The sequence below is a fragment of the Pteropus medius genome, unplaced genomic scaffold, assembly GCF_902729225.1.
Source record: "Pteropus medius unplaced genomic scaffold, Ma_sr-lr_union100, whole genome shotgun sequence".
Classification (NCBI taxonomy): domain Eukaryota; kingdom Metazoa; phylum Chordata; class Mammalia; order Chiroptera; family Pteropodidae; genus Pteropus; species Pteropus medius.
In genome coordinates, this window is record NW_024349800.1 from 11,649,858 (window position 1) to 11,794,036 (window position 144,179).

The following is a 144,179-nucleotide window of genomic DNA, read 5'->3' on the forward strand; positions in this document are numbered from 1 at the left end:
CAGGTCTTTGCTACATCAGTATTAATAAAGAAAACGTCATATAATACTATTTTTTTTAGGAAATACAGTAATGTATATAGTTTTGAATACTATAGACAGGGATGTATGTGTGTGTATATATACACAGACAGAGAGGAATACATATTCATACATGTATGTGTGTACGTGCACATACACATACAGAAACATGGAAAAGGTGTGTTATATATGTATATGTGCAATCACATATATGTGTATGCATATATATGCATATATATGTGCACATGCTTATATATGTACATATATACATATTTACCCTTTAAAAATAAATAATATCTATACTTAAAATACCCCACTGCAGAATCATTTCATAATGAAAGCACAGACCCTGTACAACAAATAAGACAAACGGAAATTAGTTTGGCAACAATTCAGGAGCAATAATTCCTTTGGGATTATACATTTTTTCAATAATTTTCTTTCTCTCCCACATCCCCTGCTGTTTTTTCTGACCCCAAACATTTCAAACATACAGAAAAAACAGCCTCTTATATGGAAGAAACCCTACAAAATCATGCGAGCATACAAAATAGCAGGGCTACAGGCCTCATCAGTTATGCTCTGCCTGTCTCTTAAATAAATCGACCTCACTTTCAGGTGAACTGACTTTTGTGAAAAAAGTTCCTTGAACTCGGTCTATTCTTGACAAGTAGAGCAAAGAAAATTTAGAATATTACTAAGATAACAAAAGCTAACACTGCTTTCTGTAATCTCAATTTTCTACTTTCATGTAAATGTGCTTTTCATCTTAATTGTCTGGATTGACACAGCCAAAGACAAAGAACCAACCTCACAGGCCAGTCTCCTATCTGCTTTATTAGAAAATGGACTTTATTGTCCAGCACAAAAAAGATTTGTTGAAAGAAAAGAGTGGAACAAAAGTTCCCAACACAGTAAGATAAAGTCACATCCCCCCAAAAGTGACACAGCCTTATCATAAACAGAATGAGCTGCCTAAGAAATAGAAATACAGAAACACATTATTTGGTAATGCTGATCATCAGAGACTAAGCACATGTCCTTTTCATGTAGTTCCTTCTTCCCTGTCTTACACACCAAAATTAATTTTTAGCTTAGTTTTTTCCACAACCTTTATATTTGCTGTTTTTTAAAAAAGAAGTGGCCTACAATAAGTTTAAATTGCTAAATCCTCAGATAAATTAGAGTCACATAAATTATATAGAATACACACTTGAAAAGCACTTTACATCAATAATAAGCAAAAATTTTAAACGTGCGGGATAATAAAAGGAGATACTGTTAAAGTATTTTATACAAATAACTATATATGGTATTAGAAAGAAAAAAATAATCCTGAAATGCATGTTTTAATATGAATTTTTAACCTTTTAAAAACTTATAAAAGTTTATTTTAATTTAAAAGTGAGAGCCTATAGGATTTCTGCTGAAGATGGCAGAGTAGGAAAACACAGTGCTTGCCTCCTATCAAGAAGACATGAACGTTAGAACTGAATTATAGAACAATTCTCATTGAGAATCATCTGAAGTCTAGCTGATCAAAAGTCCTACAACTAAGGAAACTGAGAAGAAACCACCTTAAGATGAGTAGGAGAGGCGGAAATGCTAAATGAGCTGGTCCCACAACCATATGTGGCGGTTGAGAACTGGGAGGAATATCTTGGCTACAGAGGTACCCCAGGAGGAGCGAGGGGTCTTGGTACCACACCAGACTCCCCAGCCCATGGTACCACTGAGAAGAGAAGTCCCCACAACTTCTGGGTATGCCAATCAGTGAAGATCGTGGCTGAGTGGGACGAAGAACTGTGGGAGTCCCAGGCACTCGATTTAAAGGACCCACACACAGATTTACTCGCTGACAGACTCATTCATTCTGAGCTCCAGTGCTGGGGCAGCAGCTCGAAAGGCACCAGGGACATACAGAGAGAAACTGAATTGTGTGGCATTGGGGATGAGGGCTAAAGGGGCAGTTTCCTCCAACAAAGAAGTGTCAGCAGAGGCCACTGTCCATTTGTTGAGCTCTGCCTCCTCACCCAGTGTGCAGACTCAGGTGGCTAACATATCTGAGTCTCCATCAACCTGGCTAACACCATTAGTCCTGCCCTGGTGGTTCCCTAAGATCCTGCCCCACCCAAATTAAGGGCCAGCCCAAGCCACTTCCTGTAGCTTTTCCATACAAAAAGCCTATCTTGGCTCATACTGCAAACTTTCCTAAAATCTCTAAAAGGTTTGCAAACCCCAAACATGCAGCACCTGGCCTCGGTATGCCCCGTACCTCTTGCTAAGCAGCCTCAAGCTCAGCACTAGGAGTGGCCAGCCTCAATTCACAGCTTGGCCTTTTAAGGCACCACCAAGTCCAGTGAGGATGGCAGCAATCTGTGGGTTACTTGATGGCTCATGCCAGGTGGCCTTGGGCAGGGCACAGGCCACGAATGAAGTGAGCCTGTGGTGGTGCCTCTCACAGGAGGCCCAGGGGGCTGGCATACCCAAGCAGGAGCACCACCCAGGGCCACATCTAAGGAAAGCACACCCAAAGGGCAGACTGAGCATGCACCAGAACCCTCCTAAAGTGAATCCTGCTCCATAGGGTCAGCCCCTGCACAACAGCTCCTCCACTGTAGTCATGGCCAGTCCTTACAACCAATCATCCAAGGGCGAATTCCTTCCATTGATGGGAAAACAGCAACCAAGGCTACTACACTGCAACAGGAGTGCACACACAACCTACACAAAGGACAGGTGGAGCACACCTGGAGCATCCAGATCAGGTGACCATGGAGAGTGTGCCAGCAGGCTTCACAGGACACCTACCACATAAGGCTACTCTACGAATCCCAGGAAATATAGCAGCCCTACCTAATACATAGAAATAAACACAGAAAGGCAGCCAAAATGTAGAGACGAAGAAACATGTCCCAAATAAAAAATAAAAATAAATAAATAAACAAAATACAGAACAGTTCCAGAAAAAGAACTAAATAAAATGGAGACAAGCAACTTACCAGATGCAGAGTTCAAAACACTGATTATAAGGATACTCAGCGAACTTGGAGTAAGAGCAGATAAACTCAGTAAGAACTTGAACAAAGAGACAGAAAACATAAAAATGGAATAGAAAACATAAAAAAAGAGCCAGTCAGAAATAAAGAAAAAAGCAACTGAAATGAAGAATACATTAGAGGGAATGAACAGTAGATTACACAAAGTAGAAGATCGAATTAGCGATTTAGAAGATAAGGTAGCAAAAAATACCCAATCAGAACAACAAGAATAAAAAAATCCAATAAATGAGGATAGTTTAAGGGGCCTCTGGGACCACATTAAGAGTAACAACAATCGTATCATAAGGGTACCAGAAGGAGAAGAGAGAGACCACAGAATTGAAAATCTATTTGAAAAAAATGAGTGAAACTTCCCTAATCTGGCAAAGGAAATAGACATACACGCCCAGGAAGCACAGAGAGTCGCAAACAAGATGACGCCAAACAGGCCTACACCAAGACATATCATAATAAAAATGCCAATTTAAAGAAAAAGAGAGAATCTTAAAAGCATCAAGAGAAAAGCAGCTGGTTACCTACAAGGGACCTCTCATTAGACCATCAGCTCATTTCTCAACAGAAATTCTGCAGGACTTAAGGGATTGGCATGAAATATTAAAAGTGATGAACAGCAGGGACCTACAACCAAGATTACTCTACCTAGCAAAGCTTTCATTTAGAATCGAAGGACAGATAAAGAACTTCCCAGAAAAAACAAGGTTAAAGCTGTTCATCACCACCAAACCAGTACTATAAAAAAATGTTAGAGGTCCTTCTTTAAGGAAAAACAGATTAAAAATATGAATAATAAAATGGTAATAACTATGTATCTACCAACAAATACTTTAAATGCAAATGAATTAAATGCTCCAATCAAAAGATAGGGTGGCTGAATGGATGAGAAAACAAGCCCATTAAATATGCTACCTATAAGAGACTCACTTCAGACCGACAGATACACACAGACTGAAAGTAAAAGGATAAAAAAAGGTGTTTCATGAAAATGCAAAAAAAAATAAAATAAAAAAGCTAGGGCAGCAATACTCAGACCAAACAAAACAGACTTTAAAACAAAGGCTATAATAAGAGACAAAGGACCCCGTGATGTCACTTCTGAGTATTTATCCAAACAAACCCAAAACACCACGTCAAAGGGCTATGTGAATCCATACGTTCATTGTAGCATTATTTACAATAGCTAAGATATGGAGGCCACCTGGATGTCTGTGAATGGATGGATAAAGAAGAGATGGTACATATACAGAGGGGATATACTCGGCCATAAAAAAAAGAATGTAATCTTGTCATCTTCAACAACATGGATGGACCTGTAAGTTACTGTGCTGAGTGGAATAAATCATATGATCTCACTTACATGTGGAATCTAAAGAACAAATTAACAAAACAAAGGAACTCATATATACAGAACATTTCTATGGTTGCCAGATGGGAGGAAGGGTGAGGGAGTGAAAAAGGGGAGGGGACTAAGAAGTACAAATGGGTATTTACAAAATAGTCATGGAGATGTAAAGTATAGCATAAGGAATATAACCGATAATTTTGTAATAACTATGCATACTGTCAAATGCACACCACATTTATTGGGGTGATCATCTCATGTTATATAAATGTCTAATCACTATGTTGTACCTGAAACTAATATAATATTGCATTCCAACTGTAATTGAAAAATAAATAAACATTAAAAAAATTGAGAGCCTACTATACTGGTTATTAAGCATTTTAACATCTGTTATGTAAACAGAATTTCCCTCTTTATTTCATTTTTGTTTAACAAATTCAAGTGACTCATCATTTCAAGTAAAGAGGGGTGTTCATTTTCTTTAATAAATGAAAATCCATAGATTTGGGGAATTAAGAGATGTTATATATTCTCTTCCTCTTTCCTCTTTTTCTCTGCCTACTGCCCCTTCTCCTCCTCCCTCCCCTTCTACTTCTTTTTCTCACTCTCCATAGCTTGTTTCTCCTTCCTCCATGTTGACTCGACTTTCAAAGAGGCTCATCCATGTGTCGGTCCACAGTAGATCAGAAAATTAAGTGCATCTCTTTCCTTCAGAAAATATACAGGCTTAGCTCTCATTGAGGCATGTGTCCATACCTGAACCAATCACTTTGAAAAAATGAATGTGACTGATGGATTAAGCATGCTTAGGATTTGTACCAACTCCTTAACAAAACACAGAATGAGCTTCATTCAACTTTCATGGTCAGAAACTGGAAAAAGAGTCTTTCCATGGCACATCTAAGTGTTATGATGAAATTATAATAGTGGACAGGAAGCCACATAACACAAATTTCCTCAAAGGTCAGAAAAGTTGGAATGTAGTGAAAAGGCATTTTATACATCATAAAAAAAATGTCAACAGAGTCAAAATAATGCAAAAGTATGAAAAAAATAGGAAAAATAAAAAAGTGATATTAACCATGATGGATAAATAATTGATTGTGAAACACAGGGACCCTGGAAAAGTGACTGAACTACTCAGACTTAAAAAAAAGGTAGGTTAGGCGAAGTCACAGAGGACCATGAATGCCAAGCTAAAGATCTGGGAGAGTGTGAAGCCATTCAAGCTTTGTAAGAAGGGACAGGCTTGACCCAAGCTTTCCCTTAGGGAAGTTAATTTACAGTAGAAGCCCAGATGGATTGTATTTAGAATTAGTAGAGACAAGGATATCAAATAAGTTATATTAGGCTAAAGTAACTGGAGATCTGAGGTGGCGACTGTAATGGATCATCAGAAATACAGTAAATGTAAACATTTCTATTAACAGAATAGTTATGGAGATGGGAAAACAATAGAAATAGGGGACTCAAAAGTGATCAAAGTTTTAAAACCTGGTAACTAGGAGAAGAGTAGAAATAGTAGTCTAAAATAGGAAAATATGAGGGGAACTGATTTGAAGATGTAAAATAATGATATGGAATTTACATAACCAAATGGAAATTCCAGCAGGTAAAATTTCTAGGACCATATTTTGGCATCTGGTTTAGACCTGGACTTTTCATTTCACTAAATCATTAAATATTAAGTTTATAAAACCTATAAAATCATCTTTTCATTTGATGGAGTTATCTGTAATAATAAAAATTAAACCAGTATAGAAGGTAAGAGCCCAAAGGAGAGGGAATATGTTCAGAAATAATAATAATAATAATAATAATATTGCTTAAAATGTCAGACACTGTACTTGTCAGTATATGAAAAATAACATATTTAATGATAGAAATATGACAATGAGGCAATTGCTATTTCACTGTCATTTAAAAATTAGGGAACTGGTACAGAGTATTCAACTCAATTGCCCAAGTTCACAGAATTGAGAAGTGTTTGGATCTAGATCGAAACATAGAGTCTGGCTCTAGAGCCTGAACTTTGAAATGGTACCAAAAAAAAAAAAAATGAGAAATGATTATACTTATGAGCGGGAACATCAAGGCAGTTGTAGTTGGAAAGAGATAAGGAATGGTCAGAGAGAGTGGGAGATACAGAAGAGTACTCTCCTATATAGAAGTTAGGACTTTCTAGAAGATGCTGTTAATCACATAAAACAGAGATAAAGTCATTCACTGAATCAGTGATATCAATTAGTGCCCTACTGTTGCATAATAGAATGTAGATTTTTTTCTTTCAAAATTACTTCAGACAAATGAAGAACTAAGAGTTAACATTGTTACTTAGCCCAAAATTATTAACTGGTAACACTAGCTCTGAAGAAATCCTGAGGGTACCAAGCCCATGAAAGTTAACTATGTTGAGACATATGCACACCAGTTACATTTTTTCTAGTAATCTAAATGTAAAAAAAAAAAAAATCATCCTATGCTCAGCAATGCCTGAGTACATCTGCATTTGTTCATTCAATGGTCCTTCCAATTCTATTTTACATAACCATCAATAATAATGGATTTAAATAGCAGGAGAAATAAAAATCCTATTCAAGATCAATAGAATAAGTAATGATGTATGTAAGAGAATATACAGCACATTGGCCCTCAAAGCTACTTACAAGGAACTTATTCTTCTTAGTAAATTCAATAAAACATAATATAGAAAATATATAGAGACCTAACATTCCTAATATATGAACTTCATTCCATCAACACAGTCTTCTGAAGCTATAAACTGCCTTCAATATTGAATTACAGTCTCTGCAGCTTATTGGAGCAATATGAATTTTAAATTATATATCTCTACAATTATGTTGCTCAATAAAAGTTTAATGTTTTTAAAATTCACATTTAAATGAAAATGAAAGAATCAAATAGTAAAATAAGACATTTTGCTTTCTTCTCCTCCCTTGAATCTATTAAAAATAGCAAAAGAATTACATAACAAATAGCCAATTGGATAAACATATCCCATGCATGACAAGAATAAGATTGATAAAATACCTAAAAATAAACCAAATAAGAAAAGTCTAAGACTTCTATGGCAAAAACTATGCATCTTTAATGACGGACAAGCAAAGAAGATTCAATTAATGGTAAAATAAGCCGTAATTGTAGATTAAGAAAATTCAAAATAATGTTAGTGGGAATTCTTGACTAATTAAAATATTAAGTTAACTATTAAGTTAACTTCATCCCAGTCTAAATATAGGGTTTTTTTTTAACATATATAAATTGGCAGCATGACTCTCAAAATTAAATCTAAAAGTAATTTGAAAAAAAATAAATAAGTAATTTAAAATAAAATAAAACCAAATTTCTACCATATTTCATACATATAAAAAATATATGGTATTTAAAATATGATAATTATGTAAGAATAGACATTGACCAAATAAGAAACATAACAGCATAGACACTGATGTATGAGTGGGAATTTGGTATATGACAAAGGTATTATTTCAAGCTAGATGTGAAAGATTGTACAATGAATGATGTTGGATTAATTGGATATTTAATTAAAAAAATAAATAATCACTTCAAACTTTAGCTCATGTTTCTCTCGGTAATAAATTCTAAATGTTTAAAAATGAAAGGTTAAAAAAACAAAAGAATAAATGTTTTAGAAAATTTAGAGTAGAAGATATGTATAACCTTGGGTTGAGGGATGCCTTTTTAAGTACTATCGACAGACCCTCCCTCCGCAAAAAGCAAAACACATAAAGAAAAATGTTGATAAATTTGAAGATATCAACATAGAAACTCTGATAGATAAATAAATAAATAAATAGAAACAAATCAATAAAAGGAAAAAAAAGTAGGAGTCACATTTTACTTGGCCTTGTTGCTATTTCTCCCACTGAGCGTACTTTCATTCTTTGATGTTCAGAAAGTTTCAATCCAGTTGGTGAATATAGCTAATATACAAATAATCAAAAGTACATCACTTCTTAATATCAACTTATGTTTACTTTATTTCTATTTAATATAATATCGCAATTACCAAAATTATAAAGAGGTGTTCATGTACCTGCTTTGTATTCGTTGATCATAAGAAATAAAATCAGTTTATTAAGAGTAAAAGCCAGAAAAATTGAACTTTTCCTAACTTTGTAATTTACATAAGAAATTTTATTGGTTTTTTTGGCTAACTTTGAGTTTATGATATATCTCAATAGAAAAAATATATAAACCTTGAGAATGAGATATAAACTCTATTCTTAAGTTATACATGTCATTAGTAGGTACAATACAATCACACATGTTCTAGGCAAGAAACTTAAAAGGATAACTGTTCACAATTAAATCTATATTTCTCTTACTAATCAATAAACACCATGCTGTGAGTAACTGGTGATAATATACTAACAAGAAAAATCAATATATTTACACTGAGAGTCAAAGTAGTTGGTAGTGTAGAACAGAAAATGATGTATCATTCATTGATCCTTTAGCAATTCTCTAATCATAAAGAAGAAAAGAGAAAGCTAATTACTTTAGCAGATATCTGAAAATGATAAGATTAAAACAAGCTAATTATATGTTCTTGAATAATGACTTACTTTGATGAAAATAAGTTGAGGAAAGTCATACTGTGATTTAGTCAAAAAAATATTAAATTTTACTAATTACAACATAATCCTGATCCATTTAACTGTCCTTACCTATTTTAAAGAAGCTTACATACAAAGAGCAAACATTATCAAACAGAAATATATAGCACATTTTCTCATGCTATGCAAGATAAACTGAAACTCCAAAGGTGTTTGTATATGGAAGACTGAAATTTCAAATTTATTAGGTAAAAGAGCAAAAAAAAAAAGAAGTTTACTTTCTTTTTCTAATAGCAATAGTTTAACAGAAAAGTAGTTTTGCAATATAAATGTTTACTTACTTTGGACAATGTTAGAGAAATAAAACTATACAGTCGATCGTCTTGAAGATTCATTAAATACTGCTTCAGATTAAGTTTTACAGACATATCACCCAATCTGGAAATATTTAGTTTTTATAATAACACATTTTAATTTGCATTTTTCTCATACGAGTATTTTTAAATAGATAGTGAAAGCCATATAGCTATAGCATTTGACCCCATGTTTGTTTGTTTGAAAGCCTTTGTTTTTCCAATATTGACTATCTATATTTTTTCTTCCATCAAAACTCAACATAATGAATAGATCAATTTAAGTCTATCTCCATTCTTCTCATATGAAACATTCAATAATAATAATAATACCTTATATTCAGGGTCATTAATTGGGTCAGTCAATCTAAGTATTGCATCTGGCACACAGCAGGTGATTGTAAATTGTGCTGTTTGGTGTAATTGGTAGAACTATTAACTTTTAAAGTTACATACCATCTCTCCTTCCTAAGAACAGTCAGGATCCTTCTCCTGGTCAGAGAACGTGCCATGAAAACAGAAGGCTTCCTGCCTCATTCACTAGGAGTCTCACTTAAGGCTCTTCACAGGCTCCCAAGTTCTTTATAGTTGAGTAAATACCTGGATGTATAACAAGAACAGGGAATGGGATAAGGGCAACATACAAATCTTCTCCTGTATGGTTGGATAGAAAATACATTATCAAGTCAAGTAAAATGAAAGGAAAAAACACAGTCTTGTAAAAAAATTTCCACAGCACAACAAAGGAAAGTTGCTGAAAATAATTATATTATTCACTAATCACACTAGATCAGAACTCATAACTTTCCTTAAAGAAAAGAAAGAGTTAAAAATAAACAGAGCAAATAGTGAGATTAAAAAAAAAAAAACAACTAAACTTCACACATCTTGGAATGGCTATCATGAACAGGATAAGTAATAAGTGTTGGAGAGGTTGTGGGGAAAAAGGAACCCTCGTACACTGCTGGTAGGGAGGCAAACTGGTACAGCCACTATGGGAAACAGTATGGAGGTTCCTCAGAAAACTAAGAATTGAATTACCATATGACCCAGAAATCCCTCTTTGGGGTATTTACCAAAAAACAACCTGAAAATATTTATTCACAAAGATTTATGTCCCCGCTATATTCATAGCAGCATTATTCACAGCGGCCAGGGCATGGAAGCAACTGAAGTGCCCTATAACAGATGATGGGATAAAGAAGTTGTGGAACATATATACAATGAAATATTACTCAGACATAAAAAAAGATGAAATATTGCCATTTGCAATAACGTGGATGGGTCTTGAGATTATCATGCTAAGCTAAACAAGTCAGACAGAAAAAGTTGAGAACCATGATTTATTTCACTCATATTGAGATATAAAATTGAAAGCAACAAACGAACAGGACAAACAAGCAGAGACTCACAGACATGGCAGTGAATTAGTGGTTACTAGAGGGAAGGCGGGAGCAGAGATGTAGATAGGTATAAAACAGGTGAAAGATTTGGTGACAGAAGGAAATTTAACTTTGGGTGGTGAACACACAATGCAGTACACTAATGACATTTTACTGAATTGTACGCTTGAAACTTATTTGATTTTGTTAACTAATGTCGCCTCAATAATTTTTTTTAAGAAAAGTAAATTTACAAAATATGAAAAGAAAAACGAAATGAACAAACAAACAAAAAGCTAAACAGTAATAACCGGCTTCAGCAAGGAAATGACCAGTTCAGATAAAGAAATAATGGAGGGGGGAAAAAAAAGATTAAGTCCTATAAGAAGATACACATTTATAAAGCAAACTTGATAGTGCAGAAAACCATGAATGCATAGCTTATACTTGAGAAATACTAGCATTCAAATAACCCAAAGTAAAGACATGGATATAAAAATTATGAGAAAAAAATATATCTGGATGACAGAAAATAAAGAGCCCATCCAAGTGAAATATTATTTCTGATTAAACAAATAAGTATAAACAGAGGAACAGTTAATATCTATAACATAAAATATTCCTGAGCTGAAAAGTATTCAGAGAAATGGGCCCCATCAACTTTGGTAATGAAAGTGATTCACGTCTTTAAACTACTAAGAAAGTATGGGATTCTAACAACAGAGAAAAAAATATTTACCAAAAAAAAAAAAATTAAATAAAAAACACCAAAAAAGAACAAAAACAAACCAACTTCATATTTCTATGAAAACTCAACTCTACAAAACACAAAATCGAAATTTTTATAATCCAAGGTTTATAAGTCTAAATGTCCTAAGATATTCTCAGGTTCAGGGCGTATGGTGACATGAACCTTACTGCCACCTGGGTTACTTTTTCCTGCTCTCTTTGCAACAAACCTTTACCTGCTTTAATTTTCTGGTGATTTTTAAATTTTTTTACTAATTCATACAGTATCACATTTATCTAGTTACCATTGATATAAAATTTATGTAATCAAAATTAAATGTTCTTGGCCAAAACAGATATTTATATAATGAATTTATGGTATTTTAATCTAAGCTATGACATCTTTTAAAAGCCTGTGCAATGGTTCACCTTTACTATTCAACAAGACAATTTGAGCTTCATATTATCCACAGTATAACTGATTATATTATCAAAGTTCCCATTAGCTATTACATGGTGTTAACTTAAGGAAAGTTCCAGGGGGAAAGTAATCTATGTATCTAAATTGTGAGTTCTTACCAGAATAACTTGCCAGGAGTTCAACTTGCATAAGGATAAAATAAATCTCTTGGCAAAAAAAAGAAGGGGGGGGGTGGTTTGTCACTAATGAGTGCAACCTGGGACACAAGTTATTTCTCCCAAACAAGAGGTGAAATAAAAGTAGCCCCAGTTTTGTATAGAGAATGTTCTGCTGCTCATGACATTCAACAAGCACTTCAGTATTCTGATAAAGTGGTGCTAGAGACATCAAGATAAGTAGTATCATTGCTTGTTCTCTGGGAGTTTATATTTCAATGGCGATGACAACTGACAGAAAACTGAAATGTTGGTTGGAGAGTATGTTACAACAGAGTGTGTTACAATAGGTTATTATGGGACCCAGTAGGTGTAGCATCCAACCTAAGAGTCTCTGAGGGTGACAGAGATCATGGAAGCTGGTTACCTATCCTCTGCCTGTGAACTACATGTTGTTAATTTTTGTATGTTAAGATATATGAACTGTGTCAGATGATCCAACTTTGGAGCAAAAATTATACACACACACACACACACACACACATTTATATACAAACACACACACATACACACATACACACACACATATATATATGTATACATACATATATATGTTATTATCTCATTTCTTTTCCTGGTCTGTTATTAATTTATTTGTACATTAATTGCCTTTTTAAAAAAACATTTATTGAGGTATGATTGACATACAAAAAACTGTACATATTAATAAATATAACTTGATGAGTGTGGAGGTAAGTATATACACCCATTAAACCATCACATAATCTATGCGACAAACATAACCATCACTTCAAAGTTTCCTTCTGTCATTATTATTATTATCATCATCATTATTATCAGCTTTGGGAGAAAGTTGAATATGGGGTCTTCACAGTAACTTAGAGAATGCATTTCTGTATAATACATGTTATTTTTCTCATTTACTCTTTGTATTAATTTTAAAAACACAAATTCAACTGAAAGGTATGTTATATTTTAAGTACATTTGGGAATGAGATAGGAAATAAACAGCACAGTTGACTCCTGAACAACACAGGGGTTAGCGGCACCGACCTCCACACGGTCAAAAATCTGTGTATAACTGTTGACTCCAAAAAAACCTTGGCCACAGTCATCCCTTGGTATCCATGGGAGATTGGTTCTCCTGCCCTCTTCTGATTTTCATTCAGTAGGTCTCATACAGACACTGCCTTGGTCTGTCAGCGCATACCTGAGTGATTCTGAGGCATGTGGCCCACAGTGCACATCTTGAAAAGCCATGCTATGAACAATAGCAGCAACCCTTTGAGAGGGCTTTTTTTTTTTTACATTTAATACATCTGGCAGTAGGTTCAGAGAGGAAAGGTTTATAACAATTAAGTAATGGAATCCTGAGTGCAAAACAGGATAATCATAGTCCACATGAGCAAAATGACATTCAGCATGTAGAACTGACATTTAGATCTTACATTTTATATAGATTATTTTTTGATCAAACACTTGTTTATATCTTTCAAACTAATTTACAAAATTGTTTTTAGTGCAGAATAACATTCAGTATTACAGTTTTTTTGTGTCACTTACTTTTAGCTTTGTTTTATTTCCACCCTTTATGATTGATGGTATTGTCACCACAGGACAGCTAATCTACACGTAATGAATATATATGTATACACACACACACACATGTATACATATACATATATGTATATATACATATACGTGATATATATACATATATATATATATATAATCATAACTGAACTGATCAATATCACTAGATTGTGAGTGTTTTAAAACTTACTGCTGCAATACAACACAGATGACTTTCTTCATCTGCTTTCTTACTTCGGCTTCCATAATAACAATCAGTTTTTCTGCAGACAGAAATGCCTTTTAGTTTGCATAATTCTGTACTGCAATATTGCACCATATTCAAATATATGAAACTTTTGTTTAAGATGAATAGGTGATAAAATGTTTTACAAGGTTTATTTTTTTCCATTGCTTCCATAATGCTTTGTTACAAAACAAACAATAAAAAACATCATCATTAACACTGAGAAAGGCACCATAAGGTTAACACGTTTGCTTTTACTGTGATATACTGTACACGACTTGGCATTACAACAGTAAAAAGCAAATGAAAACTAAAATAATGAAGTTTTTTCCACTCTCATTGAGAACCAAACAAAATAAAACATAAACTTGCATAACACCTTTGCTAAAATTGCTTACTTTGTTCTGAAATCAATCTTCCAGAGTAGCTTTGAAAATTACTAAGAAAGATAAGGTTGAATATATAAACTTCCATTATATTCTTTATGAATATTTCTATAAAGGCTTTTTATAAAAAATCCAAAGATTAAGAAATATCTATTCACATTTTCAGGTCTAGAGTTCTATTTTTTCACAGTATGTATAATTATTAATTTTCAGAAATCTGACCTTTTGTCCACAAGGTGATATAGAACAAAAAAGACAAATATGAATATGGCAATAAATAATTCTGATATAATAAAAATGATTCGGGTAACAAGCTTCTAAAAGCCAATGGGTGACTGACAAGACAATGACTGCTGGAGCTTAGTGAATTAATACCTTCAAGCCATTAGTTCTCTTGTGGGACAGCTGTGAGGCTCACATCTTACACATTGTCAGAGTTCCCACAGGATTCGACTCCTGGTACCTTCAGTATTAACTTGCTAGACAACACATACTTTATTTGTTCTCACATCTTCTCTGTCCAATTTTCCCACTTCCCTACTGGTTCTCTCCTAAACCTCATCTTGTATCTGCTCCTAGAAAACACAAACTAAGGCAAAGGATGAGAAGTATAGACATTGAAAGAATAAAGAAGGTTTGAAAGCCATATGCCTGTGCGAAAGGCATACAATTGAAAACAGAAAAGGATTCAAAACAATTCAAGTAATTCAGTATAACTGGAAATGAAGAAGTGGTTTGTGATAAGATAAAAAGCTAGAGAATTTGGGTGGAGATTCGGTATATATAGAAAGGTACTGAGTTGAAAAAAATGAATAAAACATGGTCATAGTTTTCTAAGACTTTACAATTTGTGTGTGTGTGTGTGTGTGTGTGTGTGAGCATGTGTGTTGGGGTGGAGGAAATATAAATTCTAATGGAAGATGAAAAATTTCAATATGAGAAGAGTAAAATTAAATTACAGCTATTTATCAAACAGAATGATGAGCTGAAATTTTGTCTGAGCTACTGAAGATGGTATAAACTGTACAAAAGACAAAAAGTGAGGCACATTTGGTTTTTTGGGGTTTTTTTTTTGTTGTTTTTTTTTGTTTGTTTGTTTTGGTAGGGCAACACCTGCCTATCCTTAAATCAAGAACTCTGAGTTGTGAACTGACTCAAACATATAAAAGTGGGGAAAATGAATCTCTAATATGGTATCTGAAGCCTTCTGTTTGCCAAAACTGGAAGGTGTATTATTTTATTTTGGTGGTTACATAAAGCAAATGAGACCTTAGTACTTTGCCTGTCAAATTTATTCCTGGGAACCCCATTATTCATTGGCCATAATCTGGGATCTCAGTGTTAATTCATTCCCAGAGATGTAATTTTTTTGCATGTTCTTAAATTTTTGTTTGTTTGCTTCAGAACATTGTGATTTTTTCTCTCCTTTTATACAGAAGAGTTGGGTTTTCCTTCCCTTGTCCATGAGCTGGATTAAGGCTTGGGAGGAGGCACACAGTTGAGACATGATTTTTTAACCTGCCCTGCTGTCACTATCTACTTAGTCTATGACAACAAGTTTCCCTTAAGTTTGAGGAAACCACATCAGTTCTAGTTATCAGATGAATTCCCTCTTGTATGAAAGAACAGCAAGAAACTATTCTAGAAGTTTCTTCTTCAATCTGTGTCTCACTGGGAATTTACTTCTATCCATTAGCCTGATAATTGGAAAAAAGAAAAGAAAAAAAAAAAAAACCTCTGAACAGTTGGTTAGCCTTAGAGCTTATATTCTGGAGTCTACACAGACTAGCAAAGGAAGAAATATATTAAATGAGCATAAATGGAAGTATTGTATATCGTCCTTAACTTATTTAAAAAGATGGGGGTAGAGCTATCAATAGTTTCTCAGGGTAGTGGCTAATGGTGCACAATGTCAGTGATAAGGAATATGGGGAAGGGATCCATCAATGGACACTTTGGAATGACCCAGAGTTTGAGAATATTCATTTCTGTTGTAAATTCTCACCTAAAGATATGTACCGGGGTGATATATCAATATTATATAAATGATATAGATATGTATACACACATTTTTAAAAATAATGAAGTGGTCTAGGAAACCCATACTCAAGATATTTGTTATTTGCCTTGTCTGCCAGCCTCATGATACCAAAAAATGGGTTTAAAAACAAAGCATCCATGGACACAGGGATTAATATAGAATTTCAACAAATATTTACTGAGTTCTTATTATTTACCGGACCCTGATCCAGACTCTGATAATGCAGCAATGAAAGTACCCCCAAAAATTATATAAATAAAATGCTTGTTTTCATAGAAATTGTGTTCTAGTGGTTAAAGATATTCATAGTCAAAAAAAACAAACCAAAAACATCCCCTGACAAAAGGTGAGTCACTAGACTTACTGCTGAGTTCCCAAATGCAGAGTGAGAACCCCAGAGCTCTCCACACTGCCAGTCTTTAGCAGACGGATTATCCCGGATCCTTCCATCCTGGGGCAGGCATAGTTAGTAATGTTTTTTATCACTATAAGAGTGATAAAACACTTATTCTTGATTTGCATTTATTTTCCTGTCTTGCTCTTGCCAGAAATACTCATTGAATGATATCCTCAAACCACAGTATCCAAACTTACTTCCCAGTATGACATAATGGGAATGATCCCTTTTCAATTCACTGGTCTTAGTATGCACTTGGGTATCTAGTACAAGGCCAAATGCCTCGTAGAAGGGTAGAATGGCCTATTGATAACAACTACTGTTAAGGCAGGAAGAAAATGTCTTGTGAGAGTGAGGTGTTTCTTGTGACATATCATATATGCTTTGTGACAAAATATATGATGTGTGTCTGTCCTAGATAGAGAAAACATGGGATGAAAGTGTGGGTGATGTCTCATGATTCTATCCAGTGACAAGCTTTGGGACTCATTTTAGCATTCAAAGGAAGAAACTGGTGTATATAACAGTGATTCTAAACTGGGGGTTTCTTGAAACTGGCCTAAGGTCAATTTGTTTCCTTATGTAACTGGTAAAATAATTTTAAAAAATAGGGTTATTATAATAGACAAAAAAATTCTGTTTATCATAAGAAAATAATATTAATGATACATAGTGAATTTCAGAAAGATTATGGATGTCAACTAAAGTATCCTTTGGAATATTTCACTTTATAATGACAAAAGAAAAGGCAGTCTACCATAATTCAGTTACCTTCAATTGATCAAACATTACAATTTACACGTCACCTCTCATTAATTCATATACGGGCCCTATTTTATTATAATTTTTCCACCACTACAGATTTACTCTTGCATTCATTCATTCACCCGTTCCACAAACATCTTTTTATCCTGATTATCAAGATAAGGAAAGTGCTGCTTTATAAAACGATACAAAGATAAATGCCTGCCCTCAATAAACTTACATAGTTTAAGGGTAAGAAGGTTGAATCAGAAACTGATATAATAAAATTTGGTAAGCAATATATTAGAGGATGAGGCTGGGGGTAATGTGATGTGTAGCAGGCAGGAATGGGAGATACTATCATGACATGATTTTAAGCAATATTGAAAATTTGTTGAAGATTAACCATAAGATCACTGCAAACCACATCTACTTAGGAAAAATATATGTCTAAAAGACTCAGGCATAAGAAAGCATGGCATATTCTGGAAAGTGCAAAAACATACATTGGCTAGAGTGGAGGGTGTAGACAGATAATATTAAAATCATTAATACACACTCTTCTCACTCTTGTACATACAACATGGTGCTCAAAAAATAATATGTGGATGAGAGAGGAAGACAAATATGAAGTCCCTGAAGATAGCCTTTCTATCTTTAGTGTTCTTCTTGTGAATTAATGCCATGTCTTCAGAAAAACTCTGTATGATAGACAGATATTACCTATAAAAACACAGAAGACACTTTAATATATGAACAGTCACTCAAAATCAACATTGCACATCTATCAAATTACCTTTTATACACACACACACACCAAAAAAAATGCAGGGTTCTGAAGGAATGAGACACGCAGCAGATAGTCTGACTGGGGAAAGAGAAAGGCAGATATTAAAAATGTTCTAGTGAGTGAGCCACACATATTCCAAAGAAGGTTAGTGGGAATGAGGTGTTGCCTAAGTAGGTAACAGTGAGCTAAAAGTGTCTAGAAATTTGTGTGAAAAATGGAATAAGATAAAAATAACTGTGTTTTTATTGTTGGATTTGAGACAGTGAATAGTCTCCAAAATATGTATGTTTGTTTTGGTAGTTTATTTTTCTAGAGCTACTGGGACAAAAATCATCTATAGTGTCATATACAAACAAAGAGAATTTGCACAAATTTAGGAAAAACAATTTTTTGGATGTGACTTTCTAACAATCTATAATTTTGTTTCATACAAATAGTTAATTTTTTTCAAATGCTCTTAAAAATATTTTTAACGTCTTAATTAAGAAATACACAAACTCATAAATATGAACTTCAAGTTAAGAATACTGTAAGTTTCAGGGCCTATATTCATCATTTCCTCCCAATTGACTAGTAATTAATCAATGCATGCTTATCACCTTTATTAACTCACTTCAGACTGGCTTTGAGAGAAAGATTTTAGTTGTAAGTAGTAACTGTTTTTCACTTTAAAAACCACACAGCAATCCTTGAGTAAATTAAATTACAATCTTTTTCAGTTCCCATATTATCTGTATTAAATGCTAACAGAATTAGCCACAGTGTTAGTGTTCCTGATTCTTCGTGATAGGCTGCAGTGTTCCCATATAGGAGATGCTTCCTCTTTCCTACGACATGGCCTTAGTCACAAACTGATATTGTTTTTGCAACATATATGAATACCATATGAAATGCTAGCACCTGTAACAAACAGACCCCCCAAATATGTCGCAAACACAGTAGTAATTTTTTTTCTCATGTAACAATTCAAAGGGAGTGTTCAGGAAAAGCATGCAGATTTCCTATATCCCTGATTCATGAACCTGTGGTTCCAACACCCTCAGAAAATTATTACAGGCACAGATTGAGAATCAAGGAAATTACCCCTGGCAAGAAAGATACCTTACAACACCTGTCCAGAAGCATTTGTTATTGTTAACATACAGTGACTTCTTTGGGTCTCACAATTTCCCCTTTCCCAAACAAGAGTTTTAATTTTATTTTGCTGTCCACAGTTGACATCTGTACATTGAGTATCTGAAAGCATTGTGGGGCATGGGATATAAGGATGGGAGCAGAGAACAAGTCTTTTATACCAGTTCAACAAGACCGATATTGGACTTGATGGAGAAAACTGTGATGCCTGACACTAAGCTGGAGTCAGAGACTCAATGCAGTTTTAGACTATGTACTTCGGGGAGAGGATGAGTATTTTCTATGGAAAGTATTTTTGCACAGATATTTGTGAGAAACTGTGGCAGAGATTGCTAAATCCCTACTAAGATCAAAATCTCTTTCTTCTTCCTGGATACACAGCTAGATGACAGCTCTCAGTCCCCCTGTATTAAGTGTAGCCATGATGTTGCCAGTGAAATAGAAATGGAAGAAATGTACGTCTATTTTGGCCAAAGTTCTGGTCAGTAGAAGAGTCACAAGATGAGAGGATCCTAGATTTCTAAAAAATTACGTAGAGGACAGATTCCTACCCATTAGCTACACCAATCTCAACTAATTGACTAAAATAATAATAATAATAAAGTCCCATTGTATTAAACCATTCAGATTTCATCACTTATAAATGCTAGCTTACCTAAAGTAACATATACAAATAACAGACATGGAAACAAGGCTCTAAGACAATGCAAAAAGAATTGCCAGTAATATGGGTTAGGAATCAGGCTAAGAATTAGGATCCAAGCTGAAAAGAAAGAAAAGAAAAAAAAAATTCTATATCTCCATTTTACATTCCTTGAGTTCCATTAAGTTGTATAACAATATCTCGAACATGGCCATTGACACTGCTTAACTGTAGTCCTTCCTGCCTCCCATTCATATTAGCTATAATCTGACCATACTAGGTTTTTTCAAATTCCTTGTATGTGACATGCTCCCCCAACACCATATTACAGCCTTAATAAATATTTCCTCTGCCTGAAATGAAATATTCTTAATTTTCCCAATCACGACTCAAACTTTAGGTCCTAACTTGATGTCTCCTCAAAACCAGGAATGTAGTAATAAGCCCCAGTTATTGGACTAGAGCAGACCCCTCTTATATGATATCACAGCATCTGCTTTATAGTCTCTTATTTAGAAAGTACTTACTAACTCTTCTATATACTAGGCATAGGGTTTGGGGTTGGGGATACTTGGGGATGTGATGTAATAGATACGGTGCACACTTCCTGTAGTCAATGAGGATGGTAAGGAAGTGGTAAGAGTCGTACTAAGTATGTTAATTTTAGACAGACATTTTGATCTGAAGGAAAGGTTTGTGAGAACTTGTAAATTAAATTGGTATTTGAGAGGTTTTCGCAGAGGAAATATTAATGGGGATGAGATTAGGGTGAAGAGGAATATTTAGGAATGATGGTACAGTGTGCAGAGTTTATCTCGTGGCACATCTATTTTGCTTGCCCAGCACCTGTGTTCTTGAGCTGGAGTTTATAACAAAATGTATGAGATACAATAGATTTTACCTGACACCAATTTATTTTGCTTTAAGAGGGGTGAGGGGGTAGGGAGGAACACAGAGTTCATAACAAAGTCATAGCAGAGGCTTCACAACCCCCAGGAACTGGGGGTGCATACAGTGCCAGGGCATAAGAATTGGTTGGGTAAACCACCTCATGACAGAGAATCGGTAAGCTATGAGTCTCTCTGGAGTTTCTGTTTTCTGGTCTTGTATCACTCAAAGATATGTGAAGAAAATCCATCTCCAGTGCAACTGCATATTATTAATAGCAGTTACTCATTCCTCAATCAATTATTTTGGTAATGTGGTACAGGTGCTTGCTTCTGTACTTACTATTCTCAGTCAGATTCTCATTTATCTTGGATCCTGAAACTTGTCTGAAGATTCCTTGATTTCACACTGTATTGAAGGTTAGCTCAAGGATCAAATCGTCAGACTTCCCTGAAGCTAAAGGAATGCCTTCAAAATCAGTTGTTAGCACCTGACATCTACTCTAGCAAAGGAAGCATACGCACAGCACAAGAAGACTTTGGTGTTGGCAGAAGGTGTGGGAAGCGGACAGGTTATATAATTCTAGAAATCAGAATGAATTCCAAGATCCCAGAGGAAAAAGAGCAACAAGAAAAGTGGCACAAAAGGAGACTAAAGAGACAAACGTGGTTACAACCACAAAAGTCTTCTTCACTTATGTTAAGGAATTCTTTCTACAAAAAATGAAAAGTCACTGAAGAGCTTTAATGTGTGTGAAGTTTAATGATAAGATTTGATTTTGAAAATGTAAGAACAGCCACAACATAGGTGCTTCTACAAAGGGGATAATGTCAAGCTATGGGAACGATCTAAGGAAATGTTATTGTTAGGCAAGACTAGGGTGACGGATGTGGTGATAGAGAGACACGTATAAATTTAGGAGATATTTAAATGGTAAAACTGACAGGACTGGCTGAGAGAGTAGATATAGTAATGGAAGAGGTATGTGGGAGGAGTTAGCTCCAACTGGATGTTTTGTGTTATCACCCAGTGTTTTAGAAAGCACCAGAAAGCCAGTGTTGGAATGCAAATCATATTTTTTTGTCTTGGATAAATTTTAAGATGAAAAATCGAAGTAGAAATATCCATTAGCAAGAAGACATACATTTCCGATGTTCAGAGATCTGTGGGATGGGGCTCTGCCTTTGGAAGCCAAGAACCTATAGATAGTGACTAAAGCCATGGGCATGGACGACCTTGCCTGGAGTGGGTCTAGAAGAGGAAATTATGGAATAGAATCAAGTCTTGCAGATCTCCACTGTATACTAGTAAGGTGACAAAGAACAAATTTTTAAAGAAATCTGTAATATAGTGGCCATGGAGAATGAGGAAAACCTGAAGAGTGTGGTACTGAAGTAATAAAAAGAAGAGTGTTTTACCAAAAAAAAAAAAAAAAAAAAACCACCAAAAAAAAAAAAAAAAACTGAAGCCTGAGTAATGTACATTGGATTTAGAGTTATGGAAGTAATTGGTGGCCTTAATGAGAACTGATTCAACGATGTGACATGATAGAAGCTAGTTTCGTTTATAGGCTGGGTGAGTGAAAGTGGCTGTGTGTATAGCCAACTCTTCAGAGTAGTTTGGCTATGAAAGGGAAAAAAAAAAAAAAACAGAAAGCTAGAATAATAATAGGAGAAAAATTAATTTTTTTAAAACATAAAAATAAAATTGATAATGTGAAGTTCCTAAACGGGTAGGATAAACTAAAAGAACTGTTAATGTTCATTGAAAAACTAAGTTTTTATTTGATTACAGACGATTCTGGATGGCCCTAGGAGCCTATTTCCTTCTCCCTTCAGTTTCTTAGCAAAGAGCTGGCTCAGTTGCACTAAGCCAGTCCACAGAAATAAAAGCTTGGGCTGATTACATTGCTCCTGGCAGGCAAGCAATGGGCCCTGAGTATGCACAATCCTTAAGCTGTTCCGAATATGGACACTCCTTGACGATATATTTTTACTCAAGTGTCCCTAACCTCTTAGGCTAACATAAATATGTAAAGCAATGGGGTGGGCTGAGGGTGGAGGGGCTGTTCCCTCTTGGAGAGCCTCTCCCTATAGCACATGTGCCACCTCCAGCTTGCTGGCTAAGACAAGCCTCCTCTGCTGGAACCCAGGCCATGACTCATATAGAAACAGCCTAGCCTGTGATGGAAGTTAATAGGACTGTGTGTGTGCTACTTCTCTGCTTGTAAGTTCTTTCTTCTCTCCCTAATAAATCCTATGGTATACTTTTGCACTCAAGTTGGATATCTGTGACTCTCTGCCTTATGGATCAGTAACAATTGCTCTACATTCTATTATATTTTAATAGACACCCATAGGACATCTCAAAAACATAGACATTACAACCACACACACATTACTAAATCTCACAGTGTCTTCAGGTCTTTCTGAGGAATGAAAAAATAAAAACTTCTTCCATTTTTTACCACTGAACATCAAAAACCTCAATCAAGCAAAGTCTGTCTCATCTCTTGCTGCATATAAACTGCCCATAGAAAAAGAAAAAACTCCAAGATATCCTAAAGCTGGTTAACCACATTCACAACACAGTGTCCTCACAAAGTTGGCATGTAAAGTAAAGCTGTCTACTTTAACTTTTTCTTTTTTCTGGGTTAGCAAAACTATCTCAGCTCTTTCTAGTTCTAGGGGTCTACTCTTCTGGTTATGAATAACAAACATACATAAGAGATCGTGCAAGATTCATTAAAATTTAAGAAAAAAAAAAACATTTTTTGTACCTTTCCCCTCTTTTATCAGAAGCTCCATAATCAGGGGCTATAACATGTGTTTGGAGTGATGTATAATGTCACTTAGTGCCAGAGCAATACTTGTAGCCATTGTACGTTTCCACAGTCATAGCCATTGAGTACGTAACATAACTTTCCTTAATATGTCCAAAATATTCAAATATCAGCAATGAAATATGTCCCTTTTGATCATATGCCAAGTACATATTTGGGGATTTGTTATGAAAGCTGTTAATTGGTATATGATCAGACAGAAATTGCTTTTAAAATAATCTCTGACATTTCTATCATATATCCTCATGTCACATTCAGCTCTATCATGGTAGTTTATGAGAACATAAACATGACACAATTTGTCAATAAAATGCAATACAGTAGAGTACCATACTATAAGCCATAAGATTGAAGAACGAAATCAACAACTTCAGATGTGAGACTGATGGACAATTGCCATAAGAAACTAACCTGAATTAAATGCACACACACTTTACTAAATATTTTAATTCCTTCAGATGATAAATAGAAAGCTTTCCCCCTCTCCCCAAATTAAAGACATTCAATCACATATATCTTATTAATAAAAAGTTTTACAAACCATACATAGAGAACAAAGTGTCTACAGAAAGAATTAAAATGTTTCATGCCAGATACCTGATGGTAAATACATTTCTTGTAGAAGTTCTGATTTTATTTAATTTTATAGGCATGCTCATGGAGATGGAAGGAGGTCAACTTAACACATAGAATTATGGAAAGCATTATTTCACTCCTTTCATAGTAGAATGCAAAATGCTGTATGTTTTATCTATTCATTTGGCTTTAATGGATATATTATTCTTTCTTACTCTTTCTGGCTTACATGAAGAGCTAACCCCAAATGGTGCAAAGAATACGAGATCATGAATACACCAGATGTTTGATGCAATATGTAAAACCTGTCACATGAAGAGAAAAGTTGTTTTTAAAGGAATATTTGAGTATATAACTCCTATTCATCTGCTTTTTTTCAGACTATACACAGACTTTTATATAAATTATAAAAGGAGGTTCCACAGATGAAAGCTGTTTGTAATTTGTAGAGACCATTTTCTTGTCAACTTGGTAGTCTTTCTCATAGCTGTTTCATTATTAGGCAAACCAATTAAGTGTGCTCAGAGTAAGCTACATATGCTAAGTACACAATTTGTATAAAATTCTAATCTGTTCATTACCTTTATACCAGAGATTTTGTTTCCCCTTGACTCGGAGTACTGGGTTCATTTTTTTAATAAGAATTTTGTGTTAAAAATGGCATGCTGAAATGCTTGACATGAGAATTCTCAAACTGTCTTAACTAGATTTTGGCATTTAATAAGCTGTAAACTGCTGAAGCTATTTGCAGATGAAGTCTCATTTTTGTCCATCAGCAGGGGGCTGGAGGCATAATTAATTGAGTGAAAGTTAAAAGACGGACAGCACCGTTACATTTATGCAAATATTGCAGCAGAACATCTAACGGAAGAGAAAAATAGCTTGCGACCAATTGGTTTGGTTTTGGACCAAAATCCACAGGGTCCATTTAAACATTGCAGATTGTGCATCTGACAATTAAGGCTTACAGTGTTTTTTAATACTTGCTGTGATGGTAGGAATAGTAGGCAAAAAGTCGAAGTCCAGAGAGACAATTCTATTTCTGCTCTCATTTTTTTTCCACCTCTCATGAATGTTAAAATATCTTCGTATAAAATCAAAAATCAAATGATGCATGTGTGTGCAACCATATGCCAGGCTCTGCTGTTTGTTTCTTTTATTCATATCCCAGGCATATGTACCCTTGCACACCAAAGGTTCCATTTAATTAAAGTTAGTTAAAAGCTTAGACCACAGAGATCAGGACAGCTGCTTGAGATATTAACCTGGATGCCGTTTGGGGATGGCATAAAGCCTTAGCTGGTATACTATCTCCTATTATATATTTTGGTGGGTTTTTTTCCCAGTAGCTGTTTGCCTCAGAAGGCCAGTGACTTTTCCTTAAATGGCTGGGAAGCATTAGCTTCTCCAATGATCACAGGAAATTTCAAATTGAAATTTTGCATATTCCTCATTTGTATGTTTTTCCTCCCGACTGTAAGGCTCTGCATGACTACCTCAGTGATTGATTTTTGACTGGTCCCTTTGTGTGTGTGTTTGATATGTTGGCTATTCAGCAAGACACTGCTCCCCAAAGAGATTTCTTCAGTACTCTTTTCTTTTTCCTTCTCATACTTCTGTTTCTAGGGCAGGTCTACTTAAGGTTTTAACTCTAACTTATTTTTTTTTTTTTAATGCTACAGAAGTTAGATTTATTAGTAAAACAAAAGTGGGCTCTATATGTGTGTCATAGAACTCTGTGTGTACCACTCTTTGGAAAACTGAAAAAACACAACTTTTAGAAACTTTTGTAAATATCTTTAACTGTGATTAGAAATATTACTAATAATCTTTCTATTTGAAATTTTATGAAACAAAGTTTAATCCTCAAAATAAACATAATACAATATTTTTGACATCTGCCAGGAGATGGTGCAGATTTGAAAAACAAACCAAAACCTAAACAACAACAAAATGCCCACGGCATGTTCTCAATGAATGTCTTGAAAATAATCTAAACTCGAAGGTGTATAAACATTAAAATATGAGAGGGTAGAAAACTAACAAAGTAAATTAATTCACATGGAGATTTAATTAAATTTCCTATATTATTTATATTTCATGAAATTCTACATCTATTAGAAAATGTACTACTGTATAATTGCTTCTTTCATTCAAGTCAAGACATTAAGCCCATGGTGAAATACATTTTATATACTGTTAAATTTTTTAATAAACATAAGTTAATATCAAATGTAGAACATGAATACATAATTTCCAATAGTATTAGTTTAGCCGCTTTATATTGCTGAAAATGTTCCTCTATAAGTATATAGTTATTATACACATTGTTTTTGCAGTCCAGACACTGAAAATATTTTCAGTTTTATATTCTAAAGAGTGATATTAAACAATTTTTGATCAATAATCTCTTTCAGAAGTTAACATAATCTGTTGTAAATTTTAATGTACATACACAGCGACATCAAGTGCATTATATATATGAAATAGATCATATATATGATATATAATATATGTCATATATATTATATATACACATAATTATGTATAAAATAGATCCAATCCTGAAAAGTTTTTGCTTGCTTTCTTTCATTAAGTGGAGAATTGTGAAATGTTTTGAAAGTAAATCATTTTAAGGTAAATATCTGTCCCAACAAAAAGAACGTTCCACTTATTCTAGTTATTATCACATTTTCCTATACATTTTGTAAATGAGACCCTCTTAAAATGAAGTGCAAGGTTTTGTTGTTGTTGTCGTTGTTGTTGTTTATTCCAGGCTTTTGTTTAATAATTTTTTGGTTCTGCTAAATTAGAGCAGCACTAGATTTATTGAGGCACTCCTGAATTTAACATCATTCCAACATGTTTAAGCTGTCTAATAATTTAGAATATCTCTTTTCATGTAATAGAGTGTAAAAGAGAAATTAAAAGAGCAAATAAAGTTCAGAGGAAATTTATCTTAAAAATACAAAAGTAAACATTTGAAGAGAAAAATGTTATCTTATGTGCTATCTAGTTCCAATGACAATATATTTCTTGCTATAGTAAAGTAATAAGAGCTATGCCTCTTGTTTCTTGTTTTGAAATGTCAAAGAAAAAATGTAAAGAGATAAAGTAAAAAAAAAGTTGTATAGTTTTAGAATCTGAGTAGTAAATATTCAGCATATATGTTACTCTTGATTAATATATAGCAAAGTTTCAAGCCTTAGAAAAAGACAAAACAAAAAAAAAATCAACCAACATCTGTCTTTTAGTATATATCCCTCTGGGATAAGTACCAGTTAAGACTACTAAAAAAGAACAGCAATAAAATTTCTGCTGGTTGTGAGTTAGTCAAGCTTGTAATCTTTCTTTTCTTGGAAAGCTCATGAAAAAGAAACATGGTAAACACAAAACCACTTCTAACAAATTTGTGTGCCAAATTTACTCTATCAAGGTAGAGTATGAAATGTTATAAACATAAGTTGTGATGGGATTAAATACTATACTTCTGGGAACAATTAGATTTCTGCTCGTATTTACTTTGAAAATTGAGTGTTTCCAGAAGTAAATCTGAATAAAAAAGATAAATGCTAAGATTTTTTTCTTGCTTTTCTACTTATATTATTAAACCATCTCTAATTAATTGGGCCAAACTAATTGAAATCAATAGGAGATGGGGTACATCACCTAAGCATAAAAATGTGAGTACGTGGGTCATATAAAATATGTATATACATGGGTTTTTAAAGCTACTTTTCCAGGGAGATAAGGACATAATAATTCATTTTATATTTTTTTATAATATCTTATATAAAGAAAAGAATGTCTATACTTCAGAAAAAATAAATCCTTTTTATTGAAGTATGTGAGTCAATGTCTATAAAAATTTAGTATCCCTTCCTTCTGGTAGAAACATGCGTAATGCAACAAGAGAGGAGCAAACACATTTGCATATTGGTCAGTTTTTCTTTTACTATAGAACAAAATCTAAGTCTCAAATAAATAAAAATAACGATGACAAGATAAAATTCTTATATATTTAAAAGGCATCAAACACCATATTTTACATTCATGTTTCCATTTAATACTAATTTTACAAATGAGAAAACTGAGACATAAAGAGGTTAAATGATTAGTTTTAAAGTAATATACCTAAGAGGGGAAGAGTCAGGATTTGAACTCAGATTTGTTGGACCTCAAAGTTCAAGCTCTAAAATATATTAGGAGCCATAAAGGCCATGCTTCCAATGGAAAATTAAATACTCATTTTGTTGATGTGGGCAGTGTCCTATGTTTTAGACATTTTAAGACTTTCTGATTTCTTTTTCCTGACTGAATGAATAAATGATTCATATTTGCTTTTCTTAGAGGTTATGACATTGTAGGGAAAGTATAGTGCCTGAATGCATTGATTAGGTTCTCTCAACATATAAGCATGTTTCACTGTTCTAGGTGCTTGATTAGTGTGAGGCAGGCAGACAGACAGAAATACAAGATGTATGCCCTCACTGAGTTTGTACTCTAGTGAAAGAAGGCAGAAGGTGTTATTCAAATCTATGCATTCAAAGAGACAGAAACCTAAATGTAAAGTGGTAGACTCTCAAACCACAAGAAAACATACTAAGAGGTAGATCCTAGAAACAGTAAGTCCCAGGTTCGGTGGAAAGATATTAATTATTATATTATATAATTATACTCCTTATATCAATATGCCAGCCATGCTCTCAAGGAACTGGCTGAAGACAGGAAGAACTCATGATATATAAATACTGGAATTTCAGACTATCAAGGAAATCAGAAATCACGTGGTCAGCACAGGAGAACACAAAAAACAAAGGTAGTAAAAGCAAGAGCTCACATTAGCCATCTGAATGAAAGACACTGATGTTTCAGCAGTTGGTGATTTAAAAGTTAAATATCACATCCAAGCAACTTGCTGTTTTTTTGTTTGTTTGTTTCCCAAAAACCAATTTCAGCTATGAAGATCTATGGCTAAGAAGAGATACAAAGCAAATGGATACAAATACTCAAAAAGAAAAAGAAAAATATTTAAATAAGTAGCATAACTTGATTTATGATATAGTTACTATACTTTTATTCCATGGGAAAAAACTGTTATCCGGATTTATCTCATGTAAAACTTAATTGGAAAAGACAGCATAAGCAACAGTAATATTATATGACTATCACAATTCTGGATCAAAATCTTATTGGATTTTAAAATTTAACTCTGTAGTATCATTGTATCCATACTGTGTGATATTAGCAAATTTACTATTGTAAGAATGAAGTGAGCTAAAACCATTCAGGATAGATATAAACTACACAAACTTAATTTTAATACCTGTCAAATCTTATCAAAAAATTAAATTCGGAGGGAAAAAATCAAGTATTTTCTCATAAACATATATAATAAATACTTAAATGACTGCCATATACAAAGAGGGTAATTTGTCCCAGGTTTGAAATTCCTGTACATGTATACTGGTTACTCTTTGCACATATTATCAAAAAACAAAAATGCAAACCAGGATGTCACTAATGCATTGGAACCCAGGCTACCACTAATGCATTGGAACCCAGGCTACATTTTTCTACTCAGAGTGAAAAAAAATAATGGTGTCTGTTCTGTGATGAGTTCCTCAGTTTCCATTCTTCGCCCTATTCCCTAAGAAAACTTATCTCCGGAAGGTCCATTTCCAAATTATCTCCCAGTAAAGAAACTGTTCATTTGTGATATACTAACATCAGACTGATATCGGGATAGTGAGCCAGTTGAAAAAATCATCACGTTCATACATTAGTATTTCTAGAAAGAATCTTAGATGAGGAAACCGAGACGCTTAAGTGGCCTAGAGACTGAGATCTTGAGTTCATACTCATCTCTCCATATTTCCAGGCCTATCATGAGATCTTGCATAAAGCAAAAGGAAGTAATACCTGCAGCTTAACTCTGAGGAAGTCAGAAGTGATTCTGAGAAAATATCCAGCAAATGAAAAGAAAACTATATAGTAGAAATAGACAATAAACATGTTATTTTAATTGGATCAAGGTAACAGAATTTAGAGATACATAATTAAAGTGAGAGTATGTATGTGTATAATATTTACATGTATAGGTATACATGCACATAGTGTCATACCACAGAATGTTAAACATGCTTTTTGGAAATGTCTTTTAGTTTTAATGACTGCCTGCTAAATTGGGTTGCTTTCATTAACTGCATTGTGAAGAATGCATAGCAGAGAGCCTCCTAAACCAGGTCTTCATAGAGGACATGCTGTAATTTCAGATCTGGCTCCTTTAGGCCGTAAATTAAATGTGGTAGAATGATTCAAACCCCAGTGTTTAAGACTTTAACTCAGTAAGATTAGCTTTCTAGACTTACCAATTCTATATAGCTATATAGGCTTTAAATTACTAAATAATTCAGCAGAATTTAAAGGCCTTAATAAAATAAAAGCAAATGCTTCATTCTAGTTTCTATGATTAGAGTGGTTTGCTTCTGAACAAAATAGAAAATTACACTCAGTCCATTCAACCAATCTACTGTTGCTTTTAGAACAGCAGTTAAAGATTCAACATGAAAAGAGCAAGCACATCTGGTGCTAAGCTCTAATATCTGAGTGAGTATGTAGGAACTTATACCAGGGAAATATACTGTACATTTGTGGTAAGTGCAGTAGATCAAAGGCCACTGGTGTAAAAGGCTGAGCAGCAGGTATGTGATTAAGATGACTTCACATTCACTCCGAGGCTGTTTGTTTAGAAATCCCTCACCTACTTTCTACTTCTGTTGAATAATCTGGAGATCAACTAATAATTCCATGATACTATTATACTGGTTTCAATTTTCTAGCTGGCTTATTCTAGTTTAAATGCCCTCCATGGACTTACATATGAATGATATTGTTCAGATTCCAAAAGGGGCTGAAATGGAAAGAGTCTTTCCCTCACGGCACTTGTTGAATTGCTCCAAAGCAGCAAAAAGGATAAAATAAAGCAGAATAGGGGATAATAGTATAACGAGTTTATATAAATCATTTAAGATTCCATCATCCAATAGAACTACTGATTAATACAATAGACATTTTAACAACTAAGCTTGACTGAATGCTACTAGGTGCCTGACTTTGTGTTGTAGGCTTTATATAAATATTATATGATCTTAATAACAATCTAAGAAGAATGTATTATTTTTATCAGTCTCATTTGTAGAAAATTGAAAATGAGTTGCGTATAGTACATTATCAGGGTTATACATTTTATAAAAAGCACACCAAACTTACCTACTGCACTGATCTATGTAAAATTGAATTGATGCCCTGCACAATTTTATATTTGCTTCTTTTCAATATGAGACATGAAATGGTGGACCTACAAATTGTTCTGAAATAAATATCCTGAAGAAATGGATGTAAAGAATCTAGAGCAGTGTTGTCCAATAAAATTTTCTGCAAAAAAAGTAAAATTTGGCACTGCCTAATATGGTAGCCACTAGCCCAAGTGCTTACTGAGAAATAGAAATATTTCAAGTAAGACTAAGAAACTTATTTTTAAATTTTATTAAATTTTAATTAATTTTAATGTAAACAGTCACATGTATCATATCAGACAGCACTGATCTAGAGCAGTAAAAATCTGTATGTTCTTATTTTAATAAGTAAAATGATCATTGGAGTAGTAAGAATAGTACACTGTCTCTGCAACCTTAAAAACAGAAAATTGAGTAAAGGAACCACAGATGATTTATTGTAGTAAAATACTCTATTGACATTTCAAGACAGACATTATGGAAAAGTATTAATTTTGCATTGACCAACTAAATATTGTCATTTTTGACACTATCATTTTTCTCCTGCTAAATATGCACAAATTTTGTAAAACCTGAAGCACCCCCGTGTAAATGAAATAGTAAAGTACTTTTAAAAAAATGGGCTCCAATTTAAAATTTGTTTCATAATGAGGATTTAGGAATAAGTAAAGGCAATAATCCAAAGAAGGATAATACTTATATGACGTAGTTGGTAGATATGTTCATATAGGCAGTTTATGATGACAAATGTGGGCTTGAAAATAGTAACTTTAAAGGAGATAAAAGAAACTTGACAAGTTACACAGTTATCAGCCCTATTGTTTGGTCTTGCACTTTTAGGCTGTCCAATCTTTTTTTAAAGAAAACGTTTTCTTCTCTATGTACTTCATTTAATGTTATTATTAGCTAAAATAATTTACTTCATATGTAATATCATGTAACTCCATCCTTTTCATAGTCTATGTAGAAATGACTCATGGAGGTATCATATAATATTATATCATAGAAAATAATAAAGTTACCTCTGTCATCTTTTTTCCATAACAAATAACACAAGTTGTTTGTCTCTATTTAGGAACTCACTTGTTGCCTTACTTTTTGGTAGTTTAATTTGGTAATTATATTTTATTTAGTTGCTAGGATTCATATTAGATACGGCATGTCTAAAAAAATTGGTTAATATAGTTTCTTTATGCACAGTTTTATTATCATTATTAGTTCAGATTTGAATACTAAAATTGAGTAACAGTAATAAGGAAGAAAGAGGTAGGTCCCAATGGCAACATTTACTCTAATTCCAAGTGAACATGATTTATAGTGACTAGAAGAAAATCATATATATTTTTCCAAACTTTTTCCTTTCTTTAGGAGTTAGACAACTTGAGTCCAGGCTCCTGGACAGAAAATATCACTCACTCATAAGCATAACAATTTTGACAACCAATAAAAAGGTTTAAAATCAATAGAGAAGCATCTATTTTTGCTCTTTCTATGAATAGAGAAAAGTGTACTGAAATCATAGCTCCAAAAGTCAAGCAAGATTCAAACAATAAAACAAATCTAAAAACAAAGCAAAATCATCAAAATCAAAATCAAAGTGTTTGAAAAATATTAAAAATATACTAGCTCCAATTGCAGTATTCTGACAACTTTCTTCCCTCATTTTCAAGAAAAGTTAGAATCAGGAAAAACTATAAACACCTAGAAGCCTGACTCTCAATGTAATTATAATGGCATGCGAAATCTATGTAAACATTTTATGAACAATTTAAAACACACAAGAAAAAACCGTAGTTATACTTTGTTGATACTTATACCAATGCTATGTCTTCCAAATTCAGACTGGGTAAATGCCAACAAGACACAGGTGCACGAAACATGAACAGGTGAAAGAAATAAAATGTTATTATGGAGAAAATATTATTTTTGTCCATTATGCATTTACTTTAGGACACATCTGTTATGTATTTACTAGAGGCATAGGTTTATATGAACAAGTTTTATTAAGTTATAATTCCAAATCTCTATATTTTTTCTTCTCCAGACCTATGTATTTTGCACTAAAGTTATAATGTCTGAGTTATGGCAATAAATATATTCCAATGAATGCCACCGAAAATTTTATTAGGTACCTGATTCAACTATGGCATCACTCTACGATTCTTAAGGTGACTATTTAGAACAGAAAACAATATACAGCTTTAAAATGTTATTGTTATTTTGGGTTTGCGTCTACTCTCTAGTCACTCTGATTAACGGCTTTTCTTGGTTTTTATAAACCCCTAGAAAGGGTGCTGTGTGGACACCCTGGAGTCATGGCCATGGAGTGTGTAGCAAATCTTAAAAGAAACTAGCAATGAGATCTTTTGAAAAGGTAAAACTCTACATTCGAAAAGGTAAAACTCTATTTTACTTAATTTGTTTATTTAAATTTTATATCAGTTCTTACTCTCAAGTACCTAATGACTTTGTTTTGCAGGCAAAAAAAACCAACACATACAATGGCAAAATTGATGAAAATGTACATAATTTATGTTGTAGAATTGAAAAAGAGTTAGACTTTGAATGTGAGGTAAAGACATTTTTATTAAATTTGTCAACTCTGGGCTGCTTGACCTTGCGAAAGTCATTTAATTTCTCTCTTTAGAACTTTGGATTAGTTAATTTCTAAGAACTACTCTAGGTGTGACTATATATCTATGTATCTTTGTCTACATTTATATTTATTCACACACAAACATATATATCTCTCTCTCTATATATATATATAATTTTATAGTTATGACCCTGATACTAACACCAGACAAAGGATACCACAAGAAAAGAAAATCACAGGCCAATATCCCTCATGAACATAGATGGCAGAATCCTCCATGAAATATTAGCAAGCTAAAATCAACAGTACACTAAAAGGACCATACACCATATCAAATAGGATTGATTCTAGAGACTCACGATGGTTCAACATCCACAAATCAATCAACATGATACACCACATAGCAAAATGAAGAATATAAATCATATGATCATCTTCATACAAAAAAAAATTTGACAAAGTTGAACACCTATTTATGAAAAAAAAAAAAGTTCAACAATGTAGGTAATAGTGGCACTGTACCTCAACGTAATTAAGGCCATATATGACAAGCTTACAGCTAAAATCATACTCAATGGTGAAAAGCTAAAAGTTTTTCCTCTAAGTTAAGGAACAAGACAATAATGCCCACTCCCGCAACTTTTATTCAACATAGTATTGTAAGTCCTCACCAAAGGAATTAAGTAAAACATACTTACATATATTTATACAGATACACAAAAATGGCATCCATACTGGAAAGACGAAAGTAAAATTGTCACTATTTGCAGATGACATTATGTATAGAAAACCCAAAGAATCTCACCAAAAAAACTATTAGAATATATAAATTCAGTAAAGTTACAGGATACAAAATCAATATACAAAAATCTGTAATATTTCTATACACTAATAAGTTATCAGAAAGAGAAATTAAGAAAACAGCCTTATTTACAATTGCATTAAAAAAGAATGAAAAATGTGGGCGTAAATTTAACCAGAGTTGAAAGACCTGTACAGAAAACTATAAGACATTGAAGAAAAAAATCTGAAGACACAAATAGATATTCAATGCTTATAGAATAATATTATTAAAATATCCATACTGCCCAAAGCAACCTACAGATATAATGTAATCTCTATCAAAATTCCAATGGCATTTTTTATAGCAATAGAACAAATGATTCTAAGAATTGTATGGAATCACAGAAGACCCCAAATAGCCAAAGCAATCTTGAGAAAGAACAAAACTGGAGGCATCACACTCTCTGATTTCAAAGTGTATTACAAAGCTATAGCAATCAAAAATAGTATAGTATTGGCATTAAAAACTGATACATAGATCAACAGAACAGAGAACCCAGAAATAAACCCAAAAATACATGTCAATTAATTTATAACAAATGAGTCAAGAATATACAATGGAAAAGGAACAGTCTCTTCAATAAATGGTGTTGGGAAAACTAAACAGCTACATGCGAAAGGATGAGACTAGACTATTACCTTAGACCATACACAAAAGTTAGCTCAAAATGGTTTAAAAATATGAACATAAGACCTGAAACTATAAAACTCCTAGGAGAAAACATAGGCAGTAAACTCCTTGACATTGGTCTTGGCTATGATTTCTTTGGATCTGACTCCAAAAGCAAAGGCAACAAAAGCAAAAATAAACAGGTGTGACGATATCAAGCTAAAAACTTCTGCCCAGCAAAGGAAACCATCAACAAAATGAAAAAGCAACCTACTAAATGGGAAGAAATATTTGCAAATCATATATTTGATAATTTAATATCCAAAATATATAAAGAACTCATACAACTCAATAAGAACAACAACAACAAAAACAATTAAAAAATAGGCAGAGAAATTGAATAGATATTTTTCCAAAGAAGACACACGAATGGCCAACAGATGAAAAAATGCTCAACAGCACTAATCATCAAGGAAATGTAAATCAAAACCACAATGATATAACCTCATACCTCACATGTTAGAATGGTTATTATCAAAAAAAATAAGAAATAACAAGTATTGGCAAAGATGTGGAGGAAAAGAAAATCTTGTGTACTGTTGGTAGGAACATAATTTGGTAGAGCCACTATGAAAAATAGTATGGAGGTTCCTCAAAAATTAAAAATAGAATTACCATATGATCCAAGATTCTACTGCTGGCTATTTATCCAAAGAAAACAAAAACACTAATTTGAAAAGATATATGCAACTCCATGTTCACTGCAACATTATCTACAGTAGCCAACATATGAAAACAAGCTAAGTGTCCATTGATAGCTGAACGAATAAAGATATGATATATATACACATACATAAATACATAATGTAATACCATAAAAAAAAGAATGAACTCTTGCCATTCATTAAAACATGGATGGATTTGAATGCATCAGGTCAAGTGAAATAAGACAAAGAACAACAAATACTATAGAATCTCACTTATATGTGAAATAAAAAAATACACGACAACAAAGCCCATATATACAGAGAACAGATGGGTGGCTGCCAGAGGCGAGGGGAGGGCAAACAAGTCCAAGGGAATCAGTCATAAAGTAAGTCACGAGAATGTACTGTACAATATGGTGGCTATAGTTAAAAATATGGTATTGAGAATTTGAAACTTTCTGAGAATAAATCATAAAAATTCTCATCATAAGAAATAAAATCAACTTTATGCAGTGATGCATATTAAGGAGACTACTGCAGTTGATCATTTTATGATATATACAAATATTGAATCGTTGTATGCCTGAAACTAATATAATATGTCAGTTATACCCCAATAAAAATTGTTACACTCTATCATTTTGACTGTTTCAATCTCTAAGCCATTTTAGCTTTCTATATTTTTATTCATTCTTCCAGAATATAATCTTTATTAATGTCAGTTCATTTCATCATGGATTTAACCAATACTAATACCACACTGATTTAACCAATTCCCTATTGATTATCTTCTGGTAGATAGGTGGGGATTGCTTTAACTACTTCTCTCCAACCAAGTATAAGGTTATAGATGGTCCTGAACTCAACTAGATTCTAAAATCCTATGTCTTCTTAATATATGTATTTTTAGTGCTTATATCAGACCAAGGAATTTTCTGCCAGGAAAGTAATTATAATAATTACAACAGCTTCCTGACCCTGACATTACCTATAGTTATATGGTCCATGCTTGTATATCTGACCCAATGTGGGTCTCTAAGCCAACTCTTAGGTAGATTTGGTTCTGGATTTTGAACTGAAGAGACTTCTCGAAGCCGATACATGCAAAGCTCTCGTGCTGTGGCATCCATGTTTTCTTATGTGAGTAAGGAACTAGTTTACAGTGAGAGAGAGGGCAGAGGAAATGGAAAGTGACTTTTGGTGTCACCCAAGAGCCTGGTTTCAGATTTTATTGACCCTCAGCCATATTCCTGTTCTTAGTTGTAAAATATCCTTATGCTTTTATTTCAGCTGGAATGGGGTGGAGGTAGGTAAGTGTAGAGAAAGGGAGATAGTCGGTGGAGGAATAACGAAGTGGTGGGCAGGGAGGAAGGAGGGGAGTAGAACTTGTGTATGATAAAACATTTATGTGTATCTATACATGATGTCAATATATTAAAAAAAAAGAGTAAAACTACATTGTCTAATTTTGGTCAAGATAGAATATACACAATCCTTAGGAAAAGATGAATGTAGAGTCAGACTTTACCAAATCAATAGCACATGATGGTTTAAATAGACTGTAGAAGTACATTAATTGCAGAAGGTAGAACTAGAATGAATTCAAAATAATTCTTTAAAGTACCAGCAGATGTTTTTCTATTTCATAATTTCAGAAGATATCCTTCTAAAAAATTGATGAGAATTTTTCCAATTGATGGGAAATTTCCCATTGGTAGGAGACTATTTCTGAACTATAACCACTTCAGATAACTTGTAGCCAAAGACAAAAATATGGAATTCTACTTATGGAGGAAATGGTCTATCGAAGAAGGTTGAACTATTTCCTTTTAAATATGAATTTTAAAGATTTGGTTTTAGAAAAAATATGTAAAATAGTCTACTTAATATATGATAGTAGTAGCTACACACATTATTACCCAAAATTACCAATCTCAAAATACATATTTACAGTTTTAAATATTAGAAAAAATAATACATGCAAACACAGTAGTAATTTATTTCTTATATACGGACTGATTATAGGGGATACATTGCAGTTTTGACATTGCATTAAAGTAGAAAGCTTATGAAAGGATATTTCTGCAGCCTGTTCCAAACAATAAGACATTTTAAGTAAACAGAATAGAGGCTATGCATTTATATATTTTTCATTGCATTTTTCTTAGTACAAGAAGAGTGTGATTTCTACAACTTTAGAATAAGTCACTCTAACCATTGCCATATACCCTTAGTCCTATTTTTTTCAATTACTAAATATACATTTGCATGGAGCACATTTTGCTTTCATAGACGTGGTATTCCAATAAGATTGCAGATTTTAATAATAAAAATTATAACTATATTATGAAAAAATAAGAATATTAATGATTGCAATAAGTCAGATCTGATGGAATATCTACCTTTCCTGGGTGGGCACTCAGGGGCCACCCCTATAATCATATTGTTGGACTTTGTGTCTGTGGTAATAGTTGACTGAATACCCTTGGGTGAACATATGGCCCAGGTTTTATTAATCTGGTACTTTTCCTTGCAGTTTGGTATAGGATACAATGTAATTGAGTTACGTGAAATGCAGTGCTTTGGAGCACCAGTCTTTTAAATTTTTTGCTGCCACCACAGTAAGAAATTTTTAACATAAAGAGACCGACTTAGTACATACACATATATATTAAGGAAAAATGTTTTACAAAACAATAATTGCTCTGGGTGTTATATTTTCCTATCTTCTATCGTAGTCTACTATTTTAAAGTGCTAATGATGGCCTGCTAAGCAGAATTCAGGAGCTACTAATGGGACTGAACCAACAACGCTACTTTAGAAAAAGAGCCATGCATTCTCACTGCTGACACTCTGCTCATCCCCGGCTCCTTCATTTCTCAAATCTTGGTTGCTCAACAATTCTTGCATCCATAAAATATTCCAGTATATTTCCAACATGTTTCACTGTTAATTTATTATGACAGTTAGAGTCTGTTTTTCCTGCCCACAAATTTGATCATCTTAGGCAATCTTAATCCTTCTCAGGACTCATTAATTTTCCTCAATTTCCTCTTTGTTTAGAATTTACCAAATGTATTTATGAACTGGGAAATTCAGATGAAAGTCAAGGAGTGTAATAATAATTCTTCATTCTTAAGGGTGATATGCACTATATCATATTAAGAGTTTGAGCCACACAGGAATTTTTGTATCACCGGCTTTCTACTCAGTTGTAGAGTCTAAAACTGAAACAAGTACTATTAGAATTTTATTTGATTAACAATTAAGTTTAATAAGATGTTAAACTTAAGTGTTAAGTGTTAAAAATAATTCATGGGGAACCAAAATCTCTTTGGATCCATGTAAACCTGTTGATATCAACATTATTTTACATATTAATCCATTTATTCATTTTACAAATATGTAGTACCTGCTTACTAATAGAACTTTGAAAAAACCATAAATCTATGACATCTAAAAGTTCTGTGGGTCCATATGAAAGATTACTTCTACCATTTGTTCACTATATATGGACTGACACCAAGGATATACATAGTAAGAGGATGTATATGAACTTGAAATCTTAGGGCTTGAGAAAAGAGGCTAGGGAGGAGAGAATTTGTATTTTTTTACTTCCATAAAATTATAATTTCTTAAAAGAAAAAAGAAAAAGAAAGTTCTATAAACAACGATTCTCTATTTTCTAACTGATTATTCTCTTTTACAAGTTCAATCTGTCTTCTTTAAATTTGGTCTTCAATTTAAGAATTGATGAGTATTATTGCCAAGTTCTGATATCATTTACCTCAGCCAATTTTTCTTTATCAACTTTAAGAAACCCTATCAAAAATCAATAGAGATGAGAATGCATCTACATGAAGTTAGACAGATAAAATGAAACCCAAAATCCTTAGTCAATCTTGTCAGTATTCAATCTTGTGCTCAATATGCAAAGATTATTTTCAGAGGAATCAAAATTTCCAGTCTTCTCAAGGGTCAGAACCAAAATTTCCGGTTCATATAAAACAGTTGATTAAAATAAAATTATGTGTTTTTTTTCTTTGCAAGACAGTCAAATAAAATGATCTTCTAATTGTACTTCATCCTACTAGCAATGCATATCTACACAGCCTGAATGAAGATGTTGTCAAATTAAATTCATTATTTGGGCTACCTTAAAAAGAATGTTATTTTGTAAGATGCCATTTCCTAAGTCATGAGACGCAAAACTGACCATAGGGCAGAATGCTACATATGTCAAACTGAAAAATTTGAAGAAAAGTTCAAAGGAATTTTGAACTGTATATGCAATAGCATGTTTACCTTTCACAACCATTATGAGTTAACAATTTTGGGGGGAAGCTCCAGTAGTGGTAACAAACAGACCCAATAGGTGTAATGACTCAAGTGCAACTGATAATCATTCTTGCTTTCATAACCGTTAAAGTACATGTACCCAGTTTGTAGTGACCTCTCACAGTGATTCCAGTGCCTCTGTCCCTTCTTTTTGTACCTCTATTATTCCAATTATTATCTGCATTCATTTGAAGGGAGGAAAAATAGGCATGAGGTGGCAGAGCCACTTCTTAAATGTCTTGGCCTAGAAATGGTACATACAATTCATTCTCATAATCCTTTATCTAGACACAGCCATGTCTGACTGCAAAGGCAGAAGAAACACGTGCTAGTCTAGCAGTATGTCCAAGACGTAGAGAATAAAGCTTTGGACGAGCAGTTTATAGTCTCTGCCATATCAAGTTGCCAGAGGGGAGAGGAATGAAGAGCAAGAAAAAAGGTGAAGAAATAAGAGGAACAAACTTCTATTTATAAAATAAACAAGTCATGGGGATGTCATGTACAACACAGGTAATATAGTCAATAATAATTGTAAACAGTGATAGATGATTAATAGATTTATTGTGGTGATCACATTGTAAGATATACAAAAGATGTAGTACACCTGAAATTAATACAATATTATATAATAAAATATTTAAAGAGAACACACAAATTGTTTTGAAAAATAAATATATATATCAAGTAAAAGATTTTTATATTAGCTTTGAATATAAAGATATAATATGCTAAATTTATCACTGCGAATTTTAAAATGTGACAAGTTCCAGTAAGGCTTAGTAATAAAAGAATTAAACCTATTTGTGACCATTTTATTTCCTGCTTCAAATTTCACCTTATTAGTGTTGATGAGTCTTTTCTGCTCTTATTTGTTCAGCGAACAATTCTATTATTAATATTTAATCTAATATGCATCTCTTATTGGCTAAGATAAATAAAACACTTTCAAGTTATTTTGTTACTGAGACTAACATGTATTGACTTCTTACAATTTAATTAAATGGCAAAACATTACCATGATAAAGGGAAAATCAACCATGTATCTATAATCCAAGAAGTTGTACAACCAGTAAATACAGATATCCAACAATACAGAATCTTTCACTTTTTTATTATTTGAAATACCATCCCACCTTTTTGATATACTTCCTACATCAAAATATATTTTTAAAATTTGTGAACACAACTGCTTTCATCTAGATATCATTTAGGAAATATTCTCTTTGTGAGAAAACACTTTTTTAAAAAATTTACTTGATTGATAAAACTGCAATGGATATTTCAAATAAAATGCTTAATTTAAAAACCCATAACAGATATTATGGGCATTTAAGGCTTCATGCTGTATTCCATTTGGTTCAGAGTATAGTTTTCATGATTTATTGACAGCTGCTATACATGGTTCTTTATTTTCAACTCGGCCCAATCCTGGTCAGACAATACAACCCTCCTGCTTTTTTCAATATTTTCCTAATATCTCAGCTCATTTAATTCTATTGATCCGCTGAAGAGTATAATGGCACTGAAACTGGAATTAATAGCACCTCCCTTTCCCAGTGCTAAGAGCTTTCCCATTGAGTCTGTGGACCATCACATGAAATCATAAAAGTAGACAAAAAAAGTAGAGTGACCTTTATCGGCTACTATTGTACTGAAAAATTCAGCAAACCTCAGAACATCATTTTCAATTTTATAGCACTGTTTTCTTAAATAATAAGAGAAGGGGGAAAAAGGAACAACTGACCCCTGCTCAGCATTTACTTAAGCAGAATTGGCATTAATAGAGTATTCTGTCAAAAATTCAAGCTCAAGAAAATGTATGGCTTTGTCCACAGCAGCAGCTATCTTAGCAGATTGCACTGTCACTGCTTCACACAAAGCGCATTGCAACACCATTAGTGGACATAAATAATGCACAAGCTCTTATGCAGTACTCAGCTAAGTGCATGGAAACCTTGGGCTCCTGTTGTCAGAAATTCAATGGATTAGTACCTAGATTTATTTTTAAGTCTGTAAAGCACTTTGTTCTTGACAGCGTTCAAAGTAGAAAGAGTGCTATCCTGAATGTGCATCTTAATACTGTCAGTCCTGTCTTGTAAGAGTAGATGATATATGGGCTGCAATATTGCGTTTTAATATTTAAAGTTTTCACTGTGCAGATGCAAAGAAATATATTAATAGTTATCTGCTCTTACTTTATTGATCTGGGAAAGAATAAAGATAACCTGTAAAGTTTCACATTGAGGCTAGTAAAATAGAGGCATTACAATTACAATTCGTAAAAGGGATACACAAATTATAAGTGTTATATATCATCTTTAGACATTGGATTTCTTCTTTCTAAAGTAATATGGTATATCTGACATCATATTGAAGGGAAATTTTGGCAGATTTTAGCCAAAATTAGCCCTATTTACAGTTCTGGAGTTCCTTCGACTGCATAACAGTATTGTTTCAAAGGCTGATTTTACATCGTTACATTTTGCTGAGCAAGAACTTCTAAAATGTTACTCAAAATTGCTTCCCTGTAACTTCAGAGATTGAGGGCAGTTGCTGCCTGTAGATATGTTTAGGATTTAAGCCTGATAATCTTCCATGTGATGAAAGGATAAAAGATACTCTTGTATAGATTAAAGACAATTTTTTATTGATACTGAGGATGTAATAGAAGAATAGAGATATCTCATGTGAAGGTCAATCTTTCTCAATTCTATGAAGACATAAAATCTTATTTTAAATAATAACAGTTACCTTTTAACTCAGCCTACATGGTCTATGAATTTTAATACAATTTATTAAAATGTCACTCAATGAATTAACTATTCATTATCAAGCCCTAAGATTTTCAAGTTAAATATTTAACTAATGACTATTTATAATTACATACATTAAACACATTTATTAAGCTACATGCATGATTTTATGTCAAACAATTCCTATTTGACCATATCTGACTCTTTAATTAAAATTTGATTTTTAAACACTAGTTTCCCAGGATTATGAAGACTCATTTAATTCCACTTACAAAATGCATTGTTGAATAAAAAGAAGATACATTTATGTTCCATTATTTCAGAAGACAATCCATCAAACACACTGCTGACAGGGCTATGATTTGCTGCTCCTAAAGACAACACGGTGAAAAGGCCAGTACAAACTAAGTTTCAAGATATATTAAATATATCTTTAAATGGAAAGATCCTATTCTTTAAAATGAAAATGATTTAAAGAATTTTCTATTGCAGAGATAAAATCTTCAACCTAGTACATTCTTTTACACCAACTCAGCTTACATAGCTAAAAGTTCAGACCAACAAATAATTTGCATATTCTGATCAATAGGTGGCGCTTTTCCCCTTTCTGACAGTCTTGATCACAGAATTCTGGTAGAGTGTAACTTTTTATTAAGTGTTGTGAGTTTTCAATATTACCTATAAAATACTAAACACTTCAACTGGTTGAAAGTTAATTTTTAATCTTTGCAGTTTTATAAGCATTAACATGATTGTGGGCTTCTGAAATTATTTTTTGATGAATCGTTAAATTTTGTTATCAATAATTGTATTTAAAGAGAATGCTCTGTTATTTTTAATGTTTAGACATTCATAAAATATTACACAATTTCTTTAATCTTTGAATTATTCCCCACTTGTCCAAGTAGAAAACTTCTGCAAAGTAGTTTATATAGGGCCTCTTAAAATATCATTGTCATGATAAATGTACTTTATGATTAAGAAACTTGTCAAAAATGAAACGTGTTTATATTATCACAAAATGCATCTTGAATATGGAGCAAAAATGGTAAACATAAGTAGAAAACTTTAGCAAGACACATTTTAAAGACATCTATCTACGTGTTGATAGCTAACATAAGAATTTGATTTGTTTACACTATATTATTTAACTAAACCTAAGGATTACAGCCCATCCTAAATCTCTGTAAATAATAGTTGATAATTTTTATAATTTTATAAATACAGAGGGATTTATAAAAATACTTCTCTTAAAAATCATTTATCTAAATTTGCACTAAAAATCATGTCTATGAAATGTTTCTTTTAGAAAAGTGTGTAGTCATAAATATGTAGTAACTATCTTATATCTAGATAATATTCTGTAAAAATGTGGTCTTTTTTTATCATCTAAAAGATGATCACCTAATAACAAATGATTTAAGATATCTTAAGAGTAACATGATTACTTTCTGATTAAAATGACATTTTTTAAAATAGTATATCTTAAGAATATTAGAGCAAAATAAAAGGTACTTCATTTTTAATAAATAAAATTATGATGCCTAGATCTACTTTTTCACAACTTATTCCTATATTTACATGTTGCTGTTATTATTTAATTCATTTGCTAGCTTTTCTTCTTCAGTTTAATGGTGTACTTGCTTTGATAAATTTAGATCAGAAACTCTTACCTTAAAAAACACCTTGACGACTGTATAGTCAGTCAGAAAATTAAGGAAATAGTTACATAGATCCTCTAAATAGTCTGAACTTTTTACATTATTTAGATATAGTTATATATATTACAAAATTAAATTTTTCATTTTCCCCAGAATACATAGCATAACCCTACTCCTCTAACGATAGCAAAAAGAAACACATTTTATAACTAAATTGGGTTTATGCCAGATTAGTTTAAATTTTCTCCTCAAAAGAAATGCTATCATATAAGTAACTAGACAGTTTTTCTATATTTTTTTTTTTTGATATGTTTTCAGTGATACTCCCTTTCTGAGCATGACTTCCCTAGAATCATCTGAACATTATCAGTGGGGATCCAACCACTTTCCCACATCTTATGTTTGCTTCATCATCTCTCTCTACCTCAAGGTAGAATTAGGTAATATCAAATTCAAAAGAGGTTTACTTTTGCTTCATTCTGGAAACAAAAGACTTCTAGAAGAAATCACATTCTGGAATTAATGATCTATATGGTAAACATGCGAGAAGATGTATTGAAACTAGGTACCACTTTTCAGGTATCTTAATAAATTTTCCTGTACTTTGAAGCTCTTTTGGGAGAACACATTATGTTATAGAGCAAAGCTTTGGGAGGTTCGTTACACATAGATATACTTGAAAGAGCATGGCTCGTTGTATAATTCTGGGTTGAGCTTATACAGAAACTGACATTATAAGGTTATAGTATAAGACAGTTCAAGCAAAAATTCTATACTCTCCAAATTTAAAAAGATGACTGTAACTCTCATAAATGTCAAGTATCAATAATACTATGCTTAAACAGTCCTGAAGAGAAGAAAAAAATGATCTGATAGGCACAGCCCCACATTATCAAGACAGCAGTGATATAGTACAACACTTAAGAGATTTTACTAACAGTTTAAGAGTTCTGGCACAGTTTAGCCTGTGTATAATGAGGCTTCTAAACGTTCATCTCACAGAACTTGCATTTGAAGAGATAAAATACTTTACAAACTCTATTTCATTAATCTTTACAATATCTCTATGAAGAATTATGAATACCAATCAACAGATTACAGAGTGACAGCACTGAAATATTGAATGACTTGTCGATCCTCTCAAAGAGAGCCTTGAAGGTTCTCCTTACAATGTAGCTTTTTTTTTTTTTTAATTTCAATACTCTAAGACCAAGTTAATAGGTTAAATCATATAAAGAATCAACATGTACTTTTTTGGGCAGAAGCAAAGTATAAAAGGCCTAAAACCTTAGCATTTTGAATTTAATAACAGGTTAAAGCAATATTTCAATGCCATATTATGTGAATATACAAAAGCATGTTTTTAAAAAACAGCATTATGAATAATTGTGACTACTATACTACAGTCCAGATTAATGCCAGATAAGATTTTCAATCTTGCAGCAAATTAGTCTAATCATATTATTAAATACCTTATTCAAGTGATTTCAACAGCACATGGCTTGCATTGTATTAACAGCTCTTCAAAGGGCAGACATCATCACTATCAAGAAATAGCTATTGACCACTTACTGTGTATAACTTGAGTTCTTGAAAGATTATATTGTTTCTCATTTGTTAAGCTAATCTTTTATAGAATTTTTTCATGTTGACAAACCCAGCTCACACTATATCCATATAGCAAATTTGTCCAGGGAATCCAAAACATTTAAAAGGCATTTTAACAAATGGATTTTAACAATTATTCAACTATTTGTAATAATAAGTACATAAAGAAAGTATAGAAGCAATCAAAAATTAAGTAACAGAACCAATATCTGCCAAGTTGCAAAAGAAATATGAATTCTCCCATTTCGACCAATGTCCATATAACTAAAAAGCTTAATATATTTATTCTAAACTAATAATTCTACCAATTCTTTCCATCTCTACCACCACTATCTCACTCCAAGCAGGATCACTGTGTACAGTTGTACAGTTTTTCATTGTATAACTCTATAGGGAACCATTTATTCTGCAATCTCTGAGAATGGCTCCATCTAGAAATGTGCAGTACGCGAACTGCACATCGCACACAGGAGCCCTGTGTCCAAGTCGCCATCCTCTTTCATCAGGACAACTGCAGTAGCTTCCCATTTCATCTGCTCTATTTCCATTATTACCTGCTCCAATCATTGTTTACACTGAAGCTAAAGTGATCCTTTAAAAGCGTACAATACACAATGATATTTTCTTCCTTAAAACACTTCAAGTAGCTTTTCATTACATTTCAAATACAATTAAAGTCTCTTACCAATTTATTTGCTGTCTTCCTTAAGTGTTTATTTTGTGGTTAACTCTTTCACTCACCTCGAATGCTCCCTCATCAAAGCGGCATCATCTGACCACTTTATTTTAAATTAGCATCTCTAACCCTCTTCTTTCCTTTTATTTTATGACTCAACAACTAATTTCTTCGTGGCACTACTTATAATTAGCAATTAGTCTTATATTTGTTCATTTACTTTTTTTATCTTATTCTTTACACAATATTACATACAAAATTATCATACAAATACAATGTTATCAATGTCATTCTCTGGATAGGTGCAAATTGAGCCTATAGTGGAAGTCATTCCATTAATATTAGTGAAAACTCATTTGTTTATTTCATCGGGGTTTACAGAGTGCTTTTATATTTACCATTTCTTCTATAGATTCTTACATCCTATGCATGAGACATAACAAATGTTATTATGTCCATTTTATAGATCACAAAATTGAGGTTCAGTAATGCCAGTTTCCTGCCTAAAGTCAATGAGATTATAAAACAAAGTTGTGACTTGAACTCAGGACTTTTTTGAGCCCATATCTAGAAATCTTCCTATTACAAACAACAAAACAGTTGATTCCTTTGAGTGGTCACACTAAGATACTAAAGAAGTATGGCATTGTATATTCAGCCTACAAAGAATGTATTAGTCCCATATTAAAAAGAATGCAATGCTACTATGATGTTACAAAATATAGATTACATTGTAATAAATCTTGAATATAGTACTGAATTTTGACCACAAATAGATAGATGACTTCTTAAGGTTACTTATTTCACAAAAAAACTATCAATTGCTGAAGTAGCCTTCAGATCAATAAAAATAACCATGTTATACTTAATATAGGAAGTACTCATAGCATACTCTGCCAATTACTTAATCTTGTTTTAAAAAATAATTCTGTGTATTTGATACCTGTCAAAAACTTAGATTGAAAAAATGTCTGTCAACTGTTATATGTTCTAAAAATCTAATCAATGTGTACAATTTGCTATTCATAATTTGCATAGCATACTTATGGCTTCATTCCATATATATTTTTTATTTTCTTATCATCAACTTTGTGTTCGTCAGAAATAAAAATGAAAATTCTGTTACTTTGACCATATGTTTGTGCAAATATATAAAATGCATTTGTTAATTTACAGAAAACTTAAAATAACACAAAGAAAATTATCTTAATTTTGAAAAATCAACGTGAGAAAATATGTATTTAGTTTTACTATAAATATTATAATGATAATTGTCCAAATTTGCCATACAATGTTCCTAAATAAGGAAAAGAATATTTATAATAATATGGGCATAGTATTTGGAAGTTCTTATCAGAGCCAGCTACACAAATTTGGTCCCTTATACAAATGAATATATCAGGTTTTTTGTTCAAAAAGCAAGAATAAAGTATCACTAAAGGTATGTAGATATAAAACTCGTTTCCTTTCTTCGCTGAGGTCTCCTTTCCTCCCTCTTCCATTTCCTCTCTCTCTGTTTGTCATACTGTTTTATTATTCGCTATTTAATATCATCCTAAGAAAAAAATTAAAAATTGAAGTTATTAACATGGATTCTACCTTTTATCTATATTACTCAATGATAGTTTTTAAATGGATATATCAGCGTATTTCAGCTATATGCAGAATTACTGAAATGACTCAGTTCTTATTTCCTGACCCATCACTGAAGGATGCCTCAAGTTGAGAAAGAGACAAATGCCAGCGAGACTCAGGAGAGTTGGAAAGAGAAAGAGAAGATCCCCCTAACCCAAAGAGGCAAGAGAGAAGTGCACTTGAGCCAAGCCTCCTACCCCAACCCCACCTCATGCTCCAATGTCCCACTTTGTTTACAAAGCACACATTCAAAGAAAACTATTACTTCAAAACATGGCCACAGAGTATTAAACCCAAAAGTGTGATGCCCTTTTGACTGACTGTACTGGCTGCATGCCCATGAAATGGCCTTGGTTCTTATTATATATAGATATATGCTATTCTATGTAGATATACTCTAATCTCACAGAATCAAGAATAATATGACATAGAGAGTTTTAGTAACTGACCCAAGGTCTCACAACTCTCTCAGAGGATTATTTTTACCTCAAGTATGAATGACAATGTACTGGAATTATTACAACAGATTCAGGCTAAATACATTTAACTAATTTTTCTATATGCAGTATATTACAAGTGCCTACACATGAATATGCAGGTGTATGAGTGTGTGTGTGTACACATATACATATATGTTTGTGTTTACATGCACACATATATGCCTTCTCCTTAAATAAATTTACATACAAATTTGGAATACATATAGTCTGTAAATACATAAATGTGTTTTTGTATATATATCCACATATATATACACCCACACTGAGAAAATTGTTCTGTAATAACTTTGTTGGGCAGCTTCACAGTCAATTGTAAATTTTAATTTTGTAAATAAATTGATTGAGAATATTCTTTAAGAGTTTCAGAAATGTATATTTGCCTTCAGAGAAGACATTTTAAAGTTTTATCAATACTCATATTTTTCTACTGCAACTAAATATTATGATTAAATTTAAAGTTTTAAGTATTAAAAAAAAAAAAAATTTAAGTTGTCACCTCTTCCTGACTAATATTATGTATACTTCACACTGTTATGCTTCAGGATATAGTGAAATTTGGACATGCATACATTCATATATTTAAAAAATACATCAAATCTTATCAGTTATAGTATATTAATCTTATAAATTTAAATTGTTGATATGTCTGTATATTTTAAAAAAAACAAGAAGTTTTCTTTTTGTTATGACTCATATTTGGAACAGATAAATTTATTTTATGTAATACACGAATTTTAATAACTTTTATGCTGGGATAAGAATCAAGCCTTCAAAGAAAAGGTTCAATGATTTAAGATCTAAGAACTGTAATTTATATTATACTTAACAGGTACACTAGAAAACCTGTGAAACCGTAGAAAATCCATATTTTATTATGGAATGAGTTAAAACAGCATCTCTAATGTGCCAACCGACTTTCATAATAGCTAGAGGCAAAATAATGTATTTCGTGCTTTTGTAAAAAATATAATAATAATTAAAAAACCATGTGTCCTTTGCTTTTCTGCAACTTCATCATCATCCACTAAAAGTAATCTACCATGGATTTGTTTTGCTGGAAGTTTCCAGTTAAAGGTATATTTTATTCTTGTAAATGAGTCGTTTGGGGAGATATTCCTAATGGAATTCAGTCTTGTACTACATAACACATCTGAGGATGTGTGTTATTCCTACATTACAATACACACTGTCATGTCTAATTGCTTAATTATATTCTGACAGAATGGAATGTGGAGAGGGACAGGACCCGTTCAGCACATTCCTGCTAATGTCAGAAATCCCGTTCAGAAGTGAACATATTCTACAGTTCTGCAAGAATGAAAATTGTCCTGCTGATGAAGACGAAAACATTTTAATGTGATTTGTGTGTGGATATGTGGTACAATTTAAGATACTTTGTCAACAGAGAGAATGGATAAAAATGAAATAAACTCTATTTTCCAAGAAGAAAGGAGAAAACATGAGTTTTAAGCTAAACAGAATAATCTTGTCCGTATACTACATATAAGTTTCAATTTAGAAAATACAGACAAATTGTATCATGTTTCAAAACTGGATTAAAGTTGCTTGAGGAAATCATACACGTAGAATTGAAAAATTAATAAAAGATATAATATTAAAACTAAAAGTAGCTAATTTCAGAGAAGTCAATAAGTCACTTGGAAAGTATTGCATTTTAAAATACTTTGAGAGTCTGCTCATTTTCTCTTTAATATGAAAATGATACATACATTGAAATATCTTTTTTTTTTCCTTTTCAACTCTGAAAATCTCTATCAGTCATAAATTCATCTCTTATCAGTTGTCATATTCATCAATTTTGACTGATAATACCCTATCTCATTTGGTACCTGGCTTTTGCAACTTTAGTCTCTTTCTGTATCTCCCAACTATGCAGTTTAAAAATTGGTGTCAATAGTTATCATTAATGAAGGAGCATATATACAATCTTTTGCAAATACTTAAATTTTTTGCCTGGACTTTTGTGATACAAAGAGGTATAGAGGATAAATACTTAATTACTCTGCATATTGAAACAATCTTACTAGTTGTCCTTTATACTTATGTGGCCATCTTCCTTTATTTTTCTGAGGCTATCCTCAGTTATGGGGGACCTACTAGGACCACACTCCAGAGATGAACTAGCACTTCGCTAACGTTCTTGAATTCTCCCTACATCACTATGATGCAGTTAACTATTATCCTCAGTGTACGTCTACAGACATGGGTCTAAAAAAATTTAGCCATTGTCCAAAGGCACACAGCTAGTAAATAAAAAGGCAAGGACTAAGTTCAAAATAGGTCTGATTTTAAAATTCATTTTCCAACTCTTTAGTGTTTTATCATTTCTCTTTACCTTCTAACACTGTGCTTCCATTCTAGAGAGACTGATTACAGCTGTTTTAGGTAGATACCAGGCTCATTCTCCCTCAGATAACTTTTCTTCTTACATTGTTTTACCTGGATTTATCTCCCATGACATTCCGAATGATAAATATATTTTTAATATCATAAGGCTCTTTTCATAAAAGTGTTACATCTCTCTTACTGTCTTCATTGCCACATATCATCACATGTAAAGAACATGTAAATAAGAACAGCTATATAACACACACATATAGGAAAACATATAATACAAATACAAAATATGCATGTATTTGTTTTATTCATTTATATTTATTACATATTTTATATGGGCATATGTTTGCATATTTATACACACACACAGTAGAGAGCACTCAAAGTGAAAGAGTTTGTAAATGTTTGTTTTACTTTTTGAATCATTTCCAATAACTGCAGTGTCTTCTATCACTGAAAATAAAATTGGGCTTTAATCTACGAAGTCTGTGTTTCAGAATTAATAGTAAAATCTATTGAATGTTTTATTACTATTACTAAAGCCATAAATAATTAAATAAAATCTTAGTGCCCTTTAAGAGTAAATGGAGTTGGTCAAAACTCAACTATTTGACCAAAATTTGTAAGGTTCACAATGATCTTATTTAAACAAATCTGAAATACAAAGAACATACTTTTCTTTATAAAAACTAAGATTTATTATGAAATCAATGGCATATACTTACAACTTTGTAAAAATATATGTAACATATGGAAAAACAACCTTACCCTAAAAGAAAAAAACATTATATGAGATCATATATATATGACAACATATATATATATATATATACACATAAATATATGTATATGTATATATGTATATATTAAATAAGATGTATAAATATATGTATAAATAAGATGTTTAAATATATGTATATTTATGTATATATATATATATATATATATATATATGATACACTGGTGATGACTGAATTGCAAATATATGTATAAATACCATGTATATGCTTATTTCTCTAAAACTGAATTATTTAGAAAATATTTAAAAATAGTCTTAACATTATATGGATCTCTGATCCCTTTTCTTTCCCTCATGAAAGAAATTTACAAAAGGTACAGCAAATAGATATTTCCCAAAAGAAAAAAGGTACATATATTTGAGTTATTAATGAGTTTCTTAGAAAATATGGTCAATGTCATCTCATTTGGTCAAATAGGGACAAAATTATACCCACTATTCCTAATGTTTCAATAGTAGATTCAGCAGGCTTTTTGCAGAATTAGGTTTTCTAATTCAGTAGTGGTGAGTAAGTGAAAGAAGACACATTCTACACTATCTAAGCTTTCCCCAAAAAGATTTATAGCATTAAGAGTTGTGGGTACTGCTGATTTAACATTAATTTTGAAGTTATCTGAAGGTTTATCAGCTCTAAATCTTCGCTATTTTTAAATATAAATATTTTCGATTTAAATAAGAAAAAGAATTTGTCTTCACATAAAGTCACATTTTAATTTATAATTTAAAAACTGGCATGTGGAAAAGTAAGAAGTGATATTCTCTACATGGAATATTCAATAGACTTAAGAACGCTGATGAAAGAAGGATGCTAACATATAAGAAACGATATGGAAGCAAGGAGTCTTATAATATCAATGTCTGGTAATAAATGTATTTTCTGTGATACATTTTAGAATCTGTTTTCAAGTAACAGTTCTATTTTTAAATCATGGTTGTTGCAATAACCTCTTGATCTAAACATAAACTAAGTTATAGGATTATAGCCAATCATCTATTAAAGGACACATTGGTTGTTTCCATGTCTTGGCCACTGTGTGTAATGCTGCTATGAACATCAAGACGTATATGTCTTTATGAATAAATGTTTTCAAATTTGGGGGGTAGATACCCAGAAGAGAGATTGCTGAGTTGTATGGTAATTCTATTTTTAATTTTTGAGGAACATTTTTTGTTTTCCAAAGTGGCTATACCAATATACATTCCCATCAGCACTGTATAAAAGTTATTTTTACCCCACAGCCTCTCCAACACTTGTTATTACTTGTTTTGATGATAGCCACTCTAACAGGTGTGAAGTGGTACTTCTACGTGGTTTTGATTTGTATTTCCCTAATAGCTAGTGAAGGTGAGCATCTTTTCATGTCTTTTGGCCATCTTTATGTCTTATTAAGAGAAATGTCTGTTCAGGTCCTCTGCCCATTTTTTAATTGGATTATTTTTTATTTGTTGAGTTGTATGAGTACTTTGTATATTTTGGATATTATACTCTTACTGGGGGTCTTGTTTGCAGATATCTTCTGCCATTCAGATGGTTATCTCTTTGTCTTGTTGATGGTTTCATTCATTGTGCAGAAGCTTTTAGTTTGATATAGTCCCATTCGTTTATTTTTGTTTTTACTTCACTTGCTTTTGAGGTCAAATTCAGCAAATCCTGTCTAAATCCAAGGTCCATGAGTTTGGTATGTATTTTTTCTTCTATGCTATTTATTGTTTCAGGTCTTATATTCAGGTCTTTGATCCATTTTTAATTAATTTTGGTATATGGTGACAGCAATCTAGTTTCATTCTTTTTCATTTGACTTTTCAATTTTCTCAGCACCGTTTATTGAAGAGGATTTCCTTCCTCCAGTCCATCTTTTCAGCTCCTTTGTCAAAAATTATTTGCCCATATATACGAGGGTTTATTTCTGGACTCAATTCTGTTCCATTGGTCTGTGTTTCTGTTTTTATGCCAATACCATCCTGTTTTGATTACTGTTGCTTTGTAGTATAATTTGAAGTTAGGCCAAGACATGGAGACAACCAAAGTGTTGTTTCAATAGATGATTGGATAAAGAAGATATGATACATATATACAGTGAAATATTACTCGGCCATAAAAAAGAAAAAAAAGATGAAATACTACAATCTTGACAACATAAATGGATCTTGAGATTATTATGCTAGGCAAAAGAAGTCAGACAGAAAAAGCTGAGAATCATGATTTCACTCATATGTGGAATATAAAAACTGAAAGCAACAAACAACCATGACAAACGAGCAGAGACTCATAGACACAGACAATAGTTTAGTGGTTACCAAAGGAAAGAGGGTACAGGGGAAAGGTGTATAGAAGGAGAGGGGGCCAATTATATGGTGAAAAAAGGAAATTTAACTTTGAGTGCTAAACAAACAATGCAATACACATATGATGTGTTATTGAATTGTATACTTAAAACATACATAATTTTATTAACCAATTTCACCCTAATAAATTTAATAAAAGATATAGGATTATAATGCAATGTCATAATGCAAGTATATATTCATCCTTCTTTTTTGCAATATATTAATTAATAATTGTATATATAGCAACAACTACACAACATAATTGAAATTTTGTACTTATTGTACCATGATGGCTAACATTAGGAAGTTTTTATGGAAAACGCAAAAGCAACAGAAAGTAAAAACTGCTCAAAAAACTAGTTAATGTAGATACAAAATTACTCTAATTTGTCATTGCTATACACTGAATATTTGTGTTCTCCCCAAATTCGTATGTTGAAATTTAATGCCTAACAGGATGGTATCTGAGGTGAGGCCTTTGGAGGTAATTAGGTCCTGAAGGCTGAGTCACAGAGGGCATATTGCTCTGGAAGAATTTAAAATGTCTTCACCCCTGGAGCCATTTGTTTACATTCTAGAGTGGTAAAGGAAAGCTAGAAATACCTTCTCTTCACCTGGCCTGAGATGATTTGTTTACATTCCAGAGAAAAGGTCTCTCATTCTCCTGAGGAGGAGAGGGACACATATGCTGGCCACCCTATATAAGCTCTGCATTTCATAATTTTGGAATTCAAAACCTGTACATACAGGTGGTATCAGGCCCTCATCACACAGCTCCATGGAGAATGAGAGGAATTGGCTGCTAAGATTCCTCCATGAGTTCTGGTCTCTTCCCCAGAATCTGGTGTTCCTGTAAGCTAATTTGTAAGCTTGTAAACAAGATAACACGTCAGACTCTTCACACTTGCAGATGTGAAAGATCAATTCCTTACAGAATTGTTTACTCATTTTTAGTCACTAAATATTTACTATGTGTTATCCACTGGGATATATGCTAGGTAAATAAAGATGAGTATGATATAGCTCTGTCCTCAATTTGTCCACAATCGAGCAAGGGAAACGGACATGCAGAGAGCTAAGCATATCACAATATAATGTGTCTCTATTAGAGAAATATACAAAGTGACCTGAAGTAGAGAGTAATCAATTTAAAAAAATGCATTTTTGAAAGGTAGTTGCAGAAATTAAAGCAGAATTTGGTAGTCATATAATAAACATTATAGAGAAGAATTATCCTTTGGTTAAGAAGCTGAATGGATTACCCTTAAATTTCCTACATGTTCAGAGAATCTGATTAAATGACTTAATGTGAAAGCAAGGAGGTATGGCATGCTTGTTAATGGGTCTGATCACAGCTAACTCATCCATCAAAAACCTACTGAGTACAATTATGTTTATAATATAACAATACAGTTAGACAAGTTTTTCCTTCCACCAAAACACATTGGCTCCTACTTTTACTGGCTCCTCGAAGCAACTTGGATTAACTATTACAAAATTCATTACACTGTAATATAATGGCTTAGTTAGTTGTCTCTCCACACTGAAATCTTAGCTTTTTGAGGACATACATGATATCTCTTCCCTCACAGCTTGCCTGGTGCTAGTAAAGTAAACGGTTGTGGCTAATACCTTTAATTATCCCCCAACATTCATTTTCCTTTATACATTCGGTCATACATTCAACTGGGCACATGGCTTCTCAGCTCAACAGTATATTCTCTAGCTTCTTTCACAGTTAGGTAAATCTATGTAATTGAGCTTTTATCATGGGCTGAGAGTAAATATCATGACTGAAATTTCTGGAGATTATACTTAACATGATTAAAAATGCATTTTCTTCTTTTTCGCTCCCCCTCCTACATACATAGGAGGTCAAACCTGAAAGCAGATGTGGCCACACACTTCCTAAACATTTGCAAGGACTAAGGTAAGAGTACAAATGGAGATCCACATATCTCATGCATAAATATTTAAAAGATATATATCAAGAGAACAAAGTTCCATAAAGTGTTCTCTACCCTAACTTGAGAATTTCACCTTCCTAAAAACCAGCAAGACTGGATTTAAATCTAAAGTATTTCAGACCATCTGAGTTCTGTTTGGAAATTTGGGAGTGTTAAGAAACCAGGCACCTCGCCAAAGCCGATGACAGATGACCTTCTATTCCCGCATCAGATTCTATTACTCTGCAGTGAGATCGGCTGCAAACACACACATGCATATCCAGGATTATGCATATACCCAAGCCCTATCGATACCCTGACCAAACTGTCATCATTCAAGTTCATGGGTGCACATACCACTGTCATATCTGCCCTCAGGACAGCTTTGGCCCTGGAGGCCAGGCATTTTTGAACAGAGAATTCTGAAGTCCTAGGTACTCTGACTGTAGTCTTAAAGTAAGAGCATAGATTTCAGGTGGGCACATACTCTTAATCTAGGGCTTGCCTCCATATGCAGAGTGTCACAGAGTGATGAGGTCCAGAACAGGATCCTCTAAAGCACATAACACAGGAAAGCAGTCCCACCTGCCCAGGTCTAAGGGTGGCACTAAATAGAGTGGTCATGAATCAAGTTCAACCATTCAGACAGGAGCAATACTCCAGGGCTGCATTTTCCAATATGGCAGACACGAGGCCACACTGAGAGGCTAGTACAAACTGACATGAGTTGCAAATGTAAAATATACACCCAGTTTTAAAGCTATAGTATGAAAAAAACAAAATATTTTATTAATAATTGGTTTATATTATACATTGAAATATCTTAATTATAGTGATAAATAAATCGTATTATTAAAATTAATTTTATTTTTTATAAAATATGATTACTAGCAATTTTTAATTTTTTATATTTGGCTTGCACTTAATGCTTGCATCATATTTCTAATGGACAGTGCTGCTTTAGAGAAACGCATGGCAACAATATGGATATAACCCAGGATGCTAAACAATTTTGTGGAGCAAAATTTCCTTCTTGTCAGGAATTCCCCATCTTTCTTTCTTCTGCTACTTAACAGAAATAAACTACTGTCTTGTTTGAGCACTGCATTCTTAAAGGTCTCTGTTGAGTTGAGTGAGGCTACGTGCTAACTAATATATAGGTAATAAGTGGGTAATAATTTCAACAAAAAAGTAAATATATAATAGTTTAGCCCTCAATAAATTGGATTGACAGATACATAGAAAGTATTAAAATACATTTAATTAAATGATCCATGTGAGAAGGGATTTCGTTTACTGAGATACTCGATACTTATGGACATTCCTCTTATAGCAGGCCCTCAATAAATACTTCTCAAATGAATAAATATGACAAATACATTATTGTAAATACATGCTAAGTACTAATAGAACATATTAGTGTGTCACATCATAGTAGGCAGACCTCTCAAAGAAGCAGAAAATATTTCATATGAAAGTTTTTATGGGGAAATGGTGAAGGAATAGCAGGAAGTGTTTAAGCATAAGGAACAACATGGCTGGGTGTGGGTTACGAGTAAGTAAATTATACTTTTCTATTATTCCTCTCCAATATACTCTATGATAATTTAAAAACATACACTATGTTCTTGGATGGACTTTTTTTAGGTATAGCATGAATCTATACGATGTACTAGAAGTAAAATGTATCTTTATGATATGATATTAAGTGCCTCTTTTGAATGTTGGCTTTTAAGCAACATCCATTGATACTAACAAATTACTATAAACAATGGTATTATGAAAGTATTACAGTATATCCTAAATCACCATAGTGTAATTTCAGTAGAGCTAATCTGTTTTGTCATCTTTATTTTAAATCAAAGGGGTTTTGAACATGCACGAATATGATTAAAAATTTGTTTTTTGTGGTTATTTATTTGCTTTAATAGTTTCATGGTATTTCTTCACATAGAGTATTGAGGAAAACAATATAGAAAAAAAGAGGGGGTAGACTTTAAATTTTAAATAGTAGTTCTGAAATATCTACCATATGACCAAAGAGTATGCTCCCTTTGCAGTTAATATGGGTTTAATTTAAAAATATGCAATTATATTGTTCAATATGCTCCAAAATTCTTGATTTATGCAAAGCTCCTCTTTTAATACTGAAGAGTTTTAAATACTATCAAACTTTTTAATAGTAATATAAAATGTTCCTTTATACTTACATATATATAACTATGTAACTTTTATATTTTTTTGACTATATAACTTTTAAAAAGGTTGCTGAATAGAAAAATTTTACTAAAATTAAAAATATATGAATTAGTAACTATTCCTTGAGCTGTTAAAATACACAAAAAGCAATGTTTAAATTAAAAAAAAAACAATAAAGTCTGTTTATAATCATTTAGGTGATTTTTTTTTCAGGTAAACTATACATAATACAGATTTAAAAAATTGAAAATGTTAAACATATTATTCATATGTCTTAAGAAGTTTGAGGAATGTCATTAGGCACCCAGTGTACCTGATGTGATTAATCTTAACTGTTTTGACTTTTTACTTCACTAAACATGATGATGGATCTTTTTAAAAATCCAGTCAAACCTGACTCTAATAACTGAATATTTGTTACAGTTTTTAAAAAAAAAAAAAGACAAATATATTCTTTGAGAACTGTAAATGACACTGTTAAACATAAGAACAAATAGAGTCTGAATGTGTACTTGAAAAATGAAAAACTCAACATTGGTATTTCTTAAAAGATTGCTAGATAAAAGTATAACAGTTTATTAGCTATGAGTGAGAAGTGGGGGAAGGTAAATAAGGGTAAAGGGGACCAAATGTATGGTGACAAAGAAAATTTAACTTTGGATAGTGAACACACAATGCAATATACATGTGACATATTACTCAACTGTACACTTGAAAGCTATATCATTTTATTAACCAATGTCACCCCAATAAATTTAATAAAAAAGTAAAAGTAAATAAAAGTATAACTGAAGGGGATAGTTGTTTAAAAAAGACAATTGTGGTTTCACTTCTTATCACAGGGGGTAAATGTAAAATCTCTTAAAATTTCCTTACTAAATTCTTTCTAGATTGTTTTAGTTGCACAAAGAATGCTTTTATACCTTCGTTAAGTAATTGATACAGATTCATTATTACTATTCTTTAGATAAGTGGCAAAATGCTATTTGGATCAATTTTACTTTTGAGATATTTTTGGTTATTTTCAATCCTGAAAAATATTCTCATTTTATTTATCTTTCTCTCCCTCTTTCTTTCTTGCTTCTCCCTGTATGACTATATTAGCCAGAATATGTAGAAGAAAGTGTTGAATAGAATTATCACTGAAGAGCAGTAATCCCAAATTCCTAAAGTATTGTAAATTTTAGCAATTCTAGATGTAATTTTAATTTCATGAACTCTTGGGACATTCCTTTTGATTTTAAGGGAACTGTATATGAGCTCGTTATCTAAATCTGATTCAAAAACTATTTCTAAAATCAAATATCGAAACAGAAGCCAAATTTATTCATACCCCATGAGAAAAAAATTTTAAATGTAAGGTGACTTCAATGTGAGCCAAATGGCATAATGAGCCTATAAAAGGCTTAGTGAAATGCAGTCAGGCTTGTAGATGTGTTTACGAAAAAGTAATGTTCTGCTTTTATATTTATTATGATCTTTCACTGATTTAAAATTTCTATATACTGAAAATCAGTAAATGTCTTTAATTTACATACACTACAGCATAAAATACTAATATAAGAATGGACTCAAAAACCCCTAATTTATTGCGCCAGCCTCAGCAATTAGATAAGAGAAAGATGCTATTGAACCTAAGAATATTTAATAAAGAATATTATCAATATATACTTCCTTAAGAGTTAATAATACTGCAGTGGGATTCATAAATGCCATCTACCTTTGTTTCATTGCTTGAAATCAATGAACTGAATCTACTGAGTAAAATTTCAATAACATATTTAAGAGCCAAATAAGCATCATTTTTTTACTTTTATTAGTTGAAAAGAAAAAGAGCAGGTCTAGTTTACTTGTAGGGAGTTTGTTCTAAGTAAGATTTTACTTTTCAGACTGTTGGGCTAATGATAAACGTCACATACCGTACATCTTCGTCTAGAAACTATGGCGTCTATTAAATGTAATTACCTTTCCCCATGGCTTTAAATTGACGGCAGATTCAAAATGAAGGTGGCTTCTATTAAATTTAATTACTTCCCCCTGAAGCTTACTTGGCAAAACTGTGACTTGTAATGAAAGTGAATTCCATAAAAAAGCTGCATGGTCAAGGTGTGGCTCTTAAATTAGCTATGTTATTAATGAAAAAAAAAAATGTAAACCACAATACCTGTAAAGGAGTGTATTATCATTCATATATATTTTTGCAAAAATGAGTGGTAAATAAAGTTCTCAATCTTCTACTTATCAGATTCGATGTTCAACCAATAGATTATAATATATAATAACGGCTGATTATAATAACTAAAAATATACCAGTTTTCAAAAAGAACTTCATCTAGTGTTTCCATGAACACAAAAGTTACCCCTCTATCATTTTAATTCAATTGACATTTTAAAACAGCATGATATAATAGAAGAGGAAAAAGCAAAGAATTAGAAAAACAAATCCTGTTCTTACTAGGTAATTAGTTCTTTCTTCCTGAACTGGTTACCTAATCTGGATGATAGAGCTAATAACATGTCATCTACATAAGATAAATATTAAGAAAATTAAAGAAAAAGTGTTATCTATTATTTCTTTGCAAATCTTTTTCCCTTTATTATTTTTTTTTAATTTTAACCATTTTGGGGGGATTAGCTTATTTTAGGTAGCTAATTCTGGATCTAAATCTACTTCTCAACTTCTCACATATTCATTCATCATTCAATGTCCAAATTATTGTATACTCACATCTGCCGGCCAAGTGTTAGAAGTATAAAAATACAATATCTATGGGATTCTGCAATCAAGTAAGGGTTAATTAAAGACAAAAGACAATATATAATTTGACATTCTGGAAAGAACCTCCAGAGGCTCCAAAGCAGTTCTCCTAAACCATGGAAACATTCGCATCCCTTGCCTCATCATTTGGTAGAAATGTACTACAGCCAAACTTAGCATCTACCTGCTTATTCAGCCACAACACAGACATGCAGGTTTGCTTAGGCATGCATTGGGTACCAGTCTGCAGATTGCCTCAGCTTCAGGGGATGCATGTCAAGCTCCTTGAGTTGTCTCCTAAAAGAATCTCTTTCTATTCTTGAGGTAGGAAGATAGTAACTTCCATCCTTCTCTCTGAGACTTGGAGGATGCTCTCAGCATAACAGAATGGCAACCATCCTCTCAAGGAAATTGTTTTATCCATTTATCCCACTTTTGTCATGCTCTAATATGTTTTATGCTTTGTTACAATGCTTCTTAAATGTTATTTTATTTATATCTGATTTAGTCACGAACTAGTTCTCAGAAATTTACTTTGTATGTTCTAAATATCTGCTTCCATCTCATTCTTATTTTTGTACCTGTTTTCTATTACAGTCACATAAACATTTTCATTTTAATATTCTTTAATATAGCGAGGGGGCTTGAGGGGTTGGGAGAATGGGGTAAAGGGTTAAAGAAGTACAAATTAGTTGATAGATGGTCACGGGGATGGGGAGGACGGCATGGGGAATGCAGTTAGCATTAATATGTTGGCTAGGTGGAGGATCAGGGGAGGGAGGGAGCAATTGAGGGATCATTTTACTAACTATATAGATGTCTAACCAATGTACTGTATACCTGAAACTAATTTAAATAAATAAATAAATTTTTAAAAAATGTGATAGCGATGAGCACTCAAAACTGTGGGAGCATAAACATGACTAGATAACCTAGGCTAGTAAGAGGATCATGGAAGCTTCTTAGAAGTAAAATTGGAGGGGAAATGAAAAAGAAAAATGCATAAGAGTTTGCCAAGTGAAAAGCATAGGGAAGAACATATTGACTAAAAGGAACAATCCATGTAACGTCCAAGAGGCAGAAAAGAGCATCGTTTATTTGGAGAACCCGGCTAGAATGTAAAATGAAATGTAGTATGGTAACAGATACTCAAACAGACCAATTTGCAACTGAAATTTAGTGTGACTAAAAGATTTTCCTATCCAACATCCTGAGATTTCTCTCGTAAACCTTCTGTATCAACAAAATATTCAAAATTAAATGACATTTCAGGACACTGCTTTAATCTTTTTATGTAGAGTATTATATCCAATGAATTTGCTTTTATGTTTGGTTAATAATAAATATGCTGGAAATTCCATAGTATTATGTATTCTGTGAGTATAGATAATATTTCTTATTCATTATTGCATTTTTAACTTATAGCAACATGTTTTGAATCTAGTATTAAATAGTCGCTCTATTTATTAATAAATTTCCAGATAATGCTAATGAATGGTAAATACTGAGTTTCAATTTCATACAGAAAAACTGACAAATACCAATGAGTTAGTCTTCTTTGTAACAAATCCTCATGAACTTTTAACTATTTTGATACATATATGTATTAAATCATAACGTTATACACCTTAAATTTACACAATGTTATATGTCAATTATATCTCAATAAAACTGAAAACAAAAATCCCATACACAAATTACCATAAACTACGTGGCTTAAAATAACACTAATTAAAATGTATTATCTTACCATTCTGGAAGTCAGAAGTCTATCTCAGATATCATTGCCTAAATTCAAAGTGTCAACAAGGATGCTTTTCTTCTGGCAGCATTAAGAAAGATTCCATTTCCTTGCCTTTTCCAGATTCTAGAAGCCAAATACATTCCTTGGATGGTGGTCCCTTTTCTACATCTTCAAAGCCAACACTGCACCTCCCTGACCATTCCTACGTAGTCACGACTCACGCTGAATGTCTTCTTCTGCCTCCATCTTCTACTTTGAAGAACCCTTGTGATTACATTGGGCTCACCTGAGTAATACAAGGTACTCGATTGTCAGCTGATTAGCAAAATTAAGTGCATCTGCTACCTTAATTACCTTTCACCATGTAACATAAATTTTAGTTTGCAGTTTCAAGATTCAAGGGTGGCATGGAATTGAGTGTAGATATTTTGGAGAGTCCATTATTCTGTCTAACACAACCCAAAATGCCAAAACCATTTGTTGGATCTGCAATCTGATCTCTAAGTCTGTGATGGCCTCTGCATCAGCCAGGTTATGCTGCCATACCAAAGAACTTCCAAAGATAAAGGTTTCTTTCATTCTAATGTTACAGTACTCTGTGACTCAGTCTGCCAGAGCAGCTATTATTTCATTCTCTGCTTGTTGCCATGAGAGAATGAAAAATTACTTGGGGGTTAGGAGTTTCTTACACATTATGTCTGCTCAAAATTCATTCACCAAAACTATTCAAAATCTTCACCAATGGATGAGGACAAGAAAGTGCGAGCCTAACCACATGCCCAGAGGGCAGAGAGCTGAAAATGTCTGGTGCATATTATCAATGACTAACCTTCCTCTCTTGGTTCATAAAAAAAAAAAATGTACTTTAATCTCAATCGGTGCATTTTTATTTTATCACCTAATTTTTTTAAGGATCATTTTCAATTTCTCAGTGTTGTTTGTAAGTCTGTTGTAGTTTGTTCTTTGGATTTTCATTGGTTTCAAACCCTGGCTTTAAGTTTTCCTATCTAGCTTGAGAAATTATATATCTGCTGTTACTTTCCACATTGAAACCAGTAAAATCCCGAAAAAGTAGTAAAAATAATTAAATATAAAATTCTTTGCTAAATTGACAAGATGAACAACTAAGGTCCATTCTTATCCACCAGATGTGAAACCCGGAACACTGGAAGTCAAATGAGAAGAGAATTCATTTTTCTTCTTGAAAATTCACCCTGAGGCTATCTGCTGAATGCTGGAGACCTTTAGCTTCTGTTTTGAAGACTAATTTGAAGACTACAGAAAACAGGAGATAACTCCCTAAACCCAAATATGGAAACTCTAATAGGAGACATCTGTGTAAAACTAGGGCGTCAAAAGGCTATATCTGCTGAATAATGACTAATGAAAGATAAAAACTATTTTGCTGAAAAGAACAGCAAGAAAACATGCCATGTTCATTTATGGAACAGGATGGAGAGGGAAAAAATCTCTGGAAAATCTATAACGACGAGGTGGCTCTCGTTTGTTATAGGGTCTAAAATTTTGAGGGAGGATTTAGAAAAAAGTGACTTTATAAGCAAACATATCACCTTTCTTGGGACATTTAACTTCAAGTTTCCAAAAACTGTGTTTCAATAAAGTGAGCAGTTCACAGTCAAAAATCATCATACATAAAAGAAAACAAGGTTGAGTGAAAAGCAGCATAGAAAGACCAACACTACTACTGGAATTATTAGAAAAAAATAAAAATTTGTAAAAAAAAATTACATATATCCATACACACACACTGTATGTCAGCTTTATGTAACATATATGTATTTGTTGAAAAATAAGAATAGCTTGAAAATAAGAGCAGAAAGCATCATACTTAAGTGGTCAACATAACTCGAAAATAAATTTAAAAACTGAAATTTAAAGCTCAAGGTTCACATTAGCAAGTAGATTAACCATATCTAAGGAGAATCTTATAAACCTGAAAGAATAAATGCAAAGTATGTAAGATTGAAGAAAATAAGAGAGAATAACATAAGTTTATGCAATAGTGTCCTAGAACCAGCTCCTTCCGATCAGTTTGCAAGAGCTGATTGTGCATATCTCTTTCCAACTCTAAGTTCAGGGACATCCCCCTGGAAGCTTGAAATGGACCTTGGTGGAACTATTTCCACTATGGAAATTTGCAAATGCTTCAATAAAGGCTTTTTTAAATCTTAAAAACCAAATGTAAAACATTAACCAGCAAACACTAATTCCACACAAAATTCCAAAGCATCTAATAGCAAGAATAGGTAAAACAGCAGTATTTTGTGATAATTGGTGATAACCTTTCAGATCTAAAAGATAGCAATCCTTAGACCCAGTAATCCTAACTACTCTAAAGCAAGAAACATAAAAAGAAACCCATGCCTAGATAAAGCAAAGATGCATGACTTTGGTGGTTTAATGAGTCTCCCATGGTCCTGGATGGGCATGGAACTGAAAATAAAAGACCCATTTCTCCCTGGTTTTAAAGTAAAATCTGTCAAAAAGTGTGGTATGGTTCTCAACAGGAAAAAGAGGGGCCTTTAACATTTGAAGCAGTAGCCAATTCTGACTTAGAACTCTTCCAGGGGAGGCCCCCTAGAAGACAGCTGTAGTGGGAGCTGGCAGGAATGAACGCAGAGCTGCAATCTTAGACTCTTGATTCAGTTTACCAGTGAGGGAGTACGATCATTCTTCTGGGAGAAGAACTCCTGAAATGTGTGTGGTTAGCAGGACAGAGAAAACTGAATCATAGCATTCCAATAGCAGTATCCAATGCTTTACTTCCAAAAGCAGAATTAAAACACTACAGGGGGGTGTGCTGGACCAACTATACATATAAAGAAAATGTAAAATTCTTATTATTTAATTTTATTTTAAAAATCATGAACCCATTAAAGTGCTTAAGTCTTGAATGCACAAAATGACATGGCAACCTTTCTCAGGACATTTATATTTATATTTATAATGAAAGGTCTGAGGGAAGAGCAGGATTTCCTCAAAGAGTAAGAGTGAAGGAGCTGTCCTTATGTCCTCCGTTTGGTGCACTGTAGAATATTTCATGTATATTTCCAAAATCAAATGTATTTGTTACTTAATCATCCAATTTTTAACTAAGATAACCCACAAAATGGACAAGGAGGTTAAACAAGATCTCTATAAAATAAGGATTGATGATAGTCCCAATAATTTAAGCACAGGAGGGTAACAAGGACACAGCAGAGTTGACTATTTACTGATCAAAGTCCCATTCATCTGTCTCATCTTGAGGCAAACATTTGTAACACAATCAGATCTAAAAGAACTTGTTCAAAATAATTCAAAATTATCAAGAACACCAACTGAGAAAAAGATATACATCCATGGGTATTAATAGCCTTGCCCTGAGTATATATTTTCCCCTGAGACATTAGTTATTGATAATAGTAAGCCACTGTTATCAGAAAGATAACTAATCAATGTTTATCCATGTGAATGCTCTCCTAGATATGTAATATATTAGTATGAAAGTTCGCATGTATGCCCTATATCACCAATAAAGATACACATAATATATCGGAGGTATACAATCTAAAAGAGTGGATACTAATTTAGAATATTTAGACTGTTTAGAAAAGCATAAAATTTCTCATTTCCACACAAACATTTTCAAGCAGTAAATGGATATTAAAACTGATTATTTAAGAAAGATTCAGTAAAAGGGGGGGGGGAGGGAATACTGACAGCTTTCAAAGATAATAGAGGTAAATCCTGAAAGTAATTTCCTACAAGTCATTAAAACTATTAAAACAGGTGATTAATAATCTTCAAATTTAGTTTATTTGGAAATCTTCCTCTGGACTGCACAGCTCCATCTTTACAGTCACACCATCCACCAAGAAGGGTTAATGGATCAAATTTGAGATCACTTAGGTATGGAAACCTTACTACCATTTGAAAATCATAACCAGAAGTTTCAGGGATAATAAAAGCCTCCTGGTTAATGGTGTAGATTGGGTAGAAGAATGAGAGTTATAGATTACGATACTCTCTTTGATGTGCATTCTACTAGATTCCAAATGCATTACATACTTTACAATAATTGATATTAATGTAATTCTATTATCACTACCCCTGCCACTAACAACAGGAAATGGATATTGTAAAATTGCTCAAGTAATATATACAAATGACATATGTAAGGTTTTAAACTAGTATCTCCAACTTCAGTCCTCATAACTTCAACACGAACAGTGCTCAAACTATTCTACCAAGACCCAAGGGTCTTCAGGAAATCCTTTAGGCACTGCTTATGATGGTGGGAGGCACAAAGTTCATAATAATTAACGTGATTGTATTGTGGTCTTTTATAAGCATAATTCCCTTTGATATTACATTGTAGTTTTCCCATTATAAATGTTGAAATTGAGGGTGGTTTTCTATTTTGGATAGTACACAGTAACTTGATTCTTTGTAAGTCCTACTCTTATAGATGCTAGAAACAATGTCCTTGCAGAAATTAAATGAGTGGGAAAAAAGTGTCTATTAGGTACAAATTCTTTAATATTTAAAAACACACTGAGAGCCTAGAGACATTAATAAGAAAATTAATAATATATTCATTAATAGTGAGGTTTTCCAAGAAATATATATATATACATAAAATCTCAGAAGAAAAAAATTCATTTAAATGGCTTATATTTATCATAAAACAACCAAAACTTATCATAATTGTACTATTTGGTAAATATACTCTGTACTTCTTTATACCATACTTATATATTCTGATTGCCACTTATACAGAAATTACAAATATTTTCTCTTCTATCTCTATTGACAGAAGTTTGGGTTAATGTCAACTGGACAATAAAGTTAAAAAATGTGTCAAATATTGGAAAATCCCTCTTAAGTTTAAATACTCAATTTAGAAAATCATAAAATTTCTCATTTCTATGTAAACAGTTTCAGGCTGCAAGTAGACAATAAAATTGCTTATTTTAGAAATGTTCAACAAAAGTCGAAATTACTGGTAATAATTAAAGATAAAAAATGGAAATAAATACTTGAAGCATGGTCTTGCAAAGTCATTCAAACTAACAAAACAGGTGACTGCAGCATCCTGAAATTCAGCTCATTTGAAAATCTCCAATAAAATGTTTTTTTATACATCTTTACGTTCTCTTTAAAATTAATATCAGAGAAACTATCTGCTTTTACTAGATTATCTTTTAAAATGAGAGACCTAGATAATCAGTAAATGAGGTTATATTACTAATTAGCATACTGTCTTCACTACCTATAGTACACTACAAAAAAATGTAGCTTCCATATTATCACATAGATGAAACAGTTATCTTTTAGAGTTTGAAATTTCTATGATCTTTATGCTTAATAAACTCAGTAAAAGGCATTCAAATTACATCACTTTTGTCTTGGAAGTTAAATTGGGAAATATTGCATTCTCTGAGATGATAAACTCTGTAGAAGATAAATTATCATGAGAAATAGTTTTAATTGATTTATCATAATAAAAGTTATGTGACTTTGAAGTGCAAATGACACATTAAAATGAATCTACAGTATGTTGATAATAAAGTGGCTTCTTTGTTAATGGAATTACTGACACTGCAGATGCTTTCAGGAGTGATGTCTTCTACTGTTAATCAAAAAACATCAATGTAAAATGAATATGCTGTTTATTTAAATCCCAGCCCACCTTTCGTAATTCTTGCTTCAGTCAGAGTAGTTCAGTAGGAAGGCCTGCATACTGGAGATTCTGGTCACCACAGAAAGTCAATATTTTTTAGCTCTTCCACTTCTGCTTTTTTCTAAGCACCTTGACTGCAAACCATGTATGTAAATCAGAAAGAGCGGGGGCAAATGACAAAATCCATGGTGAAGTTCAGGTGTAGATGCCTATACATATGAAAACTAGTAAAATTTTTTCTCACATATAAACTTTAATAATATGTATTACAAAAGTTTCTGAATAGTAAGATTCAAAAAAATTAGTGAATGTTTTAGAGATTTTTAAAGATAGGAATAAAGTATTTCAAATTTACATGACAGTTCAATAAAATAATTTCAAATAAAGTTACTACATTTCATAATCTTATGCAAAATATTGTAGTTTTACTGTAGGAATAGTTTGAACACTACTATTGTTTGGTTTATTTGCCAATTGTTGTATTAATCATACAACGTATTAGTACATGATTCCACTTGGTCAACAGCAATGTATACAAGTAGCTTTTAGTACTCTTGATCTCTGTTTTTTATAACTGAAATGTAAATTTAAAAACCCTGCCATTCTCATCTTTCAAGAAATGTGGAGTGGTTTGACTGGACAGGTGGGGAGTGAGATGAGAGAGCAGTGCAGGGCATGATGGTGTTTCAGTAGTAGGCACATTGAGTGTCACTAGAACAAGATAAAACATCAGTTTACCTCCTCTAGGAAATTCTGAAGAAGAATCATGCAGTGACATAAAGAGGGTTAACATCAGTAAGAATTATAAATGTTGGAACTATAAAATCCAATAATTATATATTTAATACTTAACTTCTGACTGGCATTCACGTGACATCTTAATAATTAACACAAATTTTCTTATTTACTGAATCTTTACAATATATTTAATATAAAGTACCCACTCATCCTATTTTACATAAATTATAAGGTTCTACGTTTTAAAGTTTTAATTATGAAAAGGAGAAAACATACAAGTTTTATAAGTAATATTATTATGTGAGATAATATTTTGACATATTATATAGATAGATTCTATGAGAAATAAGCCAAGATGAAAGGAGTAATATGTATATGATAATAGTAAAATAGCTATAAGCGAAAAACATTTCTAAAGTATGTTATTTGAAAAGTGATATGTAAAAACTAAGTAACAATTTTATTAGAGCCATTTTCAAATCAAGTAATATGAAAATATGAATTTCAGGAATAAAGTATTTGCCCAAATTGGAACAAACTTTAAAAGCAGGAAAAGGTATTATTTGATATTTTAACTTCAAGAACTTGTTTTTAAGGATATATTTGTTTATTAAAAATTTTGTTAAGCTATTTTGTTGGTAATTCTATCATCTTGGTAAAATTTTTCTTTGAAGACATTTAATCCCCGAAAATACTGAGCTGTGGCTGAAATCATAGAGGCAAACATCAGAAGTTTTCTAGCATGCATTCATTTACCAATTTGCACCAGTCATGCATTCTTTATCCTTTCAACCTGGAAAGCTTCTATCTGATTTTTCAGTGGCTGTTTAAACAAAAATAGATGTTTATCTCTTTAAAATTTTGCCAGGAAGCTGTCACTTTCCCATTTACTCAAGCGATGTTGTGACAGAATGTGTCAGCTTCTCACACAAATGAAAAGAGATATAGACTTGTATTTACTTTAGCTGAAAAATAAGTAGTCATCAATTCAGAGAAAAGTGTTTTCCCATTTGAAAAGATGAAGTAAATAGGAGTGGTTGAAAGAAGTAAGCATTTCCTAATACTTAAAAAGCAGATGTAAACCAAACACTACAACACTGATTCATTTTTGGTTATGATCCTGGAAGTGGATAATCTCATGGTATGTAGAGGTTGGTACTTCACAATGTGTCTTTTGCAGTATATGATTTTATTTTAAAAATGATAAATGCTTATGCAGTTAACCTTCCCGCATTCTCTCCTCTACAGGCTAAAAGCTTCAGATATTTAGATAAAGAAAAAAGTCACCTTTAAGATAGTTTGTAGAATCATGTTAGACTCAAAACAAATATAATTGGTAGAGATTGCCCCTAAACTTTGTACTTTATTAAGGTAGTTGAATTAATAGTAATGATCTCAGCAGACACTAAATATTAAATTATATTTCAGTGTATATGTTTTTTTCATTAAAATGTTATTTTACCTTTAAGAATGTCATATAATAAAATTTAATTAAAAATAGTATTGAATGCACTGAAATGAACATTTACACTGAACAAGAGATGTGCAGTGATAGGTTTTTGTTTAAAAGTGATTAGTATTGTGCAATTAAACTGAAAGCAACCATCCTTATTAGATCAGAGGGAGCAACCTAGTCTAAGAGGAGAAAACAAACTGGTACATTGGTAACTATCTATCTGTAGGTAAGTAACTATCTCAGACTATTGTTTGACTTCTACAGATTACTTTACAAGCACTTAAATTATTTGATTCTGTTTTCTCATCTATTAAAGTAGCAAGACAATCTATTTAAAAGGATTTGTGTGAAGATTCTATGAATCAAAAGGTTATTTCATATATACATATTGCAGATCTCACCAAGTCTTTCATTTAAATTTTCATTTAAATTGATAATTAAGCAAGACTTCAAAGGTACAAGTAGAATATCTTAATTTTTCCTTTTCCTCATCTAAAAAAGGAAGGCAGGAAGGCAAGAAGGAAGGCAAGAAGAAAGGAAGGGAGGATAGGAGGGAGGGAGGAGGGAGGAAACAAGGCCCCAATTAGTTTCCAAAGTAGCATACATGAATTTTAGATATCCATGCAAATCTTCTCAGGGATATTTGAGACTTCTGTATAAATATTTTATTTTCATGTTTCCATTTTAATATTAAACTAAAAATTAATGTTAGCATAAATATTGTTCATCTGGATGATCACAAACCTAAACATTAGTAAATAATTTTAGTGTTCATGTCTTTGTATTTATGATCTCATTAGCACCACATCATGGTACTCACCATGTTATCTGTTAATGAGAAAATTGCAGGAATATTTAATACATAAATAAAAACTCATTATATGAAAGCCAAGTGATATCTTGATCTGTGACAAATTATGTAATGGTTAAAACAGAAATGGTAAAATAATTCATTTACAGTTAACACATGAAACATGGTAGTATAGACATGTCAAACTCTAAATAACATGGCTATAGGAGATACACCATTTATATTTTGAATGAAGTTTGTAATTTTAACCCCAAATACTTGTTTTTTATTATTCTTTTCTGATTGCTATTATTCTATACCATTGGTTGCATTCAAATTATTATTTAGTTTCTACTTTCATTACATTTATTTATTCATATAATTCTATAATACTTCTAAAGAAAAAATATTTTCTGCCACCTCCCACATATTTCGTACTTCTTAGAGGCAACTTATTTCAACGATTGCAGCCATCTATTTTGACATTTAACTCCATGTCTCTAAAAATGTAAGTTTATCGCCTATTTTAATTTAATAATTTTATTTTTTCCTATTATCTTCTACTAGGTAAAATGAGAATACAGTTGTCTTTCATGTACTCCCACGTCAGCATTTCCCAACTTTAGAGTTGTCAGATATATCAAATTAAAATAAGACAGCCAGCTAAATTTGAATTTAAGATTCAAAAAATATTTTTAGCATAAAAATGTCTAAATTTTGTTTACTAAACAGAAAGAAATGTTGTTTACCTGAAATTCAAATTTAACTTGGCATCTTGCACTTTATTTGGCAGCCCTATACCTTCTCAATCTTTTCAGTATCATTATACTGTATAAGCATTTGATGAGATCATCATTCATTGGGGATACAACTATGATCCTGTAAAAACAGATATCTTTAATATTTGTAAGTATCACTGTAACCTTTCTTGTACAACATTTTGTTTTCTCTGAAACTTTTTATTTTGTGCAGATTTTAAACCTAAGCGATGGCTAAACTTTTCTTAATAGCCTAATTCTTCCTTTAGTTCCCTCATATGCCTCAAGTATTCCATCATTTACCCTTTCTTAGACATGTGTCTCCTTTCCTATTTTTGTTGCACAGCATAGAGACAGATGCTTCCTTCATTATCAACTTATTCTGCTACTTTCTTGAGATAGATCCCCTTTTCTCTTAGATGAACTTTAATGTTTTCTTTATTTATTTTCTCATTTGGGGGGAGCATCTCTTTCAGTAGCTATCTGAGATAGGGTGGATGAGGAGTACATTTTTCGAGATCTCACATGTCTGAAAATAGTATTTAACAAATCTTATACTTATTAGAGAGATCACCTTGCCATGTAGGATTGAAATACTTTCACTATGTACTATGAAGATCTTTCTCCATTGGCAGGGACCAGAGAACAATGTACGCCTGAAAGAAAAGCTTCACTGGGTGAGGTTTTTGAGTTTGTTGTGATTTGTTTGTTCTTTAACTAATTAAATTTCTTATCTCTGCACAGCCTGTCAGCAGGAAGCTAGAACTTCACTCTTTGACAGATCAAAAGAGGCAAGTAGCTAGAAATTTAAGAGTCATTCCATAGAAACAAAGATACTAAAGATAGGGTGAGCCCTAATCTGTATATAAACTATACCTAAAAACTTGGCTGACCACCAAACTCTTCAGCTACAGAAGAAAACTCTAGAGAGCCAGAATAAAAAGGCAGTAAGCTAAAATAAGCAGCAGGATAAGCAGCAGGCAAGAACTGAGTAGATATCAACTACTACATACTGTGGAAGAAAATTTACTTTACAGTTTGAGTTTAGGAAGTCTAATGTGTGCCAGAACAAAAAACTGAGAAGCTTTTAAAAAGGATGACAGAATCTTGAGTCACTACTACATCTTTTCTATTATGTCTAGTTTTCAACCAATATTTTATAGTGATCCAAAGAAATGGAAGCAAGGCCCAGAGTCATGGTAAAAGGCAATCTACAGAAATTGATTTCAAGTCAGTCAACACAGATGTTGAACAGAGAAAACCAAGACTTTAAAACAGCTTTCCTAAATAAATGCAAATAATTAAAGGGGGAAAAAAACCCTCAATGAGGGGAAAGACAAAGGATCTAAACAGAAAAATAGAAAACATAAAAATGAAAATGCTAAAGCTGATCGGTACAATAACTGAAATAAAATACATATTAGATTGTCTCAACAGACATTGGAAATGGCAGAAGAAAGAATTGGTATTTTTAAGACAGATGAAAAGAAAATTTTCAACCTGGAGAACAGAGGGAACTCTGTTTAGATTTAAGGAAACTGAAATGAGTCTCTGAGACTCATTTTCAAGGGAAAAAAGCAGTGATTATAAAACACAAGCAAAATTTGAAAGCCTAGATGAGAGAAGACTTAAAAAGAGGCAGATTAAAATGAATGAATGAATGCACAAATTAATAAGTAAATAAATATAATGACTAAAAATTTCCCTAAACAAATAAACCCTTAACAGGAAAAAAAAAAACAAAAAAAACAAAAAACAAAAAACAAAGAACCATTCCTGGGCATAGCTGGAAGCCAATGATAAAGAGAACACCTTGAAAACAGCTAGAGTTAAACACTTCACATACAGGGGAAATTTCTTTATGTAAAACAGAAGACAACGTCTGATTCTCATTACAATGATAACATTATGTCCTGTATACTATAAGAAAAAAATGTGTAACCTGCAAACCAAAATTTCTTTATCTCATAAATTTGTTTGAAAAATAAAATTATATGAAGACATGTTTGTATCGACAAAAACCTGAAAAAAATTAATTACCAGCAGGCCTATACTGCAGAAATTGTTAAAGTCTTCAGGCTGAAGAAAATGGTCCCAGCTGGCAAGATGAATGTGAATGAAAAGCACTGAAATATTGAAAATAAACATGTGGGAATACACAAACACACATACACACACACACTTTTTCCTTTTCTTCCCTAAAACCATATAACTACTTAAAGCAAAATTTGTGAAGCTTTCATATACATTATATAAATATATATATATTTATAAATATATATATATATATATATAATGTATATGAAAGCTTCAACAATAGAATTGAAAAATATCATTGTAACCATATTTCCAATATTTTAGCAGAAGTCAATATTAACTGTAAGAAGATTAAAACAAACTAAAGAAGTATATTTCGATCCTCAAAATAATCACCCAAGAATATTAATGTAAATATATATAGCTAGACTACTAATCAGGAATATAAAAAATATTACATTTTGATTAACAAAAATTAGGAAAGGAAAAATAGAAGAGCAATTAAAAATGAAAGGTGAAGGAAAAATAGATATCAAAATGTCAGACATAAATAACTACAACTGCATCGTTGATTACATTAAATATAAATGGACTAGACATTCTAATCAAAAGGCTGAGAATTCAAATTAAAAAGCTGAGATGAGGTAAAAGAAAAAAATAGCAAGAATAAACTATGTTGTCTACAGGATACACACTACAAATATGTATCCTTAAGTAAGTTGGATACAAAAAAGGGGAAAACAAAAAAGCATGAAAACATCTTGGAGTAGTTAAATAAATATTAGAATAATAAAACTTAGACACAAGGAATACTGTTATAGACAACACAAAGCATTTAATTTTGATAAAATTTTCTATATGTGCCAAAGATATAATTATAAATAGATACATTTTATAAGTGAGGTTTAAAATATGTAAAATAAAAACTGACAGAACTAAAGGGAGATATATAATATTAAAGTTGATAACTGTAACCCTTTTAGTTTAGTAATTGATAGAAAAACTAGACTGAAAAATATCTGCAGGAATATACAAAACTTCTTTACCTAATTGCCACATAAATTGCATGACATGCATTCTTTATAAGTGTATATAGGATATTAATCAATATAGACCATATTTTAGTTCATAAATGTTTCAATAAATTTAAAAAAATAGAAGTTATATAGAGTATGTTCTCTGAGCAAAACAATTAATTTTGAGGTTAACAGCAATCTGACAAGAGCTCTAAATATTTGGAAAGTAAACAAGACACTTCAAAACAACTCATGAGTCAAATAAAAAATAAGAAGGAAAATTAGACAACACCTTGAATAATAAACAGAATATATTTGTGGTATGAAGTTGAAACAATTCTTAGGGGACAATTTAAAATTTTAAATGGTTTTATTAGAAAATAAATAGTCTAATACTAAAAAGCTATGCTTATATCTTAGGAGTCTAGAAAAAGGCAATTTAAAACCAAAGTAAGTATGAAAAGAGAAAAAAAAGAGTGAATATCAATTAAAAAGTGATAAACAATTTTTAAAAAATCAATAAAATGTAAAACTGTTTATTTGAGAATATCAATAAAATTGATACACCTCTGGCTATAATGACCAAGAAAATAGAGACAGAGGACCTGTTATTTATAAAGCTACTTTATTTGTGGTATTTTCTTATAGCAGTCTGAACAAACTAAGACAGTCAACATGCAGAAGCTATCATTTTTAAATGAGTTCTATGCATTATTTAATATCAGAAAGAGTAACATAAAATGATGCCTCCTAACCGGTTTTGGGATTGACCCAAAAGGGTCAAACACATTTCCATAGCAGTCACTAAAACTCTCAGCTTAGTTGCGGCCAGCTGTTCAATGAGGGCAGCTATGAACTTCAGACTACATAAATGTGGTGCGTTAGTCTTTTGCAGTATCTTCTAATAGTCAAGTCCTCCTTCGATCTCCTATTCCAAGCTGTTCAATTACCTTCCAAAGTGAAAATATAAGTTGTCCGATTTAAAACAGTTCATGGATCCTATAAAATGAGTGTATGAAAGTGTCTCAAAAGAATACAGAAATTTTGAGATGAAATCAAATGTAAAACAACTCAGTGGAGAATAAAATTTCCTAATAAAATATTTTTGTTACACTGAAAATAAATTTAATTTTTGTAAACAATACTAATTTTTTAATGTTTTCCACCTCTATTCAGCAAATTTTCGCAGGTGCTCTGAACTGTCAGTTTGAAAAACCTCCCAAAGATTGGTGGGGAGAGAAAGTAAAGACAAAGGGCTTTAACACCCCATTTAAACTTTAAATATAGGAATTTCAGTTTTATCTTTTTATATACTATACTGAGATTCATTATAAAGTTACTTCTAAATATAGGTCCTGGGTAAAATAAATAAATAAATAAATAAAATATTGTTCTATACTTATTCTCAAACAAATATATACATGAATTTCTAATTTTTGATATTTAAATATTAGGAATAAGATTTTATTATCTCCCAATTTTGTTTATGCTAATGTACAATTCAATAGCTTATTTGATGTTTGTGATATCTATCTAGTTTTCACATCTTTGCAGTTTGACCCTGTAGAACAGGACTTCTGAAGATGTTTCTTGTAATTTCTTTTTGTACTGTATTTTATCATTCAACTTTATGCCCTCCTGGCTAGTCCTCTTAACATAAGTACTTCACTACATTTTATAAATCTCCACTGATTTGAATTTAATGAACATATTTAGAACACCTTATTGAATTGAAGAAGTATCATTTAATTTCAAACGAGTCGAAGGAGAGATATAATCATAAGCAAATATTAAAATAAATATATGCAAATGAAGAAATTACAATCCAGTTTAACATTCTGTGGATATTAAAAGGCTTATTTTTGAGTGGTAGAATGCTAACATCCATAATCTTACAATTTTTAAATTGTTCTACTTTACTCTCAGTATATTTGTATTAAGCAAACATGAGGCATGTGTCAAGTTTCCATAGAAATCAGCAAAATTAAATCAGCAAGAGGATCAGAAAGACCAAACTGCATATCTGCTTTTAATGAACACTGACCTTACCTCTGAGGGTGATACTTCAATGTGTTAAAATTCTCCAGAATATTTAGGTATACACACACTCACACACACACACACACAGACACACACACACAAACACACACATATACATATATGAAAATATGATGATTTCTTCAAATTAAATAAAATAGTTATCAGCAATTACCATTAAGCTATTTTTCACTAGAGAAAAAGATGTTCATAGAAAACTATTTAATAATCAATAAGGTTACTACATTTCCAAATGAATGGAAAATGTGTAAAAGAAATAAGTAAAGGTTTTAAGTAGAAAAAAAATTGCCTTGGTTTTTGGTTTATAATCTAAGATTATGACTACAAGATCAAGCTAGTTCAAAGATCTAAATGGCGATGTCATATAAATGAGTTGTACTGTGTCGAGCTCACAGGATTTAAGAGGCAGTTCATTCCCTTTACCACACACAGACATGCTCTTAGTCCACCAATCTATCCATTATAGTCTCCTGCCTTTTAAGCAATCCAACTTCAGCAGAGTACTTAGAATAGACACATCTCAGATAAAGAGAACCCATGCCCCGGCCCCACAACTCACAATACCCAAGGATAATTTGTAAATCTAAACTCTTGAAATGGAATGCATTTTAGGTTAGGGGCAATATATTAGAGGAATATAGTTATCTAAGTGCTTGTGAAAACATATCGTCATACGCCAACCTCACGGAGGTTCCAATTTGCTCTCTAGGTCACCCCAAAGAAATTCTCCCTGTGGGATTTTGCCTTTAGAGAGACAAAGTGAATTGATTCTGTTGAAATATTCATTAAATTAAAAGGCTTCATTTACTATTCTAAAAGCAATTAATCAGTTTTCCTCATTCTGTGTAGTACAGTACTAGCTACCACTTCACAAAAGGGCATTACTGCTCTAGGGAAAATGCAATGTATTGCAACGAAAATTGATAGGGTCTGTTAAGAAAGTTAGTTACAGACTAGCAAAGTTAAACTTTTACTGAAATATAAAAAACTCTGAAACAGCCAGAATAAAACTGTTTGCAGATAACAATTAAAAATTTTTAAATAATAATAAAGAAAAGGAAAACATAGCTATTACAGATGCTTTTGAGGAGTTTAAAATTTGTTTAATATAATTTAAATCCAAGTGTAAGGAAAGCAATTTCTAAAAAATATAAGAGAAAATACTGATTTTTATTAAGAAAATACCCCCAAATGTTTATAGCAATGATAATAGCAAGTACTCCTTCCTGATCACCAGGAAAAATGCAAATTTCCATAAAACTTTTCTATGTTCACATATTTATATTTGTTCTGTAACAATGTGTGGAGTACACCAATCCTAGGTCACCAGCTGAACACACCCCAGGCCAATAGTTATAAGATGTTGTAAACTGAAATATATATATTCCTTTGACAGCGTTTCAGTGTAATATGTAATTCACTATATGCTTTCGATATAGTATATGATGAAAAATTAATGTATTTTTGCTAATTTAAGCAGTAACTCCAACTAAACACAAAATTATAAATTAAACACTTTAAACTTAAAAAGTGGTATCTGCAGATATATGTATCTCTCGCATAAGAGAAAAATGAAGTATCTTCCATGTGCTAAGCACTATGTTTGGCACACAATAAGCACTTAACCGATGTTAACTTTTTACCTTTCATATTATATTACTCAAGGTTTCTTTAAAAAATTAAATGTCCTATGAGATATTAAAATAGAAATAAGGCACAGAATAGCTTTATAATATTGTCTGAGCAGGCAAAAAAAATAATATATAGATCATGGTTAGGAAAATCATTTATAACAGAATCAAAGGATTTTCTAACACAAAGATTTTGTACTCAGGTCTCAATTATAATAGTCAAAAGAGTCAAGCCAACAGCTATTAATGAAACTATCATTAACTGAATTCTGACCTAGCTCTAATGAACTAGGTGGTATCATGTTCATTATCCTACTTCAGTTGTACAACAAGTAGTTTCCTCCTTGCAGAAAACCGAAGCTTGAAGAGCTTAGGTGGCTTGCCGAAGATCATAAATTTAGAAGCAGCAAATCTAGGACTTATATAGAATTTTCTTGCACTTACATCACAATAATTCCAGCTATTCCCCAGGGTAATGCAATATTGCCAGTACTTAAGGAATCCTTTAAAACATGTGGTTATAACTCTTTACGAAAATACAGTGAACTCTGTGGTCCCTCTTGCCTCCCAGTTTTCGCACATGCACTTTCACTGCCCAAAATGTCACTCTGCCCCCAGCAGGGCTGCAATGAGAGTCAGGCAGGTGAAGCACTTGCTTAGGTGCAAAATTTAAGAGAGCTCCAAAACAAAAATTGAGATCAATGATATTATAATAAAATATTTTTAAACGTCAAAATTAATGCAAAAATCCACAATGAAGAACATATCAAAATTTTAAATGGCAACAGGATCAACGGGGCCAAATAGGAGCTTGAGGCAAAAGGGAAAAAAAATCTGTAATACTCTTAAATTTCTGTTCTTTCAGCAAGTCTTACCTTAAACATTATTTATAGTCAGAAACCTTATCAGCCCGGTGTAGATGCTGTACTACTTCCATGCTCCCACTGTATCTTATCCTTACCTCTCCAACTAGACTTACCCACTCTATAATAATATGTTAGTTATCTGTTGCTGCATAACAAAAAAACTTCAAACTTTAGTGGCTTAAAACAACAATTATTCTCTCATCGTTTCTGTGGGTGAAAAATGTGGGAAGAGCTTAGCTGAGTTTTGGCTCAGAGAAGCTGGGGATGTCATCTTCTGAAAGCCTGCCTGGGGCTGAAGGATTTGTTTCCAAAATGTCTTACTCACACAGCTACTGGCAGAAGGCCTCAGGTCCTTGCTACATGGATCTCTTGACAGAGTTACCTGAGTGTTCTCCCGACATAGTTATTAATTTCCCTAAAGTCAGCAAACCCAGATAAATAGCAAAATGAAACTACTGGGCCTTTTATCATCTATTCTCCTGTTCTCATACCATCGTATCTACTTTACGCTTAAGAAAGAAATGCTAATGCAGCCCAAACTCAGGGGAAGAGCATAAGTCTCCACTTCTTAAAGGGAGGAGGACCAAAGACCTTTTGAAAATATTTTAAACACACTGCAGAGTTACATGTTACTTGACTATCTTGGACTCTAGACTATAAACTCTCTGAGAGCAGAGACCATGACTGAATTATTTGCCACTTGATCTCCTACTCCCTAGACTATGACAGACACATAGTGTATATGTGCTTAATAAATGTTTCAATTATTAATGGAATTCATGAAGACGTCTCACCAATAATAACAGGTAAGATAATTAGAAAAACAAGCCATAAAATAATGAATAATATGACATGAACATGAGGAAGCTTCCTAAGGAGAATAAATAATATCTGACTTTGGTCTTAGGAATAAAAGATAATAGGAATATGACAAAAGTTTTGACATCATAAGTGAAAGAACTAGCTAAAACAAATATAAACCTTGAGTAATTTTAAATATTAAAAAAATCCTTGGGTTTAAAAGAGATAATTTGAGGGAGAAAAAGCCAACTGAGATACTGTCATTTTGCAGAGTTTTAACCCCAAACTTAAAACAATAATCTAATTTGACTGGAATTAAAATTCTTCAAGGCCATGACTGGGACTCGCATACATATGTGTGTGTGTGTGTGTGTGTGTGTGTGTGTGTGTGTTTGTGTGTGTGTGTTTGTGTTTGTGTACCTGGCACATAAGTCATGTTTTTTTCTATTATAGTAGAATAAAATAGAATAAAAATATAAGGGACCCAAAAAAGAATTTCTAAATTTATTTTTTAAAAAAACTTGCAGAGATGGGAAATTAGATTTTATTTTTCCTCTTTTTTCATAAGCTTTTATAATTTTTGAATATTCAGCATTTGCAAATATTATATTTTTAGAGTCGTTTCATTGTGTTATTTTTAAAATCTATATTCCACAATGCATACTTACCTAGCAATGATAACTTATTTTTTTAATTGCGATAAGAAAATACTATTTATTGATACATGATTTCATATTTGAAAACATTAATATGTAAATAATTTGAACTGTGGATAGCACTGATTTAAAGATTGAATCTGTGCTTACAAGTAAATGATTTTCAATTAGAATATCAACACTTCTCCAAGTGTGGTCTGTGGACCTCCTGGGACTCCTGAGGGTAGGAAGAGGGGAGGGTATTTGCGGGGGGTGGGGTACTAAGATCCTTTTAAAAAAGTCTTTGAGGTCAAAAGTATTTTCATATTAATATATTGATGTCATTTGCCTTTTCACTTTGTTGATATTTAAACAGATGGTGCCAAAATATAGGTGAAATAAATCGCTGGCCCCTTAGTGTAAACAAAGGCAGTGGCACCAAACTGTACTAATAGTTACTATTTTCTTCATTGCTATAAACTTGCGGGGTGGGGGGGTGGACAGTTACACCTAAGAATGTCTTGATAAAGCATAAACAGCATTAACCTTATTAAATCTCCTTGAATTACATCTTTTTAATATTCTGTGTGACGAAATAAGAAACACACTTAAAACACTTTGGCTGCATACCCAAATATGACCATTGTTTTGAGAAAAAGTACCTGTTTAATTGTCTCAGTTATGAACTAAACTAGCCACTTTTATCATAGAACACTATTTTTCATTGAAAGAGGAAATGAGAAGGTATCTACGGCTATTTGGATTTAGGTATTTAGTAGGCAGCTTCATGATAATGTACAAAAAGATCTGTTATTCATGGAAAATATATAATAGTATTTATTAACAATAATAAATTTCAAACTTTGAAATGAAAATGGAAGTTCGAGAAATTTGTACCTGCCATCTTAAGTTAAACAGATTAAGAACAGTGATGAAATGGCTACTAGTAGTGAATATGATTTTTCTATATTATATAATGAAATGTTCCAACATTTAGGATTTTCTTCATATACTTCAACAACAACAACAATCTCAATAAATTGAAAGTAGAAGGAGATGTTAAAATCTAGTTATCCTGTATTAAGCCAAATTTTAAAGGGATTTGCCAAAGAATGCTACTTATCTCACTAGTTTTTTTCTGGGAAAATACTGCTATTTTTCAGTAAAGTATATAATTTATGTTAGTATTTGATGGGTTTATTTTTTGCCTTTAAAACAAAAATTTATTTTTAAATTTGATTCAATTTCTACTGTCGTAAATATTAATATATATAAACCACATAAACAAAAGCTCTTCAAGGTCCTTGATACATTTAAAAGGTATGAAGAGGTCCTCAGACCAAAAGTTTGAGAACTGCTGTCATAATTAAAAACAGTGACAACTCGTTTAAAACAAACAATTGAACTGAAGGGGAAAATATGCTACAAAAGGCTTTGATTAATTAACGTTATAATGATACTGTTAGCTAAAGCAAAGTATAGTTTGAGCCACAGATGCGAGCTAAGAAGCTATGTAGAATGAAGATCAATGTACATGAAGTAATTCAAGATAAAAACTCAGAGTGTAATAAAATATATTCACTGACCTTGAAATATCGCTGTTCATAATGTTTCATCTCTCTGTATATTTGGGGTGCTATAAATGCACACAAGAATATGTATATACTATTTTAGGTAGATCTAATAAACTGATATAAAGAAAAATAATTTTATATTTCAGAATGAAGCTTAACAATTCACGCTGGCATAAAAGATGTGGTACTTCCAACTGAATTTTATTATCGCATGTTTTTGAACTTGATTCCCCAAACTTCAAATTGCTTCCTTTTTCCCTAGAGCACTGACCTAAAAAAAAGTGATCACCTTGTAGGCAGAAATCTGTTACCCTACTAGTGACTATGTGAACACACAACATAGCTGAAACTAATTTGTATATTAGTGAGAAAAATTAATTTAAAATAAACAAGAAATAAATTAAATTTAGTACTGAGTGAAATACCACAACATTTGAGTCTGTCAATGTTCGAGAAAATGGGAATGATAATTTTGCTGAAATTAAACCCTGAGCTTTTAGATAGGTTCTAGTTTATATGAAGGTCCACTTAATAGTAAAGTAAACAGATGCTATACTATGAGAAACAGGACAACATGAGTGAATTTGAAAACTAATTTATATAATAGATTTTGATCTCTCTCTCTCCCTCTTTCTCTCTCTCTTTCTGTCTTCATTAGACAAAAATTACGCAGATGAGTGACAGGAAAGTATGTCTCTGAAAAATTTACCAATGTCATAAAATTTCTGAAAAATATGTAAAATTATTCTAAAGCATGCAATGAAATAAATTATTCAAAGATAGTCTTTTCTAACATTGTGTCTATATTAAGAAAATAATCAAGATAAACAGCTAGATGTCATGTGTCCTTAATGTGCCTTTATGTTTAGTATTTAACTCAGAAATTAATGTTAATCTGTTTTATCCTGATTATTATGTAATAAATTATGATATTACTCTTTAGTATACTCTGAAAATATAATATCTAGATATATGTCAACATTTCAATAAACTTTATTTGAGATTTATAATATTAATTTGATGATACTATTTTCTTTTTAATTATGAGGCTTTTATTCATGTGTTGTAAATAATTTGATTATAAGTCCATTCCCAAACACTATTTTTGTTTAATTTATTACCTTCTACAATTATCCTACCCTCAATGCTTACATACTTGAAGTATTTTCTACAGATTTATATGTATCTTGAAAAATAAATAAATTGTGGTCTGATATAAGGCATCTATTAGTACCAAAATCTAAAGTATTCTGAAGGCACAATTTTGACATACTCCAATACAAACCTGCTTTAGCCTGGCTTTCCACTCTTTCCTCCAGACATCACATTCATTCTTGATTGATGCTTTAGTTCATTTAGTCTTTTCCCCTAATGAGAGTTCCTTCCTTCTTATATTTTCCATGTCAAGCTGCAATTCCTGTTTAAAGGTTTTCTTGACTACTTTTGGGTAAAGTGGTCATCCTTTTCCTTCCCTGTTCTTTATATTTCTTTGCGTTTTAGTTACCTACACATATGTCCTATATATTAAAGATATTTGATTTCCTAAAGGACAGAGATAAAATCTCATTTTTTAATTTCACATTTGGTAAACAGATAGCATTAATGATCACAATTGTTCACACCTACCTATGCCCAAGCTTTTTAATATTGTTCTCACACGCTGACTCTGAATTTAGAAATGTGACTTACTGTGGGCAATGGAGCAGTAGCCAGTAGAGGAGTTTGAGCACACTGGACCCCTGCTACCTCCATAAGAACATGCCTATACAGCCTGCTGTAAGGATGTGAGAGCAGAGCCAAGTAAGTCTGTCCCATAGCAAGCCTACTCCTAGATGCTTCACTTCCAGCTAGCAGCCAGTCTACCCTCAGTTATGTCCGTGAGCCCTGCCAAGACCAGGATGGTCCATCTTAAATTACTGAACTGCAATTTTGTAAGCCAAATAAATGCTTAGTGTTTTGAAGCAATGAGTGTTGACATATTTTGTTACACAGAATTATTATGCCATTAGAAAACTGATACACTATCAGTGGAATCCAAATGCGGCCTCAGTATTTTGTACATTTCAAAACTTAACAAGGACTGAATGAATGTATTCTAGATTATACTTAAAGATCACTCTGTGACATTCATTCACAAGTTGGAATAATAAGCAAAGGGAGCTGGCTGCTTTGAGTATCTATAATCTGCTAAGTAAGGTGCTGTATAATTTCATTTCTATTCCATTTATTCCTGTCACAAATATATGGGGTAGTTATTTAACAAACCATTAAATGGATAATGAAACAGAGGCTTACAGAGATACTATAACTCATTCAGGTGGTATACAAAGTTTGAAAAGAGATTAAATGATAGCTACCAATCTGACAGCAAAGTTTATATTTATGTCAGAATTATAAAAGGGCCTTTGGGAGGAAGGGGGTATTGAATGAGTAAATAAATTTAAAGTATAAACTTATAGATATAAAAATCCTTTATAAATATTAGCAGATGGGATCTACTACATGTTAAAAATTAAATAATATGCAAGACCTATCATTGTTTATCCTAGAAATATAACTATCTAATTTAAAAATCCATTTATGAAACCCATTACATTAACAAATTAAAAATATATATTCACTCAGAAGGTACAGAAATATGTTTGAAATAATTTTAAACATACGCATGATAACTGATTACAAACTATGAGTAAAAAGAACCTTCTTAATCTGACAGAAGAAATCCACAAAAAAATGCATATTACATACATAAAAGTGATACAATATAAGAACCGTTGTGTGGTTAAAAACAGATTCTATTCAACAATAATACAGAGAGTCTTAGATAACTCAGTAAAAAGAGGAAAATATATAAAAAGGAAAATAATTGGAAAGCATGGGAGAAAACTTCATTGTTCAAAAATATGGGTTGTCTCCATAGAAAAATTTTTAAAAATAGACAAATTAGGAAGTTAATGAGAGTTCAAAAAAATCAGTAGGTATAATAACAATATACAAAAATAAATTTAATTACTATGTGCCAAGTATAAATTAGAAAATATACTTTCCAAAAATAAATATATTTAGAGCAACCAATGATACATGGTATTTAGTATAATAACTCAAAGAAGAGGTGTAAGCCTTTTATGGAAAAAGTTATAAAAATTAATTGAAAGTCATGAAAGACCTTAATGAATGTAGAAATGTTCTATAATCAAGAATAAAGATATGATATATGATATCAATTGATTTTAATCACACTCAAAATTCCAGAAAAGTAATTCTAAAATATATACAGATAACCTAAAGTCTAAAATTAGCCAATATAATTTTGAAGAAAAAGAAGTGTGTGAAAAGCATGTGTGTATGTGCATGGGAAGCAAGGGGGTGTTAGCAACAGTTTATAATAGTTTTTACTATTATAAAACTACATAATAGTAGGAATAGCTAATATTATTGAGGAGTTATTAAATTTTCAAGGCATTGTTCTAAGTTATATGCATTAAGTCATTTATTTTGTAAGTAATTCTAGTCAGTCTAGCTTGCACTCAACTACTGTGCTGCACCTTCCTGTGTCCTTATGGGTTTAATATAATTTTGGTATACAAATTAACAGATTGGTAAACAATAATAGGGACTCCAAAAACCACATCATTTAGGCATGGTAGGAAGAAAATGGTTAACAGTAGGGCTAAGATTCATTAGAAAACATATGAGGGAGGTGTCCTTAGAGAAAAAAAAAAAAAAAAAGAAGGAAGGTGATCTGATCAACTCTCCTTGTAAACATTTTAATAAAAGATCTCCTGGAAAACATATTAATGATATTAGTTCATGGGAAAGGAAATGCTGTTTCCTAGTCTGTCTAGAGTGGTTTAAGGACAACTGCTTTGGAATCTATGAATTTGAGAGCTATGACTCTCTAGAAAATGTAAATATTTCAGACATTTCATGACTAATACAGCTCTCATCTGTGTAAGTGATATGACTGCAAACCCCTCTGAGAGATCACATGTTAATAATCAGGGCCCAAGTACATTCAACATATCAGAGTTAGTTATCCATGTGGACTAAATAAATGTGAAAGCTTGTTTCAAGTCATAGGCAAAAATAAATTCCACGTAAAGTATAAGACCTAAATGTGAAATTAAGATTTGATATTTTTACATGAGGAAAAGGGAACTATCTTGATGATATCAGGATAGGAAACCATTCTTAAACAAAATGTAAAAAGCACAGTTTTAAAAAATTTATAAATCTGACTGCTTTAAAATTAAAATCATCTTAGGGATAAAATTACACAAAAAATAAATATATTGTAGATAAATATTCACAATGCATAAAATAAAAGATCAGTATATGAATTTATAAGTACCTCCTATAAATAAATAAGGCTGACATTCTAATGGCAAAAGTAAAGTATATGAATTAGCAATGAAAAGATGAAATTTAAATATATATATTATAAAATTCTCAGTCTCATAATAATTGGGGAAATACAAGTCAACAATAAAATACAATAAAATTACTATTTTGATTCATCAGATCGATAAAATTTTAAGTCTGACAATATTGTGTTGATAAATATATAGAAGATAGAAAACTTTATGAGCTGTTAATTTGTAGTTGTAAATTGATTTAAAAAACAACCTTGGAAAGTAATCTAGAAATAGCTAGCACAGTTGAAAATTTATGTACTAAAAGATTCAGCAGTTACTCAGTGTAAATATTAGAGAACTCTTGTATGCAAAGAGACTTACATAAAAATGTTCTTTGGGCATTGCATTTAATATCAAATTGTGGTAATACCCTAAATGTCCACAAACAGAAAATAAATGAATTGGTAAACTGGATATATTCATATAATAAAATGCAATATGGGAAATGAAAATGAAATGACTAAAGCTATATATATCAACGTGATTTAATCTGACAGTTTTTTTGGCAAATTAAAGTTGCAAAAAGATATACACTGTATGTTATTATAGAAAAATGTGTATATTTGGGGGCTAATAGGTATGAAGGAAAGGTATAAAAATCTCCATGGAATTTATAAAAGGAAATTTCAGAATCAAGATGATGTCTGAGGAGGGTAAGGAGGGGAATAGAATTGAGAAAGTTTTCACAGAAAACAATATAATATTGATAATATTTTGTTTAATTTCTGTGTGTAGTATTTTGGGTCTTTATTGCCTGATTTTCTATACTTTTTCAATTTATTTAAATATTTAATAAAAATAATAATAAAATACACAAAGAAAAGGATACTATGAAATATTCACTAAAGCTGTTGGCTAGAGGAGAGGGAATCTCTGTTAAAACACACTGTAGAGTTTCTGTTTTAATGACAAAAAGGCTATGGAAATGGAGAACTTGGCACTCAAAGTGTTGTACCTTCAAGAAAGAATAAAGAATGAACGAGATAAATACCTTTTCCACACAATAAGGACATAACCAGAGAGCTTCTCTGTTTCAATCTAAGATCTATATTAAAACATTTTTACAGAAAAATTAAAAATTCAGGCCTGCATTTTAGGAAAATTAATCATTTGAATTTGAAATCTAGTAGCCGCCTCACCAAGAAACATTGATGGCAGCTCTTTGACTCACCTGTGACACATAGGTGCAGTAGATAGTGTAAAACTGCTCCTTCTCTATAGGCAGAACTGTAGATGACTGCAAAATCCAAAACTATGAAACACTTAAGAAAACCAAGAACTATTACTGAGAGTCAACATACATAAGAAAAATGCCTGACTAGGTGCTCCAAAAATTATTTCATAGAAATAATGAAAAATACACATAAGGAAATTAACTAAAATGCAAACAACAAAAAAGAGATAAATATATGAAAAAGATGAAAAAATAAAAATATAGATAGAAATGCTACATTTAAATTTTTTCTTTCTTTATCTCTGAATCCTACGAATAATGGCTGCCATAAGGGTAGACATCAATTGTTAAAAATGAAAAAAATGGATGAATAAATCAGCTCCTAAGTCTTCAATTCAGAAGAGATGTCTGGGCTAAAAATATAAATGTAGGATTTGCTGAACTATAAATGATATTTAAAATGCTAACATTTATAGTCAGAGAAAAAAAAATGAAGAACATGCAAAGAAGGCTGAAAAACGAACAGGAGGAGTTAGGAAGAAATCCCCAAGAGTGCCATTACTATAGATTTCTCTTTCCAGGTGGTAATAATGACAAACTACATGCCTCACTGCCTCTTTCTAAACACCACCCGCTCCCCTGACCACCCATGGTATAAACACACGCTTTGTTACAGGGGAGGTCCTACTGATTCTTCAGCCATGATCACTAGTGTGGCAAATCTCACTGTTCCTGTGCTATGACATGTAACCATAACCTCAAGTCCACTGATCACACAAGGGGATGCTGCCCCCAGCCACAACTACTGAACGAGAGGGTAGGGCTGAAGACAAAGTTCTGCCATATCACATGTTTTGTATCCCTGGCCCCCAAACGCAACAGTGGCAGGGCTGGTTCTTCCTTAAACACACAACTTAAAAGCATGAAAGTCAATTTCCGGCGTACCACCACAGTTTGCACATACGGACCTGACAGATTACTGTGAGCTCCACCAAGATCATATGGAAAACAGGAATCTTGTCTGCATAAGTTATCCCTAACGAATGTTGTTCCAGAAGGTCCTATGTGAAAGCTGTCTGAAAATTGGCCTTTGTTTGCTCAGCAGGTAAGTTGGATGTTCTATCAATTTACCTGAAGAAACATTACCAAAAAAAAATTCTGCATTTTATGTGGATTAATCTCCATGCAAATATTGGGTACCACTCTAGTGAATTTTCTCTTAGAAGTTCATAAAGAATAAAGAGAGAAAAGGTAAAACTTGATCTTTCTCTCCCTCTCTCCCTCTTCCTTCCTCCACCTCTATTTCTCCCTTTTCCTTCCCCACCTGTTTCTCTTGTTTTGTTTCCCACATGAACACACATATGCGTCCACAGACACACAAAATCTCAATCATCAAATATTACTGAGTAAGCACTATGTATAAGGAATTCTACAAAGACCTCACAAAATTTATCTTGAGGATACAAGCACAAATATAATAGCGATTTAAATGTAGTCTGCCCTCAAGAATCTTAAAGTATACTAAAAATGATTATCATACACATAAATACTTCGAAAGCAGTCTCCCCTTATCCATGGGAGACATGTTCATAGACCCCCCAGTGGACACAAAAAACCACGGATAGTACCAAACCCTATATATATTACCTTTTTTCCTATACATAAAGTTTAATTTATGTTAGGCACAGTAAGAAATTAACAGATTAACAATAACAGCCAATGATAAAATAGAACAACTATGAAATTATATTGTAATAAAAGAAGTAAATGGCCTTGGGGGTCATTATTAAATAAGAAAGGGTTACGCGAACACAAACACTAAGACACCATGACAGTCAATCTGAGAATCCAGATAGCTGCTAAGTGACAAATGGGTGGGGAGTATATACAGCATGGATACGCTAGACAAAGTGATAATTCATATTCCAGACTGGACAGAGAGGGATGGTGCCAGATTTCACCACACTACTCAGAAACAGCAAGCAGTTTAAAGCATGCATTGTTTATTTCTGAAATTTTCCATTAAATATTTTCAGACCACAAGTGACCACAGGTAACTGAAACTGCAAAAAGTGAAACCGTGGATAAGGGGGGACTACTATAGTCAAAGTATAGTTAAATTTAAATGTTCCATGAAATATTTATGAGTCACAAACATTTATCAAATGTTTATTATTTACCAGAGAATGTTCCAAGTGTTTTAATATTTATTATCTCATTTAATTATCACTTCGATTATATAAGTAGGATAGTATTATTCTTCGTATTTTGTCAGCTGAAGAAATCGAGACTCAGACGTTTGAGTTGTATGTCCTAGATTATATACATTAGAGATAGGATAGTTAGAAGTTTACCCAAACAGGCTGACTCCATAGCTTTTTGGTGCATTATGCTAGAAGACCAGCTTCAAGGATCGCTGAGTAATTTTGTAGGAGAAAATGACATTTGAATTCACTTTCATATGATAGATTATCCTACCATATATAAAATAATCTTAAATATTAACACTAATGTTACTGCCAAAAATAAAACCATTGAATTAGTTTTAAGATCTTTTGCAACTTTATTTGTTTTTATACAAACATAATATGGTTATATTGAACTTGCATTGCAAATATTAAAATGTGCCGGTTTCATTTCAAAAACATGTGTATACTTAATTTTGCCTATTAAGAAGGCTTAAAGGCAATAAGTACCTAATAATAATAATATAATCAGCACCCAAATTATTGTCTCTAAATACCAAGAAACCAGAGCTCCTTGAGGAATGGCTGATTCTAGGTTCAGGAGAGGAAATATGCCGAACCTGTAAATATTGTTGTTCCAGAAAGCATGGAAAACTTTCAAAAACCAGCTGATCATGCAACAGCCACAAAAGCCAACATGAAGTTTCTCATTCTAGCCAAAAATAAGACAATTTGAGCATAAAAAAAAAAAACAGTGACTACAATTAGTTGAAACATTGATTAATGAAATCCAAGAGTTTAAACATATACTTTTTAAAAGACAGGAAAAGCAAAAAAAAAAAAAGGTAAAACTCATTGAACCCTACTAGATGTAACTTGAGAACTAACTCCTTATGCTAAAGAGATAGAAATTAAAAGGAAGAAATTAAATGTCTATCCTGCTTTTTGAGTGAACTGCATTTCAGAGTAACCAATTAGCATGTGTTGATAAAATTCTATTCTTTAGAGAGGGAAAGTTGAAATTAACAAATAATCATTTTTCAACCTTTAACAAAATAAGTAATTCAGTCAATCAGCATCAACAGTTACAACCAATAAATGAAAGGTGTATAATAGAGAATTTTACAATAGAAGTATCATGGCCGATTTTGTGATTCAGCCTACCTGGGCCACAGGGTGCTTAGACAGTTGGTCAAACATTATTCTGGTATGTCTGTTAGGGTGTTTCCGGATGAGATTAACACTTGAATCAGTAAACTCAGTAAAGCAGACTGCCCTCAATAATGTATGTGGGCCTCATCCAAACATCTGCAGACCTGAACACAATAAAAAAGCTGAATCTCCCATCAGCAAGAACTCCTTCTACCTGACTGCTTTGGAACTGAGACATCCCGTTTTTTCCTGCCTCTGAGTTCAGGAAAGATGAGCTCTTCTTGGGGCTCAAGTTGGCCAGTATTTGTACTAAAATTATACCATCAGCTTTCTTGGGTCTCCAGCCTCCTGACTATAGATCTTGGGACTTGAGAGCCTCCATAATCATGGAAATTAATTATAACAAACCTCTATATATATATATATATTGGTTCTGTTTCTCTGGAGAACCCTAACTAATACATATTTTGGTACCAAGAGTGATTCTAGAGTTTTCTAATTGGTCCTAAGTTTTCTGGAATTGGCTCTCCGATGTGATAAAATTTAAAGATGCTAATGACCCTATTTTCAAGAGTAAAGAGAACACAGACAGTCCACAGTACGATCTGACAAAAGATATTAGCCAAATATCAACATTGGATACTTGTAATCCACCAATTATAAGAAGCAAGGATCTAGGTGACTGTACATATGATGTTTTCAAACATTTTGGACACAATGAGATTGGCTGGTTTTTCCTAATATCACTGGACAAGATGCAGAGTAATTCTTAGCTCAAAAACTGCATCAATGATGGGGAAGCTATTATACATGTCCCGAAGGTGACCTCTTTGGAATGTGGAGGTAGCATACTGCTCATATGGGTGTGTTACTCTTGTCCATTTGCCAAATCATCCAAAAAGCTGCTAGTTGAGTGAAGTCCTGAAAAAGAAGAAACTGCAACAGTTCTAGGCTGCTGTACAACCTGCTCTGCTACTTAGACCATATGAGCCAGCAGATCTACTGGTGCTTAAAGTGTCAGTGGTGCCTACAAATGCTATTTGGAGTAACAGAAAGATTTATGGGGTAATGCTAAAATTCTAAGTTTAGTCTCTAAAGATGGATAGTGCTGTCACTGGAAAACAAAAAAGAATGAGAATAAAAGACTGAAAAGAAAAAAACTACAATAATGATGGCAAGTTTAAAGAAGATTTGGTAGTAGTAGAGATTATGAACTGTACGAAGGAGCTTGAAAGCCAAGGTGAGGCTTATTTTAAAAGCCTCAGTTGTCATGTTGTATAATTTGATACTCGGTGTCTTGTCCATTTTAACCATGCTCCTCTTCCTCTTTAGCAACTAAACCCTGACAGTTTGGCTACCCAAAATAAAAACTACATGTCCTTGGCACCCTTGCAGCTGGATGTCATTACATGACCAAGTCAATCACTGACAATACAAAGGCAGAAGTTCTGTGTGCAAATTCCAGAGGCGTCCTCAAAGAGCCCATGTCCTTCTTTGCCCTTTCCTCCTCCTTGTTGCTTACACATGGATCAGAAATCTGGACCTGGAGTATCCATCGTGGACCATGAGACAAAGACTACATTGTAGGAATGACCAAATAGTGATCCGGAAGTAGTCTGGAGTCCTGAGAACTTTATGGAACAGAGCTCTAAACTGCTTTAGCCACTACTGTGTTGGGTTTTGTGTCACAGCTGAAACTACTCCAGAGTCAAATTGGTTTTTCTTTGCTTGTTTGTTTTGTTAAACCAAGGAATGATGTAGTCAAGATTCTTTGTGCATAGACCAGACTGGATAAAAAGTAATGTTTTGGGGGGGAAATAAATTAAAAAAAAAAAAAAACACAGGTTAGATCTAATAAGGCTCTAAAACAAGACCACTGACAATAAGGTCCATGCCTGAAGAATTGGATGAATAGCTATATGATTCTGAGTCTAGGTAACTAGAATAAAACTGAAGCCTTGAAGTTTGAGAAAAAATGATGAGTGTGTGTGTGTGTGTGTGTGTGTGTGTGTGTGTGTGTGTGTGTGTGTGAGTGATTGCAGGAATGGCTATTAAAATTGCAATAATTTTATTATAATTCACTTGTTTCCTTGAAGAAAGCAGCTAGATCATAAAATGGTTGAATTACAAAGACATTAAACCTACATCTTGGGAAGATTTACCCAAATCTACACATCTAGTAGGTAGAGTAGCAGGAATATATAGGCTCATAATCTCCATGGTTCAATAACTAAGTAATTTTGGAAAACCACACAGAATTTTATTTTTTAAAGGATAAAACCACCACAGATAAACCATCAGAGTAGTTTAGCAGCCTACTTCTTCTAAATCAGTGATACCCCATCTCAGAGCCTGGGCTACATAATTTCTGTTATGGGCACTGTCTTCTGCTCTCTGGGAATTTTATCAGCATCCTGCCCTCGGACCATGACATGACCAACTCTCTTCCTGTTTCTTCTTCCACAGTGTGGAACCAAAATATCTCCAGACATTGCCAAATCTGCTTTGAGGGGTAAAAATATTTCCTATACAGACTACTGGTTAGCAGGTGTAACAGAAAGAGCATGTTTTTGATGTGATTAGGTTTGGTTCTTTTCCGTTACTTTCTTTTGCTCATGATCCTGTAATGTAATGTGTGAATACAAACAAAATACTCATTTGTAAAATAGGAATTACAATAGGATAGTTCATCTCTATCTGCATTATCTCTAATGATGACAGTGACGATAATGTATAGAATGCCTGCCAGCATGCCCTTAATACAGAGTAGCTGTCATTGACAGTGTTTCCTAAATAAAGACAAAATATACCAAAGTGGATATTTTCCCTTCCTCATTTGTGCTGAAACTTGTGAGGTACTAAGTCATTTGTTTCTAAGGCCTTCTTTTGACTTCCAATTCCCCATGCTCTGGATTTAGACTGTGACCTCCTACAGAAGAGAAGCACCATTACTTAAAATATTTCGCACACAGTTCTATATAGCATCGCATGCACTTGGGCCTCGTGATAACATCATCTACACTGATAGCAATGGTGTCAGTCTGCTTTTCATCTCTTTCCAATATCATCTACCACTATATGCATGATACATTGTTCATTTTTATAACTTTTTAATTCTAAAAGAGAATTTCATATATTCAAAGCAAAATAGGATTTCTGAGTGTCACAAAGTAGATGTGATCAGGGACCCACCTGTGCCTTCTCTTGGGTCTAACATTGAGTCATTACGATGTTATATGTTTATGAAGTACTCAACCTCCTTTGCTCAGAGTAATCACTGTTTTCTTCAGTTACCGCTAAAGTTGATAGGGAACATACCTGAGAAAAATTACAGTGAGGTGTCTGGATTTCTCTGGAGCATTTTAAGAGTATCTGCATTGCCATGTTCCAAAGAGGCCCTGTTGTGCCTACCTTACTTTATACTGACAATGCCATAAAAAATTACTGCGGTTTGGCAGTTGCTACAAAAAGAGCTTTAGCCATGTTTCAAAGGGTTTATGGTCAGTCACAGAAATCCATTCTCTCCCACATCAGTATGCATGCAATCCCATCACTCGAAGTGCTCTGCTTACAGAATTTTGCTCAAGTAGAATGAAATCTCTACTTTTTTCTGGTGAAGTAGGAAATGTGTACACACGGGCTTATTCACCGCTAGCAGAGTATCTACCAAGTGAGCTACCTTGCTCAGCAACTTCCTCTGAGGGTATATATTAGTGTTTTGCTCCACAGATAATCTCTATCCACCACAGTCGCAGCATAGAGAATCACAATGTGCTAACATCTGGGCAGGTGTTCTCGTGACCTTTCCAGTACTGCAATGATTTCCCTATGGTAGCAAATGCTTTCAGACAACAGCTAAATCTAGATTCGGTGATGCAACCAGGAACAGTTGAGCAGTCATTTATGAATTTTGCATACATGCATGAGAATAGTTTCAAGAGGGGAAAAAACAAAAGTGGACATTTTTTATTTAGAGCCAGGTTTTAGTATCTATCTAGAAGAATCTATCGAAAGAAAACATCTTAATTGACATGCCTTTGTCCATTTTCTTCTTCTTTTAACAAATAGATTTGTGGTTTGAATTTAATATATTTTTCGCAAGCATCCCAGCCTAACTTCTGAGTGATTCAAAGGAGAATTTCATAAAAATGGTAATATTTCTTTGTACATAATACTTTAAGAAAATGCACTGAATCAGTGATATAGATAAAGATGACCTACAGTAATACCAATAGCTTTAGTGAAGCAAAGGTTAAAACGAACCTCTCAATAACAGGTTGCCAAATTAAACACAGAACATCTTGTTAAATTTAAATTTCAGATAAACAACACATTTAAAATTTTAGTTTAAAGATGTCCCAAATATTGCATGGAATATACTTATACTAAAATAATTTTTATCATAAATTTAAATTTACCTGAGAATCCTATATCTTCATTGGGTAAATGCGATAACCCTACTCAATGAAAGCAAAGATGTGTGTGTGTGTGTGTGTGTGTGTGTGTGTGTGTGTGTGTGTGTGTGTGTGTGTGTGTTAAAATCTTGCCAACCTATGATGCCAGTGTTACTGTATTTAAACATCTGAAGTTACTCCCTTTATTTTCAAGTTCCGTAATATAAAATATTTAGAACAAATAAAAGGGGATGCTTCACTCAGCAGGCAGTCACCTTGTGAAATTCATTGTCACCATAGGTCACTGGGCTGGATAATTTTATGACCAATAATAACATTTGTCTGAATGCATGCTGAGAAAAGGTAATCAAATCTCACACTTTAGGGAATAAGTTGCCCATTGCAGAAATTTGGAGGGAATGACTTCCTGCACAATTGGCTAGGGGTATTATGAGGGTTACGGTCATTCTCAGAGAGGCCGCCTGCCTCCACGGATCAGTACAGAGGCTGACAAATCACTGAGTTTTGGCTCAAAAATAGATGCAAAATTCACTAATTATAATAATAATGATCATGATGATATAAATAATGATGCATAGGCTAATGAAAAGAGAAAACTCATGTATTTATGAGGAAAATGGTTAATTTGAGGTTATTTTAAATGATACAAGGTAAATAAATATATTAGGTTATGGAGCCTGTGTTTCTCTTTTGTGTCAGGATTACAGAGGGTAAAAGATACGGGGAACTGTTCAGTAGCTCCAGAGGAGGAGATGCCGTCTGCTCTTGCGCATTATTTCTGACTTTATTTATAGCCCCAAATTAATCTCGGTTATAAAACATCAAGGTGGAAAAAGATTATAATCCAAACGAGCCATATAAAGGAGATGATTTCACAAAATTATAAAAAAGCAGGTTTGCCTATTCCTTCCAGCTATCAGCACCTTCTTTTTTTATTCCTTATGAAGTTAGACTTGTCATGCTCTCTTAGTTTCTTTTGTCACAAAGGAAATGGTGTGATAAGTGAATTCATCCTAAAGTAAAATTGTTTCCTTTGAGTGGAGACTTACAGGGGAAGTCCTGGGGGTGGGAGGAGGCAATGATTTACCCGAAGCAATGAATGCCTAATAGCAGAATTTCAGGAGCTGCAAGGGAAATCCCTTAGTGTCCTTCAAATCATTTTATATACAAGACTTTCTATTTACTTACTCATATGGCTTTACTACATTTCAAGCCTTTGTACTGTCTGTTTCCAGATTTCAATTGCATTCCTTGAGACTGAGAAGTGCTGTAAGACAAAGAAAAGAAAAACAAATCCAATAGAAGGATATGTCCTACTGCTCTGATTCTGAGAGGTCATAGATAACCCAAACTAAGAAAAAAAAAAAATTAAAGATTTCTGATTTTGATTTCTGTTATGAAGTAACATTTATCATTTAATATCAATAGTATGTCATTCAAATTTCAAGCTAATTTTCACAATTAGTGAGTTTAAGTGAAAACTTCTGGGATGGGGACAGTAATTAATACATATGTTTTTCTAGTTTCTAAGGGTTAATATAATCCTTAAATAATGACTTGAAGAAAAAGGGGAAAAACATACATTTGAATACACATAATGATTACCTACAGACACAAGCAAGCAATTATTCGCTGACTGCATCAAAATAACAGTTAGTATTTATTTATTTTTCTTTTAAAATACATCTAGTTATTTATATATTGACTATTTTTAGTTACTGGAAACAAAAGTACAAAGTATAGTGTGTAACTAAAATCAGAGATAGATAAACAAGGAAGGAGTTAATTATAAAGAAATAAATAATTTCCTAATCCTGGGATGAGACTTGACCCTTAAACACATAGACATAATTTATAAAATCATAGAAATGAAAGCATGGTTAAAAGCTCAATGACTAGTTTAACAGTGTTTGTTGTCGAGATAAAAAGAAATATTAGGATTAAAAATTAAAAGTTCACTATTAGAATTTTTGTACCACTCTAAAAAACATGTTTAAATGTAAAAGGCCAATAGCAATATTTTTTAGCAAATATGACTGGTTTGATTTTTTCCTTCATGTTTCAGTGTTATACTTATAATGACCAAATCTGATATTTTCACTGAATTTCTCAGTTTAGTTTCTCTCTTAGCCATTGAATCAGTCATCTCACTACATCTCATTTATCAATGCTTTAAATCTGGAGGACAAATTTTATACTGATTTTTCTGCACGTTAACCATGTTTTTTATATGGTAAAGTTGTCTCTTATTTTTCACCTTCATTAAACCATTCTGAAACAATCTAGACGTTTGGAATTACACAATTAATTTTTTTTTAATTAATGTATACATTTATATAAAGTAAATGTATAAACAATAGCAAATACTTTAAATATGTAACAGATTGTCATATAGCTTTAGTTCTAAAACTTTTTTTTTTCTTTCTTTTCATTTCTTTAGGTTATAGTTAACAAAATCTTTTCTTTCATCTTGCTGAAAAATTGGAGGCAAGTTGGGTTTAGACTCCAAAGGCTGAATAATTTTTCACTGAAGTAAACATGGCTAATTTTAGAAGCATATATTGTGGTCATTAAAGTGCTCCACATGCAGCCATATTATAAAATATCTAGAGAGAGTGGATTTTGTTTAGTGTCTACAAGTACTTCATTTTACAGATATTTTCCAACCAACACACACAAACATACTTTAACCTTATGGCTGTTAACAGTATCTTGCCATCTGTATGTTTGTATTTTAAGCAGAACATAGTATGAAAATGTAGTAAAAATATACAACAGAAAAGAAAATTAAAGCCATTTTAAATAGACTATTTCTTGGCTTAAAAAAAATTAGAGTGCCAAACATCATCTGTGCTCTTCTAAAATAACATGTTAAAGAAATACAGATGAATACTTGTTTTTCAGAATGAGCAGCTAGAGAGAAAACATATGAAATGGCTAAAAAATTTCCTGTTTTGGGAAAAGGCCATTTTTGAAGATGTGGTCATATATATTCAATAATATTTTCTTTCTTATTTTAAAATAGTATATTTAGAGCTGTTATACATCTTTAATTAAAAAAAAATCCTTATTTGGTGTATGAAAGAATTATTTGGCACATTGTGGTTGTGTTCATTACTTGTAGATCCCCCACCACTGTCTCTAAACTTAAGTTCCAGAGACAGTTAATTTTTTCCTACATCAAAGAATGAGAATGTTTAATATTAGTAACTCAATTGGTATCATATATTTTCCTTGTTTTCTTGTGGATTACTTTGTCAATAACCTAATATCTAATTTCTGAGAGAAATAAAATATTTGGTAAATTGCATATACATTTTTACATGATTTAATATATTTAGGTCATTAGAAGAATCACAAAATTTGATTAAAGTTTCCATTTTTCTAGATATTTAATACCTTAAAATTCTAGGTTCAGATTTTTTTTATTATACATTCATGAAAAGTAAATTTTAAACATTTTAACTCTTTATATTCTGTGGATAATTTAATGGTTCCTAATAATATTTAACTTTATATTTATTCATTAATTATAAAAATTGGTCATCAGATAACAATTAAAATATAAGTATTTCTCACACTTCAAAAACAAAAAACGATCGGAAGCTTCAATGTTTCTAGAAAATGCTAATCTCTATACCACATACTGATAGCTCTCAAGTAAAATATAATAAAATCCGTGATTTTGTCCTGGTTTCAAATGCAACAAACAAACAAACGAGCAAATACACACACACACAAAAAAAAGATTCAAAACCAGGTTTAGAAGATGGAGTAACAGAAACTTTTTTAAAGTTCCACCAAACACTGGAAATATTATATAAAATATATAAATTTTGAACATACTAATTGGCAATGATCCCCGAGAGACAGGCAACTAACTGAACCCTACAATTGTTCCAGATTAGTGCCTTGAAAGAATTTCGATGCTAAGGAGCAGGAATCCAGTGGACGGTCTGAATTGAGAAAACAGAATTGAAATCTGTAAAGAACAAAGTAGCTAGGTTGTGAGACAGAGACTCAGGAAGGGGAGCATCACACAAAGATAGACGAGTGAAAGATAAAAATGTGGCTACATAGGGTTCCCTTCGAGTAATCAGCTGAGTACTGTTCAGTGCACGAGAATAATTAAACTCTCTAAGGCCCAGGAAATAATCATCTGAAAAGATTAGAGGAAATGGTTCTTAGAAGTCACACAAGGCTAAGAAAAATGTCTTCTCCCACCTACTGACTGGGAAACTTGATTCACAAGGCACTGACAGTACCCCAAACAACTTACAATGAGAAACAATTGGCCTTAGACTAAGCGCAGTTCTTGTCTAACCCAACATCTTAAAAGCAAGCCCCAAAATGATCAACCTGCTTCCAAGTAATTTAATTATGGCCAATAGTGCAAAAGAATATTAAGAGAAACACAAAAAGTATCCAGCATACTAAAATACACATTACCTAAAAGGTAAAATTTACAATTCACGGTTTCCAAAGGAGGAAAATAATCATAATGAAGAAACATTCAATCAGTCATAATCAATCCAGAACTGACACAAGATAATAGACTTAACAGACAAGGGCATTAAAGCAGTCATTATAAACTCCATATGTTCAAAAATTAAAATGGAAGATTTAAAAAGACATAAATCAAACTTTTAGATAAGAAAACTGCAATGTTTAGATTGAAAAGTACAACAGAAAAGACTGATGGCAGATTAGACATAGCACAAAGAGTCTTGAACTTGAATACATACCAACAGAAATTATCCAAACTAAAACATAGAAAAAGTGAAATTTTAAAAAACAGCATTCAGCGACATGTGAAACAACTTTAAGCAGTCTACTGTACATATAATTGTCAATACCAAAAGGAAGGGAGAAAACAGAAAAATATTTGAAAAAAATAATGTCTAAAATTTTCCAATTTGCAAGAAAAAATAAATGCAAATTCAAGAAGCTCAATAAACCCAAGCACAAGAAAAACGAAAAAAAAAAAAAAATCAATGTACATCATAAAAAATAGTTCCAAGCCAGTGTAAAAATAAAATATTAAACCCAACCAGGGAACAAACATATATGTTACATAAAGAGGAACTAAGATAAGGATGACAGCAGATATCTCATTTTATTCAATGTAAATGAGAACAGTGTAGAGCAAGCAGGAAGACAATAGAGAAAATATCTGAAAATTCCTAAATATGTAAAAACTGAAAATAAACCAAAAAAAAGCACATTACACATTGGTAAAAGAAGAAAGTTTTTAAAGGAAATCAAAGCAGAAATTAGAAAATATTTTGAACTAAATAAAAATGAAAACACATCAAAATTTGTGAGATGATGCTACTACAGTAGTACTTAGGGGCAAATTTATAGCAATTAAAATGCTTACTTTGGGAAAAATAGCTCAACTTAACAATCTGGGTTTCTACATTTTAGAAAAATGAAATAAAGAACAGAATAAATCAAACCAATTCTGGACCAAAAAAAAAAAGCTTAGAATGAACATCAGTGAAATAGAAAACAGAAAAATGAGGGGAAAAATCAGTAAAATCAAAGCTGATTATTGTAGGAGATTAATTAAATTGGTAAATACCTAGTCAGAATGGTTTTTAAAAAAAGAGAAAAGCCGCAAGTTCCTAATTTAATAAATGAGAGAAGTGACTTAATAATAGGACAATAAGAAAATATTATCAGTAACTCCATAAACTTATATGAAAAGAACAAATTCTTCAAAGACACATTACCAAAGTTTATTCAAGAATATATTCCCTAAACAACCTTTTAACTACTAAGGAATTCAATATGTACTCAAAACTCTTTACACAAACAAAACTCCATAACTACAATATTATACTGGTAAAGTCTACCAGATGTTTAAGAAAGAAATATTACCGATTCTACATAAACTGCTCTCATAAACTGCTGGTGGGAATGTCAAATGGTATAACCACTGTGGAAACAGTTTGATAGTTTCTGAAGAATTACCACATAATTCAGTCATTCCATTACCAGACACTGCACTCCATTTCTCTTTGTTCAAGAGAAATGAGAGCAAATGTTTATACAAAGACTGGTATGCAAATATCATAATAGCTTTACTTAAAATTGATCAAAATTTTCCTCAACAGGTGAATGGACAACAAATCGTGTTATATCCCAGAGAGAAATACAATTTAGCCATAAAATGAACTACTGATATATCATCACACATGGTTGTCTCAGAATAATCATGCAAAGTAAGTGAGACAATAAAAGGTACATATTATATGATTCTATTTGTATAAATTGCTAGAAAATGAAAACTAATCTATTTTTAACAGAGACCCTATCAATTAATGGCTGAGAAATGAGAGTGAAATAGGTTGGAGATGGATGAAAAAGAGAGATTAAAAAGAGGCAAAAGAAAATTTGAGGGGTTAAAAGGAGAAAAAAAATCAAATTTACGTAAAAAGAGTTTGTGAGCATTTTGATGCTTCCATCTTTAAAACTCAATTCATGTTCAAAATAGTATTAACATGTATTTAAAGTATCCTTTATTTAAACGTGATTATTTGTGTTTAAGTTCACTAAAGATAAATGACAACAGATTAGAAGATCTTTTAGTCTTTTACAGTTAAGCACAATGGCAGAAGATATAAAAAAGAGGAAGTTAATATTGACAGATAAAGACAAAGAAAAATGCTAATATAAGTGCACCTATATTAAGTATTAGAGCATGACTCAGATGCATGCATCTATAAAAATGGCCTTGGGTCATAAGAGCAGGCTCTATCTCAGAAAAGCAGGCTCTATCCCAGAAAAGCATTTAGCTTGGCATCTATTAACTGGGGACTGAGCTAATTATTCTATATTCATTTTCTCAATCAATACTTATAGCAAACCTACAAATTAGCAGAAGTTTAATGAAATAAGCTACATGTTTAAAATCATAGTAGCAGAGAGATTTGAACTTAGTTCATTCTGAATCCAGAGGCATCTACTAAATAGCTTTCTACCACCTTTCACAATAAATGCTGCATTTCTGTCTTGTATCCACCTTCAATAAACACAGGAAACAAAATATTTAGAGAATCAATTACTTTTAAGAAACACAAAAATAAGGACTCAAAACTATGGCTGTATGTCAGTGTTTCTGAAAATAAAATGAGATCATTATTATCATATAGAGATGGAATAAAGGTGGATGAAAAACAACAGTTCAGCCATAATGATTTCATTAGGACAAATCTGTGGAGAGATGAAAGAAGCAGATCACTAACAGATTGCTAGTGAAATGGAGAGTGTGTTGAAGTCGTTGAATGTGATAACACTTACAGAAATGAAAGTTGAAATGCTTTAGAGGAATGGGAAAAAACGTGATATTTCCTATCTGCCTTAGACAGTACATCAGCAAAAGGGAAAATGCATATTTTGTCAATTCAGCCAAGTCATTGATCTCTTTTGAATGCTGAGTCTAATGAGGCAAGTAGGGGGAAATGCATAATGGTCCTTACACATGTGCTTTGCTGGGTTCGGATTATTGTGTAGAACTAAATTGTGTTTCACAAAAGGCTTATTTAAATGGATACATTCTTTATTACAATAAAAATATAAAATTAAGCTTATAAAATAATGAAAAAGCAGTTTTTAAAATTACTAACTCTCAGCTTCTCCTAAAGCCTTAATGTAGGTTCTCACAACTAAACAAATAATAACAAAACAAAACAAGGAAAAAACTCCATTAATTTCATCTGTGCTGCTTTCTGTAATACCAAATTTCTACACATTTTGAGAATTGTTCTCAGTTATTTCGTAACAAGAAAACTTCTGCAAATTATCATTCTTCATATTCCACATCAATCACTCTAAAAAAACACTGGACTATGTCACGATTAATTGAATTCAGATCAATTACTGAAGAAAACATAACAGTAATACATACAGAACCTCTGAAATACAAACCAGATATCAGTTACATTTAAAGAGAATTGTTAATATAATATTTGATCACGGTACATTTTCTTACCAAATATATTTCTCTCTCACCATTTCAACTGAAGGTCCCTGCACATTGCTAGACATTTAATAGGCACTCAACAAAAAATACTGGATATGTAAAACACAGGAAATCATCAAAATGTGCAAAATATAAATAAGTAGTTTATCTGTTACATGCAATACTACCACTTAAACAGAACTGTCTATATCGGTATATGTTTCTCAATCATTTAAGGTATGTTGAGAATTTTTATATTACAAATAGCTTATATTTTGCCTCTATGAATAATGCAGAACTAGAAAGATGTTTCCCTACCCTTAAATATCTTTTGAAAACAAGATGAACATATTTATTATAGCCAAATTACCCTATTACAAATATAATCTCAGTACATGTAAGTTGGTTATTTCCTTGCATAGTTATAAATCATTTTTTTAATATACTTAGGGGTAAATGGCTTGAATTTCTTTAGCATTCTTGATACATATCTCCTAATTACTCTAGAAAATAAATTAAATCAATTCACTCCCCCAGGAAATGTCCCTTTCCTTACAATGTTTTGCTCACTAAAATCGCATTCCAAATCTCCATGAGTAGCAAATTCTTCTAAAGTATTATTCCTTTTAAATTGAAGTAGCGTAAACAACGAAGAAGCTTCCTCTTGATATTGTCAAGGATATTTTGAGAAATACTTAAATTTCTGTCAAGGTCTTTTTCATTTTATGCTTTTAGAGAATTCTGACTTTTTTTTAGCAACTTCTTTCGAGGTGTAACAAAAGACTAGGATCTAATTCACAATGATTTTTATCTCTTAGTGACATGAACTAGCTTGACCTTTACATTTTTTTTCCAGAGTATTGAATGAAGTTAAATATTTTGTATGGCTAAAACCAAAACCAAACTTCCTTGAGTGATTATATGATGAAGAATAACTCAGTATATTTCTGTCTTCACTGATAATTGTGTTTTATTTTATAAATTCTCTTTAAAATAAATAATTTCAGAAGACAAAGCACTTGGAATCACAAAGGGTTGACCCCTCTCCATATATATTTCCGCCATGTGTGGAAAACTGTTGAGAAGAAAAGAAAAAGAAACAGAAAAGAAAGTGTATATTGCCTGATGTTCTTTACTAATTCTGCATAAAAATAAACCTACACTTAGTCAATAATTTACTTTATGTGGACAGGGCACATTTAGTCTGATACGCATCAACATTTTTTAAAGCATATTATCATCACAGTACCAAGAAGCTGTAAAGTGCTTAAGAGCTTACAGACTTCTTGTATACATAACTCTGGGTGCATCCTGATACCCAGTTTACAAAGGAATTTCAGGGAAAGCTTATGAGGTTAAACAAGGCTGTTATTCAATCTTCAATAGACTGCGGAGGAAAAGACCTGAAAAGGTCAAGTACTCCTATCGGTATCATGTATTCAATTACAAGACAGACTTAGACGTAGAACACAAATTTTTCGGGTTCCAAGATTCATGCTCTCGCCATTATTTTACACCTATTTGGGTGTAAAATTAACAGTACAATTAACAGTACAATTGAAAATACCTTCATTATGGAATATATGTATAATAAGTATATATGGGAAGTATACATGAAAAATATATACATAATTTTTATTGTTTATTTTGATTTGTTACAAGTTTATGTTGCAGTGAACCAGTGGTGCCCACACCTGCTTCTGTGATGGCATAAATCTATTTTCCTTTTAAAATCCACATTTACATGATGGCTATCCTAAATCATAAACTTATTGAAGCTTACAACTAAGCCACCATGAGCATTTTAACTCAATCTCTCATCTTCTGATTTTTGTTTTTTGTTTGTTTTTCACATTTCCTCACCTATCTCTTTGTTTTCATTTCATTGTTCATTTTTCTTCTTTTCCTTCCTCCTTCTCCTATACCAACACTAAACATGTTTGTAATTTCTTTGTACCAACTGTCCTAAGACAAGTAATTATACTACAGAAGACTCAGAGCAATCCTATTTAATCTGCAAAATATTCTCCAGCTCATCACCCAGTCAACAATTTAAATATCAAACAAGGAGAAAATTTTTTAAAAAATAAAAAAAAGGAGAAAATTCTCGGAGTACTGACATAAGACAAGGCTCTTGGTCCATAGTGAGTGGGACACATTTTAAGACAATGCTTCAATATTTAATCGTCCCTCACTAGCACTAAGTAACTTCCAACTCTCTGGAATCCTTGCCAATGTAGAGATTCAAACCCTGTAAAAGGTTATATTTTAAAATATACATATCTTTTAAAATATATTATTTTAGAAAGCTCTATTTTAAAAATATGTATATTATCCTTGGTATTGTAATCTTCTGAAGAACAAAATCTAAAAAATCAGGTTAAGAACCACTTATAATGAATGCTGTGCCATATACATCTTTTAAAAAAAAAAACAGTATTTTGGTACTTCAATTCTCACATCTCTACCGTTATGACTCTAATGTGATTTCTATATCTCACATCAAAGTGTGTTTGTAATACATCTTTATAGAGTTATTGTTTTCTTTTAAAAGCTTACTGTTTTCTTGTAACCCTTCTTCCCTGTATACACACAGAACCTCTCTCCCTGCCATGAATAAAAGTTTTCACCGATTTTTGTAAGGGATCTGTTTCAGCCAACTTAGCGAAGCCAGAAATATGTTGTGTTGTGTTTAGCTATTAAGCTGATTTGAGATTCCCAAAGGCAGGGTTGGCATTTTATTTATGATTCTATTCTCAGCTCTTAATACAGTGCTGGCTCCTAATATAAAAACTTTCTCTTTCTTGAATGAATAATCTTCAAGTTCATGATTCATGACTATATTGTATAATGAATTAAAACTTGTCTATATAGATTTTAAAAGTCCTAAGATATATTGACATTATTTCTAAAGGTCATAATAGTTGAAAAAAATGATTGTTTATGCACATTTACAGCATATTCTCAAACCCACTGAGTTTAACTTTTATCCTTTTTATAAACTAAAGATTACTGAGTAATTTTACAAACTAATTTAATTTAGAATAAAAACAGTGAATCCTTTGAAGTACAAAAGCATCTTTTCAGATCACAAAAACATACAAAGCATAAAAAAATAAAAGGAACTATTGTATTTTTTCTGCAAGAAAAAGAAGAAATCAATCTTCTAAATATCAAATTGTCATAATAGAAAGAAAATTTAGACTAAAATATTTCTTGTTTATACATTCCTTAGAATCATTACTGAAATATATAGGATTCAAAGCAAGCCATCTTCAAGAAGGAGGTATTTAGATTTGTTTTCAAATTTACTACAAATATGTATCTAGCCTAACTTTTAGTACTAAGTATAAAAGTAATACAGCTAAAAGAAACTCACTTAAGTCTTCATTTGTTACTCCCAATACAAGCTCTTTCTCCAACAAACCTAGAATATGCAAGGCACAATGAATTGTCCCACACAAGTGTCATTTTTAGAGGACATTACACACTAGCATGGGTCACATGGCAATAATATATCTTTCTTTTCCAACCTTTCTGTTTCTGCAATACAAATTTAGCTTTTGTTAAGGTTTTCTTTTCAGGACCCACCTTTTGAGCTGCAAAGCCACAAGCCTCAGGAGCTCCTGACAACAAATGCTTCTTGTATGCAGTATATATTCTGCCAGCATTTTCGTCTCTTGATATTTCCATAGAATGTTTTTGTTTTGTTTTCTATAAATTATATTTCTCCTGTCATAGGTTCTCCTTCTCTCTGATTCTTCCTACTTTATCATTATGTCAATGATTATATGACAAGATATGTGTATAGCATAAATCTAGAAATATACAGAATTTATTGGCTGTTATATTTTAATATTAAAAGATAAAGCTCTGTTAATAATTGATTTCAAAGTATTGTGCTCGTTATCATTTCTCACAAAAAGTAAATACATGAGATTGGATTTTACTTAGTAAAATACATAAAAATTTTTTTGATGTACCTTGAAACAATGTCACGTTATATTATTTTTTCCTTAATTAGCACATAAGAATGATAGTACACAAAATAAAAAATAACAATGTACCATGAATGTTATTGCTTTCCCCTAAATATAGATTGAATAAATTAATAACATGTTAGAGCATTTTATGCTTATGTATTTAAATTGGTTTGTATTTAATTGCATCTATATAATTAGATAATAATTTGTCTTATCTATAGTTTCTAAAAGAAAATCAAAATTGCAACATCGCCATGTCATTAACAAGGTCAAATACATAATTAACATTTGTAATAATATATATCACTATGTAATGAAGTTGTGTTAACACCACTTAAAAAGGATACAGACTGGATGGACTTGAAGTTGACAGATGGGAGCACAGAATTTAAAAGCTTACAATCTGCAAATGAAAACTTTTGCAAAATGCCAATATAACATTTAGCTCAATAATATGGAAGCGAATATGGCAATTAAGTGCATATACAGGAATCAAGAATTCTAACCATCAACTTTTAAACATTAATTTAAAGATGGCATGTTATAGATGAGAAGTTTTAGATTCTACCATTTGTTGCTTAATGTTACTTTAACAATTAAGACTTCCTGCTCTTCCACTCAACTAAGGTATTTTCTATATATTAATACAAATATTCAATAAATTTAAAGATCATTTTTATAAAGATAACAACAGACATAATATCTAATAATTTTTAGCTTCAAGTTTTGAATCTGTAGATCACTGAATTTACATGTAGAATAAAACTTATATTAAAACTTAAGTGAGAAGGCAGAAAGGGGGAATTAATATATTGCCCAGTAATTAAGTAGCATACTTTTTCTGATTAAAATGTGTTTGAAATTTGTCCAAAGAATACTTATTCCTTGTTCTATTTCCTCTTCCTGAGTAAATGACGTAATTATTCATTTAGATATCTGTATTTTATATTTGATTACTTTTTCTCCTTCACCCGGGAGCAAACCTTACCACCCAATTATCCAGTTATTTTGGGTCTTTCTCTTGTGTATTTTTTTTTTCACATTCATTTTACAACTACCGTCATATAGTTTTCCACCATTTCATACCTGCATTAATTCAGAAAGTTTAAAATTGTTTTTCTGGTCACCAAGTTTCCTTTAATCTAATTCTTTAACTTCCCAGAAAATGCCCAGAGATCTTTTCCATCTTGCAAAATCCTTAAACACCTTTCACAAGTTTGTAGTTGGCTGCCCTTACAAGATACCTCAACTCATTACATTGGGTCCTCACTTCCCTTCAGGCTGTACCATGTCTCTATGGAGCAGGCCCCATCTCTTACAAAGACCATTTTCACAGCTGCCCTCGGAGCTATCATTAAAATTAAAACATCTCTTTCCTTTTCCAGAGTCCCATGATCTAAGCATAATTGACTAGTCGATGGGAGCTAGACAGAAACCAATCAACCTTTCAAAAACATCTATTACCTACCTAATATGTCTAAGATACTAAGTCAAAAAATATACAACATAAAAATCCTTCTGAAAGATAATAGTTACCATCTACTAAATGCTTACTTTCTATCAGACCTATGTTTACAGCATTATACATTCAGTATTGTACCATATCCTAAGATGATTTTTTGCTTCTAAAATGATTTGTTAATTAAGATAAATGTGAAAGTCAACATAGGAATTCTATCTTTCTTCATGTGGTAAAACACTTAACCTGAGACACTTATACTCTGAAAACTTCCAAGCATACAATACAATATTGTTGACTACACACACAATGCTGTACCACAGGTCTCTAGAGCTTAGTAATCCTACTTAACTGAAACTTCATGCCAGTTGATTAATAACTTCCCATTTCCTCCTCCCCTCAGTCCCTGTTAACCCCCATTCTAGTCTCTGATTTCATGAATCTGACTATTTTAGATATCTCATGTAAGCATATTCATGCAGTATTTGTCTTTCTGTATCTAGCTTATGTCACATACGATAATGTCCTCAAGGTCCACCCATGTTACTGTATATTGCAAACTTTCGTTCTTTTTAAAGAATGAAAGATAGACTTTTAGATTATTTCCATATATTAGCTAATGGGGATGGTACTGTGATAAACATGGGAGCGCTAATATTTCTCTGAGAGCCTAACTTCAAATCTTTTAGACGTAGACCCAGAAGTGGGGCTGCTGAGTCACACGGCAGCTCTAGTTTTACTTTTTCTGGGGAATTTCCATAGTGTTTTCCATAGCTACCGCACCATTTTGCAGTCCCACGAGTAGTACGCAAGGGAACCAATTTCTAACAATTTTATAAGCAGTTGTTAACCTTTTACAAATTAAAATACTGAGCATGAGAGATTTTAAATAATTTCATGTTATCCAGCTAAAACAAGGCAAAGCCATTTTAAAGCCCACACTCTGAACCACTGCATTCTGTGAATGCAAAGACCACATATGTCTCTTAGTTAGCTGTCTGGCCCATGGTTGCTGCTCAACAAATGTTTTTGAATGAATGACTGAGAGAATGTAAATCACTATGCTGCTCCCCTATAGCTCCTGCCTCCGAGGAGTTTACAAACTACCTAATGAGATAAGAATAACACAGAGGGTACTCGGCATTTCATTGAACATATATTAGAGCACTACCAATACTGCAGTAAAGATAAATGTATAGATGACAGAAAGAGACAGAAAGAGCCAGAGAGAGACAGAGAAACCCTTGCCCTCGTGGAGCTCACACTCTGAAAAAAATCGAGAAAATAAGTAAACTATATCAAATATTAGAAAATGATGTTTCTAATATGGATAAAAATAAAGCAGGGTAAGAGGGGCAGTGTAATAAGAGCTGTAAGCAGCAAATACTCTAGAAATCCAAAGTGTCCACAGCTAAGATGTTTTCAATGAAATAATAAAAAAGAAGTTTTGTTTTTCTGGCTTAATTTTTTAGAAACTTATGAATATATATTCTATTTATAATTATATCAGGTAAAATACGCTATTTAGTTTTAACATAGAAAGATTATCTATGTATATTCATTGGATCACTTTTGGCTAGTTTTTATCATATATGAATGTAATCTATTTCAGGAGTAATTAACATTTCATATTGAGCATCTATTCAAACAGTTTTTGATTCAAAGTGATTTTTACATGTAACAGATTTAGCTAAGACTTCCTTACAGGAAAACAGTATATACATCAGAAATATTTAGATTTAGACCCTTGCAAATTTTCAGGGTAATGAAATAAATGAATGTAAAAATCCAGTTCCAGATATTTGTTTTCTCTTAAACAGTTTGGTATCTCATATATTTAGAGACAAGAAGGTAGAAAATGTGACCTTAAAGTTTACGGAACATTTGGAACTTGTGATTTCAGGGGATGAATAAGTCCAAAATTCGATCTCCTTGAAATTTGTTTCCAGAATGTTAACTGCAAAGCAAGTTATATATAGCAGTAAATGCATGCTTAATTTGTGCAGAAATCATGGTGTGATGAATACAATTAAGAGCCTCGGAGGGAATAATTATATTACTGCATAAAGCTGGTGGTTCTCAAATTGCTTGGTGCCTGGACTTTAAATTGGCCTGATTTCCTGTTGTGAAAGTCATCCATCGCAGCAACACAACTGCAGCAGGAACAGCAGAGTTTCAAAGTCACACAGAAAGCATATTCTTTCTGATCAATTGCCATACATTCTTGTTTAAAGGCAAAAAATTGGCAACATGCATACCGAAGTTGATTAAACTGATAAATTAAAATGCATTAGACCCAGTACATTGTTATGTCTGGTATTCGAAGAGAATTTTTGTAACGAGATCGACTAAACTGTTTATAACAGCAGCTTTTAAAGCATCTACATGTGCAAGTTAACTTGCAAAAATTTGAACCAAATTGTTTAAAGTTAATAACATTTTCATTTCATGACACCTGGAATATTGATGCGTCAAAATAAATAGATGGTAGTTTAAGGTAATGCTTCCAGGAAAATAATCAGTTGCAGTAAAATGTAACTGAATGTAACTATTTAACCCTATATGAAAATTCCATGTTATACTGGAATAGCCCATTGCTTAATGTTATCCAATAACTGGCTCTATGTGACTGAAGCATTATATGATCTCAAATAATTGCATTTATAAATAGGCAATAAATAGTTTTTACTGTACGAAAAATTATAATTGCTTTACTTGAGGTTCTTTATATCTAAGACTTAAAATAGCGATTTCTTATCTATGATAACCAAAAAAATAAGAAAGAGACATCACAAAATACGAAACACAGTTATTTAACTAGTGATGACTTTGCAATCTCTGTCTTGAAAAGATTTAAGTGAAATTAATAAGCAACAAGTGGTAGCAAGAGGTTAAAGAGGTAAGGGAAAATTTTTTAGCCCAAATAAACAATAGTTAAAGAATTTAGAGAAAACATGGAAAATCCTCAGAAATTTTCTAGTTCAGGGATGCCATTATTCTCATAAGCCCATGACAGCTATTACTAACCATCCACACAGTACTCTTGGCTGCTCAGTACACAGAAAAATAAAATAGGAGTCATACACAATTTCAGAAAACAATTGCCAATCTATTGGCACTCGCAGTCACTATGCTCCGAGTTGCAATTCATGACCTAGCAAAACTGAGGAGACTGAGGCCTGGAGAATCTGTAGCATTTATCACTCAATTCCAGAGCTCCAGCTAGAAACTCATCTTTCATTGTTAGCACACCGCCATTCTCTTACCAATGCTATCATATCTTTGCTAAATAAGTGATGTTTTTCCTTCTGTATGTTTTTCTGTCTCTTTTCTCATTGGCCCTTTCATCTCTATGGATCATTCAATACAATTTAAATTCCTCATATTCTATTTGTTCATTCATTCTTTTATTTCTCCATTCAACAAAATGCTAGATGCTAAGGGAATTATAGGAGGAAAACATGAACAACGCAAAAACAATGGCTACAGGCCCACTCCTTATTATACATCTAATAGGTTTGGTTTGTATGCAAAGTACAGATTATGCAGTGAAAAACTTGGAGCAATTCCTATCCAATAAAAGGCAGGGAGTTGAATATATGGGTAGCCGCAAGACTGTTGATTCAAGTAATCTAATTTGGGCTCTCTTCAGTGACTTTGAAAACCCTAGAGAGTTTGCAAGTAGAACTGTTGATTTAACAGAAAACAAGCTATTCAGGGAATGTTCCATGTGTGAAATGTTTTCTTTCTTCTTTTTCAGATGAATTTAACTTCTACCTCATTTTCATCTACCGTGTAAGCACACACAAAAACACAAAACCTACACACAATCTATAAATCTTTAGTGAGAACACTACTGACCGATTTTTAGTGGGGGGAGGAGGATGGGAGAGAAGGGATTCATTTTCAACTGTAACAATTTTGTATCCACACTAGATTGCCAAGTATATCTTTTCATTGATGCCACATATTTCCAAAACTACCTTCTAGATTTACTGGTACATTTCTTGACCAAGATATTAAGTACTTTAAATGGGTATTTAGACCTTGGCCCTAATTTCATTGATGCTATCTGTCTGACCACATCAATTAAAAACCACTCATATTAAAAGAGGAGGACCAGTAAATCTCAGCACACATTGGATTTTAAGGTAATACACACACACACACACACACACACACACACACACACACACACGATATTCAACATAAATAGCTTTCATCTGTTTTACTGTGAAAATAGTATTTTACCTTTAGAAAGTGGTGTTATTACTTTTTAATTATCAGGATGCTGGTAAATTGAAAGAAAATTGCTCTGGTAGACACAAATATATAGGGAGATAAACAAGCAAACAAACAAATGAACAAACAAATAAATCCTACTGCTTAGCAGAGAATCTAAAAGTAATAGGAAATTGGCAGATCTCTAAAATGGAATAAAGCAGACCTACATTTGTATTTAAAAACATCATGATTTTTCTTTATCTGTTAGTATTTGGTTGTTGCCCTTTAAAAAGCAGGTAGAAGAATATAAGTGGTATATACTTGCAATTATGTCAAGATATAGTGTAACTCTGAAAGAAAAAAGCCCATTCCCAATATTTGAATTTGCTCCACCAATTTCTTAATGCCTTGAACATAATAGGTCCTCAACTCGAATTTATTGGACTAAATTGAATTGTTTAATACAAAGCTTTTTGAACTTCAAATGATCAAAAGTCAGGTACATGTTATTAGGAAATTTAATCTTATGCTTTCATTACCATATATAGAATTATATTTTTAAAATAAGCCAAAATTATTCATTGAAAGTCATGGCATTATAACCAATCTCAGACTCCTAGATGTACACATAAATATTTCAGGAGAATATTATGACAAATTCTGCAAAGCAAAATATAATTATCTGACATACATAGGTAAGTTTTCTAAATATCTATATCTTTTTATACTTTATCCTTGTCCAAGTGCAAATACAGTTCTAAAAAATAAAGATTATGAGATCATTTCAAATAAACAAGCATATTATTCTATTTGGTATTAATATTAACTCCTTACTGGTCCGTTTAATCTCTGATTTAGTCAATGTTTTCCAATGCATAAGTGTTCTTCCCTATGGAGACTATTTTACATTAGGAGCAAACACTAAAATTCCAAAGTCTGCAAGTCTTACATCTTTCCACAAACACAGGCATCCGAAGAGCAGAAGCTTTCACTTATCTCTTCATCCATAGCAATTTATACCGAACACATGGTCACATATAACAGTTAACTTTCCTCCAAAGACACAAATATAATATATACCATTATATCCCTTAAGGTGGATAAATGTCTGCATTGATGTGATCACTGATAAGGAGGAATGTTGAGTACAAGGTCAAGTCTGGTTTTGTGTTTGTCGATTAATAATAAAATGAAATCTTTACAACGATAACTTTTTGTAATATACGCAGCGTTTGGGTAAGGACACTTTGTTTCCCGTCTGCAAATCTGTTTGCCCTCGTTCTTCTGGATTGCATTTACAAGACCCAGATGCTGAGCTGAGAAAATTTTCTTTCCAGCAATAGCATCTGGTTCCTTGGCAGCCTGTTTGCCCTTGTGTTGGCTACATTGCAGTTGTCTTCAGGCTGTGAAATGGTTAGCATGCTGATGTGATATCTTATTCACTTGGATGCCGTGCCTTTTAGCTTTCTTATGTTATTCTCCCATGGATATTTTTTCACACTTACAATCTTTTATGAATAAAATGTATGCTAGAGAAAAAAACTGATACATGATATAACATTCAATAGCAAAGTACTTAAATTATTCTCGTGTACATAAGGTGTGCCAGCCAGATGATGACACAAACCTAATATGTGTCTTATTGTAGTTTAAGAGAAAACATTATTATTTGCCTTGCTTCTTGTTCTTCTTTATCAAACATATGTAATGTTGACCCTTTACATTTCCTTTAGTGAATTGTATACAAATGATAATGATGACAATAATAACTATCATTTACAGAACAAGTCAAGAAGCCAGGCATTATACTAAGATCTCACAACATTCTACAATGTCTATCATGTTCTTCAACCAAAATTTGAGGAAAATTTTTTTAAAGATTTGTAGTATCTGATCAAGAGACTGTTAAGGAAGAAAGATGATCATTATCAAAGGGAACATTGTAGAAACTGGCCCTAGAGCTGGGGATTTGGTGACCTTCAATGTTTCGATACGACAATTGCACTAGTCCAATTAGATGCCAGCCTACTTTTCTGACCTTATTGCCAGCTCTCCCATGTGCCCTAGGCATTAGTCTCATGAGAACGATCACTGCCGTTTCCCTAACTGGCATGCCCCTCCTCACTCTCTCACTCTGTTTGCATTCTTCTAGAAGATAACTCACTCCTGAACTTCAAATAAAGCAGAGGGATTGCTGCATATGAGGAAGGTGGGGAAGAAGTCTCTTCTCTACAGGCTTAAGAAGAGGTAATAACAGTAATAATACAACCAGATATTCAGCATTTACTGCATGTCAAATGTTCTACAGAGACCTTTACATGTATTAATTCATTCTATCCTCAGAAAATCCTAGGGGACAGAGATTACTATGAGCCATATTCTATAAATAGGTATAAAGGGACATAGGATAGTTATGTCACTGCCAGAGAGACACAGCTGGTAAACCCAGTGATCAAGTATCCAGATCTCACCTTCTTAACATCTGCATCATGAGGCCTCTCTCTCGTTCCCTAGTCTGTAGAAGAAGTGCTTAAACCCTGGCTGTAGATAATGGAAAGTTGTTTTTACTTCACCAATTCTCCAAAGAAAATCCGTAGGATTTGTTTTAGAAACGCTATCTTTTTAAAATCACAGCTCTCTAGTAGTGTGTTTTGAATATTTTCAGATAATGGAAAATGTACCAAATAGAAGTAAAATTCTTTCTTTCTCTCCATATAGATATTATATATGTAATATGTATACACACACATAAACACACACATATATTCACATACATACAAGTAGAAATATAAACATACACATATATACTCTTTAAGTACGTCCATTGTTTTGTTTTGTTATCTATATGTATCTATTTAGGTAGAGAATTAGATAAATAGATGATTGATAAATAGATATGAAAGAGGAAGAACTCCACTTCTTTTGGTACATACTTATGTGTTCTAAATGAATTTTTCTTGTAGAAGGTACTGAGTATTATTTATTTTATCGCATACCAGATAAAAGACTTTATATGTGTGTAGCAACATTCATTGATAAATAATGTTTTCCAGAAACTACCTTAAATGGTTTCTCCATATTTTGCAAATAAATGAAAAGAATTTTGTTAACCTAAAAGTAGAAAGAAATTAAAACAGAAACCACTATACCACTAATAAACATAATTTAAAGGAAGAAAAGTGTCCCATGGAACCAAGACCACATTTGCTAACAAAAGCTGATGTGCCTCCTAGAGAGAATCCAGGCCAGAAAGTGTGAAAATGGAGCTAATGATGTAAATGTTTGTCATGAGTAAAAAAATTATATAAGGTAGGATGTTAAATTTTCACGTAATGACCAAAAATGGAGACCATACAATTGAATTTCTCTCAATAAGAACTGAGATTTTTCAAGTATGTTGTAGAAATGACAGGAGTCATCTCAGTGTTGAGGCGGCACAGAGGGGGCCACTTCTATTTGGAACACATTTTTATCTCTTAAATGACTATTTTCGGTCAACATAATTATCACTATTATTCTTTCCTAAATACTTAATTCTCAAGATGCAATTTTCTTTTACTCTAAATTAGGTTAATTATTAATGACACTGTGACATAGAGGAGATACGACACATGTCCACATGACTAGAAACTATTTTCAAAAGATGACCCGAAATGGAGAAAAAATAGTTCCCTGTGACACCTACAAAATGTCTAAATTATATATGAACTATGCTGCAGAAGCTATTAAATATTATTTATGCCATTGCACTCCAGATAAAATATGATTTTGCTATGCCAGTTATTTTATTTCCTAAAAAATAAGCCAAATTAATATTTCCTTTTGAAATATTAAAGTAATTGAACATTTTTTTTCTTGGATAGACTCTACGGAATAATTGCTTCAGATATCCATTTAATTTTAAATAGCTTTCAGAGCCTTACTTTTGTGAGTTGTCTTAAATCTGAAAGAAGTGAATACCAATGACAACTGGCAAAACATATTTACAACACTTGACACAGAGCTAATACCGTCAATTTACAGAGTCCACACAAATTTAAAAGGAAAGAATGACTGAATCAATACAAAAATCAACGAAGGACACAAACATATAGTTCTCACACACACACACACACACACACACACACACACACACACACACACACACACAAGGCCCACAAGTTTTTGAAAAAATCTTGTGGTGGATCTGTGAAATTTATAAATAAATATATAAATATTTATTCATTCATCCATTACATTACACTGTTATTAGGAATAGCAAAACAATACAATAGAAACATCTAAAAGTGTCCATCAAGATACCTGGCTGCTTAGTTTAATAAGCTATTGAATTCTATATAATGGAATACTCTGCAAACATTAGAAAGAATGAGAACTGAAATGGAAAAATCTCAAAAAGTATTGTGAAAAATGCAAATATCTAAGAAGCACCTCTATTGTGCTCACTTTTGTATTTAGAAAAAAAACATAGGTGAAACATACACCTATTCATATATACACATATTAGGGTGCATAAATATGTTTTGTAGAAAAAAATCATAATATACTAATTTTTGATGTAAACTGATATCCCATTAACACATTCTTTTTTCAGAAAATATTACAAAAGGATCAGATATGTTGGAAAATAAAAGTGTTTTGAAAACTCTAAGAGTTGCCATGTGTCAAAAAGCCCTGGTTTTTCCAACACGAAGCTAATTAGTATTTACCTGAGATTATAAGCAAAAGGATGGTTAACAGTTGTTATAGACTGAATGTTTGTGCCCTCTAAAAATTTGTATGTGGAAATCTTAACTCTACCGCAGTATGACTGCATGAGGAGGTGGGTGGGGCCTATGGGAGGTGATTAGGGCATGAGAATGAAGCTCTCATGAATGAGATCAGTGCTCTAACTAGACCTGAGCGAGCTCTCCTGCTCCTTCTGCCAAGTGAAGACACAGTAAAAAGACAGCCATTTGTGAATCTGAGAGTGAACTTTCACCACACACTGAATCTGTGTGCGACTTGATCTTGAACCTTCCATTCTCTTATAAGTCATCCGTCTATGGTATTCCGTTATAGCAGCCTGAATGGATTAAGAAAACTACAAAGAAATATATAATCTCCAGGTCCAAGCAAAATATTTCTAAATTGGGAGCTTAGGGACACAAGCAAAATTTGTCATCAACTAGCCAGAGGCCTTGAGTAAGAAGCAATATCTAGGTCTCAGTTCATTCACATTTTTACTGTAAATGAGCTTGATTAATCAGCAATTAATCTTATTGTAATCACTATGAGCTGGTTTAGTAAAGTCAAATTTCACAAGTAAAAGGGATTTGAACCACCCTTAAAAGAGATAGGATTGAGACAGGCAGAGATGAGCAAGAGAATGATCTCAGCATAAGAATTTGTACACAAATTCAGAATCAGTAATTTTGAGGGCATACTTTACAAATAGATGTTGCTGCTTGTACAAAGTTTTGGAGAGAGATAAATTTGAACAGTGAAACAGAGTTTGGTTAAGGAGGATCTATACTCCGATTGACTTAAGAATAGTAATACTATAGAACTTTTGAACTGAAAGAAATTTTCAAGATTACTGAATTCAACACTTCATTAATGAACAACAGATAAATGTTAAATACAGATTTATCACATTATATTTTTTTATCTAAGAATTTATGTTCACAAATGCCAAGTCCATCTTATTAAGCACTATATCTCTAGTCCAACTCTATCATAATGCTTGTATAAAGAGGTTATTATTAAGTGGTTGTTGAATTAATTCCTTCATGCAACAACTATTTATTGCATGTCTACTATGTGCCAGACACTGTTCTAGGATCTAGAGATTACACCATAAACAAAGCAGACAAAACTTGTATCTCAGAATTTATACTCTACAAAGGAGGATAAAAAATAAACAAATAAATGAATATAAAGTTAGTCAAGATGCTTGGGAAGAGCCTGGGGAAAATTAAAGCAAGGAGAGAGAGAGAGAGAGAGGGTAGGGAGGAGAGAGAGAGGGAGAGAGGGTGAGAGTGGGAGGGAGGAGGAGAGAGAGAGAGAGAGAGAGAGAGAGAGAGAGAGAGAGAGAGAGAGCGCGCGCGGGAGAGAATCTTGTGGGCAGACTCAATTTTTCATTAAGTGGTCAAGGAAATCCTCACTGATAAGGTTCCATTAGATCAAAGAATTGAAGAAGTGAAAATATATGGAGTGAAAATGGTCCATAGGAAACTGCAAAAGCTGAGGATGAAGTATATTTAGCATATTCAAGGAACAGGCTAAAGCAACTGGACCCAAGTGAATGAGAAGGAGAAGAGTAAAGGTAAATTCCCAGAAATACTGCAGTCTCAGATCATGGGAGGCCACTGTGGAGACTGAATTTTGAATTATTTTCTCTGAGTTATTACATTAAAACAATCAAATAAACAAATAGTAATGTGATGAAAATAACATTTTAGCAATATTAGTTTGTCAGATTATGGATTTTGGGGGGGAAATGTTGTACATAATGATGAAGTTCAGATTTCAGCTGCTCTCTTTCTTCTCTCAAGAATGATCCATTTCTCTACCCATTTCTTGCCTGGATCCCTAACAACCACTCTCTAGAAGAATCACAATTTAGTCGTGCCCCCAGCATGACTATCCCTCATTTCAAGAAATTTTTTATCCTCTAAATCAAGGGGAACAGATTGCTTCAAGGAAGCATAAATGGATATAATATTAACATTCTGGGCTCTATTAGAATATTAAAAAATTAATACATTTTAATACGAGTTAAAAAACAGTCTATGTTTTGATTTGGGAAAGAAAGACAAAGAACAATGCAATAATTATGAGTAGGTTTTAAGCCAACGGAGTATGCATGTTTTCTTCAAGGTTCTGTAGTTTTCATGGCCAGTTTAGTAATCATGCAAAGTACTTAGTTAGAAGGAATGATTATTATATCATCATAAGGATGTTAATAATACAAACAGCAAATTACAGCAATCTCTGTAATTATATGTACAGTCCCCATTAAAAATTTATATGCCTTGGTCTGATTACACTCAGAATAAAAACTCTTTCCTACTACCAAAGGAAAATGCAGTCAAAGCTAAAATTAGTCTTATCAAATTAAACAGAATTACTCAGAATATCCCATGACCTACAAGCTATACTTCATATTCAATATACTTCACCATTTAGGTGCACAATAAGAGAAACAATTCAGCTGCCATAAGAAAAACAGATGGTGAAAGGTACCCGCTGACCAAATAGGAGCAGCAGGGTGGAATCGGGGTGGGTCAGCTCATCTGGAAAGGATGCCCGCAATTGTCATTACACACATCAATTGTTTCTGGTACTACTGTATGTCATGCAGTGCCCAGAGGCTGTATGGCTTTCCTTGAAACATTTAACATAAAACTGCTGAAATATGATTTTGGCCTCGCATTCTGAAACAAGTTGCTAAAACCCCACAATAAGAAATTAATGTTGCCAGCATTATATTATTTTAATTAAGCATCCCTCCCTTCTGCAAAGATACAGGAACATTGTTTGATGTATTTCCAATTTGTCTGCTAATTTATAAAAGTAAAATGATATTACATTATTGTTATAAAGTTAATCAAGACTTTAATGGGACAGTTATGTTACTATCAAGGATTTTTTATTATTTTTCCTTACTATAATGTATGTGTTCAATGAGCTGATTATGCAGTATGACAATGATTTCACTAATTACAAAGTTATTACTGTATCTCTAATGGGAAGAAATTCCAGCTTCCTAAGTTGCAGACTTAAACATGAGGATCTAATTCCTAGAGAATATTAGCAAATAAAAATATATTTTGAAAAGCCATTAGAAATATTAATTAGATTATATATCTATATCAATATACCATGTTGTTCCCAGTCTTTCTGTCACACAATGTAAATTTTGTTCTGCAAATAGAATGATTTCGAGTGATTTATACATTATAAATACAAAGAAGCAGTTTCCTATAAGATATTACAGGTAGCATTGGTTGCTACAGCTAAAAATATAGAAAACATCTAAGAGAAAACATGGAAAATGTGTTGTGTTTGTATTTCAGCCATATAGACACGTATACATGTATATATGTATTTAGAAATTCCCATAAGTCACAAGCTTTATATTTTAGTGTTTGAATTTTACTCATCGTACATTTCATCAAATAGTTATAAATGCACTTTTCATGAAATCTCATTAAAGGAAAAAGCATTTGACAAGAGATTGTGGTGCACAGAGGTTTTGTTATTTTAATATTCTAGGTGTTCACAAATCATAGCAACTTAACACATTTCAGTATATGACAAAGGTTTGCTGTTAACTATGTGTTACTTGTCACCAATATAGACAACTGGCACCATTACAAAGACAAGTTGTTTTGTCCATAATGGCTGTCCATATTATAGCAGGTATCAAATGTGCAACCTGAGAAACAGCAGAATGTTTAAAAAATATCTGCCTCAACCTGTCTTGATTTCTAAAGTACTGACCTATGAAGTCACTCTTCCAGATTTGGTCACAGAAAAGTCTCCTGTGGGGGGAAAAAAAATCAAAATCAAAATAAGTTGAGCTTTAGAATAAGGCTTGGAATTCAGAATATCCCTCTAAATTCCACTAAAATCTCAGTAAAGTACCTGAAATAGTCATAATTTATACCAACTATCAGAACTCAGTAAATTAAAATCAAATTAAAAATTTAAAAATAAGGCAAGAAGATGAAAGAGGAAGTCTGGAAACTACAAAAATATGTCTTAATATAAAAACTTCAAGGTAAAGCAATTTCTTGAAATTGACTTCCCAGGAGTAGCAGAGATTTCAGAAATCATCTAAAATTTACTAATAAAGATTTAATAGATAAAAATAAATAAAATGTAATTAAAATAAATTATAGGAAATTATCTGTGCTAATTTAAACTGATGCAATATTTGTTTCAATTTGATACTCTTTTTTCATTTCTGCCATCCTCACCAAACACAGAGTACAAAAGCACAGAGTTTTGGTTCTATTATATTTACAATCTGGTATTTGGAAGACACTCAACAAATACTTTTTTAATAATAATTCTTATTTTAAACATCACACTCTAAATGGAATACTGAAACAATAAAATACACAATTTACTAAATATTCTTCCTTGTAAACATATTATTAAACCTTCTATTAATAAACTGTTGTATGGTGATATATGAGATAAACCATACACTATATTTGTTTATGTTACTATGGACCTAATGCTGTAGGAAGTTCTAAGGCTATATTTTTTAATTAAATTTATTGCCGTGACATTGGCTAATAAAATCATATATGTCTAAAGTATTCAATTCAATAATACATCATCCGTATATTGCATTGTGTTTACCACCCAATATTAAATTTATTTCCAGCACCGTATTTTTGACCCCTTTTACCCTTACTTACCTTCCCCTTGCCTCCTTCCCTGTGGTAATCACTAAACTGTGTCTGCATACATGAGTCTCTGTTTGTCTTGTTTGTTGTTTCAGATATATATCCTACATATAAGTGAAATCATATGGTTCTCAACACTTTCTGTCTGACTTATTTCGCTTAGCATGATAATCTCAAGTTCCATCCATTTTGTCATAAAGGGCAGTATTTCATCTTTCCTTATGGCTGGTATTAGTCCATCGTATATATGTACTACATCTTCTTTATCCAATCACCCATCGAAGGTCACTTCAGTTGTTTCCAGGTCTTGGCCACTGTGAATAATGCTGCAATATACATAGAGATGCACATGTCTTTACAGATAAATGTTTTCAAATGTTGGGGGTAGCAACCCAGAAGAGGGATTGCTGGGTCATATAGTAATTCTATTCTTAATTTTTTAAGGAAACTCCATACGGTTTTCTATAGTTATTGTAGCAATTTACATTTCTATTAGCAGTGTATGAAGGTTCCTTTTTCCCCACAATCTTTTCAACACTTGCTTCACAAGACCAACAGACATATGAAAAGATGCTCCAATTCATTAGCTTTTAGGGAAATGCAAATCAAAACCACAATGAGATACCATCTCACACCTGTTAGAATGGCTGTCTACATTTTACAACAGATTTCTAAGTCTCTGTTATGCCACCAAGTTCTGTCTCTGTTACAAACTTTTTTGTCTGGTGCCCTAAATATTCCAGTAATGGTCTCTATTTGAATTATTGCTGAGCCTTCTATGAAGCAGGACATCAGCACAGTATTTTATCTTTGTTTGACAAAGACACAATATTAATACTTTAAAAAGAATTAGGCACCAGGTATTATACACCTGCATGGCACTACTTTTATGGTATGTTATATCTAAGTCTCAAAATTTAAATGAGAGAAATAACGAAAAAATTATTCTCCAAAAACTGTTCATTTTTGGTGAATTACCATCTTTTATGGCTACATTATGTAGATCCTCCTTGCCGTTTTTTATTTTTTAATCTACTTGTTTCATGTCTTTACATGATGAGGTAAGATGCCTTTTAATAATGTCATATTCATGTATGTTTACTTTGGCATTTTGTATATTTCATATTTGGCATTTTTATCTATGTTGTTTACACAAATATAAGAGATGGTTTTATCTCCATTGAGGATGATTATCTTTGCTTCAACGAAGCCTCTCTTTCTTTCATTTTCAAGTTCACTTCTGGTTTTAGTTTTATTACGGCAATTATATTAGTGTTAGGAGTCTAAAGCACTCACTGAATATCTAAAAAAATTGATCAGGTAGTAATTTAGATAGTAAGTCAATCTAAATAATTAGAAATAAAAATAAATATTAGAAGCAAATAAAAATCCCACTATTGGGAAATAAAAAAGAAAAAATAAGAACAATCTCAGGAGAAACAATTAAAAGCCAATAAAAAGGGTATTTAACAAGTAATCATATTATTATATGTTAACACATCAAATATGAGCAAAATATTGCTCAGAGGAAAAATTATAATAACTTATCAGAAGCTACAAAAAAATCAACAAAACTGTTGAGAGTCATAAAAGATTGAGGCTCTATATGACTTCAAATATCTATTTAAATTATAAATGTAATATTTAAATATAAAAAATAAAGTCTTCTGGATAATGTCATTTTGGGTAATATTTTTGATAATGTTTTAAATGCATTTCATTGTCAGGTATCTTTCAAAACAGTTTCTAGATGATGTAGGCTGGATGGTAGAGTAGGTGATACCAGCCTTCATCCACTCATTAAAAAACAACAATCAGACAGCCATCTACACACAAAAATAGCCTTGTGAAGATTCCAGAGTTCATTTAGAACCTGCAGCAAGAAAGAATGACTTCACACAAAGGACTGCTGTGGAGCTCGACATAGCTATGATGACGGGACACAGCTGAGAACAAAGAAAAGAGGCAGGAACTATCAGTATAAGCCAAGCAAAAGGTGCTACCACAGTCCCCAGTAGCCTGCTGTGCGGAGGACCCTGGCGCCTTTAACGCTGAGGACCTCAACAGCCCCCACAGCAGATGGTGGCCATGGATTCCCCACAGCTTTCACAGTATAGGACGCACAGTGTCCACCAGCGTGAGCTCCAGCAGCTCATTCCACAGAGTACACCAGCAGATCCTGCCCTTGAGATTGTCGACAGTCATCACCACTACGAATGCCCAAAGATGGAGGTATTGCTGTACCACTCCCCCACTCTAAGTAGAAGCTGCTGTTTTGACATCCAAGGACAAGAACTACCACTCCCTACCAACCATGTGCATGTCCTTAGCCCCCAGTTTTATGGCCACTTCAATCACTCCCACACCTTAGACTCCAGAGCCACTGTTACTGAGGGTTAGCCCCCACCTCAGGCCCAAGAATCACAGAAACTTTATAAGCACCCATGCTCCTAGCCCTGGCTTCACGGCCGCTCTGTGAATACCCATGGCTAAACACCAGAGCCACTGCCACATTGACAGTTCTCATGTCCTGGGCCCTGGAGCAACTAGAGCTGTGTGTGTCTGCATTCTGGACCCCAGCTTTATGCTGCGCCAAGGGCATTCACACTCCAGACATCAGCTCATGACCACTCCACAGGTGCCTGTGCATCAGACACTGGTACCACTGCCACTGTAAGTGCATCTGCAAGCTTGACTCAGCTCCAGGAGGGAGTCCCTGTCATGACTGCTCTGGTGGAAGAAAAAAACATCGTAAGGACTCCAGCAGCCTTTGCTACTGAAGACCTAACAGCTCTTGTCTTTGTTGTAGACATGCTTAGCCTTGTCTTCTAAGGACACCTGCAATCTTGTCTGATGCTGATATAACTGCACAGAGACTACTGCTGCCTGCTCCTTGAAGCCAGACTGTCATACCCCACCCATCTTGTGCCTCTTTTGTCCACAGAAACCAGTCCATAAAGTTTGGAAGAGGGGACTGATGCATCAGACATACAGACATTAAAACAAAGCTACAAGAAACAAAAAATCAAGTAAACATGACACCATCAAAAGAACACAATGATATCCTCGTAACTGGCCCCAATAAAGTGGAGATCTATAAATTGCTGGACAAATCTCTAAATAGATTCAACCCAAAGAGGACTTAAGGACACATGACAATAAAATTGTCAAAAATCAAAGTCAAAGAGAATTTTGAAAGCAGAAAATGAAAAGAAACTCATCACATACAATGAAACCCCCCATAAGGACATCAGTGAAACAGTAAGCACTATAAGAAAAGATAATTATAGACTGCTATCTTTCATAAAGATAGATGCAAAAATCCTAAACAAAGCACTAGCAAACTGACTGTAATAGCACATTAAAATGATCATAAACCATGATTAAATCAGACTTATCCCTGAGACACAAGGCTAATTTGCAAATCAATAAATGTGATACACCACTTTTACAAAATGAAGGATAAAAATCACATAATTGTCTCAATAGATACATAAAAAATTTTTGATGAAATTCATATCCCTTCATGATACTGTCGACAAATTAAGTATAGAAGGAATATACCTCCACATTAAAGACCATTTATGACAAGACTATAGCTATAATACTCAATGAAAAGGATAAAAATTTTCCTCTAAGATCAGTAACAAGACAGAGTGCCCACTCTCAGTACTTCTGTTCATCATAGTATTGGAAGTCCTAGGCAGAAAAGGTAGGCAAGAAAAAGGCATAAAATTCATCTTAAATGGAAAGAAGAAGTTAAAATTGTCTATTTGCAGATGACTTGATCTTATATTTAGAAAACCCTAAAAACTCCATCAAAAATCTCTAAAACTAACAAATTCAGTAAAACTGTAGGATTCAAAATCAACATACAAAAATGAGTTGCATTTCTAAACACTAACAACAAACTATCTGATAAAGAAAAATGCTTAGGAATAAACTTAACCACAAAGGTGAACGATCTGTACACTAAGAACTATATAACATTAGTTAAAGAAATTAAGAAACACACAAATAGATGAAAAGGCATATCATGGATTCGAAGAATTAATATTGTCAAAATGTCTGTTCTACTCAGTGATTTACAGATTCAATGTAATCCTTATTTAAACGCAATGGCATTTTTTTTACAGAAAAAAAAACACTGAAACTATAAAACCATAAAACTCTTAGAAAAAAAATCATAAAAACTCGACACTGCTCTTGGAGATGATTTTTTCTTTTCTTTTTGTTTTTTGAATTGAGCACCAAAAACAAATATGATAAAAGCAAAAATAAACAAATGGGAATATATCAAACTAAAAATGTTCTGCACAGCAAAAGCAGCAATTAACAAAATGAAAAGGCAATCTACAGAATGAAAAAAAGTGTAAATAATATGATAAAAGGTTAATATCTAAAATATATATGAAATTCATATAACTCAACTGCAATAGTCAAATAAACCAATTAAAATAGGTAAAAGGCTGAATAGACATTTTTCCAAAGAATACATACAAAAAGCCAACAGGTATTTAAAGAGATAATTAATATCACTAATTATCAGTAAAATGAAAATCAAACCCACACAAAATATCACCTAACATATGTTAGAATGAGGATCACCAAAATGTCAAAGATAACGAGTATTGGCAAGGATGTGGAGTTAGGCACGATTGGTGGGAATATAAATTGGTACAGCCATTATGGAAAACAGTATGGAAGTTCCCCCCAAAAATAAAAATAGAACTACCATATGATTCAGCAATCACAGTTCTGGGTGTATGTCCAAAAAATGAAATCACTATCTGGAAGAAATATCTGCACTCCCTTGTTCATTGCAGCATTATTCACAGTAGTTAAGATACAAGAACCTGAATAGTCATTGATGGATGAATGAATTAAAAAAGTGAGATACAGATAGTTAATGGAACATTATTATATATAATATATAATTGAATATTTTTGGATATATAATGTAATATCATATATACATATGCTATTGATGATATATGTAATAGAATATTATTCAGCCTTAAGAAAGAAGACAATTCTGCATTTACCACAACATGATGAACTTGGAGGGCATTATGCTAAGAGAAGCCAGACACAGAAAGCTTTACTCAATGTCCACCGATTTAAGTGTTAATCTCATCCAAAACAACCCATATAAATACCAAAATTAATGTTTGACTAAATATCTAGGCACTCTGTGGCCCAGCCAACTTGACCCACAAAATTAGACCTCACAGGTCCTGTCTTACTTGATAAGGAAAAACATCCATCTGTCACCTGAGCTATAGGACATCAAAAGTAAGGCTTCTCTTGGAAGTTCAGAGGTGAGAAGAAAACCAGATCTATGGGAGTATACCAATATTAGGAGGGCAGTTAATAGTGTGGAAAATAGGAGATATTTCTTAAAGTAGTTTGAAAAATGGAGTATTAGTCAAGATCCTAAACGATATTCAAACGCAGAGTATGTTTTCATGGAGAAGGATGATAGATGGTCAGAGGCACACATCATGGGTGTCACAGCAGGAAAGGCAGAAATTCAGAAAAAAACAAATTCAGTCACTGGGGAACTAGAAAGAATCATGGCTCTGAGGAAAGTAAAGGCTGATCCACCAGGAAATTGCCACCACTAATGTCATGAGTTACTAACCTGAATTTTCTTATCTTGGTTTTTCAGGAAAGAATTAGCTAAAGGGGTAAGGCAGGACTCTACCAACATGTGATGATTATGAGACCAATTTTGGAAAGTCAGAGGATGCTGAATTGAGAGCCTATTAGGTCGTAAATGAATATTCCCATCACTCATTAAAGCACAATAGTTTCTGTATTATGGCTTTGAAGGATGAAGAAGATAAGTGAATTATAATCAATGAGATGGTGATCCACTTCATTCTTTGTCTTTGAACTGTGATGAAATTCAGTGATAAACTTATTTTCTTCTGAGACAGTTTTCTTCCTTTTATCCATCTTCTTATGATGGATTTTTTTTTTCTTTTAGAAGTTTTTGATTCCCTATAGTTACTCAGTTTGAGATTGTCACAAGTGCCATTTTCTTCTTTCTGTTCCTCTCATTCCCAGAGACCACACTGACACTGTGCTATTTTCCCAAAGATGTTATTTTAATGGACATTACACTGGTGAATTTGGCAACAATAAGGCAAACAGCAGAGCTGGGAGATATGTGGCTGTTTCTATTGCATGCTTTGGCAGAGATACAGACTTTAGATTTACTATCCCCAAATGCCTCATCTGACTCATTTTTATTATTTTTATAACACAGGAAGATGCTTTGGTACCCAAAGGCCAAACTTTGACTTTCCCTAGCCCTTGTACCTAAGGCCTCTATGCTTGAGTTTGTCCTGACACTTGAAGCTACCAAAAACACTTTAGTAAAATCATAATAAAAAAGGACTTAAAATATAAGTGGAGCACTGCAAATGCTTCCTTTTCCTTGCTCCCACTCCAATCTGTGCTTTAGGGATGCTTTTGGTGCCAAATGCAGTGCCTTTGGAGTGAGTCCCCAAAGATTTCTGAGCTTTCTATTCCAGCTCTTTGAATAAATGAGACAGTTAGAATTGGCAGGACTTAGTCTTCATCTTCGAAGCCTCGGGGAATGAGAGTACCAGTCTCTTCCTGGTGTGAGCTTTTGAAGTCCTTTGTTTGTTTTGTTTTGTTTAAATATTGAAGCCCTGGAATCAGAAGATGTAACTTTGATTCCTTATACTATAACTTACTCTCTCTATAATTTTAGAAAATCATTTAGATTCCTTAAATATATGTGTTTTCTCATCCATAAGGAGAAAATATTTATTTTCCGGTTGTTGTGATGACTAAATAGCATAATATAGGCTGAAACGTTTCAGAAAGTGCAAAGAAGAACATAAATGCTAAGTACTGCCAACACTGATTCTATTTTGATTTATGTGTAATTGAAACAACAAATGAGCTTACTTTTCCTAAACAAAGAGTAATCATTAAATAATTGATTTCTGATTAATTTATTTAACATTCACCTAAGATGTAGTTATATGTTTGATGTCATATTTAAAAACAAATCTAAAGAAAATAAAGTTATTAAAGACCTCCAGTTCATTTGGGTTATTTCATAGGATTCCATCAGGAACATTGTATATATTTGAAAAGAATGAACCATGGTCAATTATGGGTGATTGTACTTCCTAATACAGAATTGTTCAATAAGCTAGATTCGTGTCTGTAGCATGTCTCCAGAAAGAAAAAAAGAAAAAAAAGCTATGTGTATTTGTATGTTTTGTCCGTGCATATTGAGAGAGAAAATGTTATAAATCAAAGAACATTTCCTCATTTAGAGGAAAAATCAGAAGTATGTGACCAAGAATTCTATTATTTAATATTAATTTATTCATCCATTTAACATCCATTGCATGCTAATTCCAAAGAAGAAATGAAGTGACTTTTCAGGTTTCAAAAGTTCCTAACATTATTGGGATATATGCATAGCATTTTTATATATTATCTTATTTATTGAAACTCAGTCACTGTCCATTGACTTTTCAAGATAATAAAATAGAGGTTCAGTGATTTGCTCCCTTAGACACTACACTATTGATGAAGGAATGAGTCAGAAATGAAAGCTCGGCTTCTTGAATCCAAAGTATGCCTTCCTTCCATCACATGCTGTCAGACACAAACCTCTCATAGACAATGATCGCAGTGTTGTCCTTTCAGCATTTCTTGGCTTGGCCAGCACTAATTTGAGGATGAACACTGAGCAGCTCAATCTCTGAGAAGGATGGTTTTAAAGGAAAGTCTTTGTTACATGGAACCTAAGTAATTAGTGAAAGCTCAAGTAATTTACACTTCAGACGTGAAAAATGAAAAGCATGAGCCACAGAAAGTCCCGTCTGAAAATACCAAAGACAGGCCACTCTTGCTTACAAGCCTCTAATCCAACATGGCCTCCACTACAGCTGCATGAAAGCAGGGGCAGTATGTCTTAATTTCAACTCTCTAAACGTCCAACATAGTTCTTTACATTTACTAGAAGCCAGGTTAATGTATTTCTGACATTAAATTAAATTCAAACACAGCCAAATCTCAGTGACCCAACCCTATTCTGAACTCCAAGTTACTGGTCTAAAGCATGCAGAAAAAGAATAGTGCTTGAAAAATCACATTAAAATATACCACATATGCAAATATCTACCACTACATATATGGGTTTAAATTTTACAATTTATTAGAAAATAAAACAAATTACAACAAGAAAGTGGAGAAGCATCTCTATTCAGAAAAAAAAAACAAAGCAAGAAAAGGGCAGTGAATTCCAAGACAAATTATCATGGAGTCAGATAAAATACAAATGGCTATTTATTTACATTTATAAACCTAAGTACTCTGATAATCACAGTCATTTTAATTCATAGGTCTTAAAAACATTACAACTTTTAGTGCAAAATGATTAACCACTGTTGCAATGCATCTTAAAAAGTGCTAAACATGCAATGTATTTCAATAAACATCTCTGTCTTCTTTCACTGCAGGCACCATGCTGGGTATTGAGGAGAATATAATTTATACAAAGTGGAATGAGAAAATATTATAAAAACATATAGAATGCATCTTGTAAATATAAAATAATAACTAAATTTAAGATATTATACAAAAAAGAGTGGATTATCTCTGTTAGATAAGAATTTTGGAAAAGCCATCAAGCCAAGGTAACGTCAGAGTTGGCTTTTTGCAGGATGGATATGACAGTGACTACTGGTCATGGAGAAGGGGAGAATTCCAAAAGGAGGGAACATTATATGATAAGGAAAAGACTGAATATGAACCACCTTTAAGCAGCTCTATACTCCTGGGCATGTAGTTTGTGCGAGAGGTGGAAGAGTTCAAAACAATGAAATCTTTGTATGGCATGTGAAGGAGCTTGGATTTTACTCTCAGTGTAATAAGGGATTCATAGTAAAGATTTCAACAGGGAAAATTATATGATTAGATTTGCATTTCAAAAAGAAAACTGGCAGAGAAAGGCTAGTTGTTTGCCAAATATGGTGAAGCTGTCAGTCTCTGCTGTTAGAATCTGGGTCCTTGTAAATAAATTGCGTTTTCTCCACTGCATACACTGGATTTATTGTGAGCAAGAATTAAACTTTTATTACATTAAGCCACTGAAATCTGGGAATTTATCTGTCACAGTTGTTAGCACTACTTTCCTAATGCACACTGGTTCCTTAAATATGGGTGGCATTGCAGCAAAATTCCAAACAAATGACATTGGTTTGATGGAGCAGTGGTTATTAGAAGAAAAAGAAAAACTTGCGTGGGCACTGTTTAGTTTGAACACAAAATAGTAAGGGGATAATGGAGTTCAGATTTTTGCAGCTTTGCAAGGTTAGTAAAAAAGAATGTTTCTAGAGCCCAAATGGTAAAAAATGAATGTATGTGTCTGTCTGTTTGGGCTACTATAACAGATACGATAGACTGGGTGGCTTATAAACAACAGGTATTTATTTCTCACAGTTCTGGAGACCAAGGTGCCAGCAGATTCAGAGTCTGGTGAGAATTTTTCTTGGTTCAAAAATGGTTGCCTTCTTGCTGTGTCCTCACCTGGTAGATGGGGCAAGGGGTCTCTCTGGGGCTTCTTCTGTAAGGGCAATAATCTGATTAAATGAGAGCTCCATCCTCAAGACTTAATCACTTCACAATGGCCCCAGTCCTCATACCATAACATTGAGGTTAAGGTTTCAATATATGAATTTGAAGTTGAGACCAATATTCAACCTATTGCATTCCGCCATAGCCTTCCAAATCCATGTTCTTCTTGCATGCAAAATATATTTATTACATCCCTACAGCCCTAAAGTCTTAATCCAGCATCAATTCTAAAGTCTAAAATCCAAAGTCTCATCTAAATATCATCTAAATTAGGTATGAGTATGATTCACCCTGAGGCAAACCGCTCTCCAGCTGTCAACTTATAAAACCAAACAAGTAATGTGCTTCGAAAATACAAAGGTCGGTGATGCACAGAATAGACATTCCCCTCCCAAAAGGGAGATATAGGAAAGAAGGGGTAACAGTTCTAAGTAAGTACAAACAGTTCTAAGTAAGTACAAACTCCATGAGATCTTAAGGCTCAAGAATAATCTTCTTTGGCTTGATTCTATGTCCTCCCCTCCTGGCCCAGCAGAATGGAGATCCCGCCTTCCAGACACACTGGAAGAAGAGGCTATCGCCTTCTGGAACCACTGAGGTAGGTGTCCTGCTCCTGACGCTCTGCTGGGCAGGGACTGGGCACCAAGAATCTGTGTGCCCCCCACCATGGCTTTGGGTGGAACTGATCCCACTGCTTTGAGCAGGGTTACTTGGCCTGTTCAAAGTGAGATCATCTCTTCCTCTGAAACTGCCGAGGCAACCCTGATGATCTCTGAATCACCTGTTGTGAAATTCTTCTCTTGTGTTGAAAAACAAAATCTGGCTTCTGTTGAGATGTTGATTAGGCCCATGGTTCACACATAATTTCTTTATCAACTGGTTGCCTGGACACACCCTCGGTTTTCTCTTCTGAACATGCGTTCTCACTTTTTGCCATATGGATAAGCTAAAAATTTTCTAAATTTCAACACTTTGCTTAGATATCCCTTCAGCTAAATATCCAATTTCATCTCTCACAAATTCTACCTTCCACAAAACCCTAGAACGCGGACAAACTCAGTCAAGTACTTTGCCACTGTATAGCAAGGACTGCCTTTCCTTAGTTGCCAATAACATGTTCCTCCATTTCCTCAGTGACCTCACTGAATGGCCTTTACATCCGCATCCCCACTACCATTATGTTTAGGATGACTTAGGTATTCTCTGAGAAGACTGAGACTTTCTCTACAGCTCTCCTTTTTCCCTTCTGAGCTTTCACCAGCATCCTCATGGCAATGTAGGCTTTTTCTAACATGGACATCAAAACTCTTCCAAGGCTCTACTCATTAGCCAGTTCCAAATCTGCTTCCACGTATTTAGGTATTCATTATAGAAGCACCCCCACTTCTAGGTACCAATTTCTGTTTAGCCCCTTCAGGCTATTAGATCAAAATACCACAGACTGGGTGGCACACATAAAACCAAAATTTATTTCCCATACTTCTGGAGACTGGTAAGTCCAAGACCAAGTTGCCAGCAGATTTGGTGTCTGGTGAGAGCCCACTTCCTGATTTACAGATGGCTATCTCTTTACTGTGTCCTCACATGGTAGAAGAAGCAAGGGAGCTCCCTGTGGCCTCTTTTATAAGGGCACAAATCCTACTCACGAGCGCTCCATCCTCATGACCAAATCATCTCCCCAAGGCTCCACCACCTAATACACTGGGGTTAGGATTTCAACATATTAATCTTTTGGTGGACACATTCAGTCTACAGCAAGCCAAGAAAGATTCTTAAGAGAAAAAGACTTTTCCAGCAAATTTCGAATTAAGGATTTAGTCTTTCCAATCAAGCCTATTATCTCAGGTAGCCTCAAGACCACCATTATTCAACTGAGACAGAAATAGGGGACTCGGGAAGCAAATAATAATAACAATATTACTAATCGGGTTTGACAGTTAAATTTAGGAAATAACATTGGACATTTTTCTGGCACATGAAACTAGCTGGAAGCAGAAAGATCAGAATCCACTAAATATTTGAGAAAAGCATGTTATCAACAAAACTATAAGCTCATGTTAAAATGTTTTTGACTGATTTTAAACTTGCACTGGCAAAAAGTTATCTATAGAATAGATACACTATACAGCTCTCAAAAAAGAATGCCTTTCAACATTCATTTCAGTCATGGCTACAATGGATATGGGACATGAAAGGACATAACGGAGTGAGATTGAACAAATACAGAAGAGTTCTTTTCACAAAGTATAATCAAGGTATACTTCAAGGCCTCCTCTTATCTCTAGAGAAGGAGATTTAATACTATCTATCAAAAGGAATTTTAAAATACTACGCACCATAACCTGAGGATATCCCATTTTACTCTTTCCAAAAGAGAGTTTCGTTGAGGTCAAGAGAGTGAGGTGTGTGTGTGTGTGTGTGTGTGTGTGTGTGTTAAAGGATGTGAGGAACAGGGTCAACTTAAAATGAATTTTTAACCTTTTAAAAACTTATACAAATTTATTTTGATTCAAAAATTGAGGGCTTATAAAATTTCCAGTTAAGATAGCTGAACAGTTAAATGCTGTTCAGTCATCATCGAGAATCATCCAAAGTCTGACTGAACAGAAGTCCTATAACTAGAAACATACAAAAGAAGTCACCTCAATACTTGCAGGAGAGGAAGAGATGCAGAACAGACTGGCCCTACACCCACATGTGGTGGAAAGAAATCAGGAGAGATAGCTTGGCTGCAGAGGTCCCCTTGAAGAGCAAGAGGTCCCAGCCCTACACTGGGCTCCCCAATTCAAGGAACCAGCGCTGGAAAGAGAAGTCTCCACAACCATTGTCTGTAAAAACCAGCAGGGGCTGTGGCTGACAGGTACAGGAGGCACTGAAGTCCCAGGCACTCCTCTTAAGGGGATTGTACATGAGCTTGTATGATGACATGAACTCACTCATTTTGAGCTCCAGCACTGTGACAGCAGGTTGAAAGGCTCCTGGGACATACCAGGAGAAAGTGAATTGTCTGGCTTCAGTGTGAAGACTGGAGGGGCAGCTTTCTTCCAGACATAAGTACCAACAGAAGCCACTGTTCCTTTGTTGAGTCCTCCCCACTCCCAGTAGGCAGGCACAGGTGGGCACCATGTCTGAGTCTCTATCAACCTAACACAGGTCACTCTGCCCTGGTGATTCCCTGTCGCCCCACTCTACCCAACTTGCGGTCCTACCCAAATCTCTTCTGCTGGCTTTTCCATACAAATGGCCTGTCTTGGCTCATGCTGCAAATTTTCTGAGACTCTCTCACAGGTTCACAAACTCCAAACAAGAGTCTTCTGACCATGGCATGCCCTGTACCTCTTGCTGAGCAGCCCCAAGCCCAGCCCTGGTGGCAACTAACCTTGTTTTCCAGCTTGACATCTCCCAGGTACCTCAAACCCAGAGTGGGTGGTAGCCATCTGTGGATTGCCTTGTGGCTCGTGCCAGGTGGCCCCAGGCAGGGCACAAAGGCCCTACCAGGAGACCCCAAGGCCAGCATACCCAGTGGCCAGCTTCGGACTTGTCGAAGCACAACCTGGTCACCTCCACAGGCAGCACACCTAAAGGAAAGACTGAGCAGGCACTATAGCCCTGCTAAAGCACATCCTGCTCCACAGGGTCAGCCCCTGAACAAGAACTCCTCCACTGCAGTAATGACAAGTCCTTACGATCAAGTAACCTGATGGTCAGTTCCTCCAATTGATGAGCAAATAGCAACCAAGGCTCAACTACAACAGGAGGGCACACACAACCCACTCAAGGAACACACACCTGGAGCACCAAGCTCAGGTAACCATGGAGATTGCACCACTGGGACTCAATAGGATACCTACTACATAAGGCTAGTCTACTAAAACCAGGAGACAAAATGGCACTACCTAATACATAGAAAAAAACACAGGGAGGCAGCCAAAATGGGAAGACAAAGAAACATGTCCCAAATGAAAGATTAAGGGATCAAATTGGCGATTTAGAAGACAGGGTAGCAGGAAACATCCAATCAGAACAACAAGAAGAAAAAGAAATCCAAAAAAATAAGGATAGCTTAACAGGCCTCTGGGACAATATTAAGTGAAATGCATTTGAATCATAGGGGTATCAGAATGGAGAAGAAAGAGAGCAAGGAACTGAAAACTATTTAGAGAAATAATGATGGAAAACTTCCCTAACCTGGCAAAGGAAATAAACACATAAGCCTGGGAAGCACAGAGACTTTCACACAAGAGGAACCCAGAGGCTCACACCAAGATATATCAAAATTAAAATGCTGAAGTTTAAAGACAAAGAGAGAATCTTAAAAGCAGCAAGAGAAAAGCAATTAGTTATCTACAAAAGACTTCCCATAAGACTATCAGCTGATTTCTCAACAAAAACTTTGCAGGTCAGAAGAGAATAGCATGAAATGTTCAAAATGATGAAAAGCAAGGACCTATAAGCAAGATTACTCTATCCAGCAAAGCTATCATTTAGCATCAAAGACAGTTAAAGAGCTTCCAAGACAAGTAAAAGCTAAAGGAGTTTATAATCACTAAACCAGTATTACAAGAGTCAGAGAGACTTCTTTAAGAAGAAGAAAAAAAAAAGAAAAAAGATAAAAAATATGAATAATAAAATGGTAAAATCTATATATCTATCAACAGTCACTTTAAATGTAAATGGATTAAATATTCCAATCAAAAGACATTGAGTAGCTGAATGGTTAAGAAAACAAGACTCTTAGATTTACTGTCTAGAAGAGACCCACTTCAGATCAAAAGACAACCACAGACTGAAAGAGGTGAATAATGGAAACAGACAAACAAATCTGGAGTACCAATACTTATACCAGGCAAAACAAACTTTAAAAACAAAGGCTATAACAAGAGACAAAGAAGAGTCTAGTAATCCCAGTTCTGGGTATTTTTCCAAAGAAACTAAACTCACAACACTACTTCAAAGGGACATGTGCATCCATATGTTCATCGCAGCATTATTTACAAGAGCCAAGATATGGAGGCAATCTGGGGGTCTATCAATGGGTAGAAGGATAAAGAAGAGGTGGTACATATATACAATGGAATATTACTCAGCCATTAAAAAAATGAAATCTTGTCAACTGTAAAACCATGGATGGACCTAGAGAGATATTATGCTGAGCAGAGTAAGTCAGGCAAGAAAAGACAAATGCCAAATCATTTCACCTATATGTGGAATCTAATAAACAAAATGAGCAAAATGGTAACACATTCATAGATACAGAGAACATTTTGATGGTTGCCAGATGGGAGGAGGTTTGGGGGGATAGGTGAAAAAGGGAAAGGAATTAAGATGTAAAATTGGTAGTTACAAAATAGCCATGGAGATGTAATTTATAACATAAGAGATATAGTCAATGTTGTAATAACTACATGGTGTCAGATGGGTCCTAGATTTCTCAGAATGTTCACTTACTAAGTTATATAAATGTGTAACCATTATGTACACTTGAAACTAATATAATATTGCATGTCGACCATAATTAAAAATTAAAAAATTATTTTAAAAAAAGTATTTGAAGAAATAATGCCCAAAATTTCCCCAAATTTGTTAAAAAACATCAATCCACAACTATAAAAAGTTCAGCTAAGCCAAAACAGGATCAATAAATGAAATTTAATTATAACAGTGCCATTATATCATACCTACCAATAATCTAATCAAATTGCTGAAAACAATACATAAAAATAATATCTTAAAAGCAGCTTAAAAAGATACACTGTGCACAAATTACAACTGATACGTCATCAGAAATAATAGGATCAAGAATACAGTTGAACAAAACCTTTAAAGTATTGAAAGGAAAACAAAATAGGTACCTAGACTTCCATATCCAGCAAATATCTTTCAAATGTGTGAAATAAAAATAGTTGAATAAACAAAAACTGAGCACCAGCAAATCCACTCTAAAAGACATGTAAATGAATATTAATCTTTAAATTAAGAAGCAAAGTTTTAAAGTCTTGAGAAATTATTATTTTTAAATGTAAACTAAGCAGTAGGAAAGAGGGAAGAATACCAGATATAGTAAAGTTTGAGGAAGTAAAAACACTATTTTCTCACTTTTTTTCACTTCTTTAAAAGACAATTACTGTTTAATAAAAACTATATTTTGGACTGTATAATGTATAGAGAAGTTACATAAAAAATAGTACAAAGGACAGGAGAATAGAGTTATGCAGCTGTGAAGTTCTTATATTTTACATGAAGTGGAACAATAGTATCTTTAAGTAACTGTGATAAAGATACGTATTGTAATTCTATATTAAACACTGAGAAAATGATGAATAAAGGTATAGGTCAAAAGCCAGTAGAGCAATTAAAATGAAATGCAAAAAATATATTTTTTAATTTAAAAAAGTTAGCTCAAAGAGTACATGAATGGAAGGAAAAAGGAACACAAATCAAATGGAAAAACTGAAAATAAACAGAAAGATTGTAGGTGTAAAGCAGATCATATCAATAATAATATTAAATGTGAATAAACTAAACACCCAATATGATGTAGAGGTTGTAATACCAGATAAAAAGCCATGAAACAAATACATTTTCTATAACAGACATGCTTTAAATATAGATACATCTGGGTCAAACAGTAATGCCTGAAAAAAGATAAACCATTCAAACAATAAGCACACACAAAAAAATTAAATAGTCAAAGAGTATTTAAAGAGATAAAGTGGAATACATTTTAATTATAACAGGGCCATTATATCAGGAACACATATAAATTGTAAATGTGTATGCACAGATTCAAAACATAAACACAAACTAGAAGAACTAAAGGCAAAAAAAGATAAATACTCAATCAGCATGGGAGAGTTTAACATTCCAATTACTGACAGAACTAGAACAACAGATCACTAAAAATGCAAAACATTCAAACACTATCAACCAACCTTGCCTAGTTGATATTTACAGAGCACAACACTCAATCACCATAGAATAAATTGTTTTACATGAACATGTAACATTTACCATGATAGATCAAAAATTGGGCCATAAATGAGGCACAATTTATTTCAAAAAAATCCAAAATCTTTAAAGATTATTTTCTGTACCCATAATCCAATTAAATTAAAATTAATTACAGTAAGATAGCTGGAAAGTCATGAAAAATTAGAACTTAAGCAACGTACTTCTAAATTACACGAGTTAAGGGAATATAAAGAAAATTAGAAAATATTTCTAACTGATGCAAAAGCATTACATACAAAATTATGGAATGTAGCTAAATCAGTGCTAAAAAATTAGAGAGAAAAGTCTTTGCAGGAAAAACATAAAATTAACAATATAAGTTTTCACCCTACGAAGGCAAGAGAATTATAACCAAAATAATACCATATTAAGCAATAAAGAGCAAAAATCAATAAAAAACAGATCTTGCACTCCACTTAGGATGCCAAGTCACAAGGAAAATTTTTTCCCAATCTAACATCGAGAATAAACCTGATAACCTTAAAAAAAAAAAAAAAAAATCTGTTTTTAAAACCTCGTTAGTGTGCCGAGATAGCGAAAACACCTAATTAAATGAAAAGGAAAAAAATATGAGTGCCTTTACTTGGAAATAGTTGCATAACGATAGGAAGACCAGAAAGCTGGTATAGACATAGGTAAGAAAAAAAAGCTGAACTTTAAATCGAAGTTTAAATGCTTGCTACGAAGTGTTACGATGCAAAGTTCACCTTGCTCTTACCTATCAACTCCTCCAGAAGACTTCACTGAGTGTTTGTAAGAAAATTGAGTCAAGTTAGGTTAAATTAGTTAAACAAGGAAGCCTTTAGACTGAGGCCGAGATGGCCTACCTAGGAGAACCAAAATCTAGGCGGGTAAATGCTTGTTACGAAATCGAAACCAAAACCGAAGGGCAGCCAACCACAAACTGCCACCTAGGCTTTAAGCTCTAGCCAATCAAATAATTTCCTTTGGCGCACTTTCTCTGTGTCTTCCCCTCCCCCTGTGTCACTTACAAACTTTGGTTGCTGCACGATTGCACCTATTTTTGCTCAAATAGACTCTTAAATAAAATTTTAATTTCTCAGTTTATCTTTTAAAAGTTTGGAGAGCTTACAGCGATTGACACTGAAGGTGCAGGCTTTAGCGAGAAAACTGGGACAAACGGCAACTGCTCAGGTACTGGCATGCTAACTAACCCCAGTAGCGAACAATCACCAGCTACCCCTGGCAGAGAAGGATGAGAGCTGGGAAAAACTCCCCTGGCTTTGGGGACCTCCTGAATTCGGATACAAAAAGGGAGCACCGAAAGTGAGCCGCGAGACACCTGGGGCCTTCCCCTGGGAGAAGGACATCAGCCACTAGAACTGCACTGCAGGAGGAAACGGAGACTCAAAAGGAACCATTGATTGGTGGACGACCAGGTTTGCCAGAAGTCGAGGGCAAACCCGAGAACTGATATGCATTTTCCAGTCTCAGATCTCTGCTAAGGAAAGATTATGATACTATCTTTGTATAATTTAAACCATGCGATGAATTGAATCTAACAATCAATGACAAAGCCTAGAACCACTGCTGACTGCATGGTCTGAAGCAAGCTGACATAAGATGCTTACCCTTTTCTGAGCATAAATATCATTTACTTCTGTCTCTACTCTTCTTTCATGCACATATCTGTCATTTAAGTAAAAATGATCACATATATGGAAATGTGGAAAATACGACTCATCTTCAACAGAGGATATTGTCAAAACCTTTTTATGCATCTGTTGAATGATCATGTTTTTATTATTTTCTATTAACTTGGTGTATTACATTAATTTATTTTCAAATGTTAAATTTGCATTTCTGAGATAAATCCCATTTGGTTATTGTGTATAATCCTTATTAGGTTTCCGTTTTCGATAAGCTAATATTTCAGAGGATTTTCGTGTCTCTATTTAGGGATGATAATGATCTGTAGGCTGTGTGTGTGTGTGTGTGTGTGTGTTACAGCTTTTGTGTAGTTTTAATGTTGAGGTGTTAATATTGACCTCATAATGACGTGGGAAGTAGTCTCTTCTCTCTTCTGAAAGAGTGAATGATTGGTATCTTTTTTTAATGTTTGATAGAATTTCCCGGAAATTTTTATTTTTGGTTTTTAATTTTTATTCTTTTATTTTAAATAAAATAATGCAATATAAAGTTTTTAATTTTTTAATTTTTGTGATGATTTTAATTACAAATTGACTTATTTGTAATAGATTTATTCAGTTTTTCTATTCTTGACTCAGTTTTAATAATTTGGTTCTTTCTAGTAATCTATCCATTCCATTTAAATTGTCTGATTTGTTGGCGAAAAAATTGTTCATATTATTCCCTTATAATTATTTTCATTTCTGTAGGATTAATAGCTATGATCCCTCTTTTATTCCTGATTGTCATAATTTATGTTTTCAGTTTAGATATTTCTAGTGAATTTTTTATTTCAATTTTTGCACTTTTCAATATCAAAATGTCCATTGGCTTCTTTTCTATAATTTTTATCTCTTTATTGGTCTCCATTCTGAGGAGTCATTGTCATATTTCCCTTTCATTCTTTAAATATGGTTTCCTTTAGTTTCTCAAACATCTTTATAATAGCTTCTTTGAAGTCTTTGTGAAGTTCAATATCTAGACTTGGACAAATAACAGTTAATATTGATTTTTTTTCTTATGTATGTCACATATGTTTCTTCATATGTCTCATAATATTTTGTTGAAAACTGAACATTTTAGATAACATTATAGAAGCTCTGGATTCTGTGCTCATCCCTATTGAATATAATGCTTTTTGTTGTTTGTTTATATTTTTATCCACTTTTACCTGGGCTAATTCTATAGAGTTTGCCTGTTCTTCAGTGTGTAGCCAGTTATCTCTCTTTTCGGCTTATCTATTTACTTATTTTTATTATTAAGCTTGAGATCCCAGTGCTCACACATGGGCTAGTATAACTTACTAGTCAACCAATGGTTGGCCATAGAAACATCTTGATTCAGTAAGGTTTCCACTCTTTGTGATATATTTGTGTAAGGATTAAGCTATATATTCATAATTTAGGTAGTTTACAAATCTGTCCCACTTTTTATCTTGTGCTGTCATGTTTTCTATGTACCTGCACATGGCTTCATGTTCATCCGGGGACATGGAGATAATTAGGGCCATCTTCAGTCTTCCCTAAGTTTATATGCATCCTTGTGCATATACATGTACAGCCTTTGAGACCATCTATTATATGTGGTAGTTTATCAACCCCATTATGACTATCTCATTTCTTAGATCTCCGAGATAAATCCTAGTATGTCTGCTCATCTGTTGCTTGCCCCAACCAGTATCACAACTTCAAGTAGCTACAAGGTTGGTTGCCACCAAGATCAATACTGTTTTCAGCAATGACCTTAGTCAGGAAGCTTT